This window comes from Mobula hypostoma, chromosome 28, assembly GCF_963921235.1.
Source record: "Mobula hypostoma chromosome 28, sMobHyp1.1, whole genome shotgun sequence".
In the NCBI taxonomy this organism is placed as follows: Eukaryota; Metazoa; Chordata; class Chondrichthyes; order Myliobatiformes; family Myliobatidae; genus Mobula; species Mobula hypostoma.
Window position 1 is genome coordinate 26,392,881 of NC_086124.1, and position 140,713 is coordinate 26,533,593.

Genomic DNA, 140,713 nt, shown 5'->3' on the forward strand with positions numbered 1-140,713 from the left:
GGAATCCTCTGCCTTGTGGGGCTCTCCTTGTAGCAGGGTCACCCCTTCGGATGGGATCCTCCAGCCGTCTTCCCTGGTGCTCGTCACTCCGTACCTCCCGCCAAAAGACCGCAAACCAGATGACTGCCCTTCAGAAAACTCCTCCCGCCCAGCTCTCTAGAATCTTCCCATTCCTGACCGGCTGACACAACATTCCTAAGTTGGACAACGTGCTCCTTATCCTTAGCCGAAGCCAAAACACCCTTACCAGCGGGACACACTGTTTTTGCAGAGAACAGCTGAAATGAAAATACCCCACAGCATGGAGCAGAAACCTTAACCAGGGCATTACACGTGTAAACCCCTGTCAGCTCTCCCCTCGGTCTCTGCTGCTCTAGGGAAAACAACACGAGTTTATCCCACCTCTCCTTAGAGCTCGTGCTGCGTGGCTGAGAGAACAGGAAAGCCAGTCGATCATGGGCAAAGCCCTCCCCACCACAGAGCACCATTGCCGCACGGAAACATCGTCAAGGATCCTCACCATCAGACCTGCGATGCCACGCACAGCTCAAGATCCCACCGGAGCCCACTCGCTCCAGGCCGGATCCAGAAGAGAGAGAGGGAGAGGGCTGGTGTCGGACAGGGACGAGCAGAGTGGGAAACAGACAGGGAGGGCTGGGAAACAGACCTGCGACAGTGAGATGTGAGACAGGGTGGGGTGGGAGAGAGATAGAGGGAGAGATGGAAAGAAAAGGAGGGATAGAAGGAAGGAGGGGAGAGAATCAGAGAGGAAGCAGGGAGAGTGGAGGTAGAGGTAAGGGTGGGAGGGAGGTGGCGGTGGGTGAGGAAGGGAGAAGCAGAGACAAAGGGAGAGTGAGGGAGAGTTGGAGGAGGGAGAATGGGGGGGGGTTCTGCGTGTGTAAGTACAGGTGTGTTCCGTGTACTCCCTCTCTTCATCCCAACCAGAGGACACCCATCGGCCCTCTCACCATGATTTCCACACCTTTCCCCACTCTTCCCATCCCCACCTCTTCTTCTCTTCATCTTGTGTTCCCCCTTCGCCTCCTTTTCCTTTCCCCATTAAATCCTCCTACCCCATCCCCTTCCTCTCCCCTCCACTTTCCCTCTCTCTCCCTCCCCTTCTGCCCCTCCACTCTCACTCACCCTCTCTCCTCCACGTACCCTCCCCCTCTCTCCCACCCACACTGTCCCTCTCCCCTTTCTTCAACCTGCACCTACCCCTCAATTCTATCTCCTTCTCCCCACTTTCACTATCCCTCTCTCTCTTTCCTCTATCCAGACCTGTCTCCCCACTCTCCTTCTATCTCCACCTCTCTCCCTCCCACTTTCCTCCCTCTCCCCCCCACCACCCCTCTCCTTCCCTTCCCCCAACCCATCTCTCCACTCTCCATCTCCCACCACATTCCCATCGGCCCAGGCAGCAGCAGGTCCACCACCCATCGTTCCAGGAATCCGTAAACATCCCGCGCTCCCTGGGCAGCTGCCTGGCCTTGGTTGCCGGGCGCCAAAGCAATGTCAAACACTGGGACTGAAGGCCACATGAATTCCATCCACCCGCAGCACCATTCACAGATTAGAGTTTCCGCTGGCCCACGGGTACAAATAACCCCCGGCGGACTCCAGCCCTGTGCACGACCACTGATCCACTGACTCACTTGGTCAGAAAAGGCAGACGGGTGAGTGCTCATAGACCGGAGACTGAAGCTGCCAGGCCTGGTACTGACAGTGTTGGGAGATGCAGGCAGGGCAGAGGCTGGGTCCTAGTCCAGGGGTTCAGATCCCTGGGAGTGGGTTACAAACTGGAATCTAATCCATGAGCTCGGGGTTTATATATAGAATAGCAGGTTCTCAGGAGTGAGTTACAGGCTAGGAATTAATTCAGGTGTTCAGGGAGTGGGTTTATATTTAGATTAACAGACCCCAGCCCCCGAGTGGCTTCCAGGGGTTCAGGGGGTTTATTCTGCATAATACCAGACTGCCAGGAGTGGGTTTCGGGCTGGGATCTAATCCAGGGGTTTATACAGAACAATAGATCACTGGGAGTGGGTTTCAGGCTGGGATCTAAATCCGGTGGTTTATACAGAGTAACAGACCACCAGGAGTGGGTTTCGGGCTGGGATCTAATCCAGGGGTTTATACAGAGTAATAGACCACTGGGAGTGGGTTTCAGGCTGGGATCTAATCCAGGGGTTTATACAGAACAATAGATCACTGGGAGTGGGTTTCAGGCTGGGATCTAAATCCGGTGGTTTATACAGAGTAACAGACCACCAGGAGTGGGTTTCGGGCTGGGATCTAATCCAGGGGTTTATACAGAGTAATAGACCACTGGGAGTGGGTTTCAGGCTGGGATCTAATCCAGGGGTTTATACAGAGTAATAGATCACTGGGAGTGGGTTTCAGGCTGGGATCTAATCCAGGGGTTTATACAGAGTAATAGATCACTGGGAGTGGGTTTCAGGCAGGGATCTAATCCAGGGTTTATATATATGAGTAACAGATCGCCAGGAGTGGGGTTCAGGCTCGGATCGGATCCAGGGGCTCATGGGTTTATTATATAGATGATATTATTCTGTGGGAGGCATGGTGAGGAGGGAACACTGCGCTGCAGGAGAGGTGATGGGAGTAGGACGCCACACTGTGGGTGGGTCTCCGGTGAGTTCAGCCTAGGTCCTGTCTCCCTGTGAGTGGGGGTGGGTTACAGTTTGGGGTGCTAAAGAGTGTGAGATCCCCTGACTGGTGTGGACTGGCGTCTCCTATCAAGGACCAGGAGGTACCGGCTCACGCGCACGACCCCCACTGCCCCGTGGAATCTTTCCATGCACAGGCAGCGGGTAGGAGCAGGGCAGGTCACTATGGCAATGCAGGTTTCCCTTGTTTCACTGCTGTGCGTGTGGAGAGTCTAAACCCAAACCTCTTTTCTCTCTCTCCCTGTCCCTCTCTCACTCGCTCTATCTCCATCCCCCTCTCTTCTTCTCCTTCCCCCTCTCCCTTCCCATCTCTCGCTCCTTCTCCATCCACCTCCCTCCCACTCGCTATTTCCCTCTCCTTCCCCCACCTACACCCTCTCTCCTTCCCACCTCTACATCCCTCCCTCCCCACCCTCTCTCTCCTTTTCCCTCTCCACTCTCTCCTTTCCCTTCTTCTTCACCACCCTCCCTCCTCTCCCTCCCCTTCCCCACCCTCTCTCCTTTTCTCTTCTCCCTCCATTGCCATCCTCTCCTTTTCCCTCCCTCGCACTCTCTCTCCTTTCCCATTCTTTTTCCCTCCCCTCACTCTCCCTGCCCCTCTCCCTCCCACCTCCTCTCTCTCCCTCTTTGCCCCTCTCTCCCCTCTCTCTCTTCCTCCCTCCCCTTCTCTCCCTCCCTGCCCCTCTCTCTCCCTCCCTGCCTCTCTTTCTCTCCCTCCCCACCCTCTCTCTCTCCCACCGTGCCCCTCTCTCTCCCTGCCCCTCTCTCCCTCTCCCCTCCCTCTCTCTCCCTGCCCCTCTCTCTCCCTCCCTCCCCTTCTCTCCCCCTCTCTCTTCCTCCCTCCCCTTCTCTCCCTACCTGCCCCTCTCTCCCTCCCTGCCTCTCTTTCTCTCCCTCTCCGCCCTCTCTCTCTCCCTCCCTCCTTCCCCCTCTCTCTCCCTCCCTCCCCTTCTCTCCCTCCGTGCCCCTCTCTCTCCCTCCCTCCCCTTCTCTCCCCTCTCTCTCTCTCCCTCCCCCCCTCTCTCTCCCTCCCTCCCCTTCTCTCCCTCCGTGCCCCTCTCTCTCCCTGCCCCTCTCTCCCTCTCCCTCTCCCTGCCCCTCTCTCTCTCCCTCCCTCCCCTTCTCTCCCCTCTCTCTCTCTCCCTCCCCCCCCTCTCTCTCTCTCCCTCCCCCCCTCTCTCTCTCCCTCCCTCCCCCCCTCCCTCCCCCCTCTCTCCCTCCCCCTCTCTCTCTCCCTCCCTCCCCTTCTCTCCCTCCGTGCCCCTCTCTCTCCCTGCCCCTCTCTCTCCCTCCCTCCCCTTCTCCCCCCCTCTCTCTCTCCCGCCCCTCCCTCTCTCTCTCCCTCCCTCCCCTTCTCTCCCTCCGTGCCCCTCTCTCTCCCTGCCCCTCTCTCTCTCCCTCCCTCCCCTTCTCCCCCTCTCTCTCTCTCCCTCCCTCTCCTTCTCTCCCTCCGTGCCCCTCTCTCTCCCTGCCCCTCTCTCCCTCTCCCCTCTCTCTCCCTGCCCCTCTCTCTCTCTCTCTCCCTCCCTCCCTGCCTCTCTTTCTCTCCCTCCCCGCCCTCTCTCTCTCTCCCTCCCTCCTTCCCCTCTCTCTCCCTCCCCTCTCTCCCTCCCTTCCCCTCTCTCTCTCTCTCCCCCCATCTCTCTCTCCCTCCCTCCCCCTCTCTCTCTCCACCCCGCTCCCAGGTCTCGGAATGGAGGGTGCTCGTCTGCTCGTCGTCCTGCTGTCTGCGGCGCTTCTCGCCTCCCTCGCCCTCGAGGCAGAGGCGGGCGTCAGCTTCCACCCCCAACCCCGGAGCACTTCGGTGAGGGCGATCTTCTCTCGGGGAGCGGCCGCGGTTCTGTGGTGGTTGGGAGCCGCAACCTCGTTTCCGATGCTCGGACCGATTGCTAGAATGTGGCGAGTGCGCATGCGTCCGATCGATAGCGCGGCGAATCGATAGCAACGCCTACCCCTTTTGGCGCGGGCTTTCCAGTGCGCATGCGTCCGATCGATAACGCGGTGAATCGAAGGCATGCGTTTCATCTCGGCGTGCCCGGCTCCGCGCTCCGACGGTGTAAAGTGTTGGGTGTGTACTATTAGTACTTTTCTTTTAAACCTGACTCAGTAAACAAAACATTTAATTCTAATGCTCCTTCGCCCTTCTTGCTTTGTGCCGGCGGGGCAGAGCCCGCAGAAGGAGAAACATTTCCCATAACTTGGTTGGAGTACTTTTACAGCAATGGGAACATAAGCTCTGAGATCCGCGTCCCGGCGCCCACGGACGCTCTCCTATGGTCCGAGAGTGGGTGCTACAGGGGAGCGAAGGGTACTAATGGTGTTTTTGACTGTATCTTCCCAGAAACCAAGTGCAAGGCGGGAGGTGTACGACAACATGTTCCTTCAGGTGGAGGGAGATCGACGTGACCTTGCGCTGCAGCGGGTGGGTTCATCTGTCCCGGCCTGTTGAATGCACATCGCCCGTCATCAACCCCTCCTCACTCCCATCGGTGATCCCACACCATCCATCAGCCCACTCTTATTGTCAATCCGTATACTCTCACCATCCGTCAGCAAACCCTTACACTTAATCAGAGGACGCATCCATCTGCAAACTTAAAATTCACCAGGGGACCCTCACCATCCATCAGCAAAAACTTACAATTCATCAGGAGACCCTCACCATCCATCAGTAAGCTCTCATTGTCATCAACCCCTCCTCACTCCCATCGGCGATCCCACGCCATTCATCAGACCACTCTTATTGTCCATCAGCAAACCCATACAATTAATCGGGGACTCTCACCATCCATCAGCAAACCCTTACAATCCATCAAGAAACTCTCACTGCCCATCAATATATCCTTACTGCCCATCAGCTAACCCTTACAATTCTTAAGGAAAATCTCATGCCCATCAACATACCTTTACTGTCCATCAGCCAACCCTTACAATTCATCAGGCATCCCTCACCATCCATCAGCAAGCTCTCATTATCAATCAATAAACCTGACACCATCCAGGACAAGCAGCCTGCACCCCACAAACACCTCCTCCCCAACACAGTCCTGAACTCCCACTGCATTTTGCTGGTCTGAAGCGCTTGCATGCATGAATGTGTAATGTAATGTGTGTCTCAAAGGGATCCTATTCTTCAGCCTGTCCGTGCAGTCATCCCGTCTTTCCTTTGTCTTGCATGTTCCTCCCACCCCACCTGTGTGCTCTGGATTCCTCCTACGTCCCAGTGACCTGGTGTGTTAATCACTGAGTGTAAACCACTCTAGGTGTTGGTGAGTCGGTGTGGATGCAGGGGGTGAGGGGCCTCTATAAAGTGTGAAGGGTAGGGGAAAGACAGAATTGGGGAATGGGGTTGCTCTGGGGAGGGGGGGTCAGAATACATGGGCCAAATGGCCTCTTTAAGGAAACAGTTCAGCGGAGTGTGTACCCAGTGTATGTGTGTGAACAGCTGGAAAAGCACAAGGCAGGGCATCTTTCTGCTCCCTGGAGTGTGAGGCGGGGGGGGTTGGGGTAAAGTGAGGCAAGGATATTTTCCTCCCTGCTAACACCAAGGTGTGTTTCTGAAACAGACGCCCTCCCAGTTGCCAGCGGGAGAGGGAGACACTCAGCAGTACCGAGATCTGCTGTTGCAGTTGTTTGACAGCCTGCTGGGATTGGGAGGTGAGTCTCTCTCTCTCTTTACTCCGCGCTGTGTTTTATTTGCCGGGAGGGCGGGAGGGGTGTGTGTGGACTTTGATGTCGTTGCCAGGATTGTTTGTCACCCTTCCTGAACTGCCCTAGAGAACATTACAACACAGTGCAGGCCATTTGGTTCACTACAATGTGCTGTCTCTTAACTGTCCATAATGTATCTGCCCCTTCCACCACTGCTGGCATCATTTTCCACGCACTCTGTAAAAATAAAAATATCTCATCATCTCACTTATACTTTCCTCCAGTCACCATAATCATTATGTGCCATGCTGTATGACATCATCATTATGTGCCGTGCCGTATGACATCATCATTATGTGTCTATCTATGACCATGCTTGTTCTTGGCAAATTTTTCTACAGAATTGCTTTGCCATCGCCTTCTTCTGGGCGGCGTCTCTACAAGACGGGTGACCCCAGCCATTATCAATACTCTTCAGAGATTTCTGCTGACTTGGACTTGTATCACCTGCTGCCATGGCTTCACATCACCTTGATCGGTGGGGGGGCGGGGGAAGGCTAATCAGGTGCTACACCTTCCCTTGCCCAAGGGTGACCTGCAGGCTAGTGGAGGGAAGGATTGCCTTACACTGCCTTTGGTAGAGGCGTATCCAAAGAGTCTTCTAAATATTACTGATGTATCTGCCTCTACTGTGCTGTGACTCGGATGGAACAACCTGCAGGTGGAGACATTCCTCTGTGCTTGCTGTCTTTGGAGGGAGAGACAGGCGGGTTTAGGAGATGGTGTCAGAGTAGCCAGGAAGAGTGGCCACAGTGTGTTCCCCAGATGCTGTCGGAGTAGCTGGAGGTCTGACCACAGTGTGATCCCCAGATGCTGTCGGAGTAGCCAGGGGGACTGACCATGGTGTGATGCCCAGATGCTGTCAGAGTAGCCAGGGGGACTGACCATGGTGTGATGCCCAGATGGTGTCAGAGTAGCCAGGGGGACTGACCATGGTGTGATGCCCAGATGGTGTCGGAGTAGCTGGGGGTCTGACCACGGTGCGTTCCCGAGATGCTGTTAGAGTAGCCAGGGGGACTGACCATGGTGTGATCCCCAGATGGTGTCGGAGTAGCTGGAGGTCTGACCATGGTGTGATGCCCAGATGCTGTTGGAGTAGCTGGAGGTCTGACCATGGTGTGATGCCCAGATGCTGTCGGAGTAGCTGGAGGCCTGACCATGGTGTGATGCCCAGATGCTGTCGGAGTAGCTGGAGGTCTGACCATGGTGTGATGCCCAGATGCTGTCGGAGTAGCCGGGGGACTGACCATGGTGTGATGCCCAGATGGTGTCGGAGTAGCCAGGGGGACTGACCATGGTGTGATGCCCAGATGCTGTCAGAGTAGCCGGGGGACTGACCATGGTGTGATGCCCAGATGGTGTCAGAGTAGCTGGGGGTCTGACCACGGTGCGTTCCCGAGATGCTGTTAGAGTAGCCAGGGGGACTGACCATGGTGTGATGCCCAGATGGTGTCAGAGTAGCCGGGGGACTGACCATGGTGTGATGCCCAGATGGTGTCGGAGTAGCTGGGGGACTGACCATGGTGTGATGCCCAGATGGTGTTAGAGTAACCAGGGGGACTGACCATGGTGTGATGCCCAGATGGTGTCGGAGTAGCCGGGGGACTGACCATGGTGTGATGCCCAGATGCTGTTAGAGTAACCAGGGGGACTGACCATGGTGTGATGCCCAGATGGTGTCGGAGTAGCTGGGGATCTGACCACAGTGTGATCCCCAGATGCTGTCGGAGTAGCCAGGGGGACTGACCATGGTGTGATGCCCAGATGCTGTCAGAGTAGCCAGGGGGACTGACCATGGTGTGATGCCCAGATGGTGTCAGAGTAGCCAGGGGGACTGACCATGGTGTGATGCCCAGATGGTGTCGGAGTAGCTGGGGGTCTGACCACGGTGCGTTCCCGAGATGCTGTTAGAGTAGCCAGGGGGACTGACCATGGTGTGATCCCCAGATGGTGTCGGAGTAGCTGGAGGTCTGACCATGGTGTGATGCCCAGATGCTGTCAGAGTAGTAGGGGGACTGACCATGGTGTGATGCCCAGATGCTGTCGGAGTAGCCAGGGGATTGACCATGGTGTGATGCCCAGATGCTGTTGGAGTAGCCAGGGGACTGACCATGGTGTGATCCCCAGATGGTGTCGGAGTAGCTGGGGGACTGACCATGGTGTGATCCCCAGATGGTGTCAGAGTAGCCGGGGGACTGACCGCAGTGCATTCCGCAGATGGTCACTGTGCAGCAATGGTGGAGGAAGGGAGTGTTGGGGAGGAGGTGTTTGTGGGGTGCAGGCTGCTTGTCCTGGATGGTGTCAGGATTCTGACTGGTAGATGTGGGGGGAGGTAGACAAATGCACAGAACTTTATTCAAATACAAAAGACGTATACAAAGGTTAGAGATTATAATACAGTTACTGAATTCAAGTTAAAATGCTGTATTACCATCTATAATGCATTCAATTCCCCAGGGGGGGGGCACCATTCACTGCACCCATAATAATCACATGCTCCCTCTCTGAGGACACCCTGGCACGAATGTAACCCCAGAAGAGGGGCAGGCAGTCAGCTCAGGCAGAGCCCTCGACAGCCCACTGCCTGGACCTGTGAATGACCTTCTTGACTAGGCCCAAGCGCAAGCATACCAGGACATCCTCTGAGAGGGAGTGCTTCTTCTCATGCTTGACTTGTAAACAGGGGGACAGGTAATGTGGCGGAAGCAGAGTCCACGGACTATCTCTAGCCAGGCAAGTGGGGAAGTGTTCCATCACACTCCTGTCTTGTAGATGGGGGAGAAGTAATGTCATGGATGTGGAATGTATGGACTAACTCCTCCCAGGGGATTAGAGAATGTTTTTTCCCCACTAATGTACTAAACTTTATTCAAATACAAAAAGAACTATAGGGGTTAGGGGAAATGACGAGTGTCCTGTCACACTCCTGACTTGTAGATGGAGGAAAGGTGACGTGGTGGATGTGGAGTGTATGGACTAACTCCACCAGGCAAATGGGGAGTCACTCCTGACCTTTGCCCTGCAGAATGGGGGAGACTTTGGGGCATCAGGTCCCCAGGATTCCCAGCTTTGTCAACACTGTCTCAGCGCTGTTACAGTCCACTGATCAGCTCACTTCATTAATCAGGGCATAGAGTTTAAAAGCTGTGAGGTAACATTGCAGTCCAGTAAAACCCTGCTAAGACCACACTTGGAGTATTGTGTGCAGTTCTGGTCACCTCATTCTAGGAAGGGTGTGGAAGCTTTAGAGAGGGTGCAGAGGAGATTTACCGAGAAGCTGCCTGGATTAGAGAGAATGTTCAACAGGGAAAGGTTGAGCAAGAGAGGCCTTTTCTCTTGGAGTGACAGAGGGCGAGAGATGACTTGATAGAGATATACATGATGATAAGAGGTATAGATTGAGTGGACAGTCTTAAGATTTTTTCTTAGGGTGGCAGTGGGAGCATAATTTTAAAGTGATTGGAGGCATGTATGGGGGTGATACCAGAGGTACATTTTTTGAAAATACACAGGGAGTGGGAAGCGCAGAATCAAATATCGCTGTGACGATTGTACATTTTAGTATCAATTGTTTGGTGACTATAAAGTACAAAGTATAGGTGTGTGTCTAGAATATCCTGCCTGGAATGTTGGTAGAGGCAAATACATCAAAGGCTCCTTGTACTGTCATGGCGCCCCCTAGTGTAGACAGTTGGCACGTCGCTATTGCAGTTTGCGGCGCTCCGAGTTCGGAGTTCAATCTCAGCATCCTCTGCAAGGAGTCTGTACGTTCTCCCCGTGGAACGCGTGGGTTTCCCCCGGGTGCTCCGGTTTCCTCCCACAGTCCAAAGACTAAATTATCCTGTGATTAGGTTAGGGTTAATTGGGGTTGTGGGGTGGTATTACTAAATAGATTAATTAATTAAATCCCTTTCATTCCCGGGATCGTTCTGCTAAACCTCCTCTGGGCCCTCTCCAATGCCAACACATTCCCTCGTAGATAAGGGACCCAAAACTGCCCACTATACTCTGACAAAGACTCAGCATTACATCCCCGCTTTATACTCTCGTCCTCTCGAAATGAACGCCAACATCGTACTTGCCTTCCTTACCGCTCTCGGCAAGTTAACTTTTTGGGAATCCTGCACGAGGACTTCTAAGCCCCTTTGCACCTCATATTTCTGAACTCCACTCCCCATTTAGAAAATAATCAGCACCTTTGTTCCTTCTACTGAAGAACAAGACCATACACTTCCCAACACTATACCATCAGCAACTTCTTTGTCCGTTCTCCTAATCTGGCTAAATCCGTCGGCAGCCTCTCTCCTTCCTGAACACTATCTTTGTATCAGGAGTCGGGGGGAGTGGGAGTGAAATGGGAATGGGAACAGCCAACACCTTGCCTAATTGTTTTCTATTTTGTTCCCTTCCTCTCTCACCCTCTAGGACAGGGAAACTGACCGCCTTCCCCTTCGGCCTCGCCGCACATCAATGCATCGCCTGACGTGAACGAGGCGTGTCGAGGGTGGTTTAACTCCGCGAGCCCCGCTCTCTTCAACCTTTGTAGAAGTAGTGACGAATAAAGCAACAATTGGCAGTGAATCTCTGAGTTTGCGTCTTTTCTGTAGGGTCGCATTTGCCCCACTGAACCCTCGTCACCAATGTCTTACAAAATCTTAGCATATATCTTGCTTTTTTATATTCCAGTTCTCCGGAAATGAATGTGAACATTACTTTCGCCTTCCTCACCCCCAACTTAACCTTTAGGGAATCCCCCAGATCTGCCCCTCCCAGCGGAACTCCCATCAGTGCCACCCCCCTCAGTGAGGTCCACCAGAACCACCCTCTTCCAAGGAGATCCCTGGGCACCGACCCCGCAAGGAGAAACCTCGGCACCATCCTTCCAACGGAGCTGCTTTGTCACGGGATCCCCGGCGGGTGGTTTTGGGCCCGTCGCCCTCCGAACAGGGAGCGTCCTGCCTGGGTCCCCCTCCACACCCGCACTGCTGCGCAGAGAGGAGCCGGGCCCCGGCCGAGTGGACCCAGGCAGAGCGGTTCCAGTTCGAGTCGATATCTCCCACGGAAATGGGACCGGCCGGGAGGGAGAGGCTGCAGGCCATTCGGCCCACCTCGTCCATGTCCGCACGCTGCCTCCCGGAGCCGGACCCATTTCTATCAGATACACTGCACCAGTGAGACATTGTGCCACGCTGACAACATTGTCACTTTAAGCTGCGCATCTGGGAACAGAGAGCGGGTACGACACAGAAACAGGCTCCTCATCCCCCCTCCCCCATGTCTGATGGCAAATTAAATTAAACCTACACCCCCCCCCCCCCGATGTTTATGTCTATAACAGCCTCGAGCCCCTCTATCGTGTCAGCCACCCCCGGCTGCACATTCCAAACATTCACCACTCTCTAAGCGGAAAAAACACTTTGCCCCGCACACCTTTCCATCGCATCTTAAATCCGCGTCCTCTGGAACCATGCTCGCCATCATATACACAAATCCTCCATTTTCCTGCCTGCCAGACCAGAAATCAGAAGCAGAATTCGTCCATTCAGTTTGCTCCGTCATTCCACCCTGGCTGATTTATTATCTCTCTCCATTCCGTTCTCCTGCCTTTTCCTCGTAACCTACGAGGCCTAAATCAGGAACCTATGAAGCTCCGTTGTAAATATTCCCGACGTCTTGCTCCTGCCTGAAACTTTATCACCGTTCTCAGACCGGCACTCGGCTAAAGACAGCGGTCTATGTAGGAGGGGAGGGTTAGATTGATCCTGGTATTGGTTAAGACCCGGCATAACATCGCGCCCCGATGGGCCGGCTTCAAACATCTCCCCTCGCCAACAGGTTCCGATGTCCTCTCCGAACACCAGAACCGGCGCGATCTCAGATTTCATTCTGACAGGAAATGGAAACCCCTTCCAGACATTTAGAAATAAAATCCATAGATCAGTATGGACTTTGATCGTCCAGGGACGTCATGAGGCCCCACCACCCGCTCACCGACGGGCTGTCCCACTCCCATCAGCCGTCAGCGAGGAGGCTGTACAGAACCCCCGACCGCAACGGTTCCTTTCCCCACACCCCCAACCAGCACCACTTTATCATCTCCTATGCCTGATGACACTTTATGGACGTACAATCAATCTTTCCCTCGCAGATACGTATTTATATTTATTGTGTCCTTTAGCGCTTGCATCGGATCTGGAGTAACAATTACAACAGGAATTCTGCAGATGCTGGAAATTCAAGCAACACACATCAAAGTTGCTGGTGAACGCAGCAGGCCAGGCAGCATCTGTAGGAAGAGGTGCAGTCGATGTTTCAGACCGAGACCCTTCGTCAGGACTAACTGAAGGAAGAGTGAGTAAGGGATTTGAAAGTTGGAGGGGGAGGGGGAGATCCAAAATGATAGGAGAAGACAGGAGGGGGAGGGATGGAGCCAAGAGCTGGACAGGTGATTGGCAAAGGGGATACGAGAGGATCATGGGACAGGAGGCCCAGGGAGAAGGAAAAGGGGGAGGGGAGGAAACCCGAGGGGGAGGTGGGGCATTAGTGGAAGTTAGAGAAGTCGATGTTCATGCCATCAGGTTGGAGGCTACCCAGACGGAATATCAGGTGTTGTTCCTCGAACCTGAGTGTGGCTTCATCTTGACAGTAGAGGAGGCGGTAGATAGACATATCAGAATGGGATGTGGAATTAAAATGTGTGGCCACTGGGAGATCCTGCTTTCTCTGGCTGACAGAGAAAGCAGGATCTCCCAGTGGCCACACATTTGAATTCCACATCCCATTCCCATTCTGACATGTCTATCCACGGCCTCCTCTACCGTAAAGATGAAGCCACACTCAGGTTCGAGGAACAACACCTTATATTCCGTCTGGGTAGCCTCCAACCTGATGGCATGAATATTGACTTCTCTAACTTCCACTAATGCCCCACCTCCCCCTCGTACCCCATCCGTTATTTATTTTTATACACACACATTCTTTCTCTCTCTCTCTCCTTTTTCTCCCTCTGTCCCTCTGACTATACTCCTTGCCCATCCTCTGGGTTTCCCCCCCCTCCCCTTGTCTTTCTCCCCAGACCTCCTGTCCCATGATCCTCTCATATCCCTTTTGCCGATCACCTGTCCAGCTCTTGGCTCCATCCCTCCCCCTCCTGTCTTCTCCTATCATTCTGGATCTCCCCCTCCCCCTCCCCCTCCCACTTTCAAATCTCTTACTATCTCTTCTTTCAGTTAGTCCTGACGAAGGGTCTCGGCCCAAAACGTCGACTGTACCTCTTCCTAGAGACGCTGCCTGGCCTGCTGCGTTCACCAGCAACTTTGATGTGTGTTGCAGTAACAATCAGTTCATTCTCGTCAGTACCTGCGTACTGGGAGAGATCCTAAACAAACTGCAATCGTGAATAGCGGGCTGTGTGTGCCGGCCGGTGAGGAGAGTCTGTGCGAAGCTTCCTGAGGAGTTTGAGCGCGTCCCTGGGCCGCTGAACGACCCCCACCTCCCCAAACAATCCTGAATCTTTTATACACTCAATCCGACACTGGAAAATCCCACACCGCACCGCTTCCTCTCAATTCATAAACACAAGAGATTGTGCACATGCTGGAAATCCCGAGTAACACACAAAAGGCTGGAGGAAAGAACTGCCGATGTTTCCGGCCAACTTGCATTCCTTCCCACACCCCCCTCCCACCCTGTTCTGGGTTCTTCCCCCTTCCCCCTTCCTCTCCAGTCCTGATGAAAGGTCTCGGCCCGAAATGTCGACTGTTTCTCTCCATAGACGCTGCCTGACCTGCTGAGTTCCTCCAGCATTTTGTGTGTGCTTCTCTCAGTGAGTCTGGTTTGCTGGTCTACACCTTGTCATCCTTGCAACCTGCGGGGTAAACACAGCGGAACGAGGGGCACCGCTTGCCCGTCTACAGGCGCCGTCCAAGAGTCAAACTCACAGCGGGTATCGCGCCGGGATCATCCTGTCTGTCAAAAACCTCCCTGCGCTGAACCACAGGTTGGGGGGACGATGTAGACTGCTGCCCTCTCCAGCCGCAGTGGTGCTCCCCACCCCACAGACACGGCAGGCACCAGCTGGGAAGCAATTTCTTTATTGAGAGGCTGCCGTTCCTGGAAATGAACAGCCGGTTACTTACTGCCCTTTGAGATATGTGCATGTACGTACGCACATGTGCTTATGTGTGTGTGTGTGCGAGTGTGAGAGTGTGAGACAGAGCGCGAGAGAGAGTGAGAGTGCATGAGAGAGCGTGCGTGTTTGTGTGAGAGAGTGTATGAGTGTGTGTGAGAGAGTGTATGAGAGTGTGACAGTGCGTGTGAGAGAGCGTGCATGAGAGAGTGTATGTGAGAGTGCGTATGTGTCTGTGCGTGTGTGCGCTGAAGAAGCAGGATCTTCAGTTGAACTGGACCATGCTGACCACAGCATCTGTCTCCTCGTTCAGCCCAACAGCCTTCAGACTCCTTCCCTTGTGTGCAAATGTCTTTTAAATGCTGCAGCTGTACCCCCACGGGCAGCTCGTTCTGAGTGAAACAGTCATCTCTTTTCAGTATCTCGCCTGTCACGTATCTGTGCACTCCACTCTGACCCTGAGGAAAAGCCTGCGACCGTCCATCTCGTGATTTCATAAATGTCCACGAGGTCGTCCCCCCTTGTCCTGCGCTCCAGCGTGGCCGAACTCTGCCTCTGCCCCCGGGGAGAAGGTCTCCCCGCCTTGCTGTTGGAGATCCTGGGACGACGTGGACTGGGATGAGTGGTGGGTCGACCGTCCAGCAACATCCCCACGGCCTCACCTCTTCCTCCGCAGGAGACAGAGACACAGTCGCGGTCCCGGGACAAGGGTCCCAATGCGGAGGAGTCCTGTCCCGGATTGAGGAGAGGGTCCGTCAGCGGCAGGGAGGCAGGCAGTCGGTTAGTTAGAGAGGGAGGGGAATGGGAGGAGGAAGGAGGGAGGGAGGGGAAGCAGTGAGAGATGGGGAGGGGTGGGGGGTGGAGAAGAGGGAACTCATTATTTGGTAAAGGATGGATGTGGGCAGGAGGGAGGTAGGGAAGTGAGACGGGAGGGAGGGAGCCAGGGGTAGAGAGGGAGTGTCGAATAAGTTGCCGGCTTGGATTCCTTGGGGGCAGGAGCCGTGAGCTGACCTCTCCTATATCAGCACAGCACGGGAACCGATCTGTCCTCCGGCGCTCTGAATACCTCAGGCCCGTCTCTCCCACACCAGGGGTTGGTGGGGGAGGAGGGGGATGGAAATCCTCAGTCGAATTCATCGCTCTCCTCTGGGGCCCTGCGGCTGAGTCCGGACCAGCGCTCTGCGAAAGGGGAAAACAGACACAGCTTTAACCGCTGAGGCTGCGAGCTTGCAGCCGCATTTCCCAGACCCACGCCTCCTCGCGGGAAGCACTAAAGCCCGGCCGCACGCAAACGAGGGAAGAGTCACAGTGTCATACAGGTCCAATCCCTCCCTACCAACCAAGAGTCCCATCGAAGCCCATCCCACCTGCCTGCTTTGGCCTGAATCCCACCCCTGACTAAGTCAATATGGTACAGGAGCAGTTTTCGGCCATTCGGCCCATTGAGTGTGTCCTGCCATTCTATCATGGCTGACTTATTTTCCCTCTCAACCCCATTCTCCTGCCTTCTCTTGATAATCTTTGACACCCCGACTAATCAAGAACCTATTAACCTCCATTCTAAATTTACCCAATTACTTGGCCTTCACAGTTGACTGTGGCAATGGATTCCACAGATTCACCACCCTCTGGCTAATGAAATTTCTCATCTTTGTTCTAAAAGGACATCCTTCTATTCTGAGGCTGTGTCCTCTGATCCCAGAGCCCCCCCCCCCCCACATCCACTCTATCTTGGCCTTTCAATATTCAATAAGTTTCAGTGAGATTCTGCCCATCTCCTCCTCCATTCTCGTTAACTCCAGTGAGTACAGGCCCTGAGATGTCAGCCCTATTATTCCTGGGATTGTGTCTGTTTCACTGATCGATCGCTGCCTCTCCTCACCATGAGGCTCCCTCCTTGACCCCCCCTCACACGGCAACACTCTCCCATCTGCCCCCACCCCCCAGCACCACTCTCCCTCCTTGCCACCCCTCCAACAGCGTGGGGCTCCCTCCTCGACCCCCCCTCACACGGCAACACTCTCCCATCTGCCCCCACCCCCCAGCACCGCTCTCCCTCCTTGCCACCCCTCCAACAGCGTGGGGCTCCCTCCTCGACCCCCCCTCATGTGGTAACACTCTCCCATCTGCCCCCACCCCCCCTGCACTGCTCTCCCTCCTCGCCACCCCTCCAACAGCGTGGGGCTCCCTCCTCGACCCCCCCTCACACGGCAACACTCTCCCATCTGCCCCCACCCCCTCGCACTGCTCTCCCTCCTCGCCACCCCTCCAACAGCGTGCGGCTCCCTCCTCGTTGCTCTCGCGGCACGGTGCTCCGTCTCTGCCGCAATGCAGTGGTCCGTCTTCGCTGGCTCTGCCACTAACTCCCCCCCTGCAGCCCCTTCCAGTGCCCTCCCTATTCGCTGCTTCTCCCCTCCAGTCTACAATTGTACTGGGATCGGTAGTCAAGACTGCCCAGCGCACTAGCCTATCCACCATCAACCATGTGTACAGGAAGGTTCCGGAAGAGTCAAGTCGGATTTATTGATACAGCACATTTGAAAACAACTCAGGTTGACTAAAGTGCTGACAGATCAGAGCAGAATAGCTAAAATTACTAATAGGAGAAACACAGACATAACCAACAAGGCAAACAGCTTACAGACACAAAAGAAACAACACAAGGGCCCTGGCACAAGCCAAAAATCAGCCACATCAGGAGGATTCAAACATTATTGAATAAAAGTAAGTTTTGAGCCTGGATTTAAGCGAGTCGATGGAGGGGGCAGATCTGACAGGGAGGGGAATGCTGTTCCACAGTCTAGGGGCTACAACAGCAAAGGCGCGGTCACACCTGAACTTAAATTTAGATCGCGGGACAGCCAGGAGCCCCAGGTCAGCCAACCTGAGGGACCTGGAAGTACAAACTTTTGTAGAGTAAGGGGTTAGGAGGTCTGTGATATAAGTGTTGGGGGGGGGGGGGCAGCCCAGTTAGGGCTTTATAAACAAACAGGAGAAATCTTAAAATCAATTCTGAACTGTACTGGCAGCCAGTGGAGGGAGGCCAGGACAGAAATAATATGGTCCAGTAACATCATGAGGGATCCCACCCACCCTGTTCATGGACTGTTTGTCCCACTCCCATCAGGGAGGAGGCTACGTAGCCGCCACGCCAGGACCACCACACTCAAACATTCTCCCCCAGCAGTAAGGCTGATCAACACCTCCACCCACTAACCCGCCATCACCACTACTTTATCATTTCCTTTCAGTCACGTTACGTACAGAAACTCTTGTGCCTAGTGTAATTTTATGGACGTACAACCAATCGATGCGTACCAGGCTGTGTTATGTGTCGGCCAGTGAGAGGAATCTGTGTGAAGCTTCATGAAGGAGTTCGAGCACGTCCCTGCAGCACTGAACGGTCTCCTGCTTTCACCCTGACCCCCGCCCCTTCCCCCTTACCCTGCCTCGCTGCAGAGGAGAGCAGCTCGCTGCTGTTGATCTGTCCCGCGTTATAAAGTGCAAACTGCTGAAGGATCTTCTGCTTGGCCGGGTTTACCACGATCTGCCGGGACGGCAAGGACGAAACTGTGGCGGAGACAAGAAGAGGTTTCAGTAGTGGATTCCCTGCCTGGGGCGGGGAGATGGGTGTATGGATGAGTGGAGTTAGTTCAAAGTTCACCATATACTGAACTACCCTGTGTCGTGTTCTGTAACTACTGATGAGACCCGAAGCCAGACGATAGAACAAGCGGGAATTCAAGATAACCCTTTATTCAGTGAAACTGCACCAGCCCCTAAACTCTACTCAAACTCACACTCCGCAGCACGACTATTTAAATGGTTCACCCCAGAAAAATTGAATCCTTGATTAGGACAACGACCAATCGGTGAGAGTCAGCCTGGGACTGGTTTCAGCTGACCCACGAGGTGCTGATCATTTTGGCTCACCGTAACACCCCGTGAGATTCAATTTCCTGCGGGCATTCGTAGTAAATAGAACGAAACACAATAGAATCGATGAAAAACCTCACATGACAGAGACAGATAAACAACCAATGTGCAGAAGTCACTAACTGTGCAAAAACAATAATAAATAAGCAATAGATGTGGAGAACAGAAGTGAGTGCATGGGTTGTGGGGTGAGTTCAGGGCAAAACAAGGGGGTACAGTAGCGAGACAGATCAGCTGGTTGAGTGGTGTCACAACAACCTCATGCTCAGCATCAACAAGACCAGGGGATTGGGAAAAATGAGGCTCCCTCCCTCTCCCCCAGCTCCCGGAGTGAAGGGCTGGGGGCGGGGGTCTCGAGCTGCGGCCTGTGTGGACTGCCGCCTGGACGAATGCTGTCTGGTCAGACTGTTACCGCATTGAGTGGACGGGGCCCAGTGAGAGCAGCCCTGCCCAAGAGGGGAGAGTGGGGTCCAGCAAAGACACATGGGAGGGTGGGGCAGAGACATGGCCTTGAGGGGCTGGGGCTGGGATGTGATGGGTGCAGCTCGGGGGTCCCGGGTATGGGGCACGGGGAGCCATGTGTCATTAAAGGGGGCAGAGCTGAAGATGTGAGGGATGAGGCGGAGGAAAGTCACTGGCAGAGTTAAGAAACAGCATGCAGGAAGAGCTACAGGCGAAGACAGAAAACACAATGGGAAACACAGGGGTAGCTACAGCTACAGGCACACAGAAAACACCACGGGGGACACAGAGTGGCTACGGGCAAACACAGAAAATACCACAGGGAACATGGGGACAGCTACAGGCGAAGACAGAAAACACCATGGGAAACACAGGGGTAGCTTCAGGCAAACACAGAAAACACCACGGGGGACAGAGAGCGGCTACAGGCAAACACAGAAAATACCACAGGGAACATGGGGACAGCTACAGGCGAACACAGAAAACACAGGGGTAGCTACAGGCAAACACAGAAAATACCACGGATACACGGGGATGGCTACAGGCGAACACAGAGAACACCATAGGAGACACAGGGATAGCTACAGGCAAACATAGAGAACACCACAGGAGACACAGGGATGACTACAGGTGAACACAGAGACCACAGGAGACACAGGGATAGCTACAGGCAAACACGGAAAATACCATAGGAGACACAGGGATAGCTACAGGCGAACATAGAAAATACCACAGGAGACACTGGGATAGCTACAGGTGAACACAGGAGACACAGGGATAGCTACAGGCAAACACAGAAAACACCACAGGCAGACAGAAAATACCCCAGGCGGACACAGGAAATACTGCAGGTAGGTATGGGAAGAGCCATAGCCGTACACATTTAGAAACATTAGATAAATGCACTCTCACCTCGGGAGTCGGTGGACAGGAAGGATGCATGCGCTCCGTGGGGCTCCCCCAAGACCGGAGGCCGGGATGGGGCGCCGGACATCAGGATGGATGTGTCCGCTGGACGCAGGGAGGGTTGGAGCCAGGCGGAGCTGCTGAGACTCCAGTGCTGGCTGCCGCCGCCGCGGTCAGTTGAACTGTCATCACTCTCCACGGGCTGGCAGAACTTGGCCACGGAGGAGGGGAAACCCGGGGTGCACTCGGGGACAGGGGCTGAGCCGGTTCTGATGCCGGCAGTCCAGTCCCGGGACGGGCACCACAGGGCGGGACTGAGAGAGTCGCCAGCGGCGAAGCGGTAAGTGTTCTGCACGGGGCTCAGCGAAGAGCGCTGCAGTCTCTCGGAGAGCTCCGGCACGGAGATGTTGGAGAGCGAGGCAGCCTCCTGGCAGGGCGGCGAACGCAGACCGTTCCTCAGCTCCTCCAGCCTCTCGTACACCTGCAGCAGGGGTTAGGGAGGGGGAGAGAGAGAGGGGAGTGAAGAGGATAGAGAAGAGGGAGAGAAAGAAAGAAAGCGAGGGAGATGGAGGCAGCAAGGGAGGGAGTGAGCGACACGCAGAGAGAGAGAGAGATGGGGTGGAGGGGAGGGGGTAGAGAGGGGTAGAAGGGGTAGGGGAAGAGGGGAGGGGAGAAAGGGGAGGGGAAGAGGGGGGAGAGGGGAGGGGAGGGGGAGAGGGGAGGAGAGGGGAGGGGAGGGGGAGAGGGGAGGAGGGAGAGGGGAGGAGGGAGAGGGGGAGGGGAGAGAGGGGAGGAGGGAGAGGGGGAGGGAGGAGAGGGGAGGAGGGAGAGGGGGAGGGGGAGAGGGGAGGAGGGAGGGAGAGGGGAGGAGGGAGAGAGAGAAAAGGAACATGAATGATTGCTTTATTAGAACTGATCTTACAGACTGTTCATACAAATAATTGAGGCAGTACAAGGTAGGGAACAGGCTCTATAAGATGGAACAAGCCCACCAGAGTGTATTTATATCATCACTGCCAGGCTGCAATTGAGGGCAACAGATCAAGATAGGTAAATTGACTTATGAATTGACACACATACTGAGTTACAGTGAGAAAAGACTGTGTCTTCATAGACTCTGTTTCATTACATCAGTGCATTGGCATCTAAATGACAAACAAGAGAAAATTTGCAGATGCTGGAAATCCAAGCAACACATACAAAATGCTGGGGGAACTCAGCAGGCCAGGCAGCATCTCTGGAAAATAGTAGTCGGGACTGGAGAAAAAAGCTGAGGAGTTGATTAAAAAGTGGGAGGAGGGAAAGAGAAACACCAAGTGACAGGGGGAGGGATGAAATAAAAAGCTGGGAAGTTGATAGTGAAAGAGACAGAAGGCCATGGAAGAAAGAAAAAGGCAGGGAGGAGCACCAGTGGGAGGTGATGGGCGGGCAAGGAGATAGGGTGAGGAAGGGAAAAGGGGATGGGAAATGGTGAAGGAGGTGGAGGCATTACTGGAAGTTCCAGAAATCGATGCTCATGCCATCAGGTTGGAGGCTACCCAGAGGGAATGTAAGGTGTTGTTTCTCCAACCTAAGTGTGGCCTCATCACGACAGTGGAGGAGACCATGGATAGACATATCAAACGAGAATGGGAAATGGAATTAAAATGGGCAGCCACTGGGAGGTCCTGCTTGTTCTGGTGGACGGAGTGTAGATGCTCGGTGGGGCGGTTTCCCAACCTACATCGGGTACACTGGGAGCACCTGCTATATCAACGACTGCATTGGTGCTGAACTTGTCGACTTCATCCACTACGCCTCCAACTCCCACCCTGGTCCATTTCCAACACCTCCCTTCCCTTCCTCGATCTCACCGTCTCCATCTCTGGAGAAAGCTTATCCACCGATGTCTATTACAAACCCACGGACTCTCACAGCTACCTGGGCTATACCTAGTCCCACCCTACTACTACTAAAAATGCCATCCCTTTTTCTCAATTCCTCCAACTTCACTGCATCTGCTCTCAGGATGAAGGTTTTCATTCTGGAACAAAGGAGCTGTCCTCCTTTTTCAAAGAAAGGGGCTTCACTTCCTCCACCATCAATGCTGCCCTCAACCGCATCTCTGCCATTTCATGCACGTTTGCTTTTACCCCATCCTCCCGCCACCCGACCAGGGATAGGGTTTTCGCCTACCAGCCTTTGTGCCCAGCAAATAATTCTCCGAAACTTCCGTCACCTCCAGCGGTATCTGACCACCAAACACATCTTTCCCTCCTCCCCACTTTCTGCTTTCCGCAGGGATCGCTCCCTATGTGACTCCCTTGTCCATTCGTTCCTCCCCACTAATTTCCTTCCTGGCACTTAGCCTTGCGAGCAGAACAAGTGCTACACCTTCCCCTACACTTCCCCCCTCACTACCATTCACGGCCCTAAACAGTCCTTCCAGGTGAGGCAACACTTGACCTGTGAGTCTTTTGGGGTCATTCATTGTGTCTGGTGCTCCTGGTGTGGCCTCCTGTATGTCGGTGAGACCCAACGTAGATTGGGAGACCGCTTCGTCGAGCATCTACACTCCACCCACCAGAACATGGGATCTCCCAGTGGCCACTGATTTTAATTCCACTTCTCATTTCTATTCCGAATGTCCACCCATGGTCTCCTCTATTGTTGTGGTGAGGCCACACTTAGGTTGGAGAAACAACACCTTATGTTCCGTTTGGGTAGCCTCCAACCTGATGGCAAGAACATCAATTTCTCAAACTTCCAGTGATGTCCCTCGCCCCCTCCTTCACCATTTCCTATCCCCTTTTCCCTTCTTCACCCTATGTCCTCACCCGTCCATCACCTCCCACTGGTGCTCCTCCCCCTTTTTCTTTCTTCCATGGCCTTCTCTCCCTTTTACCAATCAACTTCCCAGCTCTTTACTTCATCCCTCCTCCTTCAGGTTTCACCTATCACCTGGTGTTTCTCTCCCCCCTCTTTAATCAACTCCTTAGCTTTTTTCTCCAGTCCTGCTGAAGAGTTTCGACTGTACTTTTTTCCATAGATGCTGGCTGGCCTGCTGAGTTCCTCCAGCACTTTGTGTGTGTTGCCCTAAGTGCATTAGTATTATTCAGTAAAATATCAGTACTATTTACGTAGAGTGGCTATAAAAAGTATTCACCACCCCCCTCCAGAAGTTTTCATGTTTTATTGTTTGACAACATTGAATCACAGTGGATTTAATTTAGCTTTTTAGACATTGAGCAGCAGAAAATACTCTTTCATGTCAAAGTGAAAACAGATCTCTACAAAGTGATCTAAATTCATTACAAATATAAATAATTGATTTCATAACTACTCACGTCCTTCAAGTCAGTATTTAGTAGATGCACCTTTGACAGCAATTACATCCTGAGTCTGTGTAGACAAGTCTCTATCAGCTTTGCACATCTGGACACGGCAATTTTCTCCCATTCTTCTTCACAAAACTGCTCAAGCTCTGTCAGATTGCATGGGGATCATAAGTGAACAGCCCTTTTCAAGTCCAGCCACAAATTCTCAAGTGGATTAAGGTCTGGACTCTGAATTGGCCATTCCGGGACATTAACTGTTGTTTTTAAGCCATTCCTGTGTCGCTTTGGCTTTATGCTTGTGGTCATTGTCTTGTTGGAAAACAAATCTTCTCCTAAGTCGCAGTTCTCTTGCTGAATGCGTCAGGTTTTCCTCCAGGATTTCCCTGTATTTTGCTGCATTAATTTTACCCTCTACTTTCACAAGCCTTCCAGGACCTGCTGCAGTGAAGCATCCCCACAGCATGATGCAGCCACCACCATGTTTCACTGTAGGGATGGTGTGTTTTTGATCATGTGAGGTGTTTAGTTTACACCAAACATAGCATTTACTTTGATGGCCAAAAAACTTAATTGTAGTTTCATCAGACCACAGAACCTTCTCCAGCTGACTTCAGAGTCTCCCACATGCCTTCTGGCAAATTTTTGCAGAGATTTCATGTGAGTTTTTTTTTCAACAATGGCATCATCTTTGCCATTCATCCATAAAGCTGTGACTGGTGAAGGACCCGGGTAACAGTTACTGTGCGCGCAGTCTCTCCCGTCTCAGCCACCGAAGCTTGTAACCCCTCCAAAGATTGTCATGGGTCTCTTGGTGGCCTCTCTCACTAGTCCCCTTCTTGCACGGTCAGACAGGTTTTGAGGACGGCCTGCTCTGGGCAGATTTACAGCTGTGCCATATTCTCTCCATTTCTTGATGATTGACTTAACTGTACTCCAACTGATATTCAGTGACTTGGAAATTTTCTTGTCTCCATCTCCTGACTTGTGCTTTTCAATAACCTTTTCGTGGAGTTGCTTGGAGTGTTCTTTTGTCTTCATGGTGTAGTTTTTGCCAGGATACTGACTCACCAGCAGTCCGACCTTCCAGATACAGGTGTATTTTTACTATAATCAATTGAAACACCTTGACTGCACAATGATCTCTATTTAACTAACTACGTGACTTCTAAAACCAATTAGCTGCAACAGTGATGATTTGGTGTGTCATATTAAAAGGGGGGAACACAGATGCAATCACTTATTTTGTGTTTTATATTTGTAATTAATTTAGATCACTTTGTAGAGATCTGTTTTCACTTTGACATGAAAGAGTATTTTTCTGTTGATCAGTGCCAAAAAAGCCAGATTAAATCCACTGTGATTCAATGTTGTAAGACAATAAAACACGACAACTTCCAGGGAAGGGGCGGTGAATACTTTTTACAGCCACCGTATTTTTGTATTTGCACAGCTTGTCATCGTTTGCACATCGGTTGTCAGTCTTTGTGTGCAGCTTTTCATTGATTCTATTGTATTTCTGTGTGCTACCATGAATGCCTGTAAGAGAATAAATCACAGGGATGTGTATGGTGACATATGCGTACTTTGATAATCAATTTACTGTGAAATTTGCACTGAGGTAATCCAATCTACCTTGTTACGATCTGGTTCCCTGCAGAGCTGAAGGTGCAGCTCGGCACATCGTGGGAACCAGCGTCCCCTCCCTGGCCTCTGTCTACCTCAGCAAAGCAGCCAGTGTAACCAAAGACCCCACACGCCCCGGGCACTCTGCCATCGGGCAGAAAGTGAAAAACCCCGCAAGCATGTACAAACAGGCTCAAGGACTCCTGACCTCACAAAAATAATGCTGCGGAGAGTCAATCCATCGCGGGCTCCAGCCTCTCCAGCATCCAGTCCACCTTCGAAGGGCAGTGTCCAACATTAAAGACCCCCTTCACCCAGGAGATGCCCTCCTCTCATTGCTACCATGAAGGAAGTGGTACAGAGGGCTGAAGACTACACGCTCAACATTTCAGGAACAGCTTCTTCCCCTCTGCCGTCCGATTCCTGAATGGGCAATGAAAGCATTTCATTTTTCCCCTCTTTTTGCACTTTTGTATTTGTCTGCCATACTCTGCCAGAGCCTCGGCGACCACTTTTTCCAAGTGGTTGTCTCGGAGGAAAGATGCTGTGAGTGGTCCCCCACGTCCTCCTCACAGCGCAGTCTTTTTTCTAACGAGGCCGAGTTACGAGTTCGACACTCAACCTGGCGCGGATGGAAAGCGCGTCTGGGAGCGGCCCGACTGGGTTCGAACCCAGGAACCTTCGCTCCGGAGTCCGGCGCTGATGTCACTGCGTCACCAGCCTTTTTGCACTACTTACTGAATTTTCTTTTTTTTTAAAATATGTACTTATGTAATTTATAAGTGCAAAGTAAATTTATTATGAAAGTACTTATATGTAATCCCTGAGATTCATTTTCTCGCGGGCATATTCAATAAATCCATAATAACCATAACAGAATCAATGAAAGACTGCCCCAGCTTGGGCACTCAACCAGTCTGCAAAAGACAACAAACTGTGGAAATACAGAAAGAAAGAGAGAATAATAAATAAACAAGCAATGAATATCGAGAACATAAGGGGGGAGTGGGGGGGGAGGCTTTGGGGTTCTAACATTTAACTGTCATACATTCTTTAGGCCACTCCTCTGGATGTTTGTGAAGAAAAAGAATTTCAGGATGTACATTGTCTACATTTCTCTGACATTAAATGTACCTATGAAACCTATTGAAGAGTCCTTGAAAGTGAGTCCATAGGTTGTAGGAACATTTCAGTGATGGGGCAAGTGAAGTTATCGCCATTGGCTTAAGAGCTTGTTGATTGAAGGGTAATAACTGTTCCTGAACCTGGTGGTGTGAGTTCTGAGGCTCCTGCACCTCCTTTCTGATGGCAGGAGCAAGAAGAGAGTATGTCCTGGGTGGTGGGGGCCTCTGATGATGGATGCTGCTTTCCTGTGACAATGTTTTGTGTAGATGTGCTCAATGGTGCTGAGGCCTTTACCCATGTGTAGTCTTTATTATTATGTATTGCAATGTTCTGTCACCACAAAACAAGAAACAATGGACCCGGCTCTAATCCCTGCGGTGCACCATTACTACATTCTCACACACCCGCCCCCTCCATCTGCCTCTCTGCTACACTACACAGCCACTATTCTGAGCTTTGAATTTCCCATTCCCGACCACAATCCACATCTTTGCAGTTTCTTGTGGTTGCAGGCAGAGCAGTTTTCCTGCCGTGATGCATCCAGAGAGGTCACTTTCTGTGATTCATCACAGAGATTCCGAGAGGCCCTCGACTGTTGGTATTGGTTTGTTATTGTCACCTGAACCAAGATGCAGTGAAAAGTTGGCGTTACAGTCTGTTCATTACATCATGCATTGGGGTAGAACACGGTAAAACAAGACGGAATGCAGAGTGAAGTGTAACAGAGAAAGCACAGCACAGGTAAACAATAAGGTGCAAGATCATTACGAGGTAGATTGTCAGAATCAGGTTTAATATCACTGACATACAGCACTGAGCAAAAGCCTTACGCACATATATATATATAGCGAGGGTGTCTAAAACTTTTTAACAGTACTGTAATTATTTTATAAATTGCTCTGTACTGCTGCTGCTGCAAAAAAAAAAATCAAGTTTCATGATACGTGGGTGATAAACCTGATTCTGATACGGGTCTCTAATGTGGACTGAGAGTTAGAATGGGGCAGGAAGAGGGGGAATCGTGGCTGGGAGAAGGAGAGGGAGTGGGAAGCACCAGAGAGACATCCTGTAATGATCAATAAACCAATTATTTGGAATCAAATGATCTCGCCTGGTGTCTCAGGGTGGGTGTGTCTGTACCCGCACCGCCCCCTCGCCCTGGCACTCCGTCTCTGCCACCTGTCCCGCAGAGCTCCACCCTCACCGTTCTCAGCATCCTTTGCTCCAGCCAGATTTACAAACTCGCTCTCCACTCCACACTGACAAATGCAGGGCTGTGCAAAAGCATCAGGCACCCTAACTATGTGTACATTTAGTGCAGCACTACCTGTTGTGAAATTTGCTGTTTTGCAGCAACAGAACATTGCAAAACAGAATAATAAAAACTAAACACATGGGTAAAGCCCTCACCACCATTGAGCACATCTACACAAAACATTGTCACAGGAAAGCAGCATCCACCATCATCAGAGATCCCCACCACCCAGGACATGCTCTCTTCTCACTGCTGCCATCAGGAAGAAGGCATGGGAGCTTCAGGACTCACACCACCAGGTTCAGGAACAGTTATTGTCCCTCAACCATCAGGCTCCTGAGCCAATGGGGATAACATCACTCAACTTCACTTGCCCCATCACTGAAATGTTCTCTGACTGGAGGCGTGTGACGAGAGCCACAGGGATCCGTGCTTGGTCCGTTGTTGTTTGTCATCTAAATCAACGATCTGGGTGATAATGTGGTTAACTGGATCAGCAAATTTGCAGGTGACACCAAGATTGGGGGTGCAGTGGACAGCGAGGAAGGATATCAAAGCTTGCAAAAGTGATCTGAACCAGATGGAAAAATGGGCTGAAAAATGGCAGATGGAATTTAACGCAGACAAGTGTGAGGACAAACCAGGGACGGGAGCAGTAGGGCTCTGAGGAGCACAGTTGAACAGAGGGATCTGGGAACACAGATCCATAATCATTGAAATCAGTATGACAGGTAGATAGGGTCATAAAGAAAGCATTTGGCACAATGGCCTTCATAAATCAGAGTATTGAGTACAGAAGTTGAGATGTTATGTTGAAGTTATATATGATGTTGGTGGAGCCTAATTCAGAGTATTGTGTGCAGTTCTGGTCAACTGCCTGCAGAAGAGATTGAAGGAGTACAAAGAAAATTTACAAGGATACCACTGGGACTCAAAGACCTAAGTTACAAGGAAAGGTTGAACAGGTTCAGACTTTATTCCCTGGAGCGTAGGTGAATGAGGGGAGATTTGATAGAGGGATATAGAGAGGGTAAATGAAAGTCGGCTTTTTCCACTGAAGTTGGGTGAGATTAAAACTAGAGGTCACAGGTTAAGGGTGAAACCTGAAGGGGAACTTTCTCAATCGTGAGGATGCTGAGGAACGAGCCACCATGCGAGTTCAATTGCAACCTTTAAGTTTGGCTAGGTACATGGATTGGAGGGGGCACGGAGCACCACGATCCAAGTGTGAGTCATTGGGGATAGCAGTTTAATAGTTCAGCACGGACTAGATGGGCCAGAAGTCCTGCTTCCGCGCTGTAGTGTAAAAAAAAACGTTACCTTCGTCATCTTTGGTCTCCTCTTCCTGCGGCGGTTGAGGCATTCGGAGGCCAAGACACAGAGCTGTAGTGGGATGTCCGCCGTGCAGGCCCCCGCCCTCCGGTCAAGGTACTTCTGGCAGACCTTGACGGCCACTTGCTGGCTCCCGGCCACGTCCGTCGACACAGAGCTCTCCTGCTTCTCCTCCTCGCTCTCCTCTTCCTCCTCGAGGATGTCCTTCTGCTCAGAGTTGGAAGTAAAACGGGGTTAGCGTGGTGGTTAGCAGGACACCGGTACAGCTTGGAACGCCAGAGCTTGGAGTTTGATTCTGATGTGGTCTGTACGTCAGTCCCTCTCCCGCCCCCCCCCCGTGAAATGCATGGGTTTCCCTGGGTGCTCTGGTTTCCTCCCACAGTCCAAAGGCAGACTGGGAAGGTTAATTGGTCACGGTAAACTGTCCCATGATTAGGTTAGGGTTAAATCGCGGTGGTCAGGGATCGCTAGGCAGCGCAGCTCGAAGGGACGCAAGACCCTGTTCCGCAAAGGCATCTCCAGGTTTATTATCAAATTACCAGCATGTCACTGTCAACTACTGAGATTCATTTTCTTGCAGGCATTCAACGTAGAACAAAGACGTACAATAGAGTCAATGAAAAACTACACACAAACAACCAAAGTGCAAAAGACAAACTGTGCAAACACAGAAAAAAAAAATAATAATCAATAGTAAAATAAATAAGTAATACTGAGAACATAAGTTATGGAGTTCCTGAAAGTGAGTCCGTAGGTTGTGTTCAGTGATCAGGTTGAGGGGTAACAACTGTTCCTGAACCCGGTGGTGTGGGACCTAAGGCTTCTGCACCTCCTTCCCATGGTCACGGTGAGAAGAGAGCATGCCTGGATGACGAGTGGCAAAGGTTTTTAAGAAGCTAACTTTCAACCATCAAACCAAAGATGGGAAAGCGCAGGGAAATGGGACTAGTAGAGACAGGAAGATGCAGGGAAATGAGATTAGTAAAGGCGGGAAAGTGCGGGGAAATGGGATTAGTAAAGACGGGAAGATGCTGGGAAATGGGATTAGTAAATATAGGAAGACGCAGAGAAACAGGATTAATAAAGATGGGAAATCGCGGGGAAATGGGATTAGTAAATATAGGAAGACGCAGAGAAACAGGATTAATAAAGATGGGAAATCGCGGGGAAATGGGATTAGTAAAGACGGGAAGACGCTGGGAAATGGGATTAGTGTAAATGGGTGCCTGATTGTCAGCATAGGGCCTGATTCAGTGTGCTGGCTGAACCAGCCTTCCACCCTGTCCCGCGTGACTGGGGAAGGAGGCATGGAAGAAACTGCTTCCAATGGGGAGGCGTCTCACCAGATACTTGGAATCTGCCGATCCATCATTTTCCAAAGCCTTCCTTCCGGTCAGGATTTCAAGCAGAACCTACAGAGAGAGGCGGAGAAGGCAGGTGAGTTTGTGTGTACATGTGTAGAAGTCAGAAACAGGCCCTTCCTGTCCAACAAGCACATGGCACCCAATCACACCCATGTGACCATAAGACAGCGGAGAGTTAGGCCATTTGGCACATCAAGTCTTCTGCACCATTCTATCACGGCTGACTTATTATCCTTCTCAATACCATTCTCCTGCATTCACCCCTGTAACCTTTGACACCCTAACTTACCAAAATCGGCTTAAAATATTCCCAATGTCTTTGCTTCCACAGTCGTGTGCAGGAATGAATTCCACAGATTCACCACTTCTCTGGCTGAAGAAATTCCTCCTCATCTCTGTTCTAAAGGGGATGTCCTTCTATTCTGAGGCTGTGCCCTCTGGTCCTAGACTCCCCCATGACAGGAAACATCCTCTCCATATCCAGTCTATCTAGGTTTTTCAATATTTGATAAGTTTCAGTGAAATCTCCCCCCATGCTGCCCATTAGTTCACGGGATCATTCTCCGTAACGTTTATTGGATAAGGTGCCCAAAACCGCTGATGATACCCCAACCGCAGTCTGAAATGCGGTGATCTAATAACCCGTACGTCTTTGGAACGTGTGTGGAAACCGGAGCACCTGGTGGAAGCCCAGGTGGACACGGAGAGAACATACAAACTCCTTCAAGGCAGTGGTGGGATTGGACCCGGGCTGCTGGCGCTGGAACAGCGTTACGCTAACCGCTATGACACCGTGTCACCTTTAAGGACAGACAGAGTACCTCAACCCTTAGGATACAACGTAGAATGGTACATACAGCACGTTCGACTCTGTGTCGGGCGCCACGGCAGCGTAGCAGTTAGCGCGGCACTATAGCGGGGCATCAGAGTTCAGAGTTCAATTCCAGTGTCCACTGTGAGGAGTTTGTACATTCTCCCCATGACCACGTGGGTTTCCTCCGGGTGCTCTGGTTTCCTCTTGTAGTCCAAAGACGTACCAGTTAGCAGGTCAATTGGTCATTGTAAATTGTCCTGCGATGGCGCTAGGGTTAAATCAGGGGTTCCTGGGCTGGAAGGGCCTGTTCTGCACCATATCTCCAAATGAATAAATGAAATGATAACTGCCTAACCAGAGTAATTGCTTCTGCCTGTGTCATGTCCATATTCATCCATTACCTGTCCAGTCTCGTTATTTGCTGGGCTGTCATTATTGGAAGCCACAGTTTTTTAAAAAAAATAATACTTTTTATAAGATTTGTACTTTTAACAAACTCATGTATTTTTCACAGTATGTAGTGGTTCATCCGCACTCACTGGCAGGAAGTGGTATAGCAGCTAAACTCTGGTGAACACAGCAGGCCAGGCAGCATCTCTAGGAAGAGGTACAGTCGACGTTTCGGGCCGAGACCCTTCGTCAGGACTAACTGAAAGAAGAGTTAGTAAGAGATTTGAAAGTGGGAGGGGGAGGGGAGATCCAAAATGATAGGTGAAGACAGGAGGGGGAGGGATGAAGCCAAGAGCTGGAAAGTTGATTGGCAAAAGGGATACAGAGCTGGAGAAGGGGGAGAATCATGGGATGGGAGGCCTGGGGAGAAAGAAAGGGGGAAGGGAGCCCAGAGGAAGATGGAGAGCGGGCAAGGAGTGATTGTGAGAGGGACAGAGAGAGAGAGAAAAGAGAGAGAAAAGAAAAGTGGGGGGGAATAATAAATAAATAAGGGATAGGGTAAGAATGGGAGGAAGGGCATTAGCAGAAGTTTGAAAAGTCAATGTTCGTGCCATCAGGTTGGAGGCTACCCAGACGGATATAAGGTGTTGTTCCTCCAACCTAAGTGTGGCTTCATCTTGACAGTAGAGGAGACCGTGGATAGACATATCAGAATGGGAATGGGACGTGGAATTAAAATGTGTGGCCACTGGGAGATCCTGCTTTCTCTGGCGGACAGAGCATAGGTCACCTCGCAAACAATCTCGCATTTACCAACATTGTATTCCATCTGCCAGACCTTGGCCCATTCACCTAACCTATCTGTATCCCTCTGCAGACTCTCCACATCCTCTGTACAATTTGCTATTCCACTCAATTTAGTGTCATCAGCAAATTTTGCTACGCTACACTCAGTCCCCTCTTCCAAATCATCAATGTAAATGGTAAACAGCTGCGGGCCCAGCACCAACCCCTCCGGCACCCCACTCACCACAGACTGCCAACCGGAGAAACACCCATTTATACCAACTCTCTGCCTTCTATTGGTTAACCAATCCACTATCCATGCCAATACACTTCCTCCGACTCCATGCATCCACATCTTATTTATAAGTCTCTTGTGCAACACCTTATCGAACGCCTTCTGGAAATCCAAGTATACGACATCCACCCTCTATCCACTGCACTCATTATGTCCTCAAAGAACTCCAGTAAGTTTGTCAAACAGGACCTGCCCTTTCTGAATCCATGCTGCGTCTGTCTAATGGAACCACTCGTTTCTAAATGTTTCGCTATTTCTTCCTTAATGACAGCTTCAAGCATTTTTCCGACTACAGATGTTAAGCTAACTGGCCTATAGTTGCCCATCTTTTGCCTACATCCTTTTTTAAAAAAGTGGCATGTCACTTGCTGTCTTCCAATCTGCCGGGATCTGCCCAGAGTCTCGAAAGTTTTGGTAAATGATTACCGACGCGTCTACTATAACCTCCGCCAATTCCTTCATCACCCTGGGATGCATCCCTTCAGGCCCTCTAGTTTGCTCATCACTATCGTTTAGTGACAGTGATTTTATCAAGGTCCTCACCTCCCATTTCGTTCATAACATTCTTCTTCGGTATATCAGACGTGTCCTCCATCGTGAAGACCAACACAAAATATTCGTTCAATGCCTCAGCCATTTCCTTATCACCCAATATCAATTTCCCCTTCTCGTCTTCCAGGGGACCTACGTTGACTTTAGCCACCCTCTTCCGCTTTTTATATTTATAAAAACTTTTGCTATCTGTTTTTATATTTTGTGCTAATTTACTTTCATACTCTATCTTCCCTTTCCTTATTTCTTGTTTAGTTGTTCTCTGTTGCTTTTTAAAGTTTTCCCAATCCTCCAGTTTCCCATTATTCTTTGCAACTTTGTACACAAGCTTTTAATTTGATACTATCTTTTAATTCCTTAGTTATCCAAGGCTGGCTCTCCCCACACTTACTGTCCTTACTTTTGACTGGAATATATTTTTGTTGAGAACTGAGAAAAATCTCTTTGAAAGTTCCTCAACTGTCCTACCAAATAGTCTGTGCTCCCAATCCACAGTAGCCAACTCCTCCCTCATCCTGTTGTAGTCTCCCTTGTTCAAGCATAATACATTGGTTTTAGATCTAACTATTTCATCCTCCATCTGTATGCGAAATTCAATCATACTATGATCACTCTTTCCAAGAGGATCCCTGACTACAAGATCGTTAATCTTACTTGTCTCATTGCACAGGACTAGATCCCTTGTAGGTTCACTAACATGCTGCTCAAGAAAGCCATCACGGATTCATTCTATGAAATCCTCCTCAAGACTTCCTTCACCAACCTGATTCACCCAATCCATGTGGAAGTTAAAATCCCCCATGACAACTGCCGTTCCGTTCTTACAAGCCTCAGTTATTTCTTGGTTCATCGCCTCTGCCACTGCAATATTTTTATTAGGTGGCCGATAGACAACACCCACCAGTGATTTTTTCCCTTTACTATTCTTAATCTCTACCCAGATGGACTCACCATTCTGCTCCGTAGATCTTATATCGTCTCTCACAATCGCCCTGATCTCATCCCTAATCAAGAGCGCCACCCTACCTCCTCTGCCTTCCTGTCAGCTTTCCGTATTACCTGATACCCTTCGATATTTAATTCTCAGTCATCTCCACCTTGCAACCAGGTTTCTGTAATGGCCACTAAATCATATGCCTTGGTACTGATCTGTGCCACAAGTTCACTGACCTCGTTTCTAATACTACGGGCATTTAGATAAAGTGCCCTTGTATTCATTGTCCTTAGGGTTGTCCCGAAAGTACCCTAAGGATCAGAAAACACACAGAGATCCAAAGCATCGGAATGTGTGGAGGCACTTGAGGGCTGCTCCCACCACATCCTTAGGCAAACAACATTTCATTATGTTTTGATGTACATGTGATCATGTGCTAATAGGTCTGAATCTCTATCTGTTGTATCTGCCTCCACCAGCATCCCTGGCAGCCCAGTCCAGACACCAGCCAGAACTAGCCCCAGACATCCCCTCTCATCTTAAATGCTTACCTTCTAGTACTAAACAAAGACTCTGAAGTCTTTGAAGACCATGACCAACAAGTCCAAAGACCTGGCTGGCAAACCAGCAGGACCTAGGGATGAAAATCGTGGCTGGGCTGGGGTGTTGGTCAGGCCTCCTCGGGGTACTTTCCTACCGAGGCAGGGTGGTGGTCATAAACCAGCTGGGGGCCTCCATGTCGTGGCACCGGATGGTCACCTTGACCCCACCCTCTGCCTTTGCCACAAGATAGCAGAGGAAATTAACAGCGGCAACACAAACAAAATGCTGGAGGAACCTAGCAGGCCCAGGCAGCATCTATGAAAAAAAGACTTATTCTGGGGCAACAGGAAGCACAGGATGTCTGCAGTGGTCCTGCATCTCCTGATGGGAGAGAGTGGACAGTCCCTGGTGTGTGTCCATAGATGGTTGGTGGCTCTCTGCCTCAGGACCCTACAGAGATTCCTGTATGCTGAGCACTTTCCCAGGTGGCATACTTTCTCCAGAGGGGCCCCATCTTCATGACGTGACTACCTCCGGATGGCGTCAGCCACGCTGCTCTGCAGAAGCTGCCCAGCTTCTATCCGGATCTGCTAGGAAACATGGAACGTGGTTGCCTCTAGCCGGGACCCACCTCCGCTGGTCCCAGCTGAGGGAACGGCCCGTCCCTGCCCTACCTGATCGAGTGCTGACGTGGCTCAGGTGTGCGGGGTGATTACGGATCAGCCCACCTCCGCTCAGCTGGAGTTGCTCGCCGGACCCAGGCCACAGAACCTTACCTGGGAGCCAGTCCCTCAAAACCTGAGCCATCTCATATCAACAACTACAGTCCCTTTCAGAGATGCAGGTAGGAGGTACTTGTGTGGCCTGCTGCTCCACACCATCCATTTCGTAGCTCTCATTCACCGTTCTGACATGCCCTGGCAGTCGGTCTTTCCACCTGGGAGCGAGACTGGAAGTCCTTTTATAAGGCTGCCCTCACCTTGCACACTGGGATCTAAGGGTGGGGCCACAGGGTGATATCAAGTAACAAGTTGTTGTGCTTGCCGTCTCTACAGGAAGCAGAGAGGTGTTTCAAACCTCTCGGGCATCACGGAGATGACGACAGGAATGTGATAATTTCATCTGTGTTAGTCATGATTTGTCTGTTTTTTGTTTGGAATGTGAATGTACAATAGCACTGAAGTGGTTTGAATTTATAATAAATGTACTTTTCTAAAAGAAAAGGTCAGACACGGAGTGAAGCTCTCTCCACACCATTTCATCACACACTCCCAGGATCAGACATAGTGAAGCTCCCTCCTCACCGTCCCATCACACACTCACAGGGTCAGACACAGAGTGAATCTCCCTCCTCACCATCCCATCACACACTCCCAGGATCAGACACAGAGTGAAGTTCCCTGTGCACAGTTCCATCACACACTCCCGGGGTCAGACACAGAGTGAAGCTCCCTCCACACCGTCCCATCACACACTCCCAGGGTCAGACTCGGAGTGAAGTTCCCTCCACACCATCCCATCACACACTCCCGGGGTCAGACACAGAGTGAAGCTCCCTCCACACCGTCCCATCACACACTCCCAGGGTCAGACTCGGAGTGAAGTTCCCTCCACACCGTCCCATCACACACTCCCAGGGTCAGACACAGAGTGAAGCACCCTCCACACCGTCCCATCACACACTCCTGGGGTCAGACACAGAGTGAAGTTCCCTCCACACCGTCCCATCACACACTCCCAGGGTCAGACACAGGGAGAAGCTCCCCGTGTCCAGTTCCACTGCACGGCTGAATCTGCCACTTACCACGCCGAAACTGTAGGTGTCGAGCTCCACAGCCAACTGTCCACTCTTGATGTACTCGTCGGGAAGGTATGCCAGCGTCCCCCGCAGCGTCCTCGTCCGAGCCACCGTGCAGCTGTTGCCCGAGTTGTTGGAGTAGCGGCTGAAACGAGCCAGGCCAAAGTCCCCCAGCTTCGGAACAAAATGCTCATCCAGGAGAATGTTGGAGCTGCAACGGAGGGGAGGGATGGACACTGAGATGGGCCCAAGGGAGGCAAATCCCAAGCACAGGGGGAACAGGGGGAGGGCTGCATTGTTACCTCAGAGATGGAGGTAGGACAGCAGAGCAAGGATCTTTAGTCCCCAGATGGATTTGACACTCTGCTGAGCAGCGTAATGGTTCATGAGCATCACCATGTGCACTCCTCCTCAGCCCCAACCCCTCCCTCCATCCAGCTCCTGGCCTCCACACCGCCCCTCATACATTCACATACCCTCGCTGCCTCCCCACTCCCCTACCCCCTCCATCCCCACTGACCCCTCCACCCTCCCCCGTCTTCCCCACTTTCCCGCCCTCTCTGTACCCTCCCCTTCCACTCCCCGTTGCCCGTCCCCTCCACTCTCCCTCTGCCCCCTCCATTCCTACTGACCCCTCCACCCACCCCATCTTCCCCACCTTCCCGCCCTCTCTGTACCCTCCCCTTCCACTCCCCATTGCCCCTCCCCTCTGCCCCCTCCATCCTGCTCTGCATCTATACCACTCCCGTCCATTCCCAGCATTTCCCTGGCTCCCTCTGTCCCGCTCCGCAAACATTCCCAGCCTGAAATTTCCTTTGCCTCTGCTCACCTCATCTCCCCTCTCCCCACAATGTCCTCAGCTTCCCCCCACCTCCACCACCTGTTCACCGCGCCCATTGTTCATAAGACCATCAGACTTTGGATCAAAAACAGCTTATTTGGCCCATCGAATCTGCACTGCCATTCGATACCGGCCGACTTATATTCTTGTCTCAACCCCACTCGACTGCCTTCCCCCCGTAACCTTTGATGCCCTCACTAATCAAGAGCCTGTTAACCTTCGATTAAAATATACCCAACGACGGCCTCCACAGTGTCTGTGGCAACAAATTCCACAGATTCACCACCCTCTGCCTAAAGAAATCCCCTTTAATCTTTGTTCGAAATAGATGTCTCTCTATCCTGAAGCTGTGCCCTCTGGTTCTAGACTCCTCCACTATAGGAAACGTTCTCTCCACATCTGCTGTATCTAGACCTTTCAATATTTGGTCAGTTTAAGACCACAAGACCATAAGATATAGGAGCAGAAGCAGGCCATTCAGCCCATCGAGTCTGCTCCACCACTCAATCATGGGCTGATCCAATTCTTCCAGTCATCCCCACTCTCTTGCATTCACCCCATACCCTTTGATGCCTTGGCTAATCAAGAACCTATCTATCTCTGCCTTAAATGCACCCAATGACTTGGCCTCCACAGCCACTCGTGGCAACAAATTCCACAGATTTACCAGCCTCTGACTAAAGCAATTTCTCTGCATCTCAGTTCTAAATGGACGTCCTTCAATCCTGAAGTCATGCCCTGTTGTCCTAGACTCCCGTACCACGGGAAATAACCTTGCCATATCTAATCTGTTCAGGCCTTTTAACATTCGGAATCTTTCAATGAGATCCCCCCTCATTCTCCTGAACTCCAGGGAATACAGCCCAAGAGCTGCCAAACGTTCCTCATATGATAACCCTTTTATTCCTGGAATCATTCTCATGAATCTTCTCTGAACCCTCTCCAATGTCAGTATATCCTTTCTAAAATACAAGCCCAAAACCACACACAATACTCCAAATGTGGTCTCACGAGTGCCTTATAAAACCTCAACATCACATCCCTGCTCTTATATTCTATACCTCTAGAAATGAATGCCAATATTGCATTCACCTCTGCACCACCAACTTAACCTGCAGGTTAACCTTTAGGGTATCCTGCACAAGGACTCCCAAGTCCCTTTTGCATCTCAGCATTTTGAATTTGCTCCCCATCTAAATAATAGTCTGCCCATTTATTTCTTCCACCAAAGTGCATGATCATATACTTTCCAACATTGTATTTCATTTGCCACTTCTTTGTCCATTCCACTAAACTATCTAAGTCTCTCTGCTTCCTCAACACTACCCACTCCTCCACTTATCTTGTATCATCAATAAACTTAGCCACAAATCCATTAACCCCAGAATCCAAATCATTGACATACATTGTAAAAAGCAGCGGTCTCAACACTGACTCCTGTGGAACTCGACTGGTAACCGGCAGCCAGCCAGAATAGGATCCCTTTATTCCCGCTCTCTGTTTTCTGCCAATCAGCCAATGCTCCACCCATGCTAGTAACTCCCCTGTAATTCCATGGGCTCTTACCTTGCTAAGCAGCCTCATGTACGGCACCTTGTTAAAGGCCTTCTGAAAGTCCAAGTACACCACATCTACTGCATCTCCTTTGTCTACCCTGCTTGTAATTTCCTCAAAAAATTGCAGTAGGTTAATCAGGCAGGAGTATCCTTTCAGGAAACCATGCTGGCTTTGGCCTATCTTGTCATATGCTTCCAGGTACTCTGTAATCTCGTCCCTAACAATCAATTCCAACAACTTCCCAACCACTGATGTCAGGCTAACAGGTCTATAGTTTCCTTTCTGCTGCCTCCCACCCTTCTTAAATAGCAGAGTAACATTTGCAATTTTCCAGTCATTCGGTACAATGCCAGAATCTATTGATTCTTGAAAGATCACTGTTAATGCTTCTGCAATCTCTCCAGCTACTTCCTTCAGAACCCGTGGGTGCATTCCATCAGGGTCCAGGGGATTTATCCACCCCCAGACCATTAAGCTTCCTGAGCACCTTCTCAGTTGTAATTCTCACTGCACAAACTTCACTTCCCTGACACTCTTGAATGTCCGGTTAACCTCCAGGTTGCGATAAGATCACCCTTCATTCTTCTGAACGCCCAGAATTATCAAATGCTCCTGATACATGAACTCTTTCATTCTCGGGACAATTTTCTATAACATCCTTTAGACGCTCCCCAGTGGCAGCACATCCTGTCTTAGATAAAGGGCCCAGATCTGCTCACAACACTCCAAGTGCACCCCCCCCCAAGCCCGTCCGTCTCCCATCTATTCCTTCCACAACTCCACTGCTCCTTCCCACCACCCTTCCCCTCTCTCTCCACAAAACCCTGTCCCAGTCTCCCGCTACCATGGCCCTTTCTTTCCACTCTCCCTTCTCTTCCTCCCCCCACTCCGCCCCTCCCCACCACCTCTCTCCTTCTGTTGACTCCCTGCCGGGATCTCTGGAGCATCACCTCTTGACGTCTCCGTGGATGAGGCTGGGGCTACTGCTGTGCATGAACTGGAGTGCCCGGGCGGCCCCCAGCGCCACCTCGACCCTCTGCAGCCACGAGAGTGGAGCTGTGCCGTCCTGCAGTGGGAAAGAGAGAGAGAGAGGGGGTAAGGGACAGAGCTCACCTCCCTCTCACCCCTAGTGAGGAGGGGGAAACCAGAGAGGAGCTGGAAGACAGGGTGCGTGAGCGGAGGGTGGGGTTGGGAGGAAGAGGAGTCAGTAACTGGCGACATAACCAGGAGTGTAGTGGTAGCCGGAGCGCTCTGAAATGCATTCGGTACCTCTTTAAGAAAAAGGCCGAAATAAACAAGCTAATTAATTGGGTGCTGCCCAGGGTGCTTCGAGTATTTCAGAAACTGATCTCCTGGGAGTTTTACGCAGAACAGACTCTGGAGTTTACAAAGAATGGTGCCAAAAACAAAAAAAAATCCAGCAAGTGGATTTAACACGATGTTTTCACTCACAGAACAGCCACTCGCCAGTTATTTTTTTTTGTTTTTGGCACCAATCTTTGTAAACTCCAGAGTATATTGTGCGTAAAAATCCCAGGAGATCAGCAGTTTCTGAGAGACTCGAATCATCCTGGGCGTCACCTAATTAATTAGCTTTTTTATTTCGGCTTTTTTCTTAAAGAGGTGCCGAACACGTTTTAGAGCGCTCCAGCTACCACTGCACCCCTGGACATAATCTCAGCCACTCATCCCCTCCAGTCTGCCTTTCTGTTCCCTGATCCTCTGTTGCTTTCAGTTCTACTCTCCTGTCTGGAACTTCCCCCACTGAGCAAGAACCTCAGCTTTGGCAGGGTGGCGCTAAGGGTGGGCTCACCGATTCTCACAGGTACGTCTCGTCTCTCTGTGCGTGTTTGTGTGTATCTGTCTGCCTCTGCGTATGTGTGTCTGAATGTTCTCCCTATGACTTTGAGAGATTCCACCCCACGTCCCAATGAATTACGTGCGGGAGGGTGGGTCAGTGGGTTAAACACCCACTGGAAGTTGCCCAGCGAGTGTGTGGTACAACTGTGGAGGTGTGGGGCTGACAGGAGTGTAGGGATGATAAAAACTGGGGTGAGCGTGGGGTTGCTTACAAAGGCAGGGCGATGTTTGGTGTGGAGTTGGGGGGCTAGTTTTTGAGTTGTATTGTTACACAATGTCTCAACCTCCCACAATTTACAGAGGCACAGGGGGCTGCAGATTCTGGAATTAGGAGTTACTGAAAAACCCAGTGGGCCAGGCAGCATCTGTGGAGGCAGAGGAGTGGTCTACGTTGCAGATTGGGAGCCTGAATCAGAAATCCTCCAGCAAATTATTTTTCCTGCCACACGCACACTATGCTGGAGAAACTCAGCAGGGCAGGCAGCATCTATGGAGAGGAATAAAGTGTTGACGTTTCAGGCCAAGAGTCTTCATCAGGACTGGGAAGAAGAGGGCAGATACTTTAGGGACATATAAGAGACTCCAAGACACACGAATGATAGAAAAACAGAGTGCTATCTGGGAGACGAGGGTTAGGTTGATCTTAGAGTAGGTTTAACAGTCAGCACAACATCGTGGGTCGAAGGGCCTGACCTGTGCTGGAGTGTTCTATGTTCCAAAATGCTCCAGCGGAAAACTTGCTTGGTAACAAACCGTAACGTTGAAATTCGGTGCAAATACTCCGCGAGAAAGACCGATGAACCCACACTCCCCCACCCCCCCACGGGAGTTCCAACAGTGACCCAGCCTAATGAAGGGTCTTGGCTTGAAAGGCAGAGAGATTGTTCCCCTCCACAGCCTGACCAGATGAGCTCCTTCAGCGTTTTGTGAATGTTACTCTGGATTCCCAGCACCACCTGTGGTTGTATATTTCACACAGAGTCTTTACCAATATAGAGCATAGGACAGCACACTCATCATTTACTCTGTCTAATTCCAGCAGTGTATGAAGAGACGGTGCAGAGGGAGCTTCACTCTGTGTCTGACTCCAGGAGAGTGTGATGGGATGGAACGGAGGGAACTTCACTCTGTGTCTGACTCCAGGAGTGTGTGATGGGACGGTGTGGAGGGAGCTTCACTCTGTGTCTGACCCCGGGAGTGTGTGATGGGACGGTGTGGAGGGAGTTTCACTCTGTGTCTGACCCCGGGAGTGTGTGATGGAGCGGTGCAGGGGGAGCTTCACTCTGTGTCTGACCCCGGGAGTGTGTGATGGGATGGTGTGGAGGGAGCTTCACTCTCTGTCTGACCCCGGGAGTGTGTGATGGGACGGTGTGGAGGGAGTTTCACTCTGTGTCTGACCCCGGGAGTGTGTAATGGGACGGTGTGGAGGGAGCTTCACTCTGTGTCTGACCCCGGGAGTGTGTGATGGGACGGTGTGGAGGGAGTTTCACTCTGTGTCTGACCCCGGGAGTGTGTGATGGGACGGTGTGGAGGGAGCTTCACTCTGTGTCTGACCCCAGGAGTGTGTGATGGGACGGTGTGGAGGGAGTTTCACTCTGTGTCTGACCCTGGGAGTGTGTGATGAGATGGAGCGGAGGGAACTTCACTCTGAGTCTGACCTCAGGAGAATGTGGAAGGAGCTTTATTCTGTGTCTGGCCCTGGTAGTGTGTGATGGGATGGCGTGGAGGGAGCTTCACTCTGTGTCTAACCCTAGAAGTGTGTGTGATTGTTTGGTGTGGAGGGAGCTTCATCCCGTGTCTGATCCCAGAAGTGTGGGTGATGGGACGGTGCGGAAGGAGCTTCACTCCGTGTCTGATCCTGGAAGTGTGTGTGATGGGTTGGTGTGGAGGGAGCTTCACTCTGTGTCTGATCCCGGAAGTGTGGGTGATGGGACAGTGCGGAGGGAGCTTCACAGTGTGTGTGATGGGATGGTGTAGAGGGAGCTTCACTCTGTGTCTCTCCTGTGCTGTCCTTAAGTGTTGATGTTTGAATTATTCCATGTGTATGGATTTCTTAAACGTATCTGCAGTGCTTAATGGAGTAGATGAGGGAGATCTATAATGGTAAAATCTCTTTTGCCTACATACAGTTCAAATCCCTCCATTCCTGAACATTTGTGTGTCTATCCAACAGCCTTTTTAACGCCTCTATCTGCCTCCACCACCTCCCCGGCACTGCTTTCTCTCAGTATCATCAGCTTGCCCCACACATCTCCTTAAACTTTCCCCTCTCTCTCGCCTTAACCGTAAATCCTCTAGGATTTGTTCAAAGCTGATGTGCCCAGGCCTCAGCTCTTCTCACATGCAATTCCCCGTGGTCAGTTATTTACTGTTCTGTGTACGCACGGGTGTGAGGAGGAACTCACTTGCAGCACCAGAGAAGCAGCGTGCACAGGAGAAACAGAAATTAAACAGAGATCAGCACAGCTTGGACAAGAAAGAAGACAATTAGAACGACAGTGTTGCTGGACTGAGATCGTGATCGGGGTTGTGGCAAGAACCGAATGGTTGAAGGGTAGTATCTGTTCCTGAACGTGGTGGTGTGGGACTTCAGGCTTCTGAATCTCCTGCCCGATGGGAGCCGCGAGCAAATGGTGAAGATCTTTGACGGGGGATTGTTAAAGCAGCGCCCCTCAGTTCCTTGTAATTAATTTCTTCGTTAAATGCCCCTTATCTGTGGAATCCTTCAGCATGGAGGGCTGCAGAGGCCAAGTCATTGGGTGCATCTAAGGCTCTCAGTAAGGTGGTTAGGGTTTATGGAGAGAAGGTGGAAGAATGGGGGTTGGGAAAACCAACCAGTCTCGACTGAATGGGGGGGAATCGGACTCGACGGGCTGAATGGACTCCACTCCTACATTTTATGATCTCGTCTTCGTGGAGGAGGGTTCCAGCTACCCACCCGTCTCTGTGCCAGAGGAAGTGATCGAAGGTAGAAGGGTGACACGGTTGGTGTAACACTATCATAGCGTCAGTGACCCAGGTTCAACTCCCACCTCTGCCTGTAAGGAGTCAGCACGTTCTACCCGCGACCACGTGGGTTTCCTCCGGGTGCCCAAAGACGTGCGGGTTAGGCTTGGCGAGTGGCGGGTATGCTCTGTCGGAACCGGAATGTGTGGTGACACCTGTGGGTTCACCTTCCGACTGTGTTACTCGTTGACAGAAACACCACATTTCATCGTAGCCTTTGACGTTTGGATGTATAAGTGACAAATAAAGTGGCTGGGAGAGCTAGGAAAGGGACTTGCTTTGCTGCTGCTGCTCTTGTTTTGTTAAGTCTGTTTTGTTGTGTTCTGCGCAGTTCGGCCGAGCATTGTTGGCGCCGGGACGCGTGGCAACACTTGCGGGCTGCCCCGCGACACAACCGCCGCTGTGTCGGCTGTTAACGCAAACGACGCACTTCACCGTATGTTTCGCTCTATGTGTGATGAGTAAATGAAGCTGAAACAGGGAGGATTGCAGTAGCCATCGCAGGTACCTGACACTGGAGGCGTTCTTGTAGTGAGCCATTTGGCATGTAGGTGTACACCAGGCAGTAGACGTCATCCTCCACACAGCAGCCGGCCAGGTCCACAATGTTCGGGTGTCGGTACCTGCAGGTGCCCAAGGTGGGAGGGTGCAGTTAGTCTCACCGGGGAACCAGATTACGCAACTGAGCAAAACAGACAAAATGCTGGAGGAACTCAGCAAGTCAGGCGGCATCTACGGAGGGGAATTAAACAGTTGACAGTTTGGGTCGAAATCCTTCATCAGGACTGGAAAGGACAGGGGAAGAAGGTGGGGGGGGCAGGAGGAGTACAAGTAATAGGTGAGACCAGGTGGGTGGGTAGGGGAGGGAGGAGAAAGTGAAACGCTGGGAGGTGATAGCTCAAAAGTAAAAGGCTGAAGCTGAAGAAATCTGACAGGAGAGGAGAGTAGACCATGGGAACAAGAGAAGGAGGAAGGGTACCAGACAGAGGTGAAGAGAAGAGAAGAGAAGAGAAGGGCTGAGGGGAGCCAGAGTGGGAAACGGAAAGAGAGAGAAGTGGGGAGGGGGGAGAAATCAATATTCATGCCATCAGGTTGAAGACTACCCAGAGGGAATATGAAGTGTTGTTCCCCCAACCTGAGAGTGGCTTCGGTAGAGGAGGCCATGGATCAACAGCTTGGATTGGGAAGTGGAATTAAAATAGTTAACCATCATGAAACCTGCATTTTGTAGCAGACGGAGCAAAGCTGCTTGATGAAGTAGCCCCCCACTCCCCCCATCTAAGTCAGGTCTCACTGATGTACAGGAGCACCAGAAGTACTAGATACAGTAGATGACCTTGAAAGACTTGCAGATTTTTAAAAATTTAGAGCTACAGGTCAGTAACAGGCCCTGCTGGCACAATCAGCCCACGCTGCCCAATTACAGCCATGTGACCAATTATACCCACATGACCAATTATACCCATGTGACCAATTACTGCCATGTCACCAATTATACCCATGTGGCCAATTACAGCCATGTGACCAATTACAGCCATGTGACCAATTATACCCATGTGGCCAATTACACCCATGTGACCAATTACACCCATGTGACCAATTACAGCCATGTGACCAATTACAGCCATGTGGCCAATTATACCCATGTGGCCAATTACAGCCATGTCACCAATTACAGCCATGTGACCAACTAGCCTCCTACCAAGTACATCTTTGAATCGTGGGGGGAAATCGGAGCACACGGAGGAAGCTCGTGAGGTCACAGAGTATAGGAGCTTAGCAGTTAGCGTAACGTTACTACAGCGCCAGTGACCCGCCGCTGTCTGTAAGGAGTTGCATGTTCTTCCCTTGCCTAAACTGGAAGACTGTCTGGGGCTCTGAATGGTGATGAGGGAGGAGGTGAAGGGGCAGGCATAGTAACTGAGGGCTAAATCAAGAAACCAAGGTGTAGTAACCAAGCACTCTGTGGCAGACCGTCCGTTAGAGGACCTCGGAGGGTTGACCAGCAGCTGTGGAGGGAAAAATGCCAGTGATTCAGGGTGAGAACTTCTGGAGGTGGACCGAAGTCAAGATGGTGCTAAACAGTGACTCCTTTGTTTGCATCTTTGGTTCTTTTGAAGACCCTGACCTGGAATTATGCTCTGACTTTGGTTCTCTGCGGGAATGGGACCCGCTCCCAGGGCCTCACGACCGGCTGCTTTTTGGTATCCCAAGGACACGGCCTGGAAGACTACCGCGCCTTCGGGGTTACAGATTTTCGTGGCTCTGGGATGGGCTGATTCTAGGCTGCTGCCCCTGACTGGGAGAACATGGAACATTGGGAGCAGCAAGTTAGCTGCTGGGGGTTGTGTGCCTGGAGAGCTGCGCCTTTATGGTGCCTCTCTGGGTGCAGAGCTCGGAAAAAGCAACGCAACAGACTCTTAACATCGTAAATCAGCCAGTTGTTTGTTATATCTCCCCTCTTGCTGAGAAACAGGGACACCTTTTTTTCCCTTATTAGGGAGAGAGAGAGAGAGAGAGAGCCTGTGGTATGTAGAATACAGGGTGAGCGAGTAGTCTTTGGGGTACTGCAAGTCTGTGTCTTTACTGACACTTTGCTGCACACTTGAGTGCTCTGTGGAGGTGGCTGATGCTTTTTTGCTTTGGGGGATGGGGGAGTTGTGGCTTTGCTTTGCTTGTGCATGGGAGGGGGCAGCTGTGGGTGGGGCTTTACAGTTCTAACATTTTAACTGTCATTCATTCTTTGGGGCACTCCTCTGTTTTCGTGGATGTTTGCAAAGAAAAAGAATTTCAGGATGTATATTGTAGACATTTCTCTGACATTAGATGTACCTGTTGAACCCGACTCAGAGCTTCAACCCGACTCCTCCCTCTGACACTGCTCAACCTGACACATTCCGCTGGCGGGCTCTTTGTTGCTACAGATTTCCTCTTTCATAGCAATTTGTCATCTAAAACTTGGACAAACTTCCAGAGGTGCACAGCAGAGAGTATCCTGACTGGTTGCCTCACGGCCTGGTATGGGAACACCAACGTCCACAAATGGAAAATGGGTGGTGGATGCAGCCCAGCCCATCACAGGAAAAGCCCTCTCACAACTGAGCACGTCTACACGGTGCACTGTCACAGGACGGCAGCATCTATCATCAAGGTGTCCCATCATCCTGCCTGTTATGTCCTCAAGGAACTCCAACAGACTTCTCAGGCAAGATTTCCCCTCAGGGAAACCATGCTGACCGGTCTAGTTCATCATGTGCCTCCAAGTACCCCAAAACCTCATCCTTAATAATAGATTCCAACATTCTCCCTACCACTGAAGTCAGGCTAGTTGGTTTATAATTTCCTTTCTTCTGCCTCCCCCTCTTCTTAGAGTGGAATGACATTTGCAATTTACCAATTTCCCAGAACTATTCCAGAATCTAGCGATTCTTGAAAGATCATTACCAATGCCTCTGGAATCTCCAGCAAGAACGCTGGGGTGTAGTCCATCTGGTCCAGGTGACGTATTTCTTACTCTGGCTCAACTTTTTTCCCAGTCCTGATGAAGGGTCTCTGCCCGAAATGTCAACTATACTCTTTTCCATAGATGCTGTCTGGCTTGCTGAGTTCCTCCAGCATTTTGTGTGTATTACCTTCAGACCTTTCAGTTTCCCAAGCATCTTCTCTCCAGGAAAAGTAACAATAATCACTTCTAACCTCTGACACTCTCATATTCCTGGCATACTGCTGGTGTCTTCCATAGTGAAGATTGACGCAAAAATACTTTTTAAGTTCATCCACCATTTCTTTGTCACCTCCCCCCCCCATTTCTACCCTTCTAGTATCATTTTCCAGTGGCCTGATGTCCACTCTCACCTCTCTTTTATTCTTTACATATTTGAAAAAACTTTTGGCATCCTCTTTGATATTACTGGCTAGCTAACTTTCATATTTCATCTTTTCTCTCATGGTTTTTTTTAGTCGCCTTCTGTTGGTTTTTAAAATCTTCCCAATTTTTGCTCTATTCTATGCCCTCTCTTTTGCTTTTTTTTTTGTCTTTGACCCTATGGAATACGGGAGGAAACCGGAGCACTTGGAGGAAAACATTCTGCCATGGGGTGAATGTACAGATTTATTACAGAGTGTCCTGACGAAGGGTCTCGGCCTGAAACGTCGACTGCACCTCTTCCTAGAGATGCTGCCTGGCCTGCTGCATTCACCAGCAACTTTGATGTGTGTTGCTATTACAGAGTGTGCCAGGAATTGAACTTTGATCACTGATCTCTGGTGCTGCTGGATGTTGCATTACCATCCTGTCCTCTCCACCACGCTTTGCAAGTCGACCAAGATTAACGCTACTTACTGATAAAGCTTCTCCAGCTCAGTGTAAAAGCTCTCCCTCACCGTCTTCCAGTCCAAATCAGCATCCTAAATTGACGAGAGAACATAGACTCAGTGGCCACTATATTAGGTACACCTACTCGTTAATACAAATATCTAATCAGCCAATCATGTGGCACCAACTCAATATATAAAAGCATGCAGACATGGTCAAGAGGTTCAGTTGTTGTTCAGACCAAACATCAGAATGGGGAAGGAATGTGATCTAAGTGATTTTGACCGGGGAAGGATTGTCGGTGCCAGACCGGGTGGTTTGAGTATCTCAGAAACTGCTGATTTTCTGGGGTTTTCACGCACAACCCCAGAGTTTACAGAGAATGGTGCGAGACCCAAAAGAACAAACAGTGAGCAGCAGTTCTGTGGGCAGACATGCCTTGGTAAAGGAGAATGTCCAGACAGTTCAAACTGACGGGGAAATGACAGTAACTGAAATAACCACACGTTGCAACAGTGGTGTGCAGAAGAGTTTCTCTGAATGCACAACATTTCCAACCTCGAAGTGGATGGGCTACAGCAGCAGAAGACCAGGAACTACACTCAGTGGTCACTTTATTAGGTACAGGAACCTACTAAAGTGGTTACTGAGTGTAACTGATTAACAGACTTTCACGCTGTGTGAGATCAGCTCACGTTAACCTGGCTGCCATCTCTTAAACACAAGAGATTCCACAGACGCTGGAAATCCAGAGCAACACACACACACAATGGTGGAGGAACTCAGCAGGACAGGCAGCATCTATGGAAGGGAATAAACATTCGACGTCTCATTTTGTTGGCACTGGAAGGAGTGGCAACACTTGCAGGCTGTCCCCAGCATGCCCTCTGGTGTGTTGGTTGTTAATCCCATCGTATGTTTTGATGTCACGTGATAATGAACTTCAATCTTGAATCTTTTGGGCCGAGACTTTCATCAGAACTGGAAGGCGAGGGGGAAGAAGGCAGAATAAAGAAGGTGGGAGGGCTGGGGATGGAATACAATCTGGCAGGTAATAGGTGAGACCAGGTGAGTGGGAAGGTGGGCGGGTGGCGGGGGGGATGAAGTAAAAAACTGGGAGGGGATAGGTAGAAGAGATGAAGGGCTGACAAAAGAGGAATCTGATTGGAGAGGAGAGTAGACCATGGGAGAAAGAGAAGGAGAAGGGGCACCAGGGCAAGGTGATGAGCAGGTGGGAAGATGAGACGGGGTAGGAGGGGAGCCAAAATGCAGCATGGAAGAAGAGGGAAGGGGGCAGGGAGAAATAGACGTTTGTGTCTTCAGGTTGGAGGCTACATTATCTCAGCACCTTTGTCCAATAGTAAATCAAAGGCAGTGGTGCTGGAAATACAGCCCTTTGGCCCATTGATTCAGTGCTGACCACCAACTAACCATTTGTACGGACTACCCAAACACTCAGCACCAGGCTCAAGGACAACTTCCATCCCACTGTTATCAGACTCTTGAACGGACCTCATGCACGATAACGTAGACTCTCTTATTCTACTCACCCCTAGTTTCAACCCCTCAACTGCACGTTGGGGGGAATTTATACCAGCCTATGAACCCCCTGACCCCGCACATCGCTGGGACTTGGGAGTAAACCAGAGCACCCAGGGGTAGGGTACGGACTCACAGGGAACACATTCAGACTCTGCACACAGGGAAAGTGCCGGAGGTCAGGAGCAAACCCCGGTCACTGGCTCTACCTGCTTCGCCACTGTGCTGCTCGAATGGAAGATGCAGGATGGAGACGAGCATAGAGAACGAGTTGCCAGAGGAAGTGGTTACAGCAAGTGAAATAGTATAATTTAAGAAGCACTTGCAAAGAACAGTACAGGCCCTTCAGCCCACATAGTTGTGCCAACCCTTTTCCAAGATCAATCTAACATTTCCCTCCATTTTACTATCATCCATAGGAGTCCCTTAAGTGTCCCTGAACGTACTTCCTCTTTGTGCATTCCTTCCAAGTTTATCGTCATTCAACAGTCCACATGTATACAGCCAAGTGAAACAACATTCTTCCAGACCAAGGTGCACAACAGTACAAATAACTCACACACAACACAGAGTAACACAGTGGATTCCAGTTAATTGGGACAGGACATTTTGGCCTAATTAAGCGGCTTCTCCAATGAGCCAGAATTTCATGGAAATAGTTAAAAAGGAATAAAAAAGACAAGCTACAGTTTAACTGAGTAACAAATTACGTATTTAAATGAAATACAGAACAATTTAGAACACTACCAGTACTACTACAGTACTATAAAAATGGGCATTAGTTCCTAATAGTTATCAACAGAGGAATTCATCCAGTGTATGTTGTTGTCTCCTTTTGATTGACAGTAAATGAACAAAAACAGTGCAGACACCTATTACAGATAATGGACTGCTTTCATACAACACCTTTGATGATTGTATCCTCCATATTTTCAATTTCATTGTAACATTCAAGATGATTGTTGATACCTTCAAATTCTTCTTAGTTCCTAACTTTTTACAGCAGTGAAACCGTTTGATTTCACTCCCGGCTGTTTTTGGCATCTCCAAGCCTGAATGCTACAAACTGCAGTGAGCAAACAGTTCGGAAATGACTTACTGCTTATTTCTCGCCAACTCTCGGTGACAAGAATCACTGCTTTTTGAAAACTAACACACACAATTTATGCTATTTAAAAACTGTTCGATCTAAGCACAGTCTGGCGTCTAACAGCCACACAAGTCAGCAAAAGTCTCCTGTCCAAATTAAGCAGCATAGTGTCCCAAGTAAACTGAGGGAATCCTGGCTATTTTCCCAATTTGTTTTCATTCTTTTAAGAGTTTTCCCAAATAAGCAGCTGCCTGATTAACTGATGGCCCAATTCACTAGAACCTACCAGCTTCATATTCATTGTTATGTGTCATGTCGTGTGACATTGAAAATTGACATTTACGACACAAGTTAAAAAGTAAACAGTATAACATTACTTGGTTTGTACTTGATGAGACCTGGGTGTGGCAGGGAGTTCAGTGGTCTCACGGCCTGGTGGAAGAAGTTGTTTCCCACCCTAACAGTCTTTGTCCTAAAGCTAAGGTACTTCCTGCCTGATGGTAGGAGGTCAAAGAGGTTGTGGGACAGATGGGAGGGTCCATTAACTGAGAGGCCCATTTACCACTCTCCATGGAAGTGCTCAAGTTCATGTAACTAAACTGCAGGTCCTCTCCCACAGTGAGCAAGGGACAAATCCAAATCCTCCCAAAACCGAATGCCTCCTTGCTGCTCACCTCTTTCAGCCTTTTGACCGCATACTGGGTATGACGCATCACTGCCCGGTAAACGCAGCCAAAGCCCCCTTCACCGATCTTCTGGTTTTCCGCGAAATTGCAGGTGCCATCTCGGAGTTCACCCAGTGGCCAGTAGAACACTTTCTTCGTAATGGAGGGCGGGGTCACTGGACGAGACACTGGAGGGTCCTAAGACAGCAGGAAGAAAACATTTATAATGTAATATAAAAGATAGGACATTGCAGTGGAGCACATACCTTTGGCCGCAATGTAGTGCCAACTTTTTAGCCTACTCCATATTCAACTCCTCCCTCCTACACAGACCATTGTCCTTACACGAGGAAATCTACAGATGCTGGAATTTCAAGCAACACACATAAAAGTTGCTGGTGAACGCAGCAGGCCAGGCAGCATCTCTAGGAAGAGGTACAGTTGACGTTTCGGGCCGAGACCCTTTGTCAGGACTAACTGAAAGAAGAGCTAGTAAGAGATTTGAAAGTGGGAGGGGGAGATCCAAAATGATAGGAGAAGACAAGAGGGGGAGGGATGGAGCCAAGAGCTGGACAGTTGATTGGCAAAAGGGACATGAGAGGATCATGGAACAGGAGGCCTTGGGTAGCCTCCAACCTGATGGCATGAACACTGACTTGTCAAACTTCTGCTAATGCCCCACCTCCCCCTCGTACCCCATCCGTTATTTATTTATATACACACATTCTTTTTCTCTCTCTCCTTTTTCTCCCTCTGTCTCTCTCACTATACCCCTTGCCCAACCTCTGGGCTATTTCCCCCCCTCCCCCTTTTCTTTCTCCCTAGGCCTCCTGTCCCATGATCCTCTCATATCCCCTTTGCCAATCAACTGTCCAGCTCTTGGCTCCATCCCTCCCCCTCCTGTCTTCTCCTATCATTTTGGATCTCCCCCTCCCCCTCCCACTTTCAAATCTCTTACTAACTCTTCCTTCAGTTAGTTCTGACGAAGGGTCTCGGCCCGAAAAGTCGACTGTACCTCTTCCTAGAGATGCTGCCTGGTCTGCTGCGTTCACCAGCAACTTCTTACATCCATATGCCTATCTGGACAAAACACTGCCCACATGTCAGGCAGCATCTACGGCAGGGGTCCCCAACCTTTATTTGCACCGTGGACCGGTTTAATATTGACAGTATTCTTGCAGACTGGCCAACCAGGGGGATGGTGTTCAAGCAGGGTTAGACTCACCTCAACATGTCTTTTACAGTTAGGGTTGCCAACTTTCTCACTCCCAAATAAGGGACAAAAGTAGCAGTCAAATCCCGGGACACTTTACCCCAGGAAAGCCTACCATGACCATGAAGCCTTGCGCGGGCACCTGTGTGCGCATGTGCGTACGTGCCGATTTTTTTCCCCCGCAAATCGGTTTTGGCCTCATCTTTCCGACTATATTGTATATACATTATTTCTACTTTATATAGGCTGTGTATTTATCATATCATTCCTGCTTTTACTCTATGTTAGTGTTATTTGGTATGACTTGGTAGGTTATTTTTTTGGGTCTGGGAATGCTCAAAAATTTTTCCCATATAAATTAATGGTAATTGCTTCTGTGCTTTACGCCATTTCGGCATGAAAGGTTTCATAGGAACGCTCTACCTTAGCGGGGGAAATATGGGACAAGGGTGGTTCCGTACGGGATAAACCAATTTAACCCAATATATGGGATGTCCGGGCAAATACGGGACAGTTGGCAACCCTATGTTCAAGTTCAACAGTGCGTGACAGGGAATGAGGAAAGGTGCAGCTGACTCATATCGTTTCCTCATGGTCCGGTAGCACACGCTTTGCGGCCCGGTACCGTTCCGCGGCCCGGTGGTTGGGGACCGCTGATCTACGGAGTAAGCAGTTGACATTCCGGTCTGATGAAGGGTCTCAGTCCAAAACATCGACTGGGGGAAGACAGGGGAAAAGGGGAGTGGGAGAAGGGCGTGCGCGGGAGGAGAGGAGCGTGCGGGAGATGGGGATGTGCGGAAGAACGGGAATGGGAGTTGGGGTACACCCTAACCTGACAGACCACGAGTAGATCAGGCACTTCCAAAAAGGATGAGGCACTGTAACATAGGAGAACCATAACTCTGCAGATCTTACCAACCAAACAGACATTGTTGGGGATGCATAATTTAGCAGTTCCCCTTGACTTGCGGCATGGAACGAGCCCATGCAATTTAACAGTTGATGAAACTTTCAACCTTCTCAACAGATCTGTGGAAAACAGGTCGCGCAACGATACAGCACTGGCCGGAACCAAATGGTGAAATAGAGTCAATCAGTGAACCTGCCGACTCCCAGGATTCCTCTTGAGGTGTTCAAAGTGACCTCGGCTTCATATGCGCGCTCAAGAACCATCTTTGGGGATTGTGAGACCTTACGTGATTGGTCAATCGTGCTAACTGGAATAGTATAAAGGTAGCTTGCTGAACACCAGCTCTGTCCTGATCAACATTCAGATTCCAATCTGAATTCTTGTCAACATAATTTCCGCTGTTGTGATCGTCTTCATCTTTGCCTCGCCACTACCATCGTGTCAATTTGCTGCTGTCGTCGACATCTGATCGGTGTTCCCAGTTTGCGTTAACTTTTTATTTTAACTTAGCCCTGTTAACGATGGATAAATACATACAGCACGATCTCTATGAGTCTGAAATTGGAGAAGCCTTGAATTCTAATCCTACTAAGATACAGAAACTACAGAAAGTGTGTGAATACAATGTTACATAGCTGGAGTATGGTTTTATTTTGTTTCTGTCAGATCAGCGACGCCTCATGTGTCTTATTTGCAATACTGTAGTGTCTAATGAAGCCATGAAACCATCAAGATTGCAGGAATGCTTCAGTAAAAGACACCTGAAAAGGCTACTTATGGTATTACTCAGTTCCAGACGATGAAAGAAGCATTGAAAAAGCATTGCATACTTGAGCCTTTAGCCTAGAAAGCTAAAAATGACCATGCTAGTGGTCTTATTGCTTCTTATAACATTTCCAAAATGATAGCGGAGTGTGGAAAATCTCATACATTTGGTGAAAGATTAATAATGCCTGCTGTATCAGAAGTGCTCACCACTGTTCTCAAAATGATACCAGTACTTTAAAAATCAGTTCTTCTGAGTAATAGCTCTGTAGCTCATTGTATTGATGAAATGAGTGAAGACATTGAGTATCAACTATTCACAGAGCTACAAAAAACAAAATTTAGGATAGAACTGGATGGGTCAACTCTGCGAGACAATGAGGTATTTCAAATAGCATATGTATGGTTTGTCAAAAATGGAAAATATTATGAAGCGATTCTCTTTTAGAGAGTCAATCTATGATGAGCTCAAAATGTATATTGAGGATAAGAGTATCCCGATTAGGAACATGATTTCTTGTGCAACAGATGGAGCTCCAGATATGACAGGTTGCTACGCTGGTTTAGCAGCAGCAATGAAAAAAGAAATTCCAAGTCTGTTTGCAATCCATTGTGTAAGTCATCATCAACACCTCGCAGCCAAAAACCTCAGCCAGCAACTTTTTCAAGCATGACTCTTGTAATATCTGCTAGTAACAACATTAAACCTTATCCATTAAATAGCAGAATATTTTGGCAGTTATGCAAAGATAATGATGAAGAGTTTGAAGGTTTGCATCTTCACACTGAGTGCATTGGCTATCAAAAAGGCTGCTGTTTAAAACACTTCTTTGATCTTTTTGACACTGCGGTTGAATTTTTGCTCAAAAGTTGACAAGAGCTTGGGGAAACAAAATTGAACTTCTGTGCGGAAATGTGGCATACCTAGCTGATCTATATGGCAAAATGAACATTCTAAATATGAAACTGCAGGGTGAAAACTTCAATTTAATCCAGGCAAAAAGTGTAGTATCCACTTTTATCGGAAAATTGTTAATATATAAGCAAAACATTGGGAGAAGAATGTTCTCACAGTTTCCCTGCATGGAAAGTATGGCACTCTCATTCATAGACGGTGATTTGCAACAGTACTGCTTACACCTGCAGTCACTGAAGAAGGATTTTCAGCATCAATTCAAGGATCTGAACAAACTGGAAATTCTGGACTGGGTAATCAATGCATTTCTTTGCAAGATGGAAGAACCGGAAGAGAGCTTGCAAGAAGAAATAATCAAAATTCAGAATGATGAGAAAGCAAACATGCTTTTCAAAAATCTCAGCTTTTATGGCATGTGGCTCCATGGTCATATACAGTTTCCTGGTCCTTGGAGAAGAGCCAAACTGCTCGTCATTGCATTTCTATCTTCCTACTTCGTTGAAAGAAGCTTCAGTGCAGTAAATCACATACTCATAAAAAAAATCAGAAACTGATTGGGCATTGTTACACGTGTGGACTTACGGCTTTTGTTGTCATAACTTGAGTCGGATATTTCAACTCTTGCTAAAAACCATCAAGCTCAAGGTTTTCAAGGGTATTGAAGCAGCCCTACAGTGCACAGGTACCGTATAAGCTAGGTTTAAAGATAAATAAAAATTTAAAGCAAAGTCATTTTTCGCATGTTAGCGGATAGTAGACATGTTTTTACACTATGGGGGCGCCAGAAAATATATTGTGCCTCCCCCTCCCCTCTACTTCTATTCCCCACTATGGCCTCCTACCTCCCTCTCACCTGCCTATCACCTCTCCCTGGTGCACCTCCTCCTTTCCTTTCTCCTATGGTCCACTCTCCTTCTGTCAGATTCCTTCCTCTCCTGCCCTTTACCTTTCCCACCCACCTAGCTTCACCTGTCAGCTATCCTCCTCCACCCCCACCCCTTTGTTCTGGTGTCTTCCCCCTTCCTTTTCAGTCCTAATGAAGGGTCTCAACCCAAAATTTCCATGGATGCTTCTGACCTCCTGAGTTGCTCCAGCATTTACAAACTTTCTCGATTTTATAATACTATGTGCTATATGTGCCTTGTGCTGTGCATGACTGTTGGTACTGTGTTTTGTACCTTGGTCCCAGAGAAAGGTAGTTTCGTTTGGCTGATTTCATGGGTATTCATGTGTGGTTGAATGACAATTAAACCTGAAATTGACCTTGACTTGAATGAACCACTGCGCTACTAAATCGCATTTTAATTTGAAACTGCAAATAATTTATGAAGCCTTGATTATTGTACAGGGTTTTGTTGGTGAACAAGTACCTGTAAAAAAGAAAGAGGCTGGGTATTGCTCGGAAATGACATACCATCCCTCTCTGGCTGGAACCTGGAATTAACTTGCCGGGGTCCGTAAACAAGCTGTCCGGAGGACTGGGTGGTCGTGGAAGTTTGTTCTTAGATGCCACAGCGGAAGGAACTGAAAGGCAATCATGAGAAGACGCAGCGTGAGTGGCTCAGTCATCTGAGACTTGCCGCAATCAACACAGGGTGTCAGGATAAAGGCCCTTCTCCCCGCAGAGCCCCTGCTGACCATCACCCATGCAATCCTATGTTATCTTTTACTCTGCCGACAATTGAGCAGTTTTGGACCCTAATCGAAGAAAGGCTTTGCTGGTATTGCAGAAGGTCCAGAGGAGGTTCATGAGAATGACCCCATAAATGAAAGTGTCAACATCCGAGGGGTATTTGATGGCTCTGAGTCTGTACTTACTGGAGTTTAGAACAATGGTGGGGGGGTGATGGTTCATTGAAACCTATCAAAAGGCCTAAACAGAGTGGATATGGAGAAGGTGTTTCCTACAGTGGGGGAGTCTAGGACCAGAGGGCACAGCCTCAGAATATAAGGATGTCCCTTTAGAGCAGAGACAAGGAGGAATTTCTTGAGCCAGAGGAATTCATTGCTACAGACAGCTGTGGAGGCCAAGTCATTGGGTATATTTAAAGCAGAGGCTAATAGGTTCTTGATCAGTAAGGTTGTCGAAGGGTATGGGGTCAAGGCAGGAGAATTGGGTTCAGAAGGATAATAAATCAGCCAGAACGGAAATGGAATGGTGGAGTGGACTTGATGAGACAAATAGCCTATTTCTGCTGCCAAGCCTTATGGTCTAACTCTAACCCAACAACACCACCACCTTCCCCAGGGACACGTTTCCAGCTGCTGACTGATGACTGCACACACTCAGTTTGCACAAATCTTCAGTTCATCCATTTAATCTCCATCAAGAGCCCGTGACTTCCTAACACTGTCGACACCATGTCCCACACCTCCTCCTCTCCCCCAACCCCCACGTTCCCACCTCTCTGCCCCAACTCCCTCCTCTCCCCCATCCCCCACATTCCCACTTCCTGTTCTGACCCCCTCCTCTCCCCATCACCTACGTTCCCACCTCCCCAACTCGACCTTCTCCTCTCTCCCATACCCCACCTTCCCACCTCCCTACCTCACTGTCCCAACCCCCTCCTCTCCCCACGTTCCCACCTCCCTGTCCCAACTCCCTCCTCTCCCCATCCCCCACATTCCTACCTCCCGTCCTGACCCCCTCATCTCCCCACATTTCCACATCCCCGTCCTGACCCCCTCTTCTACCCCATCACCTTCCCATCTCGACCTTCTCCTCTCCCCCAACCCCCACATTCCCACCTATCCTGACCCCCTCCTCTCCCCATCCCCCACATTCCCACCTCCCGTCCTGACCCCCTCCTCTTCCCATCACCTACGTTCCCTCCTCCGCATCGCGACCTTCTCCTCTCCCCCATACCCCACCTTCCCACCTCCCTGTCCCAACCCCCTCCTCTCCCAATGTTCCTACCTCCCCACCCCAACTCCCTCCTCTCCCCATTCCCCACATTCCCACCGCCTGTCCTGACCCCCTCGTCTCCCCACATTTCCACACTCCCATCCTGACCCCCTCTTCTACCCCATCTCGACCTTCTCCTCTCCTTCATACCTCACCTTCCCACCTCCCTGTCCTGACCCCCTCCTCTCCCCATCGCCCACATTCCCACCGCCCGTCCTGACCCCCTCGTCTCCCCATATTTCCACACCCCCATCCCGACCCCGTCTTCTACCCCATCACCTCCCCATCTCGACCTTCTCCTCTCCCTCATACCTCACCTTCCCACCTCCCTGTCCCGACCCCCTCCTCTCCCCCATCCCTCACACACACACTCATACATGCTCTCTCTCACACACACACACAGTGCGGGAGATTGGGACCGAACCTTGGTTTCTCCTAACTGTGGTACTGTGAATCCCGCTCCCCCCCCCAACTCCATGCTTGACGCTGCCCTGATGTCAGTTCCTGACCCCTCTGGCTCACCACACCCTCCCCCAACCCCGCAGCACGCTCTACCCACTTACTGCGAGAATCAATGGTCACCGTCTCCTTCTCGCTCAGCTTGTCGCTGAAGCTCTTCTCACAGCCCAACCTGCTGGGGGGCGGGGTGGCCGATGGCGGGGGCTGGGCGGCGGGCGGGGGTGGATCCATCCTGGGGGCTGGCATGCTGGGCGGTGGTGGTCGGGGGACAGGTCTCCCTGAAACACAGGAAGTGAAATGAAATATCTTTACTGTCATTGCATAGTTCAATTTATCATGCACCAATACCGCGAAAATGAGCTTGCAACTCTCATACTCAATACTATAAACAACAAATAAAATAAATAAAAAATAACCAGCCTGTACAAGCAATGTCCGGCGGTACAAAAGCACAGCTCAGGTGCTCGACAGTCATAAAGCCAGTTTTAAAGTCGTAATATAACAATTTATGGGTGATGCTTCATCGATTGGTTCAGAGCAATTATAACTCTGGGGAAAAAGCTATTTTTCAGTCTGGAAGTGCGGGCATAGAAAACCTTATAATGTCTGCCAGGTGGAAGAAGTTCAAACAGATGATTGCATGGGTGTCAGTCAGTGAAAGCAGGCACTTGTGTTCACAGTGGGAGGGTCCCTCACAGAGCATCGCTGCCACAGTACGTTTCCAAATGTTTGCCACTGTTTTAACGTCAATCGCATGGCCAAGCTGGCAGGCCTTTCAATATTCAACAGGTTTCACTGAGATTCCCCTCATTCTTCTAAACTCCAGCGAGTTCAGGTCCAGAGCCAACAAACGCTCTCACACAATAAGCCTCTAAGTTTATCAATTCATCTTCACAAAGAGACACAATAGAACCCATTCAAAGAAAAACTCACACAAGACCATCAAACACCCAATGTGCAAAAAAAGAACAATTTTTGCCAATAATAAAAAGGAAACATATAAAATTAACTGCAGTATCCAAAAGTGAGTTCTCAGCACTATGCTGATGGCAGTCCCCAGCGTTATGACATTGGCCGCAGGCCACAGCTGCAGTTAGTTTAGTACTGAAGCGCAAATAGTAAAAAAAAATAAAAATCCACAAGGAACGTGAACTGCAGGATCCTCAAAGCGAGTCCACAGTTGTGGAGCGTGTTCAGCGCTGGGACGAGCCTGTCCAGAAGACCGATGGTTGCAGGCAACAGCCGCTCCTGAACCCAGCGGCGTGGGACCCAAAAGACCCCTGCACCATCTGCCCGCCGGTAGCAGTGAGGAGAGAGGGAGAGCGGTGAAAGGCAGACGTCGCTGAATGCCTGTTGTCTTCTGCTCGTCCTCGACGATTTTAATCTCAGTCAACGCTTTAAGGGGCGTGGAGTAATGGAGCCGACCACAGAGTGGTGTTCCGCCGTTAGGAACCGACGCTGAACCCTCCAGGAGATCGCAGAAGCACCAGGTAGTTCAGTCAGCCCATAAATACACTGAAAAGAGAAATTACAGGTTGCGATTGATCTCAGTTCAGAAGAAGTAAAGGCAGAAGAAGAATCCAGTAGTTTTGTAAGCTGTCTGCAAGATGTTGCTGTTGGTCTCTGGTACCATCTTGCCATCTTCTTCAGATTATTATCTTCTGAAACATTTCCTGTTTGTGCCATGGTAATCCTGAGCAGAGATTATCATTGATTAATGAGCTAGTTACAAAACATTCTGTATTTTTGAATATAAGAAAAAAAGGATGAATCCTGTTTATTTCAGATTCAGATTTATTGCCATCTCTTGAGTTGGAGAATGTGACAGGCATCATCATTGCAAATCAGCAAGTTGTTTTGCTTATGTCTCCCTCTCACTGTGAAAAGATAACACCTCGCTGTCCCTTTAGTGGGGAGAGAGGGGGGGAGGGAGAGGGGGGAGGAGAGAGGGAGGGGGAAGGGGGAGAGAGAGGGAGAGAGAGGGGAGAAGAGAGGGGAGGAGGGGGGAAGAGGGGGGAAGAGGGGGAGGGGGGAGAGGGGGAGAGGGGGAGAGGGGGGAGAGAGGGGGGAGGGGGGGAGAGGGGGTAGAGACACACTGTGGCATGTCAAATTGTTGGGTGAACAAATAGTTTTTGTGGTACTGCAGATTATGGTCTCCCTTGGGGGCTCTGCTATTGCTTGCTTGGTGGGTGGAGGATGCTGATTTTTTTTTGCTTTAGTAAGTGGAGGGGGGTGAGGGATGTTGCTTTGCTGCTACTTGTACATGGGGGAGAAATGGGGGGGCTTTGGAGTTCTAATTCTTTGGACACTTCTCTGTTTTCGTGGATGTCTGCAAAGAACAAGAATTTCAGGATGTATATTGAATACATTTCTCTGATATTAAATGGTGCTATTGAAACTACTAAAACTATTGAGGAACTCAGCAGGTTTGGCAGCTCCTATGGAGAGGAATAAACAGTTGATGTTTTGGGCTGAGTCCATTCATCAGGACTGGAAAGGAGTGGGGAAGACGCCAGAATAAGAAGAGGGGAAGAAGTACAAGGTTGAAGGCGAAAGGTGAAGCCATGTAGGTAGGGGAGTGGGAATGAAGTAAGAAATGATGTAACAAGCTGGGAAGTGATGAGTGGAAAAGATAAAGGGCTGGAAATGAAGGAATCACTTTGGAAAGAAGAGTGAACCATGGGGGGAAGGAAGGGTGGAGGAAGGGGAGGGGTAAGGGGACAGGGGGTGAAGGAAAAAGGGAGGAGGGAAGGAGAAGGAACGGGGTAGGGGGGAAAGGGGAGGGGACAGGGGAGGAAAAGGGAGGGGGAAGGGGAAAAGGGAAAAGGGGAGAAGGGTGAGGGGAGGGGAGAGGGAACAGATGGGGTGGGGGAAAGATAGGGTGGGGAAGGGGGGAAAGAGGGGGGAGGAGTAGAGTTAACTTCCTCATCTGAGACATTCCCATTTCTCATCATTATCATCAAGGAGGAGATACAAGAGTCTGAAGGCCCAGGATCGACCTCCTCCCCTCTGCTGTCAGATTTCTGAATGGACAACAAACCCATGATTACTCCAAGATGCCACAGTCATCATTAGGGACCCCCGTCACCCGGGACATGTCCTCTTCTCATTGCTACCATCAGAGAGGAGGTCCAGGAGCCTAAAGACAGACTCTCAATGTTTTAGGAACAGACATCATATTTCTGAAATGTCCATGAGCCCATGATTACTCAAAAAGGCTGCATCCATCATTAAGGACCACATCACCAGGACATCCTCTCTTCTTCATTGCTACCATCAGGGAGGAGGTACAAGAACCTGAAGACGATTCAGGAACAGCTTCTTCCCCTCTGCCATCCAATATCTGAATGGAACACTGCTCAATATTTCCTGTTCTCTTTTTGCACTATTAATTTAATTTAATTTTTAAAATGTATTTCTTATTTTAAGTGCTTTTAGTTCTGTGTTGTAAGTATATTTATACTGAGAGTTTTACTATTATGTACTGCTGCCACTAAACAACAAATTTCACGACATTTGCCAGTGAAATTAGGTTTGATTCTGATTCTACAACCTGACAAATCCTCTCTTGCACTGTTGAGTTATATCTATCATCTGATAGTAATTTTTATGTCTTGCATTGTACTGCTGCCACAAAACAACAAATTTCACAGCACGTGTCAGTGATAATATACCTGCTGTGGTTTACTAAAACACAAATACTGTCGGTATCAATTCTTGCAGAGTGCTCCTTCCCTGCTGCCCCTCCCACAGCGCGGCACACCCTCCTCGACACCCCTCCCTCGGGTTCACCAGACATTGCCTCAGTTAGAGGTCGGAACACACTTGGAGGTGTTTCCTCTGGAGTTGTGGAGGCTGAGGGGAGACTTGATTGAAGTTTATAGAATTATGGAAAGCAGGGTCTATAGGCAGTCGCTATTTTTTTTTGCCCAGTACTTGCATCTAAGTTTGGGGGGAGGGGGAGTTCAAAAGTTAAGAGCTACACAAGTTCTTTTACACAGAGAGAACTGGGTGACCGCAAAGGGCTGTGGTGGGAGAAGTAAATACGATAAAGGTGTTTAAGAGGCACATGCACGTGTAGAGAATGGAGGGCGAGGGACCTTGCATGGGCAGAGGGGATTAGGTGCCGTTGAGCTGAATTACACTCAGTGGCCACTTTATTATGTACATTTCCCTGTTAATGCAAATATCTAATCAACCAATAACGTGGCAGCAACTCAATGCATGATAACATGCAGACATGGTCAAGAGGTTCAGTTGTCGCTCAGCCCTATCATAAGAGTGGGGAGAAAAATTGATCTCAGTGACTTCGACTGTGGAATGATTGTTGGTGCCAGACGGGGTGGTTTGAGTATCTCAGAAACTGCTCATCTCCTGGGATTTTCACACACAACAGACCCTAGAGTTTACAGAGAATGGTGTGATAAACCAAAACAAAAACATTCAGAGAGCAGCAGCGCTGTTAATGAGAGAGGTCAGAGGAGAATGGTCAGACTGGTTCAAGCTGACAGGAAGGTGACAGTAACTCAAGTAACCACATGTTACAACAGAGGTGTGCAGATGAGCATCTCTGAACGCACAACACATTCTACCTTGAAGTGGGTGGGCTACATAAGCAGAGAACCACACGGGGCTCCACTCCTGTACCTAATAAAGTGGCCACTGAGTGGAGTTTGGTATAATACCGTGGGTCAAGGGGTCTGTTCCTGTGCTGTACGATATAGGCCAGCATTGCTGAACTCTCAGCTCCAACACGAATCACAGACAGTAACACACCACTATCTCAGCATGCTCAGCACTTTGGTGGCACTACCCTTGCAGATGATCTAGACTGGGGAGGGACGTCATGGACCAATACTCTTAAGCCAAGGGGTCCGTGAACCCCAGGTTTGGAAACCCCTGATCTAAACGATTGGTAAACCCGTGAATGACTTCTACACCATTTTATTTTGTGTGGTATTGGTATGTTGTTGTCAGATGTGTGAGATAAAGTGAAGAACTCTTGTTTGCCTGCCACCCAGCCAGATCTTTCCATACCTACGACACCCATCACAGGAAAAGCCCACCCCACCATTCAGCACATCTACAAGGAGCACTGACACAAGACAGCAGCATTCATCGTCAAGGACCCCCACCACCCAGACCATGCTCTCTTCTCACTGCTGCCATCGGGAAGGAGGTACAGGAGCCTCAGGTCCCACACCACCAGGTTCAGGAACAGTTACTACCTTACAACCATCGTCTCCTAAACCAGTGTGGATAACTTCAACACTGAACTGATTCCACAACCTATAAACTCACTTTCAAGGACTCCACAACTCATGTTCTGAGTGTTATTTACTTATTAATATTGTTATATTTGCACAATTTGTGTTCTTTTGCATATTGGTTATTTGTCAATCTGTGGGGTAGTCTTTCATTGATTCTATTGTATTTTTTCGTTCAACTGTGAATGCTGCAAGAAAACGAATCTCAGGATAGTATAAGGTGCCATTTATGTATCAGTGGCAGGGTGAATGCTAGCCTGCAGGTCACCCTGGGGCAAAGAGCAGCATTTGCTTAGACCCCCCGATCAGGGTCATGTGAAGCCAAGGGAGCGGGGGGTGGGGTGGATGGTCGTATGAGCAGCTGGTGCAGATCACAAGTCCTGGTTAAGCGACCACTGACACCAGGCAGACAATCTCTGAAGAGTATTGATAATGGCTGGAGTCACCCGTCTTGTAAAGACACTGCCTACAAGACGACAATGGCAAGCCACTTCTGTAGAAAAGAATCAAACACCATGATCACACACATTTTACAACACAACACATAATGATGATGATACATACCTTAATAATAAATTTACTTTTGACTCTTGCAGATATGACACTGACCTGCAGGGGGTGACAGATGGCCAGCGTTGTCTACTCGTGCGTAGGGGGAAGGTGAGGAACTGCACCGGAGGATGCACAGTGAGTAACACAGAGGCCACTTGATCTCGGGGTTGTCGTTACATCCATGCCAAGTATGACTGGTCAATGGGAGAAGAGTAACAGCAATTGCGCTCTGCGCCAGAACTTCGTGTTGAAGCCTGTGATCTGGGTGCCATGGTAACATAGCGATTGGCGCCACACTGCTGTATCACAGCTTGCGGAGTTTGCAGTTCATTTCCAGCGTCCTCTGTAAGAAGTCTGTACGTCCTTCCCATGAGTGTGTGGGTTTCCTCCAGATGCTCCGGTTTCCTCCCACAGTCCAAAGACGTACTGGTTAGGAGGTTAAATGGTGATTGTAAATTGTCCCGTGGTTAGGCGAGGGTTAAATTAGGGTTGCTGGGCAGCGTGGCTCAGTGGGCTGGAAGGGCCTGTTCCACATTATTAAATAAGACCATAAGACATAGGAGAAGAATTAGGCCAGTCGGCCCATCAAGTCTGCTCCACCATTCCATCATGGCTGATTTACTATCCCATTCTCCTGCCTCCTCCCTGTAATTTATGGTGTCCTGACTAATTAACTCATCAAACTGCACTTTAAATACACTCAATGACTTGGCCTCCACAGTCGTCTGTGGCAATGAATTCCACAAATTCTCCACTCTCTGATGAAGTATATACATAAATGAATACATGCATAATGAATTGATCAATTAATACAAAACATCAAAGTAAATTTATTATCAAAGTATGTACTATTTTTAGATCCATTTCCTTGTCGGTGTTTACAGGAAAATAAAGAAATACAATCCAATGTGCAAAAGATAGAAAGAAAGATGAGTTGTCGAGTCCTTGAAAGTGGTTCTGTAGGTTGTGGATTCAGTTCAGTGTTGAGGTGACGTCCCTATCTACGCCCTCATAATTTTAAGCACCACTCTAAGATCATTCCTCAGCCTCTGATGGGCTGAGGAATGAAGTCCCAACTTGCCCGGCCTCCCCCTGTGACTCATTCACTCAAGTCCCAGCAACATCCTCATAAAGCTCCTCTGCATTCCCCTCTCAGTGACAGACGAGATGCAATTCGGACAGCACCGCAGCGCAGAGGTTACTGCAATGCATACAGTTCAGTGCTGAGGTGAGTGAAGCTACCCACGCTGTTCCTGAGCCTGGTGGTGTGGGACCCAAGGCTCCCATACCTCCTGCCCGAGGGAAGCAGTGAGAAGACAGCGTGGTCTAGACGGCGGGGGTCCCTGATGATGGATACTGCTCTCTTGTGACAGTGCTGTTTGTAGATGTGCTCAACGTAACCGTGCTCCCTGGAACTGCCAAATTCACCCACCCCTTCTTGGACTGTAGTTCCCCACCAACCTACTGGTAGAGTAATCCAGTACAGGAACAGGTCCGACTGGTCTATACCAACCATTCTAGTTCTGCATATAGTACTGTGCACAAATCTTAGACACGTATATATAGCTAGGGTGCATAAGACTTTTGCACAGTACTGCATTTGTCATCGTGGAGCGGAAAGCCAGTTTGTAAACCTGGTGGGAGCAAAGGATGTTGAGAACGGCGAGGGCACAGGGCCACAGGAGAGGTGTGGGACAGGTAGCAGAGAATGCGCGCCAGGGACGGGGACCGTGCAGATGCAGACACACCCAGCAAGGTCCCTGAGACACCAGGCAAGGTCATTTGATTCCAAACTATTGGTTTATTGATCATTATAGAATGTCTCTGTGGTGCTTCCCACTCCTTCCCCTTTTCCCAACCATGATTCCCCTCTCCCTGCCCCCTTCCCACTCCCAGTCCACAATAGAGACCCAGATCAGAATCAGGTTTATCATCACTCACATATGTCATATGTCATGAAATCTTTTTTGTGGCATCAGTACAGTGTAATACATAAAATTACTACAGTACTCTGCAAAAGCCTTAGGCACCCTACCTAGATATATGTGCCTAAGATTTACGCACAGTACGGTGTCTCTCTAAACCAGGGGTGTGAAACTCATTTTAGGTCATGGGCCGGATTGGGCAAAATGCGACTCCATGCGGGCCGGATCAGTTGTGTGTGCTTCCACAGCGTTCATTGCCTTCGTTTTTTTCAACCTGCTCTCATGTGTCTCAGTCTCTGCTATAACTACAAAGTGTTTCACTTTACGAATTTTATTTCTTATGAAGAAGATTGCCTAGCAAGCATTATTTTTATGATTGGTATTAACTTACAGTCGTAGGCTACAAGAAAGTTGTGATGAGAGAGAGAAAAAACGATGCTATCTTGGCTAAGATTGTTTTGGGAGCCACACACTTTCCACTAATAAACCATTTGAAGTCAAACATTAGCAGACACAAATGTAGACCCAACGAAACAATTTGTAAATGTAGGCTACACAACTGCAACTAATTTTTATTAGCCTGTTTCCAGCAATCAGACTCAGACAATGAACACAGTTAGCCTCTAATATTTATTGAAGAGATCACATTTACAATAATAGAAGTCAGAAAATGAATGAATCACAATATTATGACACTCAATATTTCATCATGCATTTTGCTTACATGTCGCGGTGCATCGAAGAGTGTCACTCATTTTTCACTTGCTGCTTCCAGACACCTGACATCTCTTGGCTTTAACCAGCCTGTCAACATCAGGGACCAGTTTCTGGGCAGTTGTGGTTTTCATAATGTCATTTAGATGTCTGTGTGTCAGCTGCGAGCGCAGTTTGGATTTGTTAATGTTCATTATGGAGAACGCCTGTTCACAGAGATATGTTGTCCCGAACATGCAAAGGATCTTTGAGGCAAAGTCTGTCATCTTGGGGTACATCGGTCCTAGGTATTGATAGAATGAGTCCAGACCCACAGTCTCAAATTTATATTTCAAAGCCGAATTACACTGAATTTCAATTAGTTCCATTTGGAGTTCCTCCGGCACATCTGATGCTGCGTTGACGGCAAATGGCGAGCAAAATAGTTCCTTCTCGAGCTGAGTGAAGATTTGGAAATGATTCTGAAACTCACTTTTCAGCTGTGATATTTTGTCCTCGTACCTGTCCATGTTGTCATTATTCCCATGAGCGACACGCACAGACTGCAAAGAGGGGAAATGAGCTGGGTTGGTCCGGGATAGTTGCATCTCCCACTGGCCTAATTTAATTTGAAAGGCACGAATGCTGTCGTAGCATTCCGTAACAAGTTTGTTGCAGCCTTGCAGGTTAACATTAAGCACATTTAAGTGCTCTGTTATATCCACCAAAATACAAGATCATGAAGCCAGTCTGGGTCATCCAACTCTGCCACTGGCTTCCCTTTCTCGTTCATGAATAGTCCAATTTCTGCACGTAATTGAAAAAGAACGTTTGAGCACAACCCCTCTGCTCAACCAGCGGACTTCAGTGTGGTAGGGTAGGCCGTGTCCAATATTACTTTCAGACAAAAGAGTGTCAAATTGCCGACGGTTGAGTCCCTTGGCTCTAATAAAATTAACCGTTTTGATTACTACATCCATGACATTGTCCATTTTCAGGCTGCTGCTACATAACGCCTCTTGGTGTACAATACGATGACAATTCCAGAATTCCTGCTCTGGATTCGCTGTCTGAACTTTCTCTCTGAGTTTCACAACAACACCTGCCTTTTCTCCGACCATGGACGGTGCGCCATCTGTTGCCACGCTGACAGCGTGACTCCAGTCAACCCCCAGCCTGTCCAAGGCCTCGATGAGGCTGCAGAAAACGTCTTTCACCGTTGTGGTGTTTGTCACGGGCACCATCTCCACAAACTCCTCGGTGACAGTCAAAGATGCATCAACACCACGAATAAATATTCCTAATTGAGCTACATCAGTCACATCGGTGCTCTCACCAATTGCAATAGAGAAGGCAATAAACGACTTCACTTTGTCTTTTAGTTGACTGTTCAAATCTCCTGCAAGGTCCCCAATTCTCTCTGCCACAGTATTTCTTGACAAGCTGATATTACCAAAAGCCTGTCTCTTCTCAGGGCACACCAGCTCAGCCGCTGTCAGCATGCATGCGTTGATGAATTCCCCCTCTGAGTATGGCTTTGACGCAGCAGCTATTTTGCTGGAAATAATATAGCTGGCCTTGACATCTCCATCATGAGTCTCTCGATTTTTGGTGAACACTGATTGCTGTTCTTTCAGAGCTGCTTCAAGCTCGTTTACCTTTTGCGTTCTGAGTTGTGCTGCGTACTTGTCATATTTTTCTCCGTGTGACGTCTCGTAGTGTCGTTTGATATTGTACTCTTTTGCCACAGCCACTTGTTGTGAGCATATCAGAAGCACAGGTTTGCCGTTGACCTCACAGAAGAAAAAACGATCTTTTCAATTATCGTTGAATATCTGACCTTCGATGTCAACTTTTCTTTTCTTGGACCACAGCAACCAACAGTCTCAGCCTTGCTATAGGTGTTACTTACCTGAGCACTCTGTGTGTTTATACTGTGTCTGATGACGTAAGTGGGGCCCTAGTGGTCTTCAGTGAAGGGTGGTAGGTGCTTACGCACAGCGGGTGGTTAACCGCCACCTATTGTTTTCTAAGTACACACAACAAGCTGCCATACAGATACATAATAAATGGTCGTGAATATACTTCTTTTTTGCCCCAAATCATCCCGCGGGCTGGTAGTTTGACACCCCTGCTCTAAACCTTTCCTATCCGTGAGCCGCTGCCATGTGGGCAGCATTTGTGCAATGCTTTACAGCACGAGATGTAAGATTGGGGTTCAATTCCCACCGCTGGCATTAAAGAGTTCTTGTGTTTTTCCCGTGACGGCATGAGCTCCGGGTATCCTCCCACATTCCAAAGCTTTATGGTTTAGGCGCTGTCAGTGGTGGGCATACCGGAAGTGTGGTGACACCGGCGGGCTACTCAGTACAACCTCGCTGATCTGAATTGATGCAAACGATGCATTTTACTTTATGTTTTGATGTACATGTGACAAATAAAGCTAATCTCTATCAACATTGGGACATTTAAGAGACTCTTAGGCTCATGGATAATAGAAAAATCGAGGGCTATGTAGGAGCAACACACATCAAAGTTGCTGGTGAACGCAGCAGGCCAGGCAGCATCTCTAGGAAGAGGTAGAGTCGATGTCTTGGGCCGAGACCCTTCGTCAGGACTAACGGAAAGAAGAGCTAGTAAGAGATTTGAAAGGGGAGGGGGAGATCCAAAATGATAGGAGAAGACAGGAGGGGGAGGGATGGAGCCAAGAGCTGGACAGGTGATTGGCAAAAGGGATATGAGAGGGTCATGGGACAGGAGGTCTGGGGAGAAAGAAAAGGGAGGGGGGAACCCAGAGGATGGGCAAGGGATATAGTGAGAGGGACAGAGGGAGAAAAAGGAGAGAGAGAAAAAGAATGTGTGTATATAAATAAATAACGGATGGGATACGAGGGGGAGGTGGGGCATTAGCGGAAGTTTGAGAAGTCAATGTTCATGCCATCAGGTTGGAGGTTACCCAGACAGAATATAAGGTGTTGTTCCTCCAACATGAGTGTGGCTTCATCTTTACAGTAGAGGAGGCCGTGGATAGACATGTGGATAGCTATGTAGGAGAATAGGTTAGTCTGATTTTCAAGTGGGTTAAAGTGTCATACAATATTGTGGGCTGAAGGGCCAGTACTGTGTTCTATGATTCAACAATGAGGTTGCCAAGATCAGGGGATGGATTTCTCTCCCCAACCTATAGAGATATTTCATTTTTATGTCAAAACAAACTTTATTCATAATTTTAAAATTTTAAGGATAAACTTTGCAATGTGTTTCCATTCTTCAATTCAAAGTCAATGTGCTGACCTCCAGAGATACAGTTTATTTTGTATGGATAGCACTTCCTAAACTAAACATTCCTGGACAGTTTCAGTAAGTATTCAGCTTGTTCAAGTCAGTACTTAGTAGATGCACCTTTGGCAGCAATTGCAGCCTTGAGTCTGTGTGGATAGGTCTCTATCAGCTTTGCATGGCTATACACTGCAATTTTCTCCCATTCTTCTTCACAAAACTGCTCAAGCTCTGTCAGATTGCATGGGGATCATAAGTGAACAGCCCTTTTCAAGTCACCCAGTCACCCAGTCACCCACAAATTCTCAATTGGATCGAGGTCTGGGCTCTGACTTGGCCACTCCAAGACTTTAACTTTGCTGTTCTTAAGCTATTTCTGTGTTTTATGCCTGAGCAGGTGGGTGGGTCAGTGGGTGGGGGGGGGGGGGCGGGAATCATTGTCTTCTCCCAAGTTTCAGTTCCCTTGCAGACTGCATCAGGTTTTCCTCCAGGATTTCATAGAAACATAGAAAACCTACAGCACAATACAGGCCCTTCGGCCCACAGAGTTGTGCCAAACATGTCCCTACCTTAGAAATTACTAGGCTTACCTATAGCCCTCTATTTTACTAAGCTCCATCTAAAAGTCTCTTAAAAGACCCTATCGTATCTGCCTCCACCACCATTGACGGCAGCCCATTTCACGCACTCACCACTCTCTGAGTGAAAAAACCTACCCCTGACATCTCCTCTGTACCTACTCCACAGTGGTGTCCTCTTGTGGCAATCATTTCAGCCCTGGGGAAAAGCCTCTGACTATCCACACGATCAATGCCTCTCATCATCTTATACACCTCTATCAGGTCACCTCTCATCCTCCGTCGCTCCAAGGAGAAAAGGCTGAGTTCACTCAACCTATTCTCATAAGGCATGCTCCCCAATCCAAACAACATCCTTGTAAATCTTTTAACACCCTTTCTGTGGCTTCTGCATCCTTCCTGTAGTGAGGTGACCAGAAATGAGCACAGTACTCCAAGTGTGGTCTGACCAGGGTCCTACATAGCTGCAATATTACCTCTCGGCTCCTAAATTCAATTCCACGATTGATGAAGGCCAATACACCATACGCCTTCTTAACCACAGAGTCAACCTGCGCAGCTGTTTTGAGTGTCCTATGGACTCAGACCCCAAAATCCCTCTGATCCTCCACACTGCCAAGAGTCTTACCTTTAATACTATATTCTGTCATCATATTTGACCTACCAAAATGAACCACTTCACACTTATCTGGGTTGAACTCCATCTGCCACTTCTCAGCCCAGCTTTGCATCCTATCAATGTTCTGCTGTAATTTCTGACAGCCCTCCACACTATCCACAACACTTCCAACCTTTGTGTCATCAGCAAACTTACTAACCCATCCCTCCACTTCCTCATCCAGGTCATTTATAAAAATCATGAAGAGTAAGGGTCCCAGAACAGATCCCTGAGGTACTCCACTGGTGACCAAACTCCATGCAGAATATGACCCATCCACAACCACTCTTTGCCTCCTGTGGGCAAGCCAGTTCTGGATCCACAAAGCAATGTCCCCTTGGATCCCATGTCTCCTTACTTTCTCAATAAGCCTTGCATGGGGTACCTTATCAAATGCTTTGCTGAAATCCATATACACTACATCTACTGCTCTTCCTTCATCAATGTGTTTAGTCACATCCTCAAAAAATTCAATCAGACTCGTAAAGCATGACCTGCGCTTGACAAAGCCATGCTGACTACTCCTAATCATATTATACCTCTCCAAATGTTCATAAATCCTGCCTCTCAGGATCTTCTCCAACAACTTACCAACCATTGAGGTAAGACTCACTGGTCTATAATTCCCTGGGCTATCTCTACTCCCTTTCTTGAATGAAGAAACAATATCCGCAACCCTGCAATCCTCCGGAACCTCTCCCGTCCCCATTGATGATGCAAAGATCATCGCCAGAGGCTCAGCAATCTCCTTCCTCGCCTCCCACAGTAGCCTGGGGTACACCTCATCCAGATTTCCTTGTATTTTGCTGCATTCATTTTACCCTCTACCTTCACAAGCCTTCCAGGGCCTGCTGCAGTGAAGCACCCCCACAGCATGACGCAGCCACCACCATGCTTTATGGTAAGGATGGTGTGTTTTTGATGATGTGCAGTGTTTACTCTGATGGCAAAAAAGGCTCAGTTATGGTTTCATTAGACCTCAGAACCTTCTTCCAGCTGACTTCAGAGTCTCCCACATGCATTCTGGCAAACTCCAGCGGAGATTTCATGTGAGTTTTGTTCAAAAGTGGCTTTCTCTTTGCCATTCTCCCATAAAGCTGTGACTGGTGAAGCACCTGGGTAACAGTTGTTGTATGTGCCGTCTCTCCCATCCCAGCCACTGAAGCTTGGAATTCCACCAGAGTTGTCATAGATCTCTTGGTGACCTCCCTCACTCGTCCCCTTCTTGCACGGTCACTCAGTTTTTGAGGACGGCCTGCTCTGGGCAGATTTACAGCTGTGTCATATTCTCTCCATTTCTTGATGATTGACTTAACTGTACTCCAACTGATATTCAGTGACTTGGAAATTTTCTTGTATCCATCTCCTGACTTGTGCTTTTCAACAACCTTTTCATGGAGTTGCTTAGAGTGTTCTTTTGTCTTCATGGTGTAGCTTTTGCCAGGATACTGACTCACAGCAGTTGGACCTTCCAGATACAGGTGTATTTTTATTACGATCAGTTGAAATGCCTTGACTGCACATAGGTCTCCAAAAAAAAAATCTCCATTTAACTAACTATGTGACTTGTAAAACCAATTGGCTGCACCAGTGATGATTTGGTGTGTCATATTAAAGGGGGGAGGGTGAATATTTATGCAATCAATTATTTTGTTTTATATTTGTAATTAATTTAGATCACTTCGTAGAGATCTGTTTTCACTTTGACACAAAAGTCTTTTTCTGTTGATCAGTGTCAAAAAAGCCAAGTTAAATTCACTGTAATTCAATGTTGTAGAACAATAAAACATGAAAACTTTCGGGGGAGGAGGAGCAGGTGAATACCTTTTATAGTCTTTGAATTTTTGAATCCTGTACACAAGTTGTTTTTTTTTTAAATATATAATTTCCTGCGTGGGTTAGTTGTGATTCGATTTGAGTCACAGTGGAACAACACACATCTCCATCCTCTCCTTATTTGCCCTTGAAACAGCAATATTAGTGAGTCTGAAGTTTCTGTTAATATTGGTCAACATTTAACAGATCTATTTTGAAGCAAGTGCTATGATTACTATTTATCATTATTAAGTTAACGTTGTACCATCAGTCCACTGCTGTTTTGAGGCCGTCGGTTGGAGTTGCGTTCTCGCTGTCTACGTTGTTACGCAAGCCAGGGCAGTATCACATGGAGAGCAAGTTGTTGCCCATGCAGGAGGCTCCCCCTCTCTACAGCCGATAACTCCAGAGGAACGCCAGAGAGAGATGCAATTTCACACCAGAGGTGTCGCAGGAGTTGCCAATGGGCATTTAATTCTACGTAGGACTGCCTTAGGGACTCCAGCCCCGGATTTTGCCTCAGGGTTTGCTCCCGAAGCCTTCCCCATGAGTGGATGTAGCCACAAGGCAGCAGAGGTTTAAGATCAGAGTTTTCCCTCTCCCAGGTAGGCTGCCAACCACGGCTGACAAGCACCACCTGCCCAAAGTGACTGGTTTTAAGGCACCAGTAACCCGCTTTTGCCCCTCCTCCTGTAAGTAGAAACAGTTCCACCAGGCTTAGTCGCTGTGTGTCTGTCCATCATTGACGCCGATGAGGACCTCGACAACATTATGATGGTGTCGAGACTAGCGTGTGATTTGGATTTAAGTGAGGGAGAGTTGCACAGCGTCAGCCTCACTCCCTCTTCTCGATTCCCATCTGGATCTAGTGGCAAGACAGAGTCGAGACGGCTGGAGATGGGACTAGGCGCAGTGGATGACCAGGATGTCTTCAGCGTCTTGTCCTGCTCTACGCGTTCCACGACACTTGCAGAAACCGCCTTCTTGACCGTTGGACCTTCCACTGGTCTCGTCTGCTCAATCCGCCGGAGTCTGTCTTCACATGCTGGGATAGAGAGCTCCCTATCTCACCGAGGGTTTGAGACCCATCGGCTACCCTCACCTGGTTTAGCCAGCTTGTCAAAGCCGTTGCCCGGGGTGTGGCCGCTGTCGCATGTAAACAGCTACAGAGAGCCACAGGTGAGAGCTGAGTGCCAGGCGGGGACCAAAGGTGGACAAACCGCCTTGAAAAGGATGCGACATGTTCCCCCACCAGAGGTGCTACCCCTCCCTGACACCACATACTGGAAGTATGTAATACATAGTAGCTAAGCCACACGTGAAGGCCAGGAGCTGGACTTGGTTGTCAGAGGCTATTTGAGAGCACCATTGGAAGCATTTAATAGGTAGTGGGAGCTTATCCCCACAATCACCCCCCCGGTTTACAAAACTACTCTTGTTTACATCGCCTTGCCTGTTTATTTGTTTATTGAGATACGATGTGGAACTGGCCCTTCCAGCACTCCAAATCACACTGCACAGCAATCCCCCAGTTTAATCCTAATCTAATCACAGGATAATTTACAATGACCTACGAATTAGTACATCTTCAGACTGTGAGAATAAACCGCTAACAAGGAGAATGTACAAACTCCTTACAGACCGCAGTGGGAATCAAACCCAAGTCATTGTTATGGTAAAGTGTTGTGCTAACTACTATGTTATCGTTATGGCGTGTTGCCTATCTGAAGCGCTTTGGTTCACACTGATTGTGAGAATAGACGAGAGCATTAGTATAGTCAGGTGTGAGGCAATTCTGTATTGGGTTGATTTAACTTCCTGCAGTTTCACAAGTCAACAATCTCATTAAAAACCCTGAAGGAAGCTTCTGTCTCTGGTGACCTTTGAGAAGTTGTTTAACTCAGAGCATAGCTGTGTACATATGTACTGTGAGGGCAGCAGGTCAATGCTTCGGGACCTGTCCTATCACATTCCTTAAACCTAATAGGACCACTGCCGCCCATGCGGACCCCTTGGGAGGTACACAACAACAATAATTGAGGGGCTTCCTCACCCAACATGGCCCCTTCCTCCGCACTTGCAGAAGAACCCCCATGTTGTCCCAGGAATGTTTTGTGAGATATCAATGAATAAATATGGCAAGGCAATATTGCAGCTCTATAAGACCCCGGTTAGATCACACTTAGAACATAGAACATAGAATAGTACAGCACAGTACAGGCCCTTCGGCCCACAATGTTGTGCCGACCCTCAAACCCTGCCTCCCATATAAGCCCCCACCTTAGATTCCTCCATATACCTGTCTAGTAGTCTCTTAAACTTCACTAGTGTATCTGCCTCCACCACTGACTCAGGCAGTGCATTCCACGCACCAACCACTCTCTGAGTAAAAAACCTTCCTCTAATATCCCCCTTGAACTTCCCACCCCTTACCTTAAAGCCATGTCCTCTTGTATTGAGCAGTGGTGCCCTGGGGAAGAGGCACTGGCTATCCACTCTATCTATTCCTCTTATTATCTTGTACACCCCTATCATGTCTCCTCTCATCCTCCTTCTCTCCGGAGAGTAAAGCCCTAGCTCCCTTAATCTCTGATCATAATGCATACTTTCTAAACCAGGCAGCATCCTGGTAAATCTCCTCTGTACCCTTTCCAATGCTTCCACATCCTTCCTATAGTGAGGTGACCAGAACTGGACACAGTACTCCAAGTGTGGCCTAACCAGAGTTTTATAGAGCTGCATCATTACATCGCGACTCTTAAACTCTATCCCTCGACTTATGAAAGCTAACACCCCATAAGCTTTCTTAACTACCCTATCCACCTGTAAGGCAACTTTCAGGGATATATGGATATGTACCCCGAGATCCCTCTGCTCCTCCACACTACCAAGTATCCTGCCATTTACTTTGTACTCTGCCTTAGAGTTTGTCCTTCAAAGTGTACCACCTCACACTTCTCCGGGTTGAACTCCATCTGCCACTTCTCAGCCCACTTCTGCATCCTATCAATGTCTCTCTGCAATCTTTGACAATCCTCTACACTATCTACAACACCACCAACCTTTGTGTCATCTGCAAACTTGCCAACCCACCCTTCTACCCCCACATCCAGGTCGTTAATAAAAATCACGAAAAGTAGAGGTCCTAGAACAGATCCTTGTGGGACACCACTAGTCACAATCCTCCAATATGAATGTACTCCCTCCACCACCACTCTCTGCCTTCTGCAGGCAAGCCAATTCTGAATCCACCTGGCCAAACTTCCCTGGATCCCATGCCTTCTAACTTTCTGAATAAGCCTTGTCAAATGCCTTACTAAAATCCATATAGATCACATCCACTGCACTACCCTCATCTATATGCCTGGTCACCTCCTCCAAGAACTCTATCAGGCTTGTTAGACACGATCTGCCCTTCACAAAGCCATGCTGACTGTCCCTGATCGGACCATGATTCTCTAAATGCCTATAGATCCTATCTCTAAGAATCTTTTCCAACAGCTTTCCCACCACAGACATAAGGCTCACTTGGAGTATTGTGTTCAGTTCTGGTCACCTCATTAAAGGAAGGATGTGGGAGAGACGGTGCAGAGGATGCTGCCTGGATTAGAGAGCATGTCGTATGAGGAAAGGTTGTGCGAGCCAGGGCTTTTCTCTTTGGAGAAGAGGAAGATGACAGGTGACGTGATAGAGGTGCACAAAATGTTAAGAGGCATGATAGTGTGGACAGTCAGAGTCTTTTCCCCAGGGCAGGATAGCTAAAACAAGGGGGCATAATTTTAAGGTGACTGGAGGAGTATTGGGGGAGGATGTCAGAGGTGATTTTTTTTTTAAAAAACACAGTGAGCTTGGGTGTGTGGAGCATGCTGCCAGGGGTGGCGGGAGAAGCAGATGCATTATACAGGGCGACATGGTAGTGTAGCAGCAAGCCGTAAAATTGGGGTTCGATTCCCACCGGTCTCCCAAGCGCTGGCTTGGCCGGGTGTCTGTCAGGGGCAAGTCTGCCTGCTTCCTCCAAAATCAGCGCGGACTCAAGATTTGCCTCTTGTTCTCATGAATGAAAAATTGTTTAACATCAGCCACCCTGCAAGGTGGTTGGAGGAAATGGGTCAGCAGGGTGGAAAAGGCTGGGTCGTTTCTGATTATCTTACGCACTATCTTCTGCCTTATCAGAATGCTATAGGCAACTGACTCACGATGCAGCCCTTCAAGTTTTCCAAAATAGAAAGCAAATTATTATCAAAGTACATATATGTCACCATATACAACCCTGAGATTCATTGCAGGCATACTCAGTCAATCCAACAAAATCAATGAAAGACCTCACCAACAGGGTGAGCAACCAGTGTGCAGGTACAAAAAGAATGAAAAAAAACAATAATAAATAAATAAGCAATAAATAGTGAGACCATGAGATGAAGACTTCTTGAAAGTGAGTCCAAAGGTTGTGGGATTAGTTCAGTGACAGGCAAGCGAAGCTGAATGAAGTTAGCCCCTCTGGTTCAGGAGCCTGAGAATTAATAACTAACCGGTACGTCACTGAAATGTGGGAGGAAACTGGAGCACTCGGAGGGAACCCACGCGGTCACGGGCAGAACGTACAAACTCCTCGCAGACAGCAGCTGGATCACTGGCGTTGTAAAGCGTCACATTAACTACTGCGCTGCCCTGCTGAACAACCAGCACACCCAAGGATGTGTTGGGAGAAGCCAGCAAGTGTCGCCACACAAATCCACATAGCACGCCCACACTGTTCAGTGGAACAACGCAAACAGCAACAACAAACCAATCCCCTTTCTCATCCCTGCCACCCACCCACTCACACACACAGACCCTTCTTCCGGACTGGAAAGGAGTGTGGAAGAGGCCAGAATAAAAAGGTGCTGGGGATGGGAGGGAGGACAGCTAGAAGATGATAGGTTAAGGAGGGAGCTGGTTGCGTTAGCAAGGATGTGTTGGGGGCAGCCTGCAAGTCACCTTCTACCACTCTTCATCTCACGTTCTCGATATTATTGCAGTCTTTCACTGATTCAATTATGGTTATTGGATTTATTGAGTCTGCCTGCAAGCAAACAAATCTCAGTGTTGTATATGGTGACACATTTGTTTGTACATTCGTTATATCCCGTATTGTATGATGTGGACGACCATGGTGACCGTGATCGTTCTTGGGAAATTTTTCTACAGGAGTGGTTTGCCATTGTCTTCTTCTGGGCAGAGATGCATCTCCACCCCGCCACTCGTATGTATTTTGTTAATAAATTTCCTTTGAAGTGTTGCCACAAATTTCGGTGCCCACAATGCTTGGCAGAACAACACACAACAAGTAACAAAACAAAAAGCCCCTTTCCTCGCTCAGACCTGACAACACACACAGACAATCCTCCAACTCCAGCACAGGATTCGGGGCCTCCAATCTCTGGTGTTCTGCAGGGGTTAGTGTTGAGACGTATCTGAGGCTGCTTAACAAGCTAAGAGCCTATGCTATTACAGGAAAGATCCTAGCACGGACAGGATATTGGCTGACTGGCAAGAGTGGAAATAAAGGGAGCCTTTTCTGGTTGGTTGCTGGTGACTAGTGGTGTTCCAAAGGGGTTGTTGTTGAGACCGTTTCTTTTTACGTTGATGTTTTTGTCAGTGACTTGGATGATGGAATTGATGGCTTTGTGGTCATATTTGCAGACGATACGAAGATGGTTCAAAGGGCAGGAAGCGCTGAGGAAACAGGGAGACTGCACAATGTCTATGACAGATTGAGATAATGGGCAAGGAAGTGGCAGATGGAATACAGTGTCGGGAAGTGTACGGTCATGCACTTTGGCAGAAAGAATAAAAGCGCTGACTCTTTTCTAAATGAGGTGCAAAGGAACTTGGGAGTCCTTGTGCAGGACTCCCTAAAGGTTAACTTACAGGTTAAGCCAGTGGTGAGGAAGGCAAAGGCAATGTTAGCATTCATTTCGAGAAGACTAGAATATAAAAGCAAAGATATAATGCTGAGGTTGTATAAGGCACTGGTGAGGCCTCACTTGGGCTACTTTGGGCCCCTTATTTAAGAAAGGATGTGCTGATATTGGAGAGGGTTCAGAGGAGGTTCACAAGAATGATTCTGGGAATTAAAGGCTTATCATATGAGAAGCGATCGATGGTTCTGGGTCTTTATTTGCCGGAAATTAGAAGAATGAAGGGAAATCTCATTGAAACCTATCGAATATTGAAAGGTCCACATCAGGAGTCCCCAACCTGGAGCAAACGGACCCCTCGGTTAATGGTCGTGGTCCATGGCACAAAGAGGTCGGGAACCCCTGGTCTAGATAAAGTGGATGTGGAGAGGAAGTTTCTTATGACGGAGGAGTCTAGGACCGAAGGGCATGGTCTCAGAATAGAGGATTCCATTTAGAATGGAGATGAGGAGGAATTTCTCTAGCCAGCAGGTGGTGGATCTGTGGAATGCATTACCACAGACAAATGTGGAGGCTGAGTCATTGGGTGTATTTAACGCAGAGGTTGAAAGGTTCTTGGTAAGTCAGGGCATGTAAGTTTAGAAGGAGAAGGCAGGAGAATAGCGTTGAGAGAGAAATGGATCAGCCATGAAGAAATGGTGGAGCAGACTCGTTGGGCTGAATGGCCTATGCACCTACATCTTGTGGTCTTCCGATCAATCCTGAGGTTTCAATCTTCAGTACTGACCCCAACAGTGTGGTTGGAGGCCTATCTGTGTGTGTGAGAGTGGGTGGAAGGGCTGAGAAGGGGGGCTTGTTGTCTTATTTTGTTGTTTTCACTACTTGTGTTGCTCTGTGTAATACGGTGGGCATGCTATTCTGCCACCAGAACACATTGCCAGTACATGCGGGCTATGCCCAGCACAAACTTCAGGTTAACGAAAATAACCCATTTAACTGTATGTTTTCATACACACTCATGGTCCATTTTATTAGGTAAATACAAATGGGGTGGTAAATTGGATTAGTAAGTATGCAGATGATACTAAGGTAGGTGGAGTTGTGGATAATGAAGTAGGTTTTCAAAGCTTGCAGAGAGATTTAGGCCAGTTGGAAGGGTGGGCTGAAAGATGGCAGATGGAGTTTAATGCTGATAAATGTGAGGTGCTACATTTTGGTAGGACTAATCAAAATAGGACATACATGGCAAATGGTAGGGCATTGAAGAATGCAGTAGAACAGAGGGATCTAGGGATAATGGTGCATAGTTCCCTAAAGGTGGAATCTCATGTGGATAGGATGGTGAAGAAAGGTTTTGGTAAGCTGGCCTTTATAAATCAGAGCATTGAGTATAGGAGTTGGGATGTAATGTTGAAATTGTATAAGGCATTGGTGAGGCCAAATTTGGAGTATTGTGTACAGTTTTAGTCACAGAATTATAGGAAAAATGTCAACAAAATAGAGAGAGTACAGAGAAGATTTTCTAGAATGTTACCTGGGTTTCAGCACCTAAGTTACAGAGAAAGGTTGAACAAGTTGGGTCTTTATTCTTTGGAACGTAGAAGATTGAGGGGGGACTTGATAGAGGTATTTAAAATTATGAGGGGGATTGATAGAGTTGACGTGGATAGGCTTTTTCCATTGAGAATAGGGGAGATTCAAACAAGAGGACATGAGTTGAGAGTTAAGGGGCAAAAGTTTAGGGGTAACATGAGGGGGAACTTCTTTACTCAGAGAGTGGTAACTGTGTGGAACGAGCTTCCAGCAGAAGTGGTAGAGGCAGGTTCTATGTTGTCCTTTAAAGTTAAATTGGATAGATATATGGACAGGAAAGGAATGGAGGGTTATGGGCTGAGTGCGGGTCGGTGGGACTAGGTGAGAGTAAGAGTTCGGCACGAACTAGAAGAGTTGAGATGATCTGTTTCCATGCTGTAATTGTTATATGGTTATATGGTTATGGTTATATCTAATCAGCCAGTCATGTGGCAGCATCTCAATGCATAAAAGCATGCAGACATGGGTCAAAAGTTCAGTTGTTGTTCAGACCAAACATCAGAATGGGGAAGAAATGTGATCTAAATGACTTTGACTGGGGAATGATTGTTGGTGCCAGATGGGGTTGTTTGAGTATCTCAGAAACTGCTGATCTCCCGGGATTTTCAAGCATAACAGTCTCTAAAGTTTACAGAGAATGGTGCGATAAACCAAAACAAAAACATCCAGTGAGCAGTAGTTCTCTAGGGGAAAATGCCTTGTTAAATGAGATAGATCAGAGAAGAATGACCAGACTGGTTCAAGCTGAGAGGAAGGTGATAGAATCTTAATAACCTCACGTTACAACAGTGGTGGGCAGAAGAGCATCTCTGAATGTACAACATGTCAAATGGGCAAGAGCAGTAGAAGACCACGAACATACACTCAGTAACACTCATAAAATACTAGAGGAACTCAGCAAGCCAGGCATCATCTATGGAAAAGAGTAAACAGTCGACGTTTTGTGTCAAGACCCTTCATCAGGACGCTCAGTGGCCACTTTACTAGGTACGGGGGAAACCAAATAAAAAGGCCGCTGAGATCAGCACCACGGTCAGACGGTCAGCAAAAGAAACAACCATAGAAAGCATCCGATCTCCACACATCACGGTTTGGTACGGTCACTGCTCAGGCCATGACTGCGGAGAGTTGTGGACAGAGCTCACTCAGAACGTCACAGCAACCAGTCCCCCGCCAACCGCCATAGACATTCTCTCGTCTCCACCCACCCATCCGGCAGAAGATGCAAAAACCTGAAAGCACATCCCATCAGGCTCAATGACAGCTTCTATCCCACTGTTGTCAGCTCTTGAACGGACCTCTTGTACGATAAGACGGACTCTCGACCTCACAATCTACCTTGTTATGATCTTGCACCTTATTGTCCACCTGCACTGCACTTTTTTTTTGTCACTGTTACACTTTATTCTGCATTCTGTTCAACACAGACAAAGTGTTGGAGGAACTTGGAAGGCCAGGCAAAAAAACACGGGGGTCCTGCCGAAGGGTCTCGGTCCAAAACGTCGACTGTACTTTCTTCCATAGATGCTGCCTGGCCTGCTGAGTTCCTCCAGCAGTTTGCCTGTGTTGCTCGGATTTCCAGCATCTACAGATTTTTTCTTGTTCTGCATTCTGTTACTGTTTTACCTCAACGCACTGTTGTCATGATCTGTGTGAACTGTACACAAGACAAGTCTTTTCTCAGAGATGGAGCGTGGAACAGGCCCTTCGAGCCACACCTCACAGCAACCCACCAGTTTAACCCTAGCCTAATCATGGGACAATTTACAATGACCAATTAACCTACGAACCAGTGTGTCTTTGCACTGAGGGAGGAAACAGGAACAGGAGGAGGAAACCCACATGCACACAGGGAGGAACATGCATGGACACTTGCTTACAGAGTACACCAGAGTTGTGCTAACTGCTACACCACTGTGGCGCCCCCTTCCCTGTACCGCAGTACATGTGACAATGATCAAACAAATTACCAATTAGGCTAATTTACATGGGATTGCAACTCACAGGAGAGGATGATGTCTCTAGCTCGCAGCAGGTTGAGGCTGGTCAGGATATGAAGCAGCTGGCCCACAGTCCCATTTCGGCTTATCCAGTACCACATGACGTTCTGCGTCCGACCCAGGTCCCCCCGGTTCTCCAGAAGCCGTAGGTCGGTCATATCGCTGACGATGCAGGAAGCTGAAAGATTAAATGAACAGCCCTTGTAGAACACGGCCACAGAACAGGCAACCGCCCTCCCACTGGTGCCAGACAGGCACGTTGCTATATGAGACCATAAGACAAAGGAGCAGAAGTCGGCTATTCGGCCCATCGAGTCTGCTCCGCCATTTTATCATGAGCTGATCCATTCTCCCATTTAGTCCCACTCCCCTGTCTTCTCACCATATCCTTTGATGCCCTGGCTACGCAGATACTTATCAATCTCTGCCTTAAATACACCCAATGACTTGGCCTCCACTGCTGCCTATGGCAACAAATTCCATTGATTTACCACCCTCTGACTAAAAAAATTGCTTCGCATTTCTGTTCTGAATGGGCGCCCTTCAATCCTTAAGTCATGCCCTCTCGTACTAGACTCCCCCATCATGGGAAACAACTTTGCCACATCATGCCTTTCAACATTCGAAATGTTTCTATGAGGTCCCCCCTCATTCTTCTAAACTCCAAGAGATACAGTCCAAGAGCGGACAAACGTTCCTCATATGTTAACCCTCTCATTCCCGGAACCATTCTAGTGAATCTTCTCTGTACCCTCTCCAACGTCAGCACATCCTTTCTTAAATACGGAGACCAAAACTGCCCACAGTACTCCAGGTGAGGTCTCACCAGCGCCTTACGCTTAGCAGTGGGAAGGGGGATGGATTGAAGTAAGTTTTCTCAATGGACTAAAGTTGGAGCTCCAATCTGATGGCATGACTCAATTTCTCCTTCCAGTCAACAAATTCCTCCCCTCCCTTCTTCCTCTAGTCCGCAATTTGACCTTTCAGCTTTTACTTCTTGCCACCTGCCTATCACTTCCCCCTGGATCCCCTCCTCCTTCCCTCTCTCCCACGGCCCACTCTCCTCTCCTATCATTTTTCCTCTTCTCCTTCACTCGAACTTTCCCACTCAGCTGGCTTCACCTATCACCTCTTTCTCCTCCCCCCACCTTTTTATTCTGTTATCTTCCCCCTTCTTTCTCAGTCCCGAAGAAGGGCCCCGGCCCGAAATGTCGACCGTTTACTTTTTTCCATAGAGACGGGCTAAGTTCCCCCAGTGTTTGGTATAGACGGGCACAATAGTTGGCACTGATAAGGTGAGCCAGTGGGACTGTTTCTCTGCAGTATGCTGGTGCTGCAAACACCCAACAGAAAACATGCAGGCATACAGTGCAGCTCTGCACAATCACCTCTGACTACCGAGAAGTTTAATCTAATCTGAGCAATCTCAGAATTATCACTGATATATGTCATGGAACTTGTGGCAGCAGTACTACGCATAGAAATTAATATCAATTGCGAAAAGAAGATATTAAAAAATAAACACCAAGTGCAAAGAGAAAGCAAAACACTGAGATGGTGTTCATGCGTTCACACACTGATCAGAAATCTGATGACGGAGGGCAAGAAGCTGTTCCTGAATCATTGAGTGTGCATCTTCAGGCTCCTGTACCACCTTCCTGATGATATCGACAAAAAGAGGGCATGTCCTGGGTGATGGGGGTCCTTAATGATAGATGCCACCTTTTTGATGGTTGGGATCTCTTTTTCTCTGTCACGCCTTCCTCTCTGGTCTCCCCACACTCATCCACCACTGGTCTCCCTGACTAATCAAGAACCCATCAACCTCTGCTTCAATTATACCCACTAACGTGGCCTCACCTGCCAATTGTGCCATGGACTAGTGATATCCAAATCATTTACAAAAGTTATGAGTAACCAAGGTCCCAACACTGAGCCTGGGGAAGCCCACTGGTCATGGACTGCTATCCAGAGAATGGACCTTCAGTCATCACCCTCGGCTTCTTATAATTGAGCTAATTCTGAATCGACCTCACCAGCTCCCTCTCAATCTCACGTGACCTGACCTTCCAGACCACCCTGCTAAGCAGGACCTTGTCAAAGCACTTATTAAAATCCAAGTAAGATTATTATCAAATTACATACAAGACCATAAGCTATAGGAGCAGAAGTAGACCATTTGGTCCATCAAGTCTGTTCTGTCATTTCATCATGACTGATCCATTATTCCTCTCAGCCTCAATCTCCTGCCTTACCCCCTCTGTATCCCTTCATGGCCCTGACTGATCAAGAATCTATCAACCTCTCCCTTAAATATACATTTAAGACTTGGCCTCCGCAGCTGCCATTGGCAATGAATTCCACAGATTCGCTACTCTCTGACTAAAGAAATTCCTCCTCATCTCGTTCTAAAAGGATGCCCCTCTATTCTGAGGCTGCGTCCTCTGGTCTTGCATTCTCCTACATCCACTCTATCAAGGCCTTTCACAATTAAATAGGTTTCAATGAGGTCACCCCTCATTCTTTTGAATTCTAGTGAATACAGGCCCAGAGCCATCAAACAGTCTGCTACTCCCAGAATTATTTTTGTGAACCTCCTTTGAACCCTCTCCAGTTTCAGCACATCCTTTCTAAGATAAGGGCCCCCGAACTGCTCACAATACTCCAAGTGAAGCCTCACCAGTACTTTATAAAGTCTCAACATTACATCCTTGCTTTTGTATTCTAGTCCTCTTGAAATGAATGCTAACATTGCCTTTGCCTTCCTCGCCACAGACTCAACCTGCAAATTAACCTTTAGTGAATACTCCATAATTACTCCCAAATCCCTTTGTACCTCAGATTTTTGAATTTTCTCTCCATTTAGAAAACAGTCAACCCTTTAATTTCTCCTACCAAAGTGCATGACCATACACTTCCTGACACTGTATTCGATCTGCCACTTCTTTGCCCATTCTCCTAATCTGTCTAAATTCTTCTGTAGCCTCTCTGTTTCCTCAAAACTACCTGTACCCCTACCTATCTCCGTATCATCTGCACACTTTGCAACAATGCCATCAATTCCATCATCCAAATCATTGACATATAACATAAAAAGAATTGGTTCCAACACAGTCCCCTGTGGAACACCACTAGTCATCAGCAGCCAACCAGAAAAGGCTCCCGTTATTCCCACTCTTTGCCTGCTTCCAATCAGCCACTGTTTCATCCATGCTAGAATCTTTCCTGTAATGCCATGAGCTTTTAACTTGATAAGCAGCCTCATGTGTGGCACCTTGTCAAAGGCCTTCTGAAAAATCCAAGTAGAACGTCATCCAAATCCCCTTTGTCTATCCTGTTTGTTACTTCTTCAAAGAATTCCAACAGATTTGTCAGGCAAAATTTTCCCTTGGGGAAACCATGCTGAGTACGGCTTATTTTATCATGTGCCTCCAATTACCCTGAGACCTCACTCTTAATAATCGATTCCAACAACTGAGGTCAGATTAACTGGTCTATAATTTCCTTTCTTCTTCCTCTCTCCCTTCTTGAAGAGTGGAGCAACATTTGTAATTTTCCAGTCTTCAGGAACCATTCCAGAATCTAGTGATTCTTGAAAGACTATTACTAATGCCTCCACAATCTCTTCAACTACCTCTTTCAGAACCCCTGGGCATACACCATTTGGTCCAGGTGACTTATCTACCTTCAGATGTTTCTACTTCCCAAGAACCTACTCCCTAGTAATGGTAACTTCACATACCTCATGACCCCTGACACTTGGAATTTCTAGTGTCTTCTACAATGAAGACTGATGTAAAATATCTATTCAGTTTGTCTGCCATTTCCCTGTCCCCCATTACTATCTCTCCAGCATTTTTTTCCAGCAGCCTGATATCCACTCTCACCTCTCTTTTACACTTTATGTATCTGAAGAAACTTTTGGTATCCTCTTTAATACTATTGGCTAGATTACTTTCAGATTCCACCTTTAGCTTAATAACCTTTTTAGTTGCTTTCTGTTGGTTTTTAAAAAGCTTCTCAATCCTCTAACTTCCCACTAATTTTTGCTCTATTATATACCCTCTTTTTGGCTTTTATGTTGAATCTGACTTCCCTAGTTAGCCATGGTTGTGTCATCTTGCCTTTAGAATACTTCTTCCTCTTTGGAATGTACATATCCTGTGCCTTGCAAATAGTTTTCAGAAATTCTAGCCATTGCTGCTCTGCCATCATCCCTGCCAGTGTTCTTTCCCAAACAATTCCGGATAACTCCTCTCTCAGGCCTCTGTAATTCCCTTTACTCCACTCAAATACTGATACATCCGACTTCAGCTTCTCCTGCTCAGATTTCAGGGTGAAGTCGATCGTATTAAGATCACTTTCCCCTCAGGGTTCTTTTACCTTAAGCTCTCTAATCAATTCCAGTTCATTGCACAACACCCAATCCAGAGTAGCTGATCTCCTCCTGGGCTCAAACAGTTGCTGCTCTAAAAAGCCATTTTGTAGGGATTCTAGAAATTCCATCCTTGAATTCCTGCACCAACCTGATTTTCCCAAAATCTACCTGAATATTGATATCCACCATGACTATTGTACTTTGACCTTTCGGTATCCATTTTCTATCTCCCCTTGTAACTTGTGGACCACATCCTTACTACTGTTGGGGGTTCTGCATATAACTCCCATCAGGGTCTTTTTACCCTTGCAGTTCCTTAGCTCTATCCACAATGAGTCAACACCTTTCAACCCTGTGTCAACTCTTTCTAATGATTTAATTTCATTCTTTTTAACCAACAGAGCCACACAACTCCCCCCTCCCCCCCCAACTTCCTGTCGACACAGTGTGTATCCTTGGACATTAAGCTCCCAGCTATAATTCTTTCAGTGATGCCTACAGCAACATACTTGCCAATCTGTAATTGTGCTACAAGTTCATTGACCCTATCCAATATACCACGTGCATTCAAATACAATACCTTCAGTCCTGTAATCACCCTTTTCGATTTGTCCACCTTTTACATTGCAACTCACCCTACTGTCTGCAATTTTTCCCTGCCATCGGTCTCTCCTTGCTAAGAGTCTCACTACTTTGCCTCTGTAAACCAACTACCTCATCTTCAGCACCATTACTCTGGTTTCTAGCCCCTGCCAAGTCACACAAACAACTCTAGCCAACCTGCCTGCAAGGATATTTGCCTCTCGCCGGTTCAGGTGTAACCTGTACTTTTTATACAGGTCATACCTTCCCCAGAAAAGATCCCAAAAGATCCATAAATGTAAACCCCTGCCACCCTGCACCAGTTCCTCAGTCATACCTTCACCTGCCAAATCATCCTATTCTTAACCTCACTGGCATGTAGCACAGGCAGCAATCAATAGATTACTACCCTGGAGGTCTTGTTTCTCAGCTTTCTACCTAGCTCCCCAAAATCTTTCTACAGAACCTCCTCACCTTGTCTACCCATGTCATTGTTGCCAGTATATACCAGGACTTCTGGCTGCTCTCCCTCGCCCTTGAGAATGCCATGGACCAGATCTAAGTTATTCCTGGCACCAAGAAGGTGACGTACCATCTGAGTGGCTCTATCGCAGCCACAGAACCTCGTCTCTGTTCCTCTGACGAAAGAATCTCTTATCAACTTTGCAGTCCACCTCGTCTCTCTACTCCACTGAGCCACAACACCAGACTCAGTGCTAGAGACCCAGTCACTGTGGCTTCCCCGTAAGGTCATCCTCCTCAATAGTATCTAAAATTATATATTATTTTAGAGGGGAATGGCCACAGGTGTACTCTGTACCGGCTGTGAATTTCCCTTCTTTCTCCTGACAGTCACCCAGTAACCCGTCTCCTGCAATCTCAAGGTGACTACCTCCCTATAGCTCCTGTCTACAACCTCCTTGTTCTCCCGTATGAGTCGAAGGTCATCGAGCTGCAGCTCCAGTTCCTTAACACGTTCTCTCAGGAGCTGCAGCTCAGTGCACCTGGTTCAGATGTGTTCCGGTCTCCCAGACACACAGTACAGAACACTGCCCCTGGAGCCATTCTCACTGTACTATGCACTAATAGATCAGGAATGAACAAACAAGAACAAAAGAGAGACAATCATTTACAAGACAATCTACCTCACTCAAGCTTCATCTCGCCCAGGCCTGATGAGCCAAAGCCAATCTAAAGATTCACGCACTCCAAAGCAATGGCCACTCTGTCTGCATCTGCATTACTTGTATTCCCACTTTCTAATAAAATCCTCTTGCCGATTGGTTGCTCCTCAACTCAGAGAAACTGCTATGTAACTTTGCAACTTTGCAGAACACCACTGGTCAAAACCCACCAGGCAGAATACGCTCTGTCAGAAGCTCCAAGTAAATTTACCATCAAATTACATATAGGTCACCATATATTACCCTGAGATTTATTTTCTTGTGGCATTCACAGCAGAACAAAGAAATACAATAGAATCAATGAAAAACTACACGCAAAGACCGACAACCAATGTGCAAGACAGCAAACTATACAAATACAAAAAAAAATTACAATAACAAAAAATAATATTGAGAATATGAGTTGTAGAGACCTTGAATGTATAGGTCACAGAATCAGTTCGGTGTTGAGGTGAGTGAAGTTTTCCACGTTGCTTCATGAGCCTGAAGGGTACTAACTGTTCATGAACCTTGGTGGGCTAAAACCCTTGTACCTCCTTCCCAATGGCAGAAGCAGGAGGAGAACATGGCCTGGATGGTGGGTGGCTTGAAAGCAGAGAATGACAATATCCACTGCCTTACCTTCACCTGTACCTTGATGTCCTTCTGTCTGGACTGACCTGTGAGGATTGCAAGCAAAATAATGCTTTTCACTGGACTGTAAGCTTCCTGCCTTGATTCCGATCTACCAAAGTGGTGAGGGGCAATGAGCAATGGACAAAAATTTATCAGCTTTATGCGCGACATGTACATGGGCCTCTCCTGTCTGCCATAAGAGACCAGCATCTATCATCAGGGACCCCAGCGTCGAAGCCATGCTCTCTTCTGTCCCACACTAACAGCTTCAGGAACAGTTATCACCTCTCAACCAGTGTGGGTAACTTCACTCACCTCAACACTAAACTGTAAGGTATTTCGCTAACCTCTACGCTGTCCGAATTGCACCTTGTCTGTCACTGAGAGGGGAATGCAGAGGAGCTTTATGAGGATGTTGCTGGGACTTGAGCGACTGAGTCACAGAGGGAGGCCGGGCAGTTGGGACTTCATTCCTCAGCCCATCAGAGGCTGAGAAATGACCTTAGAATAGTGCTTAAAATCACAAGGATGCAGATAAGGACATCACCTCAACACTGAACTGAATCCACAACGGATAGAATCGCTTTCAAGGACTCGACAACTCACATACTTGATATTACTTATTTATTTATTTGCATAATTTGTCTTCTTTTGCACATTGGTTGTTTGTCAGTCTTCGTTTATGCAGTTTTTCATAAATTTGATTGTATTTCTTTATTTTCCCATAAATGCCTGCAAAAAAATAAATCTCCAAGCAATGTTCCCTCTAAGCACATTTTTTGGTACGTACTAGTTGTCACTCTCTACCTCGTTGGCACATTGAGTATATTTCACAATTGTACACAATTACATTTCCTTTTCTGGTTTCTGATGCAAACAGTGTTGGCAACCTGGAGTTTGCGACGACTTGTCTGCAGATTTTAGAACTGGCTTATTTATACTGTTTTTACTGAAGAAATTATTCAGGGCACACACGTTGTTGTCAGTAGGCAAAAAAATTGCTCAGCACAAGATTTTTGTACACACCGGTCATTACGTTGATCTCATGTGTATACTTTGACAATAAGTTCACTTTGAACTTTGGCACCATCAAGCATGCTGGGTTAGGTGGAAGATGTACTAATCTATTCACTTAAATAATTTCTCGGGTTAATTCAGTGAAATGATGAAACCAAACCACGAATGTCATTGGGAAATGGAATGAGAACTTTGCCATGTTGTATCACACACCCCAGATGTTCAGATAATCGTATTTTAATTCTAGTATGCCTCTCCCTCAGCAACAATCCAATGTCATTGCTTTTTAATTATTTAGAACATTGCACAGTACAGACTCTTCATCCGATGGTGCTGTTTAACCTACTCTAAGGTCAACCTAACCCTTCCCTCCCACATCAGCCTCCGTTTTTCTATCATCCATGTACCTATCTAAGAGTTTCTAATGCATCTGCCCCTACCACCACTCTGGCAGGGCGTTCCACACCACCCCCCCCCCACTCTCCCTGTAAAAAACTTACACTTCCCTCCAATCACCTTCAAATTATGTCCCTAGCGATAACTGGGGCATAAGGAGGATGAGAGGTGACTTGATAGAGGTGTACAAGATGATAAGAGCCTTGGATTGAGTGGACAGTCAGAGAATATTAATATGAGGGGGCATGATTTTAAGGAGGGAAGTATAGGGAGATGTCAGATATGGGTTTTTTAAAGTATACATCTATTTATTTATTTATTCTTTCTTTTTCTTTTACACAGAGAGTGGTGGGTGCATGTAACATGCTGCCGGGGTGGTGGTAGAGACAGATATGTCCCTTAGGCAGAAAACTCTTAGATAGGAACATGAATGATAGAAAAATGGGCAGCTATGTAGGAGGGAGGGCTAGACTGATCTTAGAGCTGGTTAAAACAACATCGTGGGCCAAAGTGCCGCACTGTTCTGTGTTCACTCCATCTCTCACCTCGTACACCTCTATCAAATTACCTCTCATCCTCCTTCGCCCCGAAGAGAAAACCTCCAGCTCACTCAAGCTTTCCTCACAAAGACTCACAAATAACAGGCAGTAATAAGCTATTGAAGTCTAACTGTGCAAATAAATGAAAAATAGTCCTGAGAACTTTTGTCAAAGTTATCTGCGCCAATTCAGGAGCCTGCTGGCTGTCGGGTAATAACTGTTCCTGAACCAGGTGGTGTGGGAACTAACTATCCTCTCAGTCTATGCCTCTTATCATTTTGTACACCTCTATCAAGTCACTCCTCATCCTCCTTCACTCCAAAGAGAAAAGCAGCAGCTCATTCAAACTATCTACAGAAAATATGCTCTCCAATCCAGGTAGTTTTTTTCTGGTAAATCTCCTCTGCACCCTCTCTAAAGTTTCCACAGCCTTTCTATGACGAGGCAACCAGAACTGAACACATCTGCGGAAGGAAATGGACAGTCGGTGTTTCATGTTGAGACGGTGACTGCCCATTTCCCGCCAGTGGGTAGTGCCACTGCCTCATGACTCTCGAGGCCCAGGTCCAAATCTGGACTCTGGCATTACGCGTGGAGTTTGCACTCTCTCCCTGTGACCGTGTGGATTACTCCCAGGTGCTCCAGCGTCCACCCTCGTCCCCAACACAAGCTCGTAGTTCCAGTAGCAGCTGAAAACCGGCCCTTCGAGCTTAGCGAGGGTAGAATTGGAGAGGGTGCTGTGAACGCGGGGAAAATTAAACTGAAAAGGCTACAGAGGATGTTATAAGCCAAAGGGCTTGGGGTCGTCAGGAGAGACTGGATAAGTTGAGACTGTTGCCTCCCTGAAATGTAGCAAGATAGATCAGCTTCTTGTGTGGTGCTGCAGTAACAGGGCAGTGTGACTAAAGGACTGATTGTGGACTTCCGGAAGGGGAAAACGGTGGAACACACACCAATCCTCATTGAGGGATCAGAAGTGGAAAGGGTCAGCAGCTTCAAGTTCCTGGTGCCAAAATCTCAGAAGATCTATCCTGGGCCCAAACATATTGATGCTTTTCCAAAGATGACATGACAGTGGCTATATTTCATTAAAGGTGTGAGTAAATTTGGTACGTCTACCAAAGACCAGAACAAATTTCTACAGATGTACCGTCGAGAGCTGGCTGCATTACCGTCTGGTCTGGAGGAGCCACAGCACAGGATTGGAAAAAGCTGCAGAAAGTTGCAAACTCAGTCAGCTCCATCATGGGCACTCGTCCCCCCAGCGTCGAGGACACCTTCAAAGGCCATGCCTCAAGAAGGCGGCATCCATCATGAAGGAAACCATCATCCAAGACATGGCCTCTTCTCATTCCCGCCATCAAAGGGGAGATGCAGGAGGCGAAAGACACACACTCAACATTTTAGGAACAACTTCCTCCTCTCTGCCATCTGATTTCTGAACTGTCCATGAACAATCCCTCATTATCCTTCTTTTAACACTACTTATTTCATTTCTTATTGTAACTTACGTCAATTTTTATCTCTTGTACTGTACTGATCACAGCAAAGCAACAAATTTCACAACATATATCAGTGATAATAAACCCAATTCTGAATCCTGAGGGGCACAGATGAGGTGAATGATCACAGTCGTTCCACCAGGGTAAGAGGGAGAGAGAGGAAGGGAGGAAGGATTGAAGATGAATGTGAAGAGAACATTTTCCACAGAGCTGCTGGTGGGTATGTGGAATGAACTGCCCAAAGAAGTGGTACAGACAAGTTCAATTTCAATAGTACACTGAGCACAGTACATACCCTTCGGCCCACGATGTTGTGCCGACCTTTTAAATTAATCCAAGATCAATTTCACCCTTCCTTCCTATATAGCACTCAATTGTTCTGTCGTCCGTTTGCCTATCTAAGAGCAGGGTCTCAGCCCAAAATGTCGACTGCTTATTCATTTCCATGGATGCTGTCTGACCTACTGAGTTCCTACAGCATTTCGTGTGTTGTTTTGGATTTCTAGCCAGACTTTCCTGTGTTTATGAGTTTCTTAAATTCCTCTAATGTATCTGTCTCTATCACCATCCCCGGCAAGTCATTCCATGCACCCATCACTCTCTGTGTAAAAACTTACAGCTGACATTCACCACCCCCATCCTCCCCACCCCCTCTACTTTCCTCCAATCACCTTAAAGTTACACCCATCGTATTAACCATTTTCGTCCTGGGCAAAAGTCTCTAGTTGTCCACTCGATCTATGACTCTTGTCATCTTATACACCTCTTTCAAGTCACCTCTCATCCTCCTCCTCTCCAAAGAGAATATTTAAGACATTTTGACAGGAAATGATTAGGAAATGTTTTGCAGGGGTTTCCTGACTGGGGGTCCACCACTTAATGATATTGGTCCATGACATAAAGAAGGTTGGATACTCCCTTGTTTAGAGGGATATGGGCCAACACAAGAAAAGGGGCTAGATCAAGTAAAAAGCTGGCTGGCATGGATGAGTCGGGCCAAACGGCCTTTTTCCCTGCTTTACGTCAATGACTCCAATGAAAGGGGATTGGTGGAAATGGGTGTTTGACAGTTAAAATGTTTCAGTGCTGTGTAACTGTGCTTTGTGGCACTAAGCGAGTCGAAGCCTCCCTGCAGGATGTCACTGCACTGTTGAGAGTCGCAATCGGATGGGAGCTTTACAATAGAACGAACAATCCCTCCTGACCTCCGCTGACTGAAGAGACGCAAAATCCCAAGTGACTTGCAGGCTGCAGGAGGAATTCAAAGGGTCGAGCAGCGTCTGTGTGGGGGTGGGGGACTGCTGCTATTTCAATCGAAACTCTGCGTCCTGTTGGAGAGTAGGGCGTAGAGATGGCCAGTGTCTGTAAAGTGTGCTGAACCACGAGCGTGCTTGCTAGGCAGCTAGCCTTTACCCCCAGAGGAGGGCCTGGCGGGTTTTAAAGTGGGAAAGACATTGCAAGGGCAAAATGGTACAAGTCGACAGGGATTTTACGAGGGGGCATGGGCTGAGAATAAGCTCCTGAATAAGACATGCATTGGAATGTCTCATGACTTTTGTAGATGCTTAGTGGAGCATATCCCGACTGGCTGTATCACAGCCTGGCAAGGAAACACCGATGCACAAGAACGGAAAAGCCTGCGAAAAATAGCTGATACAGCCCGGTCCGTTACAGGCAAAGCCCCACACACCCAGCACTGAGAACATCTACAAGGAGCGCTGCCACAAGAAATGCTCTGAGAGGCTGGTCAAGGGCTACATCTACAGCATGCTACCACCCACACTGGACCCCCTACAATTCACCTACCGACACAACCGGTCAACAGATGATGCAATAGCCACAGCTCTACACACTGTCCTCACACACCTGGAGAAGAGGGATGCTTATGTGAGAATGCTGTTCTTGGACTCCAGGCCCAACAAGTAGTGCAGAGACCTCGGCCTTCACCCTGCCTTGTGTAGCTGGATCCTAGACTTCCTGTCAGATCACCGGCAGGTGGTAAGAGTGGACTCCCTCACCCCTGCCCCTCTGACCCTCAACACAGCTGCCCCTCAAGGCTGTGTCCTAAGCCCCCTCCTTTACTCTCTGTATACTCATGACTATGGCGCCACCCACATCTCCAATCTGCTAATTAAATTTGCTGACGACACTATACTGATTGGCCTAATCTCAAATAATAATGAGGCAGCCTCCAGAGAGGAATTCATCACCCTGACACAGTGGTGTCAAGAAAACCACCTCTCCCTCAATGTCGCAAAATCAAAAGAACTGGTTGTGGACTACAGGAGTGGAGACAGGCTAGCTCCTATTGACATCAATGAGTCTGGGGTTGAGAGAGTGAACAGCTTTAAGTTCCTCGGCATAAACATCACCAAGGATCTCACATGGTCTGTACGTACCGGCTATGCGGTGAAAAATGCACAACAGCGCCTCTTTCACCTCAGACGGTTGAAGTAGTTTGGTATGGGCCCCCAAACCCTAAGAACTTTCTTTAGGGGCACAACTGAGAGCATCCTGACTGGCTGCATCACTGCCTAGTATGGGAACTGTACTTCCCTCAACCGCAGGACTCTGCAGAGAGTGGTGCGGACAGCACAGTGCATCTGTAGATGTGAACTTCCCACTATTCAGGACATTCTCAAAGACAGGTGTATAAAAGGGGCCCGAAGGATCACTGGGGACCTGAGTCACCCCAACCACAAACTGTTCCAGCTGCTACCATCTGGGAAACGATACCACAGCATAAAAGCCAGGACTAACAGGCTCCGGGACAGCTTCTTCCACCAGGCCGTCAGACTGATTAACTCATGCTGACACCATTGTATTTCTATGTTATACTGATTATCCTGTTGTATATAATATTTATTATAAATTACCATAAATTGCACATTGCACATTTAGACGGAGACATAACGTAAAGATCTTTATTCCTCATGTATATGAAGGATGTAAGTAATAAAGTAAATTCTATTCAGTATCCATCATCAAGGACCCCCACTATCCAAACCATGCTCTCTTCTCACTGCTGCCATCCGGGAGAAGGTACAGGATCCTCAGGTCCCACAACACCAGGTTCAGGAATAGTTATTACCCTTCGAACATCAGGCTCCTGAACCAGTGTAAATAACTTCACCCACCTCGAAGCTGAACTGATTCCACAACCTACAGACTCACTTTCAATGACTCTACAACCCACGTTCTTATATTTTTTATTTTTTTTGTGTATTTGCACGGTTGGTCTTCTGTAGTACATTGGTTGTTTTCTGTTGTTGTTTGGATGTTGTTTTTCAATGATTTTATCGTATTTCTTTGTTTTACTGTGAATGACTACAAGGAAAATGAATCTCAGCATAGTATAGACAACAGGTGCAGGAGTAGGCCATTCAGCCCTTCAAGCCAGCACCACCATTCACTGTGATCACGGCTGATCATCCACAATCAGTACCCTTTTCCTGCCTTCTCCCCATATCCCTTCACTCCGCTATCTTTAAGAGCTCTATCTAACTCTTTCTTGAAAGAATCCAGAGAATTGGCCTCCACTGCCTTCTGAGGCAGAGCATTCCACAGATCCACAACCCTCTGTGTGAAAAAGTTTTTCCTCAACTCTGTTCTAAATTGTCTACCCTTATTCTTAAACTGTGGCCTCTGGTTCTGGACTCCCCCAACATCGGGAACATGTTTCCTGCCTCTAGCGTGTCCAATCCCTTAATAATCTTATAATAATTATAATTGGATAATAATTTCTTTGCACCTTGAGTTGTGGCTAGGCACAGCTGAATTGTCAACTATCAATTCACCACTGATACCAGAGTTGTTGATAGACATGAGATGGTGATGAGCAAGCATACAGGGGCAAGAGAAATCAGTTGGTTGAGTGATGCCGCGACAAGTACCTTACATTCAGCATCAGCAAAGACCAAGGAATTGATTTTGAAGTTTAGGGGATGGCACTGTAGCATAATACTTCATAATTCTCACTGCTGTCTATAAGGAGTTTGTACGTTCTCCCCGTGACCGTGTGGGTTTCCTCCGGATACTCTGGTTTCCTCCCGCAGTCCAAAGGCGTACCGGTCAGTAGGGTAATTGGTCACATGGGCGTAATTGGGCAGTGTGGGCTCACTGGGCCGGAAGAGCCTGTTACTGTGCCGTATCTGTCAGGAAGGAGAAATTGGGAGAACACCCACCGGTCCGCACTGAGGGGTCAATGATGAGCAGCATCAAGCTCTCGGGCATCAGCCTCTCACAGGATCTATCCAATACCCAACACATCAACGCAATCATGAAGAAGGAACAGCAGTAGCTATACAGCAGGAGTTTGAGGAGATTTAGAATGCCACCAAAGAGTTGAGAAAATTTCTTCATGTGTACCATGGAGAGCATTCCAATGGGTTGCTTCAGCCTGGCCTGGATGGGCCCCTGCATGGGATCACAAGAGGGTTGTAAGCTCAGCCAGCCCCGTCACAAGGGCTAGCCTCTCCAGCATCAAGGACAAGGCAATGCCTCAAGAAGGTGACATCCATCATTAGGGACCCCCATCACCCAGGGCACGGCCTCTTTACAAGGGGATGCCTTAACCAAGGCGGCATGCACCATTGAGGATCGTCACCATGCCCTTTTCTCACTACTACCAACAGCGGAGGAGATCAAGCAGAGTGAAGAGCCACAATCAATATTTTAACCTTTCCCCTCCACCCTCAGATTTCTGAAAAGATAATGAACCCATGAACACCACCTCACTACTCCCCTTTTTGTAACTTAAAGTAATTTTTTATGTCCACTAGAGCTTACAGAGAATGGTGCAAAAAAACCCAAAACACATCCAGTTATCAGCAGGCATAGAAATGCCTTGTTAATGAGAGAGGCCAGAGGAGATTGGCCAGACTAGTTCAAGTTGACTGGAAGGCAACAGCAACTCAAATAACCACACATTACAACAGTGGTGTGCAGAAGAGCATCTCTGAGCACACAACACGTCAAACCTTGAAGTGGACGGGCTACAGCAGCAGGAGACTATGATATACACTCGGGGGGTACCTATTAAAGTGGCAATTGAGTGTATAGAAAATGGACTGAACAGTCACCTCCTGAATTTTTCCCACTTCAGAGTATTGGTTAGCACAATAGACCCAAGTTCAATTCCTACCACCGTCTGTAAGGAGTTTGTACGTTATCCCTGTAACCCTGTGGGTTTTCCCTGGGTGCTCCAGTTTCCTCTCTCAGTCTAAAGACGCAACAGTTGGTAGGTTATTTGGTCATTGTGAATGATCCCGTGATTAGGTTAGGGTTAAATTGGGGGTTGCTGGAAGGTGCAGCTCGAAGGGCTGGGAGGGCCTTTAATAAATCAGTAGAATAAACAAGGTTGTGGACATCGAGCTGCACCTGCCCACATTCACCACACGCAGGAGTTACTGCAATATCCACTCAGGAAAGAGAGCTCTCCTACACTCCCAAAGTCCAGCCATGCAGAGACACCACACCCACCCACGGCATGTCATGCTGCTGAGCAGAATCTGGGAGTGTTGTGACACTCGGTCAGTGACTGAGGGTGGGGTGGAGAGGAGGGCCGCAGCAGACCTATGTTTTCACATCTGATTGTAAGGGAGGGTGGGGCTGGAGAAAGAGATGGCGGGGGGGGGTCATTGAGGAATGCAGCAGGGACACAGGCCCCACACACAAAATGCTGGAGGAACTGCGAGTGCTCCAGTTTCCTCACACAGCCCAAAGACACAACAGTTAGTAGGTTCCTCTGGCATTTTGTGTGTGTTGCTCGGATTTCCAGCATCTGCAGGGTTTCCTCTTGTTTGTGATAGGGACACAGGCCCTTCTGCACAACCACGTCTCCTGAGGAGATGCTGAGCGAGTTTGGGCCTTTCTCTTTGGAGTGAAGGTGGATGAGAGGCAACTTATGGAGGCATACAAGATTATAAGAGGCACAGATAGATTGGGCAGCCAGAGATCATTTTCCCAGGCAGAAATGGCTAACGCAAGGGTCACGTGGATGAAAGAAAAATGGAGGGCTATTTAGGAGGGGAGGGTTAGATTGACCCTGGAGTAATTTAAAAGATCCTGTACTGTTCTACATTCCCTCCCATCGGGCAGAAAATGCAGAAGCCTGAAACCACGTGCCACCTGGCTTAACGATAACTTCCGTCCCACTGTTATCGGACTCCTGAACAATAAGATGAACTCTTGTCCTCACAATGTACTTCGTTGTGAACTAGTTTATGTTTACTGGCACTAAACCTTTTCAGTAGCTGTTACATTTTACTCCGCATCGTTATTGTTTCAAGTTGAGGGGAAATATCAGAGGTAGGTTTTCTTTATTTACACAGAGAGTGGTAACTATCTGAAGGCACTGTCAAGGTGATGGCAGGAGCTGATACAACAGGGATGTTTGAGAGACTTGTATAAGCACATGGATGAAAGAAACAAAATGGAGGGTTATAGGCTGTGTAGGAGAGAAGGGTTAAATTGATCGTACAGTAGGTTATAAGGCCGGCACTACACTGTGGGCTGTACTGTACGTTCCTATCTTCTACAGTACTGTGAGCAAAAGATATATATGCACAGTACTGCATGTTCATCCTGTGTTTGTCGAACATGGAACAGGACAGCACAGTGCCCATCCAGCTGGTCCCATTCTGCGTCACTTGCCTCCCAAGACTCACATCTCCTTGTACCTGTCCAAGTGCTTCTTTAACGATACCACTGTACCTGCCACAATCACCCTTCCCTGGCACCTAATCCCATACACTCACCACCTACTGTGTAAAAAACCTACCTCTGACATCCCTCCAATCGTTTAAAAACTATGCTCCTAGTATTAGCCATTTCCACCCTGGAAGGAAGACTCTGACTGTCCACTCAGTCTCTGCCCCTATCATCCTGAACATCTCTATCAAGTCACCTCTCGTCCTCCTTCAATCCAGAGAGGAAAACCCTGGCTCACCCCACCTGTCCTCTGGGGGAAATGACCAAGCAGCCCGCACTGACGTAACTCAGAAAAGAAAAATCACCACTCATCTCCACCCCTCCCATTAGTTCCATGTCAGTGAAATCCTTTCACAGACCACACACCCTTCCCACCTCATAAAGGCACTGTCTGTTCTTCCAGCCGATAACGCACTTACTCAGCCGCAGAGACTGCTGATCTTTCGCAAATCATTTACTCCACCGTAAGATACAGCAGCAGAAGTAGGCCATTCGGCCCATTGAGTCTGCTCCACCATTCCATCTTAGCTGACTTACTATCCCACCCAACTCCATTCTTCTGTCTTCTACCCGTAACCTTTTGCCCTTACTAATCGAGAACCTATTGATATCCACTTTAAATATGTCCAACCATCAAACACATATCATGTTGGCCCTTTCATTCCCAGAATCACACTCGTGAATCTACTCTGGACCCTCGCCAATACCAGCAAATCCTTTCTTAGATAAAAGGCACAAAGCTGCTCACAATACTCTAAGTGGCACAACAGGGAACGGTCCCGATGACGGATGGTCGTACGAGCAGCCGGTGCAGATCAGAGGTCCTGGTTATGCGACCGCTGACGCCAGGCAGACAATCTTTGAAGAGTATTTTACAATAAAATTCTGATAACCTGCCACCCTCAGGACTTTGGTTGCCCCTGTCTCGCAGATTTTCTGGATTACTGGATGTTACTCCCATTGGGGTGGAGATGCATCTCTAACAAAGGAGGTGTAAGACTTTTCTCCCCTCCGCTAGCCTGCAGGTCACTTTTGGACAAGGTGTAGCACCTGCTTAGCCCCCAGATCAAGGTCACGTGAAGCCACGGGAGCAGGTGGTGGATGGTCGTACGAGCAGCCCGTGCAAATCACAAGTCCTGGTTATGCAACCACTGATGCCAGGCAGACAATCTTTGAGGAGTATTAATAATGGCTGCGGTCACCCATCTTGTAAAGACACTACCCAGAAGACGGCAATGGCAAACCACTTCTGCCAAGAACAAGAGTGGTCAGGGAAAGGTCACAATTGCCCATGTCATATGACACAGCACGTACAATGGGGAAAAAAAGAATTACAGGAATTTTACCACACTGAATAAATTACTGGAAACACTGACCCATACTCCAAGACTGATGGTGATAGATTAAAGTTCAAAGTCCACCATGTGAGGTGGGAACTTAGGTGTGATTAAGTAAATTTACAATTATAAACAAGAAACCACTGGTTCAGAGCAGATGGAACAAGCTGCCAGAGGAAGTGGTTGAGGCAGGTACAATGGTATCATTTAAGAGGTACTCGGATAGGAACACGAAGGTGCAGGGCTTGCAGGGATTTGGGCCGAACCCAGGAAACTGGTATTCTGCAGATGCTGGAAATCCAGAATAACACACACACACACACACACACACACACAAAATGCTGGAGGAACTCAGCAGAACAGGCAGCATTTACAGAGAAGAATAAAGAGCTGACGTTTTGGGCTGAGACCCTTCATCAGGATTATTGGAATTGGGACTAGACAGGTAGGCATCGTAGTTGGCATAGACTGGTTGGTCTTAGGGGCCTGTAATTGTGCCAAATTGCTGTAAGATTTTGTGGTGAAAAACCAAGTTGGTTCCTGAATGTTTTGTTTGGAATTAAGCTCATCACCTGCAAATTGGTGTGAGTTCAAACCACAATGTAGAGTGGTCAATACTGAATCGACCTTTGAAATCACCTAATACCTTTAGCAGACCACAAGGGAAGACAGCAGTTTGTAAGCTCCCTGCTCCCACCGACTCAAGGACTATCTGGCTGGCCAGAAATGCAAGCCTCGTCCACTGGTGGGTGCATTGCTCAGCATGAGGGCTTGGGATCCTCCCCGGCCAATGGTCCCAATTAAAACCTGCAAATGTAAAGATGGAGGCACAAGAGATGCTGCAAACCCAGCGCCACACACAGAATGCTGGAGGAACTCAGCAGGTCAGGCATCTTCTGGGGAGGGTGAATTGGTTTATTATTGAATTTGAGTTTATTTAAATCTTATATCCACGCAAGGGAGTAAAAATGTTTGCGTTATGACTCCATCACAGTGTACAGACGTGTGAATTTATAAATCTAATGGCTTGTAGAAAGAAGCTGTCCCATAGCCTGTTGGTCCTGGTTTTAATGCTGCGGTACTGTTTGTCAGACAGAAGCAGCTAAAACAGTTTATGGTTGGGGTGACTGGTGTCCCTGATGATCCTCCAGGCCTTCTTTCCGCACCTGCTGCTGTAAATGTCCTCAGTGGAGGGAAGTTCACGTCCACAGATGCACTGAGCTGTCCGTACCACTCTCTGCAATGCCCAGTGACCGAGGGTGGTGCAGTTCCCGTCCCAGGCAGTATGCTGTCAATGGTGCCCCTGTAGAAGGTCTTGAGGATCTGGGGGCTCATGCTGAACTCCTTCGGTTGCCTGGGGTGAAAGAGACTCTGTAGGGGTTTTTTTGCCACACAGCTAGTGTGTACAGTCTGGGTGAGATCTTCGGTGATGTGTATACCGAGGCACTTGAAACTACTCACCCTCTCAATAACAGTGCCAATGACGTTGATTGGGGCAAGCCTGTCTCCATTCCTCCTGTAATTACGTGTACTGAGATGCTGTTACCAAGTTTAATTGCAGACTGTTCATACAGATGATCAATTCATTGCCAGTGAAAGCACTAAGAGTAGGCAGAATCAAGTGTTACCATTACAGAGAAAATGTGTGCACACAGACAAGTGCAGGGTCGTGTTAGACCCCGATGCTCCAAAGGCTCTATGAATGAGGCACAAAACTTGTTGCATACGATCAGTTTATTAAGAGCTGCAAGAACAAACAAGATCAAAAGAGAAGCAAGAGGAAAGAGCAGATGAAGAGTGAACAGTGGTGTCTGTTCTTCATACACCAGACCAGTGATAACAGTAAATTCCTTTGAAATTCCTAACTGTTAACCAATTAAATAGCCAGATTCAAGTAATCTGACACTCGCCACTGAAACCAAGAAGGTACCAGAAAAATACAGAGGCAACTATAAACACTAAAAACTCTTTGAACAATCATTCAGTGGCCACTGAGTGTGTGCTGTGGTCTTCTGCTGCTGTAGCTCATACACTTCAAGGTTTGACATGTTATACGTTCAGAGATGCTCTTCTGCCCACCACTGTTGTAACGTGTGGTTATTTGAGTTACTGTCGCCTTGCTGTCAGTTTGAGCCAATCTTGTCATTCTCCTCTGATTTCTCTTTAACAAGGTGTTTTCACCCACAAGATTGCTGATCACTGGATCTTTCTTTTGTCTTTCGCACCGTTCTCTGTAAACTCTAGAGAATGCTGTTTGAAAATCCCAGAAGATCAACAGTTTCTGAGATACTCAAACCACCCCATCTGGCACCAACAATTATTCCAAAGTCAATTAGATCACATTTCTTCCCATTGTGACGTTTGTACTGAATAACAACTGAACCTCTTGACCATGTCTGCATGCTTTAATGCATTGAGCTGCCGTCACATGATTGGCCGATTAGATATTTGCATTAATAAGCAGGTATACAGGTGTACTCAATAAAGTGGCTATTCAGTGTATATTCAGTGCCCTGATGGATGAAGGACAGCATGCCAAATGCATACTTCAGCACCCTACCTGCGATACCACTTAAGGAACCATATGCTTATAGGTCCCTGACCTACAACCCTCCCTATAAACTTTGACAAACTTAGTGGCCACTTTAGTACCTCCTGAACCTCTTGACCATGTCTGCATGCTTTAATGCATTGAACTGCCACCACATGATTGGCTGATTAGATATTTGCATTAACGAGCAGGAGTACAGGTGTACCTAATAAAATGACCATTGTGTGTATAAAAATTCAGTCAAACTTAAGGCAGTTAAACTACAAGAGAAATAACAATTCTACAGCCCAATCCAATCGTCATAACAAGGTAGACTGTGAGGTCAAGAGTCCAACTATCCTACTTGGAGACCAAACCTAACTGTCCTTGTGTAGATAGTAGCAGGGTGCAACCTTCTCAACAACTTGTCATTCCTTTTGGCATAATACAGGAAAAGATTTCAAAGGTGATCCAAAACCGGTTAATTTACATTGTAGTGTGAACTTGTCCCAGGGGTACTAGATTCAATAGTCTCATAACAGCAGGGTAGAAGCTGCTCTTGAGCCTGTGGGCTTACAGGATCTTGTATCTTCTGCCCGATGAGACAGGAAAGAAGAGATCACGTCTGGGGTGGGAGGGGTCTTTAATTATTCTGGCTGCCTTACTGAGGCAGTGAGAAGTGTAGACAGAGTCCATGGAAGGGAGGCTGGTTTTCGCGATGTGCTGAGGTGTGTCACACAACTCTCTGCCGTTTCCTGCAGTCGCGGGCAGAGCAGCTGTCACAGCAGGATGTGGTGTGTGCGGGTAAGGTGGACAGCTGACGTTCCAGGTCGGCAGCCTCCAACTGGACTGGTGAGCATGTTAATTTGACACTGGGCGAAGCAATACAGATACCAAGTCTGCCCGGTTAGAATCTTAGGTCAGTATAGCTGCAAGGCACTTTAAGCTCCAGCAGTTGGGGTTACGAGTTTGTACATTCTGCCCGAGACCAGGAGGGTTTCCTAAGATGTGGGGGGAGGGGGGTGCTCCAGATTCCTCCCACATTCCAAAGATACCTGGGTTAGGGTTAGTGTATTGTGGGCATACTATGTTCATGCCAGACGCATGGCAACACTTGTGGGCTACACCAGCACAATCCCTGGTCTGCTTCAGTTGTTAGACACAAACAATGCATTTCACTGTATGTTCCGATATTTTGTACATGTGACAAATAAAATTAATCATTACAAAAAAATCTTTTTAAGATCTTTAAATTTTTATCCTGACTTGACTCAATAGGTTTCAAGGAGCTACTGGTATAATCTGGCATCATTGGAATTCCTGATTGAGGCCAAGGTCAAACCTATTTGAACAAAGAGACATTCATTGAATAAACAGGTTGCTCCTGAAACACCTCACGCCTGGTAACTCAGAACTTGCAGTGTGACCAGGACCAGCTGGGAAAAATAGGCTGACAAATGGCAGATAGGACTTAACACAAGATGATTTGGCAGGACAAACCAGGTGTGAGGGAATACAGATCAATAAAGTGGTGTCACTGGTACTAATGGCAGATTGGCCTTCATAAATCAAAGTACTGAGTACTAGAGATAGGATATTATGTTGAAGTTGTAAAGATGTTGGTGAAATCTAATTTGGATATTGTGTGCGGTTCCAGTCACCTGCCGACAGGAAAGACATCAATAAGGTTGAAAGGGTGCAGAGAAAATTCACAAGGATGTCGCTGGGACTAGAGGCCCTGAGTTACAGTAAAAGGTTAAGACTTGATTTCCTGAAGCGTAGGCGACCAAGGGAGAGATTTCATAGAGGTACACGGAATTGTGAGGGGTAATAGATAGGGTAAATGCAAGCAAGCCTCAAGTTCTAGTCTCACTGATGTCGGGTAAGACTAGAACTAGAGGTCATAGTTGAAGGGTGAAATATGAGGGGGAACTTAACTCATAGTGCACAGGGGTTCGATTGTGACATTTAAGAGAAGTTTGGATAACATAGGTGGGAAGGATGTGGAGGACTATGATCTTGGTGTGGGTCGATGAGACTCAGCAGAAAACGGGTCTGCGATGACTAGATGTTTCTGTGCTGAAGTGCTCTGTGACCATGACTCAGCAGCTCCATGGAGAAAATAGCTGAGCTGTCATCTTTTCTAATCTGCTGCAATCATCTGTATTTAATTACTCAGAGACACAGCATGGTTACGAGCCTCTCTGACCCAACGAACCCACATTGCCTAATGACACCCACTATGACCAATTAACCTACTAACCCGCAGGTCTTTGGGTGTGGGAGGAAACTGGAGCCCTCAGAGGAAACCCTGGCTGTCACGGGGAGACCTCGCAGACAGCGGCGGGAAATGAACCCGGGCCGCTGGTGTTGAGGCTGGACAGCGTGGAAGTCGGATGGGGCTCAGAACGCAGAGGATCTTTGTCCAGTGAATCTGTCGGCGAGTGCAAATAAAACAAAGCGGCCGGGAGACGATCAGGGAACTCATTGTGAACTTCAGGAAGGGGAAGTTGAGAGAAGATTCACCAGCAGTAGAAAGCGTGAGCAGCTGCAACATCTCGGAGGATCTATCCTGAGCCCAACACGTTGATGCAATCACGGAGGAGGCATGCCAGCGGCTATACTTCGTTTCGAGTTTAAGGAGATGTGGCTGACTCTAGCAAATTCCTACACGCGTACGATGGAGAGCATCCTGACCGGCTGCAACACCACTTGGTACGGAGGCTCCAATGCACAAGGTCGAAAGAGGGTTGTGGACTCAGCCATCGCTATCATGGGCATAGACCTCTCCACCTTCACCAAGCAGGGCATGTCCTCTTCTCGTTACAATCACCAGGGAGAGTGTAGAACACCCACTCAACAATTTAGGAACAGCTTCTCCTCCATCCCACAATCATCAGCTTTTTGAGCAGTCTGTGAACCCGCGAACACCCATAGCAGCAACTCGAACAAGCCAATGCCTCTGCTGGCGACCAAGCACGGGGAGTTATCCTGTATGACCCACCCTCTGATCAATCCAATAATAAGGTTCAAAAAGTTGAAGTGTGATCGATCCTTTAATAGCAACTAGCAAAACATACAAACTTGAAGCGATGAAACCAAAACCAGCAATATGAAATGTACACAAGCAGAGTTCGTCAAAGTTAGGTAGAGTTGAACAACTTCAAATGTAGTCAAGCAAAGCGGTCAACAAAAGATGTGATACTCGACAGCCCTCAGCTCTAAACTGCCCAGAACTTATTCCTTTCGTTTTTACCATGCCACCCCCAACATGACTCACTACCATCATAAAACAACGCAGACAGAAAACAAATGCGCGTCTCCTACACCTTTTATTCTTCATTTTGGCACGATTTATTTATTTTGTAATTTATAGTAATTTCATGATTTTGCACTGTACTGCTGCCGCAAAAATGACAGGTTTCAAGAAAGTGATAATAAACCTGATTCGGAAGCCACTGAGCTCCACTCCAAAGCAAGAGAGTTGGGCACATGAAACGGTCATAAGGCATTGGTCAGACTGTAGTTACAGTACTGTGAGCAGGTTTGGGCCCCCTATCAAAGAAAGGATGTACTGGCATTGGAGAGGGTCCAGAAGAGGTTCACAAGAAGGATCTCGAGAATGAAAGGGTTAGTGTTGAAGTGTGGTTGAGGGCTTTGGGCCTGTACTCATTGGCGTTAAGAAGAATGGAGAGGGAGGGGAAATCTCAGTAAAACCTATCGAATATTGAAAGGCCTAGATAGAGTGGAGAGAATGTTTCCAATAGTGGGAGAGACTAGGACCAGAGGACACAACTTCAAGGGAGAGAGATGAGGAGGAATTTATTGAGCCAGAGGGTGGTGAATCTAAGGAATACATTGCCACAGACAGCTGTGGAGGTCAAATCATTGTTCATGATTAGTCAGGGCACCAAATGTTACAGGGAGAAGGCAGGAGAATTGGGTTGAGAGGGATAATAAATCAGCCAAGCAAAATCAATGGATGGAATGGCCTAATTCTGCTTCTATGTCGTCTGTAAACAGCTTCCTCCCCACCACTATAAAAATTATGAATGGACAATGAACCCAAGTACACTACCTCACTACTCCTTTTCATTTTTTTCCCACTCTCTTTTTGCACTGCTACATACACATGCACAGAGTACTGTTGAAAGCCTTAAGCACGCGTGCACACTCACACAAGCACACAGATATATACACACAAACACACACACATATATATATATATATATCACACTGTATACACACACATTTTATGGGTCTCTATTGTGGACTGAGAGTGGGAAGGGGGCAGGGAGAGGGTTGGGAAAAGGGGAACGGAGAGGGGAGGGAGTGGGAAGCACCAGAGAGACATTCTGTAATGATCAATAAGCCGATTGTCTGAAATCATATGACCTGGCCTGGTGTCTCAGGGCTAGGTGTGTCTTCACTCACGCCACCTCCTCTTGGCTGGCTTTTCCCTCTCTCTCTCTCTCTCTCTCTCTCACACACACACACACACACACACACACACACACACACACACTTCTCAGCATTGTCACTTTGAGATCTGTCCAGTGATGAGTCCCTCAATAAACTCTTACTCAACACTGAAGTGAGTGACCATCTTATTTGAGGAGGTTGAAGCATTCTCACTGGCTTATGTTACATTGAAATCACATTCAGAGCGCCTGGGAGCAAATCTCCGTATTGTGGCTGTAAGTCATTGCCAGTTAAACCAGCACGGGGTTTAACTGAAATGACGTGCAGTGCGTGCACGACGCTTGCTCCTAGCTCAGAGTGTGGCCCCAACGTCGAGCTGTCTGGTTGGATGACTGTCTGGTTTGGGGTGGAAGAGAGAGACACTGCACCGTAGTAGAAAAAAGCTGCAGAGAGTTCTAAACTCAGCCGACTCCATTATAGGAACTGACCTCCCCACCACTGGGAACATCTTCGATAGGCAAAAATGATGGCGTTGATCGTTTATGTTTTATTTAGAGAGACAGCACGGTAACGGGCCCATCTGACCCAACGAGCCTGCACCTCCCAATCAGACCCATGTGACCAATTAACGCACTCACCAGTTCATCTTTGGAATGTGGGAGAAGGCACAGACTCCTACAGGGCAGCGGCACAAACTGTGCCCAGGCTGCTGGTACTGCAACAGCATTACGCTGACCACTGCCCCCCCCCACTTAATAATTGTCAGAATATGCCAATAATCACCCACACACTATTCACAGTGGCCAATTAACCCCTCGACCGCGCACGACTTTGGGATGTGGGGGAAACCCACGAAGCCACAGGGAGAATGTGACAAATACACACACACACACACACACACACACACACACACACACACACACACACACACACACACACACAGCTAGGACTCAGAATCAAACCCGGGCCCCTGGGACTGTGAGGCAGCAGAAGTTCTACCCGCTGTGCCACTGCATCCCCATTTATCAAGGGTTCCTGTTCTCACTGCTACCATCAGACAGGAGGTACGAGAGCCTGACGACACACACTCGACGATTCAGGAACAGCTTCTTCCCCTCCGCATGTGACATTACATGAACATTACCTCACTATTTTTGTTCTCTCTTTGCAGAACTCTAAAGTTATATACCGTATATGTTAGATAGTAATTGATAGTATATTTTATGTACTGGACTGTACTGCTGCCACAAAACAAATTTCACTACATCTGACACTAATAATAAACCTGATTCTGATTCAACTGTTAGTTAATGAAATTTTAACAGAATAGTCCCCAGCCTTTACTCTGACTTCTTAACAAGAGCTCATTGTTTTTTTTAATAAAGAAACAGGAATCTGGATAGTCTCGGCATTCAGCTGGAAGGCTGAGGAGACATCTGGTGGGAATGACTCACTCCATATAACCAGGAGGCAGGTGAACAAACTCGACAAGCTGCATATTAACCCCTTGGTTGCTGACCATTTGAAAACCATCTCAGCCACCTCATCTCTGCAGGGAGACCATAAGACATAGGAGCACAATTGGGCCACTCGACCCATCAAATCTGCCCCGCCATTCCATTGTGGCTGATTTATTATCTCTCTCAACTCCTGCCTTCTCGCACAGATTCAGTGGTGAATCTGTGGAATTCATTGCCACAGATAGGTGTGGAAGCCAAACCATTGGATATATTTAAAGGTTCTTGATTAATAAGGGTGACAAAGGTTACAGGGAGAAGGCAGGAGAATGGAGTTGAGATGGATAATCAGTCAGCCATGTCAAAGTTTTAAATGTCATGCTGAATCTTTACAAAACCCCTAAGGAAGTAGAGGTGCTGCCATGTTTTCTTCAAAATTGCACTAGGAATGGTCCTCTGAAATACTAACATAATTACTGACCTCGAAGTGAGGAGTGGCTCATGGACCTCTGGTTTCCTTCTCCTGAAGTCAATAATCAGCTCCTTGGTCTTGCTGACATTGAGTAAGACGTTATTGTAATGGCACCACTCAGCCACATTTTCAATCTTGTTCCTATATGTCACCAAAAACCCTTACACATTTCTGCAGATGTACGGCAAAGAACATTCTGACTGGCCGGTATCGTATGCCACGGATCATAAGAGGCTACAGAAGGTTGTCTACTCAGCCAGCTCAAACATGGGTACAACCTTCCCTTCCACTGGGAACATCTGCCCCTCAAAAGGCTAGCATCTATTATTAAGGAGTGATTTTGCAACAATAACGTGGCTCTCAGTGTCCGCAAGAGCTAAGGGTTGATTGTGAACTTCATGAAGGGGAAGTCGAGGAACCACGCACCAGTCTTTATCAAGAGGTCATCAATGTTAAGCATGAGCAGCCTCAACATCTCTAAAGATCAATCCTGGGACCAACATACAGTATTGATGCAATTATGAAGAAGACACAACAGCAGCTATATTTCATGAGGAGTTTGAGGAGATTTGGCATGTCACCAAAGTCTCCAGCAAATTTCTACAGGTGTACTGCGGAGAGCATTCTGACTGGTGCATCACCGGCTGGTAGGGAGGCTCCAACAGTCAGGAACACAAGAAGCTGTAGAGGGGCTGTAAACTCAGCCAGCTCCACCACAGGCAAAACCCACCCCATTCTCAAGAAAGGGGCATGGTAGTGTAGTGTTCAGCATCACGCTTTGCAGTGCTGGTGACCCGGAGTCAATTCCCGCTACTGTCTGTGAGAAGTTTGTACGTTCTCCCCGTGACCGCGTGGGCTTCCTCCAGGTGCTCCCGTTTCTTCATACAGTCCAAAGGCACACCGCTTGGTCGGTAGGTTAATTGCTCATTATAAATTTTATAAACTGACTTGTGAGCAGGCTAGGGTTAAAGTGGGGTTTGCTGGACGATGCCACTCAAAGGGCCTATTCCACACTGTATCTGTAAATAAACAGATAGATACTATCTGGGACATACCCGCTTCTCATTCCAGCTGTATCCGCTGTGCCACTGGGCTCACCTTCCTTCAAGACCACTCTTCCCATTGCTACCATCAGGGAGGGGGTACAGGAGCCTCAACAGACACACTCAATCATTTAAGAATACCTTCTTCCCACCAATGTCAGCTTTCTCAGTATTCCATCAACACTGATTATTCCTCTTTATTGCGCTACTTATTTTTTAGATTTAGGGTAATTTCACGTCTTTGTACTGTACTTCTGACACAAAACAACAAATTTCACACCATATGTCAGTGATACCAAATGCAGGAAATTGGAACTAGCTGAGTGGCCAGCATCAGTGTGGTTTGGTTGGGCAGAAGGGCCTGTATTCATGCTTTATTGCCTTGTGACCTTATTTTCCTGCTACCAACACCCCCCTCCCATGTACCTGCTCATCTTTCTACCAACAAAACTAATCTCCCTCCTTTGACTCTTAAGTTCCATTTGTACTGTCGACCATACAAGGAATGCCAATAGCAGAGGGAGCATGGACGAACCGAGACCATGGTATAAATGGGCCAAATGGCCTATTTCTGCTCCTAGGTGTGATGAACATACGAGTACGATGCAAAAGTCTCAGGCACATGTATATAACTAGGGTGCCTAAGACTTCTGCACAGTACTGGAGTGATTTTATGTATTGCACAGTGTGAGTGATGATAATCCTGATTCTGATACGGGTCGCTATTGTGGACTGAGAGTGGGAAGGGGGCAGGGAGAGGGGAATCATGGTTGGGAAAAGGGGAAGTGGAGAGGGATGGAGAAGCACCAGAGAGACATTCTATAATCATCAATAAACCTATTGATTGGAATCAAATGACCTTGCCTGGTGTCTCAGGGTTGGGTGGGTCTGCTCTAGCACCAACCCCTCCCCCCCCAACTCCTGGCACTCCTCCACAGCCGCCTGCCCCACACCCTGCCCACAGCGTTCCACCCTCGCCGCTCCCTTTGCTCCCGCCGGATTTTACAAACTCTCCACTCCACAATACAGTACTGTACAAGAGTATAGAAAAGACTCTTCGGCCCACAACGTTGTGCCGACCTTTTAACCTACTGCAAGGTCAACTTAACCTTTCCCTCCCACATAGCCCTCCATTTTTCTTTCAATCACGTGCCTATCTCAGAGTTGCTTAAATGCCCGTAGCTTATCTGCTTCCATCACCACCCCAGGCACCCACCGCGCTTACCTCTGACAACCCTCCCTAAACTTGCCTTCAACTACCTTAAGATTATGCCCCTTTGCATTAGCCACTTCTGCCCTGGGAAAAGTTCTGGCTGTCCACTCGATCTGTGCCTTTATCATCTTGCACACCTCCATCAAGTCACCTCTTATCCTCCTTAGCTCCAAAGGGTAAAAAACATTAGCCTGTCCTCATAAAACATGCTCTCTAGTTCAGACAGCTTCCTGGCAAATCTCTGAACCTTCACTAAAGCTCCCATATCCTTCCTATAATGAGGCGACCAGAACTGATGGTCTTGTATCCCAATTGTTACTTGTATTAGAGATCTGCTTGGGTAGGAAAGCACAGGCTGTCTACCATAACCAACACGAAGCAATAGTCTGCTGGAGGAACTTCACTGGTCAGGTCGTGCTGTGGGAGGAAAGCAAACGTCGAGGTTTTGGGTCGAGACCCTACATCAAGATGTTGACACCTTGATTTAAGGTCCCAGCTAAGAGTTCCTGCTTTTGTGCCACCCCCTGCCCCCCCCCCGATTAGATGCTGCTCCAGCAGGTTGCTAGTTGTTCCAGATGAAAGCTTGCTTATTTTCTGTGATCAACAAGAACCCAAGCTAACATGCATTTATTTATACATTTATTTTATTTGATTCTGAATTGCAGCATGGAACAGGCCCTTCTGCCCAACAAGCCGCACCACCCAGCAGCCCACCTATTTAACCCTAGCCTAATCACGGGACAATTTACAATGGCCAATGAACCCATGAACTGGTAAATCTTTGGAATGTGGGAGGAAACCAGAGCACCCTGAGGAAACCCACATGGTCATGGAGAGAACGTACAAACTCCTTACAGACGGTGCCGGAGTCTAATTCCCGGAGCTGTAATAGCACTACACTAACCGGTACTCCACCCTGGCGCCCAGTTGTAAAGTCCTACGTTTTCTTACATCAACAGTTTGCCAATCCAACCCAAGCAGCATGATACTTTCAAAGCTAACCCAACCTCAGCTCCACACTGGCCTCGTGTTTCTTCTCCTCACCTTCCCCCCCCCTTCCCTTTCTCCCATGGTCCACTCTCCACTTCTATCGGATTCTTTCTTCGCCAGCCCTTTACCTTTTCCACCTATCACCTCCCAGCTTCTCACTTCACCCCCTCCTTCCCCACCTACCTGCTTGACCCGTCACCTTCCAGCTTGCACTCCTTCCCACCCCTCCCCCTGACACTTTTTTATATTCCAGCATCTTCCCCTTTCCTTTCCAGTCCTGATGTAGGGTCTCGGCCCAAAACATTAACTGTTTATTAATTTCCATAGATGCTGCCTGACCTCCTGTGCTCCTCCCAGCATTTTGTGTGCGTTACTCATAATTCTAAGGTGATTGGAGGAAAGTATGTTGGGGGGGGCGGCGGTGGATGTCAGATACAATATTTTCTTTTTAAACACAGAGTGCCAGGGGTGGCAGGTAGAGTCAAATACAATACAAAAGCTCTTAGATAGGCACGTGCATGATAGGAAAATGGAGGCTTAAATGGGAGGGGAGGGAGAGAGTAAGTCAAAAGGTTGGCACATTTCTAGCACTTGCAGAATCTCACGTCCATGAATTCCACTTGGATTCTTTTTATCTTAAATGGAGGAACATCATAGGCCGAAAGGTCTGAACTGTACTGAGTTCTATGTTCTACTGTTCCATGAAGGCAAGTACCTCCCCTGGGTCGCCTCCTCTTTCCCTTTCCTCTCAAATCAGATTCATTCCTCACTAGCCCTTTACCTTTCCTACCTGCCCGGCTTCACCTATCACCCTCCAGCTATCCTCCTTCCCCTCCTCCCCACAACTTCTTATTCTGACATCTTCCCCCTTCCTTCCTGGACTGTTTACTCTTTTCCGCAGATGCTGCCTGACCTGCTAAGCTTCTCCAGCATTTCGTCAGTGTTGCTCTGGATCTCCGGCATCAACAGAGTCTCCTGTCTATGAACTCCACTTGGGTTATTTTTTTGTTTTAAATGGATGAAATAACTATTTTATATATTTAAGAAAGCATCATGATAGCATAGACACTAAGAAATAACAGAAGTGCAAGTGTTCAGATTATGCTTACTCTAAAAATAACACCTAAAACAAAATACCCTTACTTAAGGAATTTTTAAGCAGTGCAGAGCTGACGTGATTGATTTTTGATACATAATTTAGGTCATTATAATTTCTGTTAAAATGTTAAATAGATTTTTAAATGGTGATGGGGAAGCCACTTTATTTGGTGAGACGTTTATGAATGTTGAATTATATAATCAATATTCAATGTTAAAGGTTACTTTGTGCAAATTAACTCCTATTGAAGATTATTGAATACAAATTGCACTGCGTTACAGGTTATTTTATATGCAAACGGTGGTCTCTTTATTAGGTCTGTTTGTGATCTTCTGCTGCTGTAGCCAATCGACTTCAAGGTTCGATGTGTTGTGTGTTCAGAGATGCTCTTCTGCTCACCACTGTTGTAACATGTGGTTATTTGAGTTACTGTCACCTTCCTGTCAGCTTGAACCAGTCTGGCCATTCCCCTCTGACCTCTCTCATTAACAAGATGTTTTCAACCACAGAACTGCCGCTCACTGTGTGGATTTTTTGCACCATTCTCTGGAAACTCTAGAGACTGTTGTGTATGAAAATCCCACAAGATCAGCAGTTTCTGAGATACTCAAACCACCCTGTCTGGCACCGACAACCATTAAACGGTCAAAGCCACACACAGATCACACTTCTTCCCCATTCTGACTTCTTTGTCTGTACTGCAATTGAACCCGACCTTGTCTGCATACTTTTATGCGTTGAGTTGCTGCCACATGATTGGCTAATTAGATATTTGCATTAATGAGCAAATGTACAGGTGTACCTAATAAAGTAGCCACTGAGTGTACATTTTGAAATAAATAATATAGATTTTCTTCAGAATTCTAGACAAATACTTTTGCATTGTTTAGCAGCGATGGCAGATTTATAACCAATTAAAAATTTATTGGGACAAGAATTATGTTGACTTAATTGCTAATCCATTATTTTTCAAAATTATGAGATGAGATATCTGTGATACATCCAAAATATCTTTCCTCAATTAAAAGAGAAAATATATAAAGATTATCTTTACTTGTCACATGTACATCTAACCATACAGCAAAAGACGTCGTTTGTATCAAATCAAATCAGCAAGGATTGTTCTGAGGGCATTCTGCAGGTGTCGACACACTTCTGCCGCCAACATAACCCAGAACTCACACCTTTGGAATGTGGGAGGAAACTGGAGCTCCTGGAGGAAACTCACACAGCCGCAGGGAGAACATGCAAACACCTTACAGACAGCGGCCAGAAGTGAACTTCAATCTGACAGCTGGCACTGTAATAGCGTTATGCTAACCACTACACAACCATGCCACCACTGGCTAAGATAAAGGGTATGAACTTTTAGATCTAGTCCTGTGGGATCAACAGTCAAGGATCAACTTTCTACACCATAAACATTCACATATATCAGGAATTTACAGCGGTGTGTTGGTCAGGGCATGACATGCAGTAAAAAAAAAAGCAAAGGCATTCAAAAATTATACAGAATTGGATAGAAAATAAAACTATGAAAACTAAATTATGGATGGGGAGCAACAAAGTAATAGCGATCATAATCTTAGGTTAGTTATGAAGAACAAGGCACAATCTGGAACACCTTCAGAATGATTTGCAATTTTTATGACCCAAGGCTGAATCTGGCCCAGTTAAAATGTAATGGATAAATTACTGATCTAGAACAGGGGTTTTCAACCTTTGGTCCACAGACCCCTTGTTAACAGTAGGAGTCCATGGCATAAAAAAACTTTTGAACCCCCAACCTAGAATAAGAAGATTGTTGGAATACAGTGTAAGTGAATCCCAATAAAGGGACAAGGGAAACCAAAGCTATTGACACCCTAATGGCAGGAGGAGTTTGAGAGTGGGTGATCTGTACAATCAATATCAGCTTGATAATGAATGCAGAATCAAAGTATCAAAGTATGTCTATGTCACCATATACGACTCGAGGTACACACACAAAATACCGAAGGAACTCATCAAGCCAGGCAGCATCTACGGAAAAGAGTACAGATGACGTTTCGGGCTAAGACCCTGCATCAGGTTCCTCCAGCATTTTGTGTGCGCGGCTGGAGTTTTTCCTGTGATGGAACGGACTGCACCCACAACTTTTTGTAGGCTTCTTCCATCCTCGGGCATTGGTGTTTCCACATCAGGCCGTGTTATATCCACCACTCGTATCTTTAAGGTGAGAAGTGGAATAGAGAGCCAAAGAGGTAGCAGGAAAGGAGAACAACAGCAAGAGATCAATAAGAGAGTGCAACAAATTTCAACAGAGGCAGTGTTCACCGGCAAGATCCTGACTGAAAAACAAGGGAAAGGGACGTTGCAAGTTATAAATACAATACCAGTAGAACTATCGGGCAAGACTTCATACTTCATTGTATATACAATATTGTTTTCATTGTACTATACAATATATAGTCCACTATATAAGACCACTATACAACCAGTATACAAGACCACTATAATCTCACCACTATCATTGGAAAGGAGGTACAGGAGCCTCAGGTCCCACACTACCATGTTCAGGAACAGTTATTACCCTTCAACCATCAGGCTCCTGAACCAGTGTGGATAACTTCACTTACCTCAACTCTAAACTGGTTCCACAACCTACACACTCACTTTCAAGGACTCCACAACTCATTTTCTCCGTATTATTTATTCATTTTGTATTTGCGCAGTTTGCCTTCTTTTGCACATTGGTTATATGTCACTTTGTGTACAGTTGTTAATTGTATTTCTTTATTCTACTGTGAATGCCTGGAAGAAAATGAATCTCAAGGTAGTATACGGTGCCATATACATGCTTTGATAATGAATTTACTTCAACTTTTCCATTCCTCAGTACAGTCAGATCAATGGACCATTGATCTAAAGGCACTAGGAAACTGACATTCAAGTTCAAAATTGAATGTACAAAGGCAACTTTTTATCCAAAGCGGTATAGTCATGATAACCATTGGAATCGGTAGGTTTATAAAAGAAGTCGGTCAGCAGTTTGTCTCCAGAGAGATTGAGAAAGGGGTCAGAAACATTTTATCAACGGGTAAGACCCTCCCCATTACTGAGCACATTTACATGTAGATAACAGCATCCATCATCAGGAACCCCCACCACACAGGATGTGCTCTCTTCTCACTGGTGCCATCAGGAAGATGGTACAGGAGCCTCAGAACTCACACTACCAGGTTCAAGAACAGTTATTAGCCCTCTGCCATCAGGCTCGTGAACCAAAGGAAATAACTTCATTCAACTTCTCTTGCCCCATCATTGAAATGTTCCCACAACCAACGGACTCACTTTCAAGGACTCTTGTCGATGTTTATTGCTTACTTATTTATTTATTCTTATTTCTTTCTCTTTGTATTTGCACAGATTGTTGTCATTTGCACTCTGGTTGTTGCCCAAGTTAGACGATCTTTCATTGATTCTGTTATGGTTATTATTCTATGGATTTATCAAGTATGCCCACAAGAAAATGAATCTCAGTGTTATACTTTCATAATAAACTTATTTGAACTTTGATTTACCACACAACTGATGCCCTTCTTCACTCAAAAATAATTGAAGAAGAAAGGGTGGGATTTGTGAGGCAGACCCTCCTTAAATGACTAGAGGACCCAACACTGCCTCTCAGCAGTCTGAGAAGAAATGATGGGAGCTCAATAAATGCCAAGCTTGAGTGAATCGGACAGGGGGCAAGCGCAAGGCAGATGCAGTTCAATGTGAATAAATGTGAAACATTCTCTCTTTAGAAGCATAAACAAGGCAGATATTATCTGAAGAGTGACTAATTTTGGGAAAGAGGAGGTACAATAAGAACCAAGAGGCCTTGTACATAATGAAAGCAAGTGAGAGTTTAAAAAGAAAACCTGCAGATGCTGGAAAGCCACACAAAAAAAATACAGAAAGTGCCAGGGTAAAGAAAAGCAAGTCAGTCAGTGACACTGGAAACAGAAACTACAACCTATGCCAGACTGCAAAATAGAGAAATACAAGTCAGTTTTCTGTAGGAGAGTATCGGGGTGGGGTATGGAACAAAGCAAATGTATGTGATAGATCAAGTCAAAATGGCTTAATGGTCAAGACACTGGCACATTAACCTTCTTGGTCATGTGTAGAATAGTTGGCATACCAAGCCATTACACACCCAGACAGCGTGACTTCTGGAGTGCATCGGTAAAAATCGGTGAGAGCCAACAAGGACATGCTGAACTCTTCTTAGGAGGAAGACAGGTGGGTGCAGAAGGTCAAATGTAATGATGTGAGAGGCCAAGAGGTGATAGGTGGATACTAATTCTCCCTCCATACCCATTCACTGCTCACAGATTCCACAACTCAGCTGCGCACCAGAGGAAATTTACAGTGGCCATTTAACCCACTGGAAGAGAATTGGTCCATTCGGTCCATCGACTCTACCTATCTCCTTGGCTGTTTGATTAACCCTCTCAACCCCATTCTCCTGCCTTCTCCCTGTAACCTTTGACGCCTTCAGTAATCAAGAGTAAATATACATGTGATGTATATTCCCAGTGATTTGGCTTCCTCAGCCAGCTGCGGCAATGAATTCCACAGATTCACCACCCTCTGGCTAAAGAAATTCCTCCTCATCTCTGTTCTAAATGGAAGTCCTTCTATTCTGAGGCTGTGCCCTGTGGTCCTAGACTCCCCCACCATTGTGCTGCAGGTCTACCCCATCAGCGAATTGGCGGACAAAATGAAGGAGCTGTATTTGTGCGGATCGTGCTGCTGCTTACGTCAGAGAGACATCAGAGGAGTCCGTGCGCGAAGGAGCAGTCTAACAGACAGCCTTTTCTTGTAACCGCAAGACCCTGTTGACATTGTTCGTGTGGAATATTGCAAGTCCGATTCACTGACTTATTGGTGGACGGGAGGGGGGCAGCATGGCTTTGGGCATAGCGAGGACTGGGCCTCAAGCCGTGGTGTCACCTGTTCACAGCCGCCAAGGAAAGAGGCGTCGGAGTACTCCCCTGGAAGTGGTGTGGTGTCCAAGCTGGGGGTCAGTGTTGCCCCCACTCACCCCCCTCCCCCAGTGTTCACTCAGCAGATGACAGGTTGTATTGTGTTTGACTGTAGACTGCTGCAACATTCATGGAGTCAGGGACTTGGACTTTTTTCTTAATTATGTGACTGTATTTTACTGATATATTATATGTGCTGTGTATAACTGTGCTTTGCATCTTGGACCCTAAGTAGCACTCTTTCATTTGGCTGTATTCATGTATGGTTGAATGACAATTACATTTGAACTTTAATTATTGGAACCATCCTCTCCACGTCCTTTCTATCTAGGCCTTTCAATATTCGATAGGTTTCAATGAGATTCCCCTCTCATTCATCTAAGCTCCAGTGAGTACAGGCCCAGAGGCATCAACACTGGAAAACAGTAAACAGTTGCTGCTTTGGGACGACACCCTATGTCAGGACTGGAAAAGAAGATGAGATATAGTCCTGATGAAGGGTCTTGGCCTGAAACGTCACGACCGTTTACTCTTTTCCGTTGATGCTGCCTGGCCTGCTGAGCTCCTCCAGCATTTGGTGAGTGCTGCTTGGATTTCCAGCATCTGGACATTTTCTAGTGTTTGTGTCAGCCCATTCTTTCTTCGACTGAGACCCCCACCATCCAGCCCGTGCTCTCTTCTCGCTGCTGCCATCGGAAAGGAGGTACAGGAGTTTCAGGTCCCACACCACCAGGTTCAGGAACAGTTAAAACCCCTCAACCATCAGGTTTCTCACTTCAACACTGAACTGATTTCACAACCTCTAGACTCTACATTTCAGATTCTCAGTAACATTATTTACTTTTTGATAATAAATTTAATTTCATATTGAATGACTTAAGTAGTCACATATGATTCAGTTCACAGATCCCTTGAAGCTAAAAGGCACTGATTTGTTAAAGAAATGCTGTCAAATCACAGTGATCACATTAATAGAGACAACACAGGTCTTGGCAAGGGGGAAAGTAGTGTAGTTCCCCCTCGACAATACCAGTCACTCACCCCTCACACCCTCTCAGTGAGATGCTCCCTCACTGACCCCATCCCGCTCACTCAGTGAGATGCTCCCTCACTGACTCCCACCCTTCAGTGAGATGCTCCCTCACTGACTCCCACATTCAGATCACAGCGGCGCTCCCTCACTGACCCCCGCATTCAGATCTCCGCGGCGCTCCCTCACTGACTCCCACGTTCCATTCTCCGCGGCGCTCCCTCACGAACCCGTACCCTCTACCCCTGCAGTGTTCCCTCACCAACATCTCCACCATCGCGGCGCTCCCCTCACTGAAGCCCTACCCCAGACCCCCGCGGCGCTCCTTTGCCACTCTCTCACCGAAACGGCCCCAGTCGGCGCTGTCCAGCGAATCCATCACCGAGCAGAACTCGTGCATGATGTAGGCGGGCAGCCGGTGGATGAACTCCCGGCCCGGACTCCACTCGCTCATCTTGCGGGTAGGCCTCAAGCCCACTTCTACCCCCAAGGCAACGCCGATCCGCTGTTCCTATGGAAACCCGACGCCGACCACCGACCCCGATCCGCCGTTCCTATGGAAACCCGACTCCTGGTATCAGCCGACCGCCCGCCGTCTCCTCGGCCGACAGCCTGACTGCCCCGCCCCACCTGATTGGTGAACCTACAACACCCTGTTCCCGCCCTTGCTTTCTCGCGTTCTCAATTGGCTAGTTTCGCCGCCGGTCAAACCTGAAGCTGGGCGGGTCTCATCTATTCTACCTCATTTATTGGTCATAAGAGCTGTCAATAATACGTAGCCTCGGGTGGATTGGATAGTGACGAGTCGATTACAGCCTTCCTCTCGCCTTTGCATTTTCATTGGCCGCCAGTGTCAAGCTCATGGCACCTACGTCTGCCCTCTGCTTTCGATTCGCCCGGCTCTCGGGCGAAAGTATCTTCCTTTGGGCAAAGGTATCCGTCAATCAAAACCTCGTGGGACGAAAGGGCGGTGAGTTTCAGGCTGCCCATGACACAGCTGTCACGGCAATACGACTTGCTGATTGGTCAGGCCACCTGTCAGTTCAATTAAAGTCGGCATTTTCAAGAAATTCACCAGATTCAGTGGATTTGAACATTCGGCCCTTGTTCCTCTTTTTGCAAAATGAAAGTCCGGAAAAGTGTCAGAATAGCTTTAATTACCGTTGTGTTTTGTACTGCAAAAGCCCCAACTACTATAATCTGAATCTTGAGGGCAACTGATATTTTTTGACACCGTATGGTTACAGAACAAGACACCAGGGATTAAAAAATTGCCCCGGTTCTGTCAGCATGTTTCAGAGCTTGGTAAGATTTGAAGGGCGCTGCAACCAACTAATAAAGTGAATCTCTACAGCAAATGAATAAACAGCCAGATCTTGGCTTTGTACTTACGGCAAGGCGCCAACAGCCGATGCTGTTTGCTTGGCCCTGGTACATCTGAAGATGCATAAACATCAGAATGCTCTTCATTGACCACAGCCCCACATTCAACACTATAAACCCCTCAAGATTAATTAATAAGCTCCTTGTGCAACTGGACCCTCAATTCTCTCACTTTGCAGACCCCAGTCAGTTTTGATTGGCAACAGCATCTCCTCAGCACAGGTGCACCACAAGGCTGTGTGCTTAGCCCCCGCTCTAGTCGTTTTATACTTACGACTGTGAGGCTAAGCACAGCTCCAGTGCCATACTTAAGTGTGCTAACGACACTGTGGTTGTCAGCCAAATCCAAGGTGGTGACGAATCAGCATATAGGAGGGAGATTGGAAATCTGGTTGGGTAGTGCCACAACAACAACCTCTCGCTCAGCGTCAGCAAAATGGAAGAGCTGATTATTGACTACAGTAGGAAGGAACCGGAGGCCCATGAGCCAGCCCTCATCAGGGGATCAAAGGTGGCAGAGAGGGTCAGCTACATTAAATTTCTTGGCGTCATTATTTTAGATTCTCTGTCCTGGGACCAGCACGTTAGTGCCATCACAAAGAAGCCAGGACAGTGCCTCGACCTGCTTAGAAAACTGTGCAGATCTGGCATGACATCTTAGGTGCAGACATAGCCAAGTACACTCATTTCTCAATCGCTAGGAACTTTCAGACTATTTTAGTGGTGTTTAGCATTGTGGCTTTCTGAAGAATTACATAAGTATTGCTATGTAGGCCCAAGTGTTTAATGCTATTTTTAAAATGACTTTGGGATGATACCAGTTGTAGATTTTACTATAGGGACAATGTATATACCCTGTTCAGGTTCCATAGTCTTCCAATTTCCCAATTTAATTCGGCATATTTATGGTGTTCTTTTTGCTTATTGATTTCTGTATGTGTATTTGGAATGGCTATATCTATTAAGTAAGTTGTTCTTATCCTGAACGGTTATTACGGATTGCCTTATCTATCAAAATGGATCAGTTGTAATATAATTTGTAGGACTCTGACTCTAAAACTGGATCAGGTTTGTACTAATAGTAAGACATGGTGTCTTTTATGAGTATGTTGAAGCAAGATTTTGGTGAATGATGTTTGCCACTTGGCTGTGCCTGCGTAAGTAATCAGATTGAGTTAAACTGCTACAGGATCCTGTAATGCGTCGGGCTTCTCGTTTCTCTTGGCATTTTCTGCATTTATCATCTTGAATTGTTGGTTTTTTTAATGACATATTTATGATATTTTGTTGTGTTCTGTATTGCAACAAGGAACCCCCCTGTTCTTCTGGGAAGAGATCTCCAACTCTGAGCCAGGCATTTGTCACGTCCTTGACGACATCCAGTCCACACAGATCATAGGGATGTCTTCCAAGGAGGGTCATGCTCTTCCATTGGTTAACCTTTTGTTTCAATAACAATAAAGTCTTCATTTTTCTGGGTCGTGCTCTCATTTAAGTTTAAGTACTTCTTATTGGAATTACATATGCTTGCACGGAGTAATGGTTCCTGTTTTCATTGATGAAAATATATCCTCAGAGGTTTTATCTGACTGTTGTGTAATTTTTTAATGTCATTTATTCCTTTTCCTCCTTCTATCCCAGGTAGTGTTCACCTAAGTACATTCGAGTGTACATAGTGGTTTCTAAAATTTGTCATTTCAGTTCTTATCTTTCTTATTAAATTTTCTAGATCAGTTTCGGACCATGATACTATGTCAAAGGAATGCATTAGCTAGTAAAACCATAAGATATAGGAACAGAATTAGGCCATTTGGCCCATCAAGTCTGCTCCACTATTTCATCATGGCTGATTCGCTTTCCCTCTCAGCCCCAATCTCTTGCCTTCTCCCCATATCCCTTCATATCCTGACTAATCAACTACCTATCAACCTCTGCCTTAAATGGACCCAATGACAGCCACCGCAGCTGCCTGTGGCAAAGAATTCCACACATTCTCTACTCTCTGGCTAAAGAAATTCCTTCTCATCTCCATTCTAAAATGACACCCTTCTATTCTGAGGCTGTGTCCTCTGGTCTTAGATTCCTTCACCAGAGGAAACATCCTCTCCACATCCACTCTATCAAGGCCTTCTGAGAACAGACACAGAGCCATCAAACGTTCTTCATATGACAAGCCCTTCAATCCCAGGATCGTTTTTGTGAACCTCCCTTGAACCCTTTCCAATGTCAACACATCCTTTCCAAGATAAGGGCCCCAACCTGCTCACAATACCAGACATCCCACCCTGCAAAAACTGATTTCAGGGAGGTAGCACCATCAATTTGCGGGAGACTTCCGGGAGAGGTGGGATGTCTGCAAAAGAGTAGCTCCTTAGTAGCTGGCCAGCTAGTTTAAATAACGTTAGCTACGCTAATGAACGAATAACACCTGTTAAACTCACCTCAACTTGTCTTTTACAGTCTTAACCCACCATGGGCAATAGAAAAGTCACTGTTGCAAACAGCGCAGCGAGCAACACTGTCTTTATTTTTGACCCCTATTAGGCAGGGGTACACTTTAGTGTAGTCTGGGGTGACGTCCGTTTTATATTTTCTTTTTTTCTAGAACACTTGCCATGGCGCGCTCTCGCTCTCTCTCACGCTCTCGCTTGCTTGCTTTCTCTCTCGCGCTTTCGCTCATTCTCAAAAAAATTGATTTCCGTGATATTGTATATAATTTGCAGGCATCAGGGAGCCACTATTCATATGCGGGAGACTCCCGGAACTTCCGGGAGTGGTGGGATGTCTGCAATACTCCAAGCGAGGCCTCACCAGTGCTTTATAAAGTTTTAACATTACATCTTTGCTTTTATATCCTAGTCCTCTTGAAATCAATGCTAACATCACATTTACCTTCCTCACCACAGAGTCAACTTGCAAATTAACCTTTAGAGAATCCTGCACAAGCACTCCCAAGTCACTTTGTACTTCAAATGTTTCAATTGTCTCTCCATTTAGAAAATAGTCTACCCTTTTAGTTCTTCTATCAAAGTGCATGACCATATATTTCCTGACACTATATTCCAACTGCCATTTCTTTGCCCATTCTCCAAATCTGTCTAAGTCCTTCTGTAGTCTCTCTATTTCCTCAAAACTAGCTGCCCTTCCACCTATCTTCAAACTGCCACAAAGCCATCAATTCCATCATCTAAGTCATTAACATATATCATAAAAACAATCAGTCCCAACACAGACCCCCGTGGAACACCAGTGGTCACCAGCAGCCAACCAGAAAAGGCTCCCTTTATTCCCACTCTTTGCCTCCTGCCAATCAGTCACTGCTTTATCCATGCTAGAATCTTTCCTGTAATACCATGGGTGCGTACCTTGTTAAGCAGCCATCTGTGTGGCGCCTCGTCAAAGGGCTTCTAAAAATCCAAGTACACAACATCAACCGATTCTCCTTTGTCTGTCCTGCTTCCTATTTCTTCAAAGAATTCCAACAGATTTGTCAGGCGAGATTTTCCCTTGACGAAACCATGCTAACTACAGCCTAGTTTAACATGTGCCTACAAGTACCCTGAAACCACATCCTTAACAATGGACTCCAACATCTTCCCAACCTCTGAGTTCAGGCGAACTGGCCTATAATTTCCTTTCTTCTGCCTCTCTCCCTTCTTGATGAGTGGAGTGACATTTGCAATTTTCCAGTCCTTCACAAGGATGCCAGAAGCACTTGATTCTTGAAAGGTAATTGGCAATGCCTCCACAATCTCTTCAGCCACCAGTTTCAGAACCTTGGGGTGTCCAAGTGACCTACCTACCTACAGACGTATCAGTTTCACAAGAACCTTCTCCCTTCTAATGGCAACTTCACACATTTCTGTCCCCTGACACTGTCAAACTTCTGGCATACTGCTAGTGCTTTCCACAGTGAAGACTGATACTTATTCAGTTCGTCCGCCATTTCCTTGTCCCCCATTACTACCTCTCCATCATAATTTTTTCGGTGGTCCAATATCCACTCGCCTCTCTTCTACTCTTTATGTATCTGAAGAAACTTTTGGTATCCTCTTTAATATTATTGGCTAGCTTACCTGCATATTCTATCTTTTTCTTTTTCAGTTGCCTTCTGTTGGGTTTTAAATACCTATACCATTAATATGTGTACAGCAAAAGTGGTTATTCCCTTTGTTATATTTTTACTATTGAGCTCTGTTGGGCAAATTCTTGTGAGTCTTGAAGTAATTCTGTTGAAAGTTTTCCCCTTATCATGCTATGGTCTATTTACTTTTCTTATTCGTGTTCCAGATACTTATATGTTTCATATTCATCCATTCTCGTATCCTACTGCAACACACATCAAAGTTGCTGGTGAACGCAGCAGGCCAGGCAGCATCTCTAGGAAGAGGTGCAGTTGACATTTCGGGCCGAGACCCTTCGTCAGGACGGACTGAAAGAGGAGCTAGTAAGAGATTTGATATACTGCGTCCGGTGATCCCGATGTGGCCTTCTATATATTGGCGAGACGCGACGCAGACTGGGAGACAGTTTTGCTGAACACCTACGCTCTGTCCGCCAGAGAAAGCAAGATCTCCCAGTGGCCACACATTTTAATTCCACATCCCATTCCCATTCTGACATGTCCATCCACGGCCTCCTCTACTGTAAAGATGAAGCCACACTCAGGTCAGAGGATCAACACCTTATATTCCGTCTGGGTAGCCTCCAACCTGATGGCATGAACATTGACCTCTCAAACTTCTGCTAATGCCCCACCTCCGCCTCGTACACCATCCGTTATTTATTTATATACACACATTCTTCTTCTCTCTCTCCTTTTTCTCCCTCTGTCCCTCTCACTATACCCCTTGCCCATCCTCTGGGTTTTTTTTTCTCTCCCTCCCCTTTTCTTTCTCCCTGGGCCTCCTGTCCCATGCTCCTCTCATATCCCTTTTGCCTATCACCTGTCCAGCTCTTGGCTCCATCCCTCCCCCTCCTGTCTTCTATCATTTTGGATCTCCCCCTCCCCCTCCCCCTTTCAAATCCCTTACTCACTCTTCCTTCAGTTAGTCCTGACGAAGGGTCTCGGCCCGAAATGTCGACTCTACCTCTTCCTAGAGATGCTGCCTGGCCTGCTGCGTTCACCAGCAACTTTTATGTGTGTTGCTTGAAATTCCAGCATCTGCAGAATTCCTCGTGGTTGTATCCTACTGCTCTGTTTTGTATTCTCCTAGCTCTATTGAACCTTTCTTTATGTTTAATGTTCTGCACTTATCCAGTCCAAAGTTCATGTTTATGAAAATAGTTCTACTATCTGAATTAATTGCCTCAGCTTTACTGATGAAGGAGCGTACAGTTTCTCATTGTGTATGGAAGGTGTGTCGAGGTATAATTCATTTGGTTGTTTTTGATTCGATACACTATTTTTGTCCAAAGAGGCAGGTTTAAAGCCAGACAAAACCATAGTCAACTTAAGAGAGTCACCTTGGAAAATGCCTTGGTTTATTTTGATAACAGTGGTTGTTCTTTTTTGGTTGTTAATAGACAGCGTGATTATAGAACGCCAGTACTTCAACAGATATCATTGGGATTTCACAAGTATTCAGTATATTAAGACTTTCTATTAACAATGATGAGTGCGGGACAGAATTAAATGCTTTTCGGTGGTCAATATAACAACATGCAAGATTTCTGCTCTGCTTACCGGGCTTGATTTAGAACTACAGAATCTATTATCAGTTGTTCTTTACATCCTTTCATTCGCTTACGGCATCTATTCTGCTCTTCTGTAGGTATAATAAGTGTGTCAAGATCAGTTGCAAGATGCATGATGTCACAATTTTATATCTAGTTTGTAAACAAGTAATAGGATGATATTTCGGTGGGTCATTTGTGATTTCTTCTTCAGGTAAGAGATTTGTTTTACCTTGCGTCAAAAACTCGAGTACTTTTTCAGGATTTCTAAGACAATTGTTGAGATGTATTAATAGGAACAGATGAAGGCATGTAAGTTTTTTATACCAATAATTGTGAATATTATCTCTGCCAGTACTTTCCTAGTTGTGGGTATTTTTGTCACAACTTTTGCATATCTATTGTAACCTCTGATGTTTGCATGTCCTTAGTTGTGTGAGCATGTTCTTTTTCCTCCTTAATTTAACCTGCTTCTTGGTTGTTCGCCGCTCTGTTTGACTAGATATTTGACCAAAAGTTTATTATCTCTGTGTTTGTTGGTAATTCTGTGCTAGGGTTGGTGACATTTTGGTGCATCTAATTTAGTTTCAATGTCCTATATAAACCTTTTTTGTTATTCCTGAACTGATAATTCTGTTTTCTTCCTCTGGCACATTTCACGTACCTATTTAACCTGGCTTTGTAAGCACCAAGTGTTTGTTTTAGTGTATCAATAAGTTCTACAACACTTTAGTTAGGTTGACCATATCTTGTGTGGACCTTATAGTTCCTTAGCTTTTTCTCTTAACTTTCTTGCTCGGGTGGGCTACTTCTGCTCTTAAAGTTTCAATTTTGTTTCTTAATCTTTTCTGCCATTTCAGCGTTCTCATTTGGTTATTCAGCTTTGGGTTTCTATTAATAGGTGCCTCTATTTTGGTGTGCACTGATGTTAATGTTGTGCAGTATGTTATTGTGTGTAGTTCTTCAAATGTTTCAAGTTTTCTTAAATATTGCGGTAGTATAATATTGCTGAGAGTATTAACGATTTTTGGTGATGTGTTTTGTTTTGGTGTGCAGGGTCTTTTTGATGGGTCAATGCCTATATATTCTGTTAGAGCACTGTTAAATGTCAGGATAATTTTGTCAGTACGCTCAGTTTCATCAGCAGCATTCTGTGGAGGCTCTGCATCAGTGATGTTGCTATTATTGTCAGGCTGTGGAATAGTTGAAGTAATTCTATTTTCATCTGTGCTTTGGTGGGTCGCACCTTCATTATTTTCTTGCGTAGTACTGTCACGGTCTTGGGGTTTCTTTCTAGCTCATGTTTTATTGGGTTGAACATGTCCCTCGGGATTAAGCTACTTTTTACTATCACTCCACATTGATCAGTATTCATAGTGCATTTAATTGCATGTAGGGACATCGTGCTATAAACTGTTGATGGCCTTTGCACCTGTATCCTGTCTTGTCAATCTCAAGTTCTGTTACTTGATAATATACACGCATTATGAATGTGTTTACTTCTAATGACCGTTTCATGACTGCTTTCTTCCCTGAATTGCTTGGGTGGTCTTGGTTGTAACTGGGCTGTTCCCCTGAGAAACACCTGCAGCGGTCACAGCCTGTGAACTTTGTGGGCTACTCCGAATGCTGGCGGTATCTTTTTTTTTGGGGTTTTCTGGTGCCTCCCCGCCTCTTCAGCAGTGCATCACTAGCGGTTCACTTACTGTCACACCCAGCAGTAGCACGAACTGGCAGTGCCCAGGCAGGGGCTGTATCACTCTATTCCGCAGACATCTCTCCATTTCTGAAGTGAAGGGGCGTTGCGTTTCATACCTGCGGACAGGTTTCGGTGTCAGAACAGATACCAGCCAGAGCAACACCCAGCCTGGGTGCAGATGGGCCGACCAAGATTTGTCTCTGTTTTGATCTGTGGGTGGTATTTTATTTCCCTCCCGCCCTGCGTATCTACAGAGATTTCCCCAATCTGCCGTCCGGGGACATGCCTGATGGGGTCAGGAAACCCAGCATGGGTTATCAATTTTTTTTATCAGCTCAAGCTGGTAAAACCCGAGGTATGGGCATAGCCAATCAAGCTCATTTCTCAATTGCTAGGAAATTTCGGACTATTCTAGTGGCGTTCAGTATCGTAGCTTTCTGGAGATTTACATAAATATTGCTGTGTTGGCCTAATTCTGTAATTTTACTGTTTTGTGCCTTTGGAATGATAACAGTTGTAGATATTAATCTACAATGGACAATGTATACCCTGTCCATGTTCCATAGTCATTCAATTTCCTTTTTCAATTCAACATATTTCTGTTGCTTTTCACTTATTGATTTCTGTACATTGTGTGTGTTTGGAATGGCTATATTTATTAAGTAAGTTGTTCTTGCTTGTTTATTCTATAATATTATATCTGGACAGTTATTATGGATTGTCCCATCTGTAATAACGAATCAGGCATAATATAATTTGTAGGACTCTGACTCCCAAACAGGAGCAGGCTTGTAGGGTGTGCTGACTTCTATGAGTTTGTAGTTTAAAGCAAGATTTTGGTGAATGATATTCGCCATTTGATTGTGCCTGTGTAAGTGATCAGATTGAGTTAAACTGCTACAGGTTCTTGTAATGTGTTGGATTGTTTCTGGTTTCTCTTGCCATTTTCTGCATTCATTGTCTTGAATATGTCGGTCTTTTATGACATATTTTGATCATTTTCATGTTAACTACCTGGTCCTAATAGTAATAATAATATTTTTTGTATTTGCACAGGGGTTGTTTGTCAATCTTTGTGTGTAGTTTTATTCTACTGTGAATGTCAGCAAGAAAATTAATCTCATGATAATGTATGGTGACATATACTCTACGTGCTTTGATAATAAATTTACTTTGAACCTCCAACTTTCCTCTTTTCTCTCGTCAGGCCTTCAGGGTGCAAACCCTGTTGTGGATACAGCCTAGACTGTCACACAAATCAGGCTCCCCTTCGTCAACTCTTTTCTACACTTCCCGCTGCCTTGGGAAAAGACCCAACACAAATAAAGACATTCCCACCCCAGACATTCTCTCCCTTCTCCCATTAGGCAGAAGATACAGTACTGTATTTTAGTACTGTGTCTTAGTCGCATGTAAAAAATTCCATAGAGCGAAGATGCTTTCAAAAATAATGAAAAGACTATCAAAAATACTATAAAGGATAATAAACAGTAAAAAAAACTAAATCAAATCAATTTTTAGTGTGACCACCCTTTGCTTTAAAACTACATCAATTCTCTTAGGTGCATTGTCGTGTAATTTTGTAAGAAAATCAGCTCTATATATATATATATATATATATATAGACAGCATTCCTCTGGGGCCAAGGGGCAAAAACATACATATGTATTCAAAATAACGAGAAAGGGAAAAAATCAGAACATAGTCATGTAAGGAAACAAATTTTTAGTCCAAGTTGCTGAGCGACACGTTCCACAAAGTGTTGGTTCCCGGAGTCCAGCCTGTAATTCCACTGATCCGCCACTGGAGTGCAGCACTGATGGGAGAGCCCGGATGCTACGCTGCAATGCAAACCCCAGGACTGAGGCCTAGTCCTAGCTACAGCTACTCCCTCGCTGCCTGTCTCCCTCCCTATCAAACAAGGGAAGCAGGCCTGTGGCAATCAATAGTTGATGAAGCATTCTCGCTCATTTATTTTGGACTCCTGGCCTTCCTTTGAATTAGTTTAATGTTTTGAAGTTACAAAACATATCACATACCATCTGAAATCAAATTAAAAATCTAGAGTGCCCAAGACTTTTGCCCAGTAAGGGTAGTTAGGATGCTGCCTAGATCAGAAGATTAGAGAGCACATCTTATGAGGATAGGCCAAGTGAGCTAAGGCTTTTCTCGACGTACATCCGTGTCAATAACCCTGATTCTGGTTCTGAATTGCTGTTAATGTACCTGCTTTAACCACTTTCTCTGGCAGCTTGTTCCATAAGTGGGCCACCCTGTGCCTGAAGTAGTTCAAGGTGGCAGCTGAAGGGCCTGTACTATATTCTAGTCCTGACGGATCACACACCATATCCTCAGACCCAAATGCAGGATAACACAGAGAGTCAGAACGATTAAACAAAACTGGGAATTGCATTAACGAAGTTCTAAACAGTAGAACTCGGAAGGTTTTGGATTACGCAGAATAACTTGGCCAAAACTTCACTTGTCCAGGATCAGGATGATTGTGCAAACGAGAGGTTGGCACTGCCCCTTTAGGTACATTCCAGAGCCTGAAAGAATCTGTTCCCAGCTGATAGAACCCCAGACTAATTACAAGCTAACAAGTAACTATTTCAATAAGAGACAAAAGTCCGAGGATACTTAATTGGACACCTGCAAAGTCTTGGAGAATGAATTGGAAACATAAGGACAATTGCAATTTAAATGTAAATTAGAGAAGACACAAGAACAACACGTAAAAAACCCAAAGTACAACAATACAGATAATTATAATTAACAAAATGCAGAAAAAAACCGACAGCAAGAAACTCAGAGCCCTCAGAAAACTCTACCAATGACCCAAGGTCGTGACAACTTGTTACTTTAACCCCTCTCAAGAAGATGGCAAAAGTTACTTAGGAACCTCACCATCTGGAACATTCCCTCTTCTTGTTGCTACCATCAGGAGCCGGAAAACCCACGCTTAAAAAACTAGGAACAGCATCTTCACCTCTGCCATCAGATTTCTGAACCATTCATGAACCCATGGACACCACCTTGATGTTCCTTTTTGCCATTATTTATATGTATTTGAACGTAACGTAGTATTTTTATGTATGCACTGCACTGCACTGCTGCCACAAACCAGCAAGTTTCACAATATAAACACGAGGAAGTCTGCAGGTGCTGGACATCCGGAGCAACACACACAAAATGCTGGAGGAATTCAGCAGGTCAGGCAGCACCTGTGGAAATGAATGAACAGTTGATATTCCAGGCCGGCACCCTTCTTTGGAACTGGAAAGGAAAGGAGAAGAAGCCGGAATAAAAAAGGTGGGGGGAGGGAAGCAGGACTTGCGATAAGGTGACAGGTGAAGCCAGGTGGGCCGGAAAGGTAAAGGGCTGGAGAGGAAGGGATCTGACAGGAGAGGAGAGTGGACCGTGGGAGAAAGGGAAGGAGGAAGTGCACCGGGGGGGGGGGGGGTGATAGGCAGGCGAGAAGCGGTAAGAGGCCAGGGTGGGGAATAGAAGTAAAAGGGAGGAGGGAGGGTATTTTTTTTAACCGGTGGGAGGAATCAATATTCATGCCATCAGGCTGGAGGCTACCCAGATACTCCACTCTGAGTGTGGCCTCATCTCGGACTGGGAATGGGAATGAAAACGTTTGGCCACTGGCCACTGAAACTTGGCAGACGGAGCATAGGCGAGTGATGATAAACCGGGTTCTGATTCTGACACCATCTAGTGAACCTGAGAAAAGGTTGCAGCATTCCTGAGCACAGGAGTCAAGTGGCTGAGCTGAGTAGCATCTTACACTTGCTGGACACTTCATGTGGGGGAGGGAACGTGCGGAGTGGCATGGATAGACTCAAGCCTGCGTAAACTGCGGCACTGAGAAAGCTGGAAGGAATACAGCACAGAAACAGACCCTTTGGCCCATCTAGTCCATGCTGAACTGTTACTCTACCTACTCCCACTGACCTGCACCGGGACCATACCCCCACCATCCATGTACCTATCCAAACTTCTCTTAGATGCTGAAATTGAACCCGCATCCAACGCTCCTGCTGGCAGTTCTTTTCTCACTCTTATCACCGTCCGACTCAGGAAGTTCCCTCTCATGTTCCTCTTAAACATTTTACCTTTCACCCTTGACCCATGACCTCTAGTTCTAGTTGCACCCAACCTTGGTGGAAAAAGCTTGTTTGCATTTACCCTCTCTGTACCCCTCATATTACACCTCTATCAAATCTCAGCTCATTCTCCTAAACTCCAGGGAATGAAGTCCGAACATATTCAATCTTCCCCTATAACTCAGGCCTCTGAGTCTCGGCAACATCCCCATAAATTATCTATACACTCTTACAATCATATTTACATCTTTCCTGTAGGTTGGTGACCGAAACAGCACACAATATCCAAATTAGGCCTCACCAATGTCTTACACAACTTCAACGTAACAACCCATCTCCTGTACTCAGTACCTTGATTTATGAAGGCCAATATGCCAAAAGCTTTCTTTACGTCCCTGTCAACCTGTGACGCCACTTTCAACGAATTAACGTAACTAAAAATTGCCCTGAGGTAAATTGTGTTAAGTTATCGCAACAAACCGTGAAGGGGCGAGGGATAGCGAGGTGAGTTTTAGATGATGAGGACACGCAGTCCCCTTTTATTGTCATTTGGTAATGCGTGCATTAAGAAATGATACAAGATTCCTCCGGTGTGATATCACAGAAACACAGGGCAGACCAAGACTGAAAAACTGACAAGAACCACATAATTATAACATATAGTTACAACAGTGCAACAATACCATAACTTGATGAAGAACAGGCCATGGTCACAGTAAAAAAGTTCCAAGTCTCTCGAAAGTCCCACATCTCACGCAGACGGGAGAAGGAAGAAAACTCTCCCTGTCATGCCTGACCACAGTCTGACTCTGAGTTGTCCGAAAACTTCGAGATCCGATCAGCCCTCCGACACCAAGTACCGGGCACCATTTCTGCCGAACGCTTCGACCTCAGCCTCGGTCGCCAACAGCAGGCGAAGCCGGGGATTTTGGGGCCTTCCCTCTGGAGATTCTCTATCGCACAGTAGCAGCAGCAGCGAACTGGCATTTCAGAAATTTCTGCAGATGTTCCTCTGCTTCTCACGTCTGCACGTCTGTCTCCATCAAATCAGAATTGTGCACAGTGTCCTACTTACAAATACGATATCATTTCACTGGAGAGCTGTGCGCCCGTTAGGGAATGAATTGATGCAGATGGAGCTCCGATGCCTGTACAGTTGGCCCAGGAGCGAGGTTGGATCTCTCTGGGTGCCATAAGGAGAAGCTGGGGCCCCGACAGAGGAGACTTGATGTCGATGCTCGTACAACTGGGCCAGGTACACGGTTGGATCGTACTGGGTGCCGGGCTGATTCGAAGAGCTTGTGAGTTGCTTCATGCAAAATCTGGGCCCAGAACGAGTCACTGGGCAGTGTCTTGTCTTGTGCATACTGCAGAAACTGCTGCCGCTGGGCTATTAACGTGCAGGAGCAATGTGTGGTTAAGTACCTTGCTCAAGGACACAACACGCTGCCTCAGCTGAGGCTCGAACTCGTGACCTTCAGGTCACTAGTCCAACGCCTTAACCACTTGGCCATGCGCCAACTTGGTCTAGGCCTGTGGCCCTTTGTAGCAGCAGTGCTTGGATCCCAGTGCGAGGTACAATGTGCTGTTTAGGCAATTTAAACATTGGCCCAGATCAGAGGCGACAGTCAATTTAACTTGCTTTCCACGATCTCCACTCCTCTCTCCAGGGCCTGGAGCCTTCTGCTGTTTGACAGATAACTAAAAAGATAAGCCAGATAGACTGAAAAGACAGTGTATCAGTCAGGGCGAGAGCCATTTTCACTCGTTCTCCATAACACTGAGGCTATGAAGACTGCCCCTGCTGCTGTGCTCCATGCCTGCTAATATGATAAGCTGATAAGCCAGGCTATGGGCCTCCTCGAGATGCTCTGGGGTTTGAATTTGATGAGCCATTTTTGGTTCAGAATGCTGTTGTTCGCTTCAATTGATCGTATGACGAACATTTTTCCTTTCTTTGTGCATCGGTGATTGATCTTTTATTTTTATTCCTTTTTTTCTTTAATTGGGCTCTTTTGGGTTTCTTGCTTTGTGGCTACCTGCGAGCAAGCAAATCTCAAGGTTGTTTAATTTATACATTCTTTGATAATAAATGTACCTGAATCTTGAGGGAGATCCCGGTAAAGCTCTTGACGGGGTTTTCACTATCCTCTGCAGGGTCTTGTTGTCCTCTGCCTTGCGGCTTCCGTACCACGCAATGATGCAGCCAGACAGGACACTCGATGGGGGCGGGACTCAATCTCCTCAGAGAGCACAGACACTGTACCTTCTTGACTAGTTCAGTGTACTAGTGAGGAGGTGTCATGGGTTCAGGTTAGATTGTCCATTACGTGCACATCAAGGAACTTTGTGCTGTCGGCTCTGTCCACAGCAGAGTCATTGATGTGCAGTGGAGAGTGGTTGAACTGTGCCTTCCTCAAGTCCACAATCATTTCTTGGGTTGTGTCCACGTTGAGACTCAGGTTGTTGTTCTATCACCATTTGGCAAGCCTCTCTACCTCCTCTCTGTAGGCTGGCTCATCATTGCTGACGATGAGGCCAACACAGCAGTATCATCAGCGAACTCGATGGTGTGGTTCGAACTGGATCTGGGCATACAATTGCGAGACAGCAGTGGACTGAGCACACGGCCGTGGGGGCCACCAGCACCCAGTGCGATGGAGCTTGAGGTGTTGCCGCCAACTCGGAGTGATTGGGGTCTTTCCGTGAAGAAGTCCAAGATCCAGTTACCAAGAGGAGTGTCGAGTCCTAGCGAGAACAGTTCACCCACCAGCCCCTGAGGGATGATCGTGTTAAGGTCCAAGCTGAAATCGATGTACAATATCCTGGTGTATGAGGCATCATTTTCTCGATGGGACATGTTGGAGTAGAGGGCCGAGGCTATGACCTCATCTGTGGTCAATTTGAGCAGAAGGCGAACTGGAAATGGTCCAAGGTAGATCTTATACGATCCATTACCAGCCACTCAAAGCACTTCATGATTGATGCAGTCAGTGCCATTTGTTGGTAATCATTTAGACCAGGGGTGGCCAACTTTTTACATTCCATGCGTCAATTTTTTCACGCACGAGTTCTATATGAATGTATTTTTACAAGAATTGAATGGGGGTACAAGAGTCGTATGGCACATCTGAACTCGTGAGTGAAAAAATTGACGCGTGGAATGTGAAAGGTTGGCCACCCCTGATTTAGACCATTTACCAATGGGCACTGGAAGCCTGCAGGGCCAGTGGACTATTTCGGAAAGATACGATAAGTGTCCGCTAAGACCTCTGTTAGCTAGATCGCGCAGTCCATCAGCACACTGTAATGTTGCCTGGCCCTGCACATTTGTGTGGTTTACCCTGCCTAGGATTCTTCTCCCCTCAGCTACAGTCAGACAGGGTGCCTGTTCCTCAGGGGAAGGGGGGTCTTTTCTCGAGGTCACATCACCCAGTTGGTCAAATTATGTAAGGAAAGCATTCACCCTATTAGAAGTTGATGCACAGTGTGGACTAGTAATTGGTTATGGTCTGTATACCTTGCCACATATCCCACGTGTCGCTGGTATCAAATGTGACTGGGGATTTTCTGTCCATACTCAGGGTGTCAGGGTGGAGATATGGGGCGCGTAAGGCACTCCTTTCCTCCGCTATCCTACAGGTCACCCTTGGTAAGGTGTGGCACCTGCTTATCCCCCTGGTCAGGATCACGTGAAGCCATGGGAGCAGGTGGTAGGTGGTTGTATGAGCAGTTGGTGCATATCACAAGTCCTGGTTATGTGGCCAAAAATTAAAAGATTCAAAATACATTTATTATCAAAGTAAGTATAAATTATACAACCTTGATATTTGTCTGCCTACTGGTAGCCATAAAGTAAGAAACCTGAAAGAACCCAATTTATATAAAAAAGACCAACACCCAATGCGTAGAGAAAGAGGGAAAAAAACACAAATCATACAAACAGTAAAAAGCAAGCAACAGCATTCTGAACCAAATTGATTTCGTAGACCTGTAGCCCTGGAGTAGCTGGAGTAGGCCCAAAGCCCTGGTCTCAGTTCATCATATAGTGGGTCAAATTGCTTAGACAGGAAGCACGAAGCAGCAGGAACAAACTCACAGCCTCAGCGCCATGCAGAGAGGTGTGAACATTGTGGGAGAGCGAAAGAAATCGGTCTGATCCTCACCCCTTGTCCTGGCACCCTGCCCTTCCAGTGTATCTGGGCTGGCATTGAAATCGTCCAAACACCAGGTCATGTGCTGCTGGACCCCAGCGCAGGGCCTGGACTAGGACCATTGATGCCAGGCAGACAATCTCTGAACAGTATTGATAATGGCTGGGGTCACCCGTCTTGTAAAGACACTGCCCAGAAGGTGACAATGGCAAACCACTTCTGTAGAATTTGCCAAGAAGAATCATATTCATAGACCAGGACCACCCACACGGCACATGATGATGATGATGATTTCCTGATGAACGGCCCTTGTTGGCCTTAGAGTTGCTCTGTCCCCCAATCGGAGGACAGTGTCCTGATCCCACGAAACTCTGCAGTCAGCCGTGGTTTCAGGTTTCCCCTGGCAGTGTAGTGTTTAATCACAGTAACATCCTCAATGCATTTTCTTATTTAGCCAAGGTCATTTGATTCCAAACAATTGGTTTATTGATCATTACAGAATGTCTCTCTGGTGCTTCCCGCTCCCTCCCCTCTCCCTTCCCCTTTTACTAACCGTGATGTCTCCTTCCCACTCTCAGTTCACAATAGAGACCCATATCAGAATCAGAATTATCATCACTCACATATTTCGTGAAATTTGTTTTTGTGTGGCAGCAGTCTAGTGCAATACATAAAATTATTACAGTTCTCTGGTAGGTACTGTAGGACTTACCACTAGGATTTTTGCATATTACTGTACGTAGTCCTATGGGTAATATAAAAATGGAGGGCAATGTGGGATGGAAGGCCTACATTGATCTCAGACTAAGTTAAAAAGTTGGCCAAACATTGTAGCTGAAGGGCCTGTACTGTGCTTTTCTGTACCATATTCTAACACCGTCATTCTCCGCATAGAGATCATTGGCTCTTTTTTCAAATCTTGATTTAAACCCACTGGCTGTAATACAACAGCTCGGCACCAGATGACAGCAGAGCTGGTTTTCTCCAACACACCAGATAACTATTTTATATTGCGCCACTAAGCACAGGAAACGCAGTCACAGTTTAAAATAACAGCTGCCACAAAATCCCCATGCAAAATCAGTTGGACGGGCACCACGCGCCTGGGCTGAGGCTTATTCAGTTCACTTCCGATTCAGATTCATTTACTTATTATGTACATTGAAACACACAGTGAAATGTATCGTTTGCATTAACAATCAGCACACCTAAGCAAGTGCTTGGGGCGGGGGGGGGCAGCCCGTAAGTGTCCCCTTGCTTCCGGCACCAGCGTATCACGCCCACAACTTACTAACCCCTAACCCGTACGTCTTTGGACTGTGGGAGGAAACCCCCATGGTCACGGGGAGAATATGCAAATTCCTTACAGACAGTGGCGGGAATCGAACCTTGATCGCAATCGCTGTACCTGTGGGCATTTTATATTCAGATTAATTCATTTATGAGTTACGCAAATGCACATCGAAACAGACAACCGTTTGTGTGAACAACCAACACGACGGAGGATCGGTGGGGGCAGCCCACGAGTGTCGCTGCACCTTCTAGCGCCAATGTCACGTGCACCCACCAAGTTCAACAGAACAACATGGAAAATATTAATTTAATGTTTTGAAGTTACAAGACATCACAGTCCTCCAACCTCAGAACAGGTTTCTAGGGCTTCAGTCTCCGGATTTTAACTTCTGGACTTCCAAATGACCTTTGGGCTTTGATCTTCGGTATCAACCCATGGACCAGCCGACAACAGGACCCCAAGCTCCTGGCTCAAACCCTGAGCCCTCCAACTGACCGGCCCTCGCGCCTCCTGCTCAAAGTTCTGGATGTGTTTTGGCTTGGTATGCCAACTGCTCTGCATGTGACTGAGTAGGTTAACATGACGGTATCTTGACCATTAAACCAGTTTGACTTGTCCTATCATATACATTCTCTTTGTCCCATACCCACACCCACCCTGACATTTTCCTACAGAAAACTGACTTGTAGTTCTCTCTTTCGTAGTCTGGCATAGATTGTAGTTTCTGACTGACTTGCTTTTCTTTGCCCCAGCACTTTCTCTTTTTGTCTCGGCTTTCCAATATCTGCAGGTTTTTTTAAAAAAACCTTGACTTGTTTTCATCAACTTGTGTACAAGGCCACCTGGATCTCATTGCACCGCCCCTTTCCTGAATTAGTTACTCTTCAGATAATATCTGCCTTCCTGTTTATGCTCCGAAAGAGAGAATGTTTCACATTGGACTGCATCTGCTTTGTGCTTGCCCACTCCCTCAACCTGTCCCGTTCACTCAGAGCCCTGCAAGCTCGACGTTTTATTGTGCTCCCATCATTTCTTCTCAAAGATGGCTGAGAGGGTACTGTATGCTGGGTCCTGTACTCCTTTGAGGAGGAGGTACCTCACAAATCCTACCATTTCTTCCCTGACCATTTTTGAGTGAAGAAGGCATCTAAAAGGCATCCGTTAGTCTTGTGAGACCATGGATCTGCGCCTGGAAAGTCTTCACTCTCCAGGGCGCAGGCCTGGGCAAGGTTGTATGGAAGACCAGCAGTTGCCCATGTTGCAAGTCTCCCCTCTCCACGACACCGATGTTGTCCAAGGGAAGGGCATTAGGACCCATACAGCTTGGCACCAGTGTCGTCGCAGAGCAATGTGTGATTAAGTGCCTTGCTCAAGGACACAACACGCGGCCTCGGCTGGGGCTCGAACTCACGACCTTCAGGTCGCCAGTCCAATGCCTTAACCACTTGGCCACGTGCCCACACAGGGAAGGCATCAGGCATGTGGTAAATCAAAGTTCAAAGTAATTTATTATCAAGGTACGTATATACAACTGTGAGATTCATTTTCTTGTGGGCATACCTGATAAATCCATAGAATAATAACCATAACAGAATCAATGAAAGACTGCACCAACTTGAGCCAACTTGCACAGACACTTCGGAGGATCTTGAGTGAGTCACAATCGTCCTCTGTTCAGTTTATTCCTCAGATGACACTTGGTGAGTGGGCAAAGAGCGGCAAGTCGCGGACCTGTGCTGCCAGCCAGATGGCAGCCAAGTGCCTGGAAACGGCTCTAATGCTTGTCTGTAAACCACGGTGTTGCGGGGGGGATGGAATGTATTGCTCAGTTCCCCCTTTGAGGCCACCCAGCCCATCGAGATGCTCAGAATCAGGTTTATTATCACTGACCTGCATTGTGAAATTTAGAGTCATGGTCCTAGAGCACTACAGTACAGAAACAGACCTTCAGCCCATCTAGTCCATGCCGAACTGTTACTCCCACTCATGTTCAGTACAGGGAAAGGTTGAATAGATTAGGACTTCACTCCCTGCAGCGTAGGAGAATGAGGGGAAATTTGACAGAGGTATACAAAATGGATAGGATAAATGCAAGTAGGCTTTTTTCCACTGAGGTTGGGTGGGGACAACTCGAGGCTACAGGTTAAGTGTGAAGGGTTAAGTATTTAAGGGGAACTCAGAGTCTTAAATCAGAGTCTGGAATGAGCTGCCAGTGGAAGCATTGGATGTAAGTTCGAATTCAATGCTTAAGAGAAGTTTGGATAAGTACCTGGATGGCTATGGGTATGGAGTGCTATGGGTATGGAGGAATATGGGTATGGAGGGATATGGGTATGGAGGGCTGTGGGTATGGAGGGCTATGGGTATGGAGGGCTGTGGGTATGGAGGGATATGGGTTTGGAGAGCTATGGATATGGAGGGCTGTGGGTATGAAGGGATATGGGTATGGAGGGAGGGATATGGGTATGGAGGAATATGGGTATGGAGGGATATGGGTATGGAGGGCTGTGGGTATGGAGGGCTATGGGTATGGAGGGCTGTGGGTATGGAGGGATATGGGTATGGAGGGCTATGGGTATGGAGGGATATGGGTATGGAGGG

General features: G+C 47.4%; 1 protein-coding gene across 1 annotated transcript; it reads right to left on the reverse strand.

Moving 5' to 3' along the window:
* Nucleotides 1-14,141: 14,141 nt before the first annotated feature.
* irak1 (interleukin-1 receptor-associated kinase 1) lies at nucleotides 14,142-120,423 on the reverse strand. The gene is made up of 14 exons (XM_063035077.1): nucleotides 120,137-120,423; nucleotides 82,267-82,440; nucleotides 58,107-58,280; nucleotides 56,053-56,162; nucleotides 50,844-51,032; nucleotides 47,568-47,632; nucleotides 43,734-43,848; nucleotides 39,310-39,425; nucleotides 35,968-36,172; nucleotides 29,829-29,897; nucleotides 28,474-28,692; nucleotides 19,840-20,314; nucleotides 17,974-18,099; nucleotides 14,142-15,708 (listed from the first exon to the last, which is right to left on the reverse strand). The coding sequence occupies exons 1-14, from the start codon at nucleotides 120,246-120,248 to the stop codon at nucleotides 15,653-15,655; spliced, it is 2,205 nt and encodes a 734-aa protein (XP_062891147.1). The 5' UTR covers nucleotides 120,249-120,423; the 3' UTR covers nucleotides 14,142-15,652.
* Nucleotides 120,424-140,713: the final 20,290 nt, after the last annotated feature.

Coding starts and splice junctions, on each gene's coding strand:
- irak1 (XM_063035077.1), bottom strand. CDS start 120,248: ATGAGCGAGTGGAGTCCGGGCCGGGAGTTCATCCACCGGCTGCCCGCC. Junction 56,163..58,106: donor GGTGACCATTGATTCTCGCA/GTAAGTGGGTAG, acceptor ATTGCCTTTCAG/TTCCTTCCGCTGTGGCATCT. Junction 29,898..35,967: donor ACACCTACAGTTTCGGCGTG/GTAAGTGGCAGA, acceptor CTCTCTCTGTAG/GTTCTGCTTGAAATCCTGAC.